This window comes from Osmerus eperlanus, chromosome 2, assembly GCF_963692335.1.
Source record: "Osmerus eperlanus chromosome 2, fOsmEpe2.1, whole genome shotgun sequence".
Lineage (NCBI taxonomy): Eukaryota > Metazoa > Chordata > Actinopteri > Osmeriformes > Osmeridae > Osmerus > Osmerus eperlanus.
In genome coordinates this window covers 18175263-18319441 of record NC_085019.1, presented here as the reverse complement: position 1 = coordinate 18319441, position 144179 = coordinate 18175263, and the positions used below count along the sequence as shown (strand labels likewise).

At 41.4% G+C, this 144179-nt stretch overlaps 2 protein-coding genes across 3 annotated transcripts; one reads left to right on the top strand and one right to left on the bottom strand.

Moving 5' to 3' along the window:
* Window positions 1-85567: 85567 nt before the first annotated feature.
* Window positions 85568-123923, bottom strand: cdipt (CDP-diacylglycerol--inositol 3-phosphatidyltransferase (phosphatidylinositol synthase)). Its single transcript, XM_062453989.1, has 6 exons — window positions 123843-123923; window positions 123205-123339; window positions 122951-123104; window positions 121720-121801; window positions 87286-87367; window positions 85568-87010 (listed from the first exon to the last, which is right to left on the bottom strand). The coding sequence occupies exons 1-6, from the start codon at window positions 123883-123885 to the stop codon at window positions 86865-86867; spliced, it is 642 nt and encodes a 213-aa protein (XP_062309973.1). The 5' UTR covers window positions 123886-123923; the 3' UTR covers window positions 85568-86864.
* Window positions 123924-133668: 9745 nt separating this feature from the next.
* On the top strand, window positions 133669-143952 carry cln3 (CLN3 lysosomal/endosomal transmembrane protein, battenin). 2 transcript variants are annotated; one of them, XM_062453267.1, is made up of 15 exons: window positions 133669-134039; window positions 134208-134244; window positions 134583-134679; window positions 134808-134891; window positions 135440-135519; window positions 136020-136105; window positions 137153-137225; window positions 137610-137753; window positions 137896-138050; window positions 138240-138292; window positions 140359-140427; window positions 140781-140836; window positions 140991-141084; window positions 141231-141371; window positions 143406-143952. In XM_062453267.1, exons 1-15 carry the CDS (start codon window positions 133970-133972, stop codon window positions 143523-143525), a joined length of 1359 nt encoding a protein of 452 aa, XP_062309251.1. In that variant the 5' UTR covers window positions 133669-133969; the 3' UTR covers window positions 143526-143952. The 2 variants fall into 2 exon arrangements, with proteins under 2 accessions (XP_062309251.1, XP_062309260.1); XM_062453276.1 differs by having other exon boundaries at window positions 133676-134039; window positions 143409-143952.
* Window positions 143953-144179: the final 227 nt, after the last annotated feature.

Below are 144179 nucleotides of genomic sequence, written 5' to 3'. Positions count from 1 at the left end.
GCTCTAGAACGCTCTTAGAACGCTCCTAAGAAGCTCTTAGCGTTAAGAGCTTCTTAACGAATCTGGGAAACCCGGCCAATAACATTACAAACATCTAACTGAACGAACACAACAACTGAAATCCCTTGCGTAGCTGTTGTTTTTTTAACAGGCCGCACTGCATGCTGGGTACCCAAGAGCGCTGACGCTGATTATCTAGCTGTGCTCCGACTGCGTGATATGACGAGATGCTAGTGGTGCGCTGAGGTCTCAGAGTCTCCTGCCCGAGTTCAAGTTCTGCCCGATTAGCAAGCTATTTTTACTAATGTTTTGTTAGCAATTGAATGGTAATGCAAGCTAGCTAAAAACAATGTTAGTTAGCTTGGCTAAACTGGTTTTCATAGCAACAGAAATCAACAAATCAGATCAGTCGAACTTTATTCAGAAATGGGGGGATGGCGGGAACATTAAAGGTGTAGGTACAGTAAAAGTGAAATGGAACGCGTCTTTCTGCCTTGAAGCTGCGTGCGCATCAACAAGACCCCATCTATATGTAAAGATAACATCCAAGCTAACAATTTCGCCAAATCTGACTGCAGCATTGTATACCATATGTACCGTGTTATGGTTGTTTGAGTTAAACAACTTGCTAAATGAATTAAATGTCAAATCCAACTATAAATGTATAAAAGAGAGTTCCAATCAAATCTGAATTTGTTTTAAACCTAGAGGTTTAAAAGGTTACCTTTGCCTAAACTGACATGCACCAACTCAGTTTCAACAGCCATTTACACATTTAGTCTCTATTTGTTACTCTATTCTTAAGGCATGTTTAACTTAATGTCTGCACCTCTCTGTCACCAACTGTCTCTGCAGTGGGGGCTTCACAGGGTGTCTACAGGTATAAACAAGTTAAATGTAAGACCTTTTAATACCACTTCCAAATGAAATTAAAGACCAAACTTACGATGGAAATACAAATCAAAAGTGGAAATATACAGTCATCTTCCCAAGTAAACACTGATGTCTGTTCAATATGAACAGTATGGTAAAATGACAATAATCGGTTGAGTTTAAGAACATTGACTAAATGTGTGTAATGCGGAAGGATAACACAAAAATGTAATTGCTGTCCTAAATTATACTTATTATTACACTAGGGTGGAAATGGTGGAGCAGAAACTAACAATTCCATGAATCCCATGGAAACAAAGGCAAATGTGTGAGATGTACTGATGTGGAGCACAAATGCTCCAAGAAGCAGTACTTCTCTTGAGTGGTTTTTATTCAGATGAATAATCATTGGATTCAGGTCAAAAGTCTATCACTTGAACTAGTTTCATCACTTAAGACACAAAGTCAGCAGCTTGGCATACTGGCACATGGAAAGGATTAAACATTTAGACTTTCATCAAAGTAATGCTGGCTTGTCCTTTTTCATCAATGTCCTCAAAAAAGCAGGCTGCAGAGCTACTGTGTCTGTGGGGTGACTGTCTCTGGAGGGCTGGCAGGCAGGGGCAAGCAGGGCCTGCAGGCAGGCAGGCCAGCTGGATCAAGCTGTTCTGGGGTCAGGGCTGAAGAGAAGCTGTCCAGCTAGAGAGGGGTAGTCCAGCAAGGGGTCTGTGTGGATCTCACCATCCTCGAGTCTGTTGCATCCTCTGTTGAACTCTGTTGAGCAGGCCTCTGCATGACCCTCCAGACCTGTCAAAGTGAAGAAAGGGTCCATGTCAGTTGTGAAAAATGAAGCTTTTCCCATCTACACTTGATACAGACTTCAGTTTTGACTGTGAAATGCAGTGTCATTACTTGAACTTGAATCCAAATGTGTTGACGTCATGGAGACCCATGCAGTCACTCAAAACACAGGTTCGATTCCAGGCTCTGGCAAGAGTATTTACCTCTAAACTGGTCAATATATACACATCTGACAAAAGACCAGCTCGACCTTTGCTTGTAAACAGTGATTCTGACTGTAAGAGACCTTTAAATAGCCTGACTTACCGAAATTGGCAAAACTAGCCTGGCTAACGTAGGTCGCTTTCTCAGGGCATATGACGAATGAAACAGGCTCGCCTTGAAAAAGTCTCCCTGCCGCATAGGCTTATTACAAAGACTTTCACGCCAAAAATCACCATTATGAGCCGACAGGTCTGTGGGGAATTGCTTTTTCTCCTAAAGGCTGCTCTCCTCGACCTTTTTGATGAACAATTCGCCGAGATGCAAAATGACTCACTAATTAAAAACACAGAGGAAAAAAGCTAGAGCTACAGTAGCTACTTTTCGAGTTTGGTTTTCCGTCACTTCAGAATCACGATCTATAAGGTCTAAAAGTGCTAAACCTTCACCATAATTCAAGAGTAGTGTACTTTCACAAACCCAATCATTAATTCTAGCTTAAAATGTGTAAAACCAGGACTTACCGAAAGTGGCTGCCTCCAACACGGCTTTCACGGGAGACGACTTTCACGGGACACGGGAAACAACAATGGCCGCCGAAAAATAATTTGTATTCGTAACAGCGAGCTGCGATTGGAAGCGAAATGAAACAGGGGCTAAAAAACGAGGGTGGGGGCTTGGTCAGCACACATTTTCAAGAAAGCATGCGTGTGTCAAGGGGCTCTGGCCCCTTGTGTGTGAGAGAATGTGGAGCACGCGCGCACAGGAGCAAAGGGAGAGAGGATTTGGGGAAACAGCCCTAGAAATTAGCCAAGCATGCATGTTTCAAATATTCACTAAAAATCGAGTTTTCATGTTACAGTCAACTTTTTCTCAGATTTGTGTACTCAACATTCTCAAGAGTCTTCATATGAACTAGTGATTGAATCAGAGTATCAGTTTTTGGCCGGCGGATGTGTAAAGCATTATTTTAGCATTAGCAATAAATTCAATTTGCTTTATATCAATCATTTTTAGAGGTATGAAGTTGCCTTTGCACATGGTAACATGTTGTAGTGTCTTCCACGTGACATACCAAGTTTGGTGTTGATATCTCAAAGATTTGCTGAGATTTGACCAAACGTCCTGTTTGGTTGCAGATTTTGATTGGCTCTACCGGACAAACGGTTTTGAAAATCAGAAATCCCTACGATAACTTTTGTGAGGCTCAGTCTGGATATCATCTATGGCAATTTTGAAGAAAATTCGACCAAAAATGTAGGAGGAGTAGGGAAAAAACGCGTTTCCTTAATCTTTATTGTACAGACAAATCCAATATGGTGGCCGTTATAGCTTCTTGAGGCTTTTTTATTCCTCATGAGAAATAAGGCATATGTAATGAATTTCAGAATTTTGGGACTTATGGCCTGCAAATGGCATCAATTTGAAAATTGACATATTGGGGCGTGGCCTGTAGCGCCACCTATTGTCTCACATGGCCCATGTTTGGTATGGTAGTTACTAATGGTCTGCAGTTTCAACATGCCAAATTTCACAACTTTTTACGGTACTGGTCTAGGGGCTGCCATTGACTCCCATGGGTAAAAAATAATAATACCACCAATAACAATAGGGTTCTCCTACCGGAGGAACCCTAAATATAGCTGCAGGCAGCAATGGCGGGTTCCTCCTCAGCATTGCAAACCATTACAAAATTGACATGACACAGACATGTATTTCATACATGTACACAACATTTCAAGACAATTGGATCAATGGCTGATTTGAAGTCATTTTTTGAAATTCTTCACAAATTGTCACTGTAGAGAAATATCCATGCTGCCGACATTATGGGTTCTTGAGACTTATTTGTTCCCCATTGGCAATAAGGCATGCGTACCAACTTTTAGACATGTTGGACTGACAGGGTTAAAATGCCACCCTTTTGAAAGTGACAACTTTGAAGCGTGTTGTGTCAGGCCACCTGTGCTCTGGTCAGGCCCATCATGCAGAGATCCATTCTTTAACCCTTGTGTTATCTTCGGGTAATTCTGACCCATCAGTCATTGTGACCCACCGTCGTATTGCGACAACTTTACCGCATACCAAAACAAAGTGAATCATTTTCTTTTAACCGTTGGGCTGTCTCAGACCCCCCACATAGCGATGGTTAAAAGAAAATTATTTTTATTTGTTTTTGTATTGGGTAAAATTGGGTAAACACAACGATGGTTCGTTATGAACCTTTGGGTCATGTGACCCGAAGGCAGCACAAGGGTTAAAAGCTTTGATTACAACAATAACTTTATGAAAGTGAGGATACACTTCACTAAAGGAAGTGTGTAGGTTATGTACTACTACTGCTTGCTCTGCCCACACACTTTCCCCATCCATGCGGTTTCCCTCTATCCCAGCGCAGGTCATGCCAAGGCATAAATGCGGCAGCCGTATGAGTATTAGAAGTAGCCCAAAAAACATACCATACACAGTCACACTGTTTTCAAAACTGAAACTGGTTACAAGACCATGGCTATTAGAACTCTACCTGAATTGAGCTCTCTCTAGAGTCTCAGTCAAACAACTGTCAAGAGTCATGTAGGGAACTGGACCAAGGTATAGCTAATGTCCAGCTGTTAGCAAGTGTACCTTGTGATGGTACAGCAGCTTAACAATACTTTGTCATGGTCAGACTCTCTGATCCCATTAAACTACACAACATGCACAATCAGGGTGACCAACAGTATTATCTTAAGTAAAAAACAATAACATTACACACATTTAAGTGAACGAACACAACAACTGAAATCCCTTGCACAGCTGTTGTAACCAAACTATTTTCCACAGCTATTTGCGTTTTTGGTGTGCACTGCATGCTGGGTACCCAAGGGCGCTGACGCTACAATATTTATTATCTAGCTGTCTTCCGGCTGTGTAATATGACGAGATGCTAGCGATGCAAACATGAAAGCTTGTCTCGGGGGGTCATGCATGTGATCTCACTACAAGCTTTTGATTACACGTGAGGACTGTTAGCAAAGTATTTCTATTCGTGTTTTGTTAGTGATTGAATGGTAATGTCAGCTAGCTAAAAACAATGTTAGTTAGCTTGGCTAAAATGGTTTTCATAGCAACAGATATCAACAAATCAGATCTATCTAACTTTATTCAGAAGGGGGGGGGTGGGTGGGAACATATAAACTAGAGGTGAAATGGTAGGCATTGTTCTGCCTTGAAGCTGCGTGCGCATCCTCATTGTTTGTAACCACCAACCCATCTATATGTAAAGATAACATCCAAGCTAGCAATTTCGCCAAATTTGACTGCAGATTTTTTACACCATATGTACTTCGTTATGGTTTTTGAGTCAAACAACTTGCTAAATGATTAAATGTCTGTTAAATGTCAAATCCAACTTTAAATGTATAAAAGAGAGAATTAAACCTAGAGGTTGAAAAGGCTACGTTTGTCTAAACTGACATGCACAAACTCAGAGCACTGAGTTTCAACATCCATGTACACATTTTGTCTCTATTTTTTACTCTACTCTTTAACGCATGACTATGTTTAACTTAATGTCAGCACCTCTCTGTCATCAATTGTCTCTGGAGTGGGGGATGGGGGCTTCTTATCCAACAAATTACATCCCTGAACTTTTAAAACATATCAATGGCCTACTACAATTGTAAACATCCTTTGGCCTTCCCATGCTGGGAAGAAAACTACAGTTTTTCTTTGATTAAACGTTGACCTTGAATAAACGCTGCACCAAAAATGAACATTGTGTAATAAATGGCACCTTCGATTAAACGCCTCCCCCAAAAAATCAGAAAACGGTTATTTAATTGGTTAAATTAAAACACAGTATTTATTACACAAGTAATTTACAAGTGTAGCATACTATTATCCCATGAAACACTGGCAGGCACAAGTGTCTTTCTTGCTACAGATTTATTTGAAGCTTTTTCTCCAAATCCACCGTTAAAACTAAACTCACGCTGTAATGAGAAAATAAAGACCACATTAGCTTAATATGAACATGCAATGACATGCGCAGCATGTAAATAACATTCACCAAAGTCAAATACAGACACAAAACAACATACTTTGTTGGCTGCATGCTGTAGCCTACACAAGGGAATAGAGGTTTCCTTAGATTGCTAACAACCTCTATAACAACCTTAAACTTATCACTTACAGTGAATGTGCATAAAGCTCCAGGACCTGACAACATCCCTGGCTGTGTTCTCAAGGCCTGTGCTCCTGAACTGGCAGAGGTGTTCACTGACATCTTTAACCTCTCCCTGTCGCAGTCTGTCGTCCCCAATAGGTTCAAGGGGGCCACCATCATCCCAGTCTCTAAGAAACCATCAGTGAGCTGTCTCAATGATTACCGCCCTGTTGCCCTGTTGTGATGAAATGCTTTGAGACGTTAGTCAAAGACCACATTACATCCTGCCTGTCACCTGCATTAGACCCACTCCAGTTTGCATATAGGCCGAACAGGTCTACAGATGATGTTGTAGCTTTGGCCTTGAACACTGCTCTCTTTCACTTGGATCAGAACAACATATACGTGCAGATGCTCTTCATCGACTTCAGCTCCGTTTTCAACACCATAGTACCATCCAGGCTCATCATAAAACTACAGGACCGGAACATCAGTCCTTCCATGTGCAGCTGGACAGGACACAGGCAGTACGGCTAGGTAACATCACCCCACCAGTCTAACACTCAGCACTGGTGCCCCACAGAGTTGTGTGTTAAGCCCACTGTTGTACTCTCTGTTCACCTATGGTTGTGCAGCCACAAAAAGGTCCAACACTATCATTATGTTTGCTGATGACACCACCATTATCGGCTGCATCAAGAATGGTGATGAGTCTGCCTACAGAGCAGAGGTGGCAACAATGACATCCTGGTGTCAGCATAACAGCCTGTTGCTTAATGTAGCAAAAACCAAGGAGTCGATAGTGGACTACAGGCGGCTGCAGGGAGAACATGCACCCATTCACATCGCGGGCACAGCTGTGGAGAGTCAAAAGTTTCAGATTTTTTGGTATCAACATCAGTGAGGATCTGAGCTGGACCACCATATTGGTGTGGTTACAAGGACAGCGAAACAGAGGCTCTTTTTTCAGCGGCGACTGTGGAAATTTGGCATGGACTGCACTATACTGACCAATTTTTACCGGTGCACCATTGAGAGCATACTGACTGGTGGCATTACAACATGGTTTGGCAACAGCACTGCCCAGGACAGGAAGACACTACAAAGAGTGGTCAAATCTGCACAGCGTATTACAAGGACTGCATTACCATCCATTCAGGACCTTTACAGCCAGCGGTGCAGGAGAAAGGCCAAGTGGATCATTTCTGACCCTAGTCATCCCTGCCACAGTCTTTTCTCCCTCCTGCCTTCTGGAAGGCGATACAAGAGTATAAGGTCCTGTACCAGCAGATACAGGGATAGTTTTCTCACACATGCCATCAGGATGCTGAACTGTCCTTGAAATATCTTTTTGCACTACAATTTTTCTTATTTTTTCTACCCTTTTTCTCCATTCATTAGTATTTAATTTTTTTATTCTGCAAGTTGAACGGACATTGAGCACAAAGAATTTCATTACTTATAAATGCTGTTTATGAGTATATGATAATAAACTTGAACTTGAAACTTTTATCAGAGCTTTAAATTGTCTGTGCTTCGCTTGCTGTTGTCGACTCTCTCACTCATGAGCGTCCCAAAAGGCCTTCAAAATAAAGTCACGTAATAATTCTGAATACAATTATATAATTCTAAATTAAGACATTGCTTGAAAAAAAATTATACATTATAATGCAATTGCGACAATTGCATTCAGGCCTATAGATAGTTATACATATTGTATACAATATGGCGAGGTAGCTGACTTAACCATTCCTGAATGTGCTTTTCATCAACACCAAGTTTGCGTGCTATAGATCTGTTGCTGGTGGTGAGTGCTTTCTGCACAGGTTTCTGTTTGAAAGCTGTAAGAATGTTACGGCATGCTGCGTCAGATTTGTACACAAAGTAGAGACACGCGCGGCATACATTTTACACTGGGCTTTTGTTTGACTTCCTTGTCTATTCTGTATTTGTCTATGGCTGCACTGCAGCTACAATTCACTGAATCTCTCTTACCAATTAAACGTTGCCCTTGAATGAACGCCACCCTCGAATAAACGCTGCACCACTAACTGCTCTATTAAAAGGGTTCACTATGAAGCAAACCATTCTAACAAAATAATAACAACATTTACAATGATTTCAACAAGAAGTCTCTCTGACTTGACAACTCTCTAAACAAGCAACTTTCCAAAGCAAAAAGCAATCTCTGACCAGTGTGGTAATTTTATGTTGACAACTAAACCGCTGATTGGAAGTGCGCAGCTGATTGCCAATCACGAGATAGGGAGACTGATAGCCAACCGCCAACAAACGCTGACTAGACCATACCTGCATGCAGCGAATAGAAAGAAAGAAGGGAGAAAAGAAAAAACACACAACCACAACTATACAGACTGAATTAGGACATTTTAAACATGGGTCCGTAACAAAGACGTTGTTAAAAATGCTCATTCACATTCATTTTTCTCAATTAATCTTATCACTTAAACACACTGGTTTAGCATTTTTTCCCACAAGGAAGTCTAACCTCAACAGTGGATCCTTGGTCCCTGGATCTCTTGCTGGAACATGGCATCTAAAAAACACATAGAAAAACCATCAAAAACTATGAAATGTAACATACCACACTACTGCTTAACAATTTCATAGTCTTACATTATCATAACTTCATACTCAACAGTTCTAGTATACAGACCTTTAAGAAAATATTGAAATGGTTAGGATTCTCAAAACACCAATCTCTGTACTTAAAAAAAATATTTAGACATCCATTATTTACCTTTATTCAATTTACACTGTCTACATTCAAATTTAAGTCTGTAAAATGTAAACAGAGAAACGGACTCGACTATAAATACAAATTAAGACCAATTGAGAACAATTTATTTTGCAAATGGTTTTTACTTTAAATTCATGTTTCACCAAAAGAATCATCACAGTTTAACACAAATAACCAAACCTTACTGTTAAAATACTGCCAAGCCACTGACTCACATTAGAAAATTAAAACAAATAAACATAGCCTAGAAGATGTACCTGTAGGTCAATTACATAATCAAGAGCATGGAGTAGGAATGGATGGATGACAAAATACCCCGCCGAGCCCAATCCATTAAATATTTCCTACCCATAAGTTAATTTCCTGAAATGCAATAATTCACCAACATTTTGACAATTTCATGCTCCAAACTTTGTGGGAACAGTTTGGAGATGGCCCCTTCCTGTTCTAACATGACTGTGCAACAGTGCACAAAGCAAGGCCCATAAACACATGGATGAGCGAGATTGGTGTGGACGAACTTGAGTGGCCTGCACACAGTCCTGACCTCAACCCAATACAACACCTTTGGGATGAATTAGAGCAGGGACTGCGAGCCAAACCTTCTTGTTCCACATCAATGTTGGACCTCACAAATGCACTTCTGGAAGAATGGTAAAACATTTCCATAAACCTCTTAAACCTTGTGGAAAGCCTTCCTAGACGAGTTGAAACTATTATAGCTACAAAGGGTGGTCCGACATCATATCCTATGGTTTAAGAATGAGATGTCACTCACGTTCATGAGCGTGTAAAGGCAACCGAGCGAATACTTTGGCAATTTAGTGTATAAAATTGATACAAATATAAAATGTTATCAAGAGATAGGAAATCGTGCAGCATGGTACAAAATGCCGATTACAAACGTATTGTAGGTCTATAGGCTTTCAATGGAACTCCTAAACGATCAAACCATGAACCCAAACAAAGCTAGCAAGCAAAACAACCATGGTACCATTGCTACTTGCTTATGCTAGGTAGCTCTAACTGTGCAGCAAACTAGGCTACCTAGCTACAGTTTCAAAAAGAATAACTTACAATGTGAAGACCGTCAGAAAAACTTGGAACGAACAAACAAAATTACATCAACAATGACATGTAGCTAAAGATAGAATAACCCAACCGTAGGTAGGTACAGTACATAAATTTGAAACGCCGTCCACAAAAGCAAAAACTAGCCTTAAGGGTTATAGCTTGCTCGGCATTTATCTGACCTTGTCTATTTGTTTGTGTATGGCCGCACTGCAACTACAATTCACTGAATCTGTCTTACTAATTAAACGTTGCCTTCGAATAAAAGCCGCACCACAAATGATCATTGTGTAATACACGCTGCAGTGTTTAATCGAAAGACACATTTGGAACTCACCGTACTAATTTAAATTACATCAACAATGACATGTAAAAATAGAACAACCCAACCGCATAGTCACGCACAGTATACAAATTTCAAACGCGTCTCACAGAAGCAAGTATAATGTTAAAGATTTTACGACTTGCTAGCCTGTAATACTGTCTGTACAAAGAGATATTCTTAGCTCAGCTAGCCTACAGTAGATAGATTAGCTGCTATCCTGTTTACGACAGTATAAAAGTCTTCAAGTTATCATACGAATACAAACGCTAAAATACATGTTTTGTACTGCCATTGTAGGATCTTATTACTCACTGTCAAATGTAACAATTAAAATCTCTGAGGGCTGCAGGAGTTCTCCAACGATAAAATAAAATGGTCGTCTTCTTGTGCGTGTACCAAGCTCGCGCGTGTGTCAAGGGGCTCTGGCCCCTTGTGTGTGAGAATGTGGAGCACGCGCGCACAGGAGCAAAGGGAGAGAGGATTTGGGGAAACAGCCCTAGAAATTAGCCAAGCATGCATGTTTCAAATATTCACTAAAAATCGAGTTTTCATGTTACAGTCAACTTTTTCTCAGATTTGTGTACTCAACATTCTCAAGAGTCTTCATATGAACTAGTGATTGAATCAGAGTATCAGTTTTTGGCCGGCGGATGTGTAAAGCATTATTTTAGCATTAGCAATAAATTCAATTTGCTTTATATCAATCATTTTTAGAGGTATGAAGTTGCCTTTGCACATGGTAACATGTTGTAGTGTCTTCCACGTGACATACCAAGTTTGGTGTTGATATCTCAAAGATTTGCTGAGATTTGACCAAACGTCCTGTTTGGTTGCTTTGTTGCAGATTTTGATTGGCTCTACCGGACAAACGGTTTTGAAAATCAGAAATCCCTACGATAACTTTTGTGAGGCTCAGTCTGGATATCATCTATGGCAATTTTGAAGAAAATTCGACCAAAAATGTAGGAGGAGTAGGGAAAAAACGCGTTTCCTTAATCTTTATTGTACAGACAAATTCAATATGGCGGCCGTTATAGCTTCTTGAGGCTTTTTTATTCCTCATGAGAAATAAGGCATATGTAATGAATTTCAGAATTTTGGGACTTATGGCCTGCAAATGGCATCAATTTGAAAATTGACATATTGGGGCGTGGCCTGTAGCGCCACCTATTGTCTCACATGGCCCATGTTTGGTATGGTAGTTACTAATGGTCTGCAGTTTCAACATGCCAAATTTCACAACTTTTTACGGTACTGGTCTAGGGGCTGCCATTGACTCCCATGGGTAAAACATAATAATACCACCAATAACAATAGGGTTCTCCTACCGGAGGAACCCTAAATATAGCTGCAGGCAGCAATGGCGGGTTCCTCCTCAGCATTGCAAACCATTACAAAATTGACATGACACAGACATGTATTTCATACATGTACACAACATTTCAATACAATTGGATCAATGGCTGATTTGAAGTCATTTTTTGAAATTCTTCACAAATTGTCACTGTAGAGAAATATCCATGCTGCCGACATTATGGGTTCTTGAGACTTCTTTGTTCCCCATTGGCAATAAGGCATGCGTACCAACTTTTAGACATTTTGGACTGACAGGGTTAAAATGCCACCCTTTTGAAAGTGACAACTTTGAAGCGTGTTCTGTCAGGCCACCTGTGCTCTGGTCAGGCCCATCATGCAGAGATCCATTCTTTAAAAGCTTTGATTACAACAATAACTTTATGAAAGTCAGAATACACTTTAGTAAAGGACGTGTGTAGTTTATGTACTACTACTGCTTGCTCTGCCCACACACTTTCCCCATCCATGCTGTTTCCCTCTTTGCCAGTGCGGGTGGTGCGGTGGCCGCATGAGGTTTAGGTGTAGTCCAAAAGTTGCCTCCCACAATCAAAACATATTAACCGCAACATTGTTTTCAAACTTTCTCAAAGATGGCTTGAAAACCACAGATATTGACTCTCTTCTTGAGTAGATCTCTTTCCAGAATCTCAGTCAATCCAGAATCAAGATTAGCCTCATAGGCAATTGGTCTGGTCTAGGGCACAGCCCACGTTCAGCTCCTTGCAAGTATAGCCTGTGATAGTAAAATGGCCGACTCTCTGTTCCCATTAAACTACACAGCATGCACACTCAAGGTGACCAACAAGATTATATTAACTAACAAACAATGGCCGGGTTTCCCAGATTCGTTAAGAAGCTCTTAACGCTAAGAGCTTCTTAAGAGCGTTCTAAGAACGCTCTAGAACGCTCTTAGAACGCTCCTAAGAAGCTCTTAGCGTTAAGAGCTTCTTAACAAATCTGGGAAACCCGGCCAATAACATTACAAACATCTAACTGAACGAACACAACAACTGAAATCCCTTGCGTAGCTGTTGTTTTTTTAACATGCCGCACTGCATGCTGGGTACCCAAGAGCGCTGACGCTGATTATCTAGCTGTGCTCCGACTGCGTGATATGACGAGATGCTAGTGGTGCGCTGAGGTCTCAGAGTCTCCTGCCCGAGTTCAAGTTCTGCCCGATTAGCAAGCTATTTTTACTAATGTTTTGTTAGCAATTGAATGGTAATGCAAGCTAGCTAAAAACAATGTTAGTTAGCTTGGCTAAACTGGTTTTCATAGCAACAGAAATCAACAAATCAGATCAGTCGAACTTTATTCAGAAATGGGGGGATGGCGGGAACATTAAAGGTGTAGGTACAGTAAAAGTGAAATGGAACGCGTCTTTCTGCCTTGAAGCTGCGTGCGCATCAACAAGACCCCATCTATATGTAAAGATAACATCCAAGCTAACAATTTCGCCAAATCTGACTGCAGCATTGTATACCATATGTACCGTGTTATGGTTGTTTGAGTTAAACAACTTGCTAAATGAATTAAATGTCAAATCCAACTATAAATGTATAAAAGAGAGTTCCAATCAAATCTGAATTTGTTTTAAACCTAGAGGTTTAAAAGGTTACCTTTGCCTAAACTGACATGCACCAACTCAGTTTCAACAGCCATTTACACATTTAGTCTCTATTTGTTACTCTATTCTTAAGGCATGTTTAACTTAATGTCTGCACCTCTCTGTCACCAACTGTCTCTGCAGTGGGGGCTTCACAGGGTGTCTACAGGTATAAACAAGTTAAATGTAAGACCTTTTAATACCACTTCCAAATGAAATTAAAGACCAAACTTACGATGGAAATACAAATCAAAAGTGGAAATATACAGTCATCTTTCCAAGTAAACACTGATGTCTGTTCAATATGAACAGTATGGTAAAATGACAATAATCGGTTGAGTTTAAGAACATTGACTAAATGTGTGTAATGCGGAAGGATAACACAAAAATGTAATTGCTGTCCTAAATTAGACTTATTATTACACTAGGGTGGAAATGGTGGAGCAGAAACTAACAATTCCATGAATCCCATGGAAACAAAGGCAAATGTGTGAGATGTACTGATGTGGAGCACAAATGCTCCAAGAAGCAGTACTTCTCTTGAGTGGTTTTTATTCAGATGAATAATCATTGGATTCAGGTCAAAAGTCTATCACTTGAACTAGTTTCATCACTTAAGACACAAAGTCAGCAGCTTGGCATACTGGCACATGGAAAGGATTAAACATTTAGACTTTCATCAAAGTAATGCTGGCTTGTCCTTTTTCATCAATGTCCTCAAAAAAGCAGGCTGCAGAGCTACTGTGTCTGTGGGGTGACTGTCTCTGGAGGGCTGGCAGGCAGGGGCAAGCAGGGCCTGCAGGCAGGCAGGCAGGCAGGCAGGCCAGCTGGATCAAGCTGTTCTGGGGTCAGGGCTGAAGAGAAGCTGTCCAGCTAGAGAGGGGTAGTCCAGCAAGGGGTCTGTGTGGATCTCACCATCCTCGAGTCTGTTGCATCCTCTGTTGAACTCTGTTGAGCAGGCCTCTGCATGACCCTCCAGACCTGTCAAAGTGAAGAAAGGGTCCATGTCAGTTGTGAAAAATGAAGCTTTTCCCATCTACACTTGATACAGACTTCAGTTTTGACTGTGAAATGCAGTGTCATTACTTGAACTTGAATCCAAATGTGTTGACGTCATGGAGACCCATGCAGTCACTCAAAACACAGGTTCGATTCCAGGCTCTGGCAAGAGTATTTACCTCTAAACTGGTCAATATATACACATCTGACAAAAGACCAGCTCGACCTTTGCTTGTAAACAGTGATTCTGACTGTAAGAGACCTTTAAATAGCCTGACTTACCGAAATTGGCAAAACTAGCCTGGCTAACGTAGGTCGCTTTCTCAGGGCATATGACGAATGAAACAGGCTCGCCTTGAAAAAGTCTCCCTGCCGCATAGGCTTATTACAAAGACTTTCACGCCAAAAATCACCATTATGAGCCGACAGGTCTGTGGGGAATTGCTTTTTCTCCTAAAGGCTGCTCTCCTCGACCTTTTTGATGAACAATTCGCCGAGATGCAAAATGACTCACTAATTAAAAACACAGAGGAAAAAAGCTAGAGCTACAGTAGCTACTTTTCGAGTTTGGTTTTCCGTCACTTCAGAATCACGATCTATAAGGTCTAAAAGTGCTAAACCTTCGCCATAATTCAAGAGTAGTGTACTTTCACAAACCCAATCATTAATTCTAGCTTAAAATGTGTAAAACCAGGACTTACCGAAAGTGGCTGCCTCCAACACGGCTTTCACGGGAGACGACTTTCACGGGACACGGGAAACAACAATGGCCGCCGAAAAATAATTTGTATTCGTAACAGCGAGCTGCGATTGGAAGCGAAATGAAACAGGGGCTAAAAAACGAGGGTGGGGGCTTGGTCAGCACACATTTTCAAGAAAGCATGCGTGTGTCAAGGGGCTCTGGCCCCTTGTGTGTGAGAGAATGTGGAGCACGCGCGCACAGGAGCAAAGGGAGAGAGGATTTGGGGAAACAGCCCTAGAAATTAGCCAAGCATGCATGTTTCAAATATTCACTAAAAATCGAGTTTTCATGTTACAGTCAACTTTTTCTCAGATTTGTGTACTCAACATTCTCAAGAGTCTTCATATGAACTAGTGATTGAATCAGAGTATCAGTTTTTGGCCGGCGGATGTGTAAAGCATTATTTTAGCATTAGCAATAAATTCAATTAGCTTTATATCAATCATTTTTAGAGGTATGAAGTTGCCTTTGCACATGGTAACATGTTGTAGTGTCTTCCACGTGACATACCAAGTTTGGTGTTGATATCTCAAAGATTTGCTGAGATTTGACCAAACGTCCTGTTTGGTTGCTTTGTTGCAGATTTTGATTGGCTCTACCGGACAAACGGTTTTGAAAATCAGAAATCCCTACGATAACTTTTGTGAGGCTCAGTCTGGTTATCATCTATGGCAATTTTGAAGAAAATTCGACCAAAAATGTAGGAGGAGTAGGGAAAAAACGCGTTTCCTTAATCTTTATTGTACAGACAAATCCAATATGGTGGCCGTTATAGCTTCTTGAGGCTTTTTTATTCCTCATGAGAAATAAGGCATATGTAATGAATTTCAGAATTTTGGGACTTATGGCCTGCAAATGGCATCAATTTGAAAATTGACATATTGGGGCGTGGCCTGTAGCGCCACCTATTGTCTCACATGGCCCATGTTTGGTATGGTAGTTACTAATGGTCTGCAGTTTCAACATGCCAAATTTCACAACTTTTTACGGTACTGGTCTAGGGGCTGCCATTGACTCCCATGGGTAAAAAATAATAATAATACCACCAATAACAATAGGGTTCTCCTACCGGAGGAACCCTAAATATAGCTGCAGGCAGCAATGGCGGGTTCCTCCTCAGCATTGCAAACCATTACAAAATTGACATGACACAGACATGTATTTCATACATGTACACAACTTTTCAAGACAATTGGATCAATGGCTGATTTGAAGTCATTTTTTGAAATTCTTCACAAATTGTCACTGTAGAGAAATATCCATGCTGCCGACATTATGGGTTCTTGAGACTTCTTTGTTCCCCATTGGCAATAAGGCATGCGTACCAACTTTTAGACATTTTGGACTGACAGGGTTAAAATGCCACCCTTTTGAAAGTGACAACTTTGAAGCGTGTTCTGTCAGGCCACCTGTGCTCTGGTCAGGCCCATCATTCAGAGATCCATTCTTTAAAAGCTTTGATTACAACAATAACTTTATGAAAGTCAGAATACACTTTAGTAAAGGACGTGTGTAGTTTATGTACTACTACTCCTTGCTCTGCCCACACACTTTCCCCATCCATGCTGTTTCCCTCTTTGCCAGTGCGGGTGGTGCGGTGGCCGCATGAGGTTTAGGTGTAGTCCAAAAGTTGCCTCCCACAATCAAAACATATTAACCGCAACATTGTTTTCAAACTTTCTCAAAGATGGCTTGAAAACCACAGATATTGACTCTCTTCTTGAGTAGATCTCTTTCCAGAATCTCAGTCAATCCAGAATCAAGATTAGCCTCATAGGCAATTGGTCTGGTCTAGGGCACAGCCCACGTTCAGCTCCTTGCAAGTATAGCCTGTGATAGTAAAATGGCCGACTCTCTGTTCCCATTAAACTACACAGCATGCACACTCAAGGTGACCAACAAGATTATATTAACTAACAAACAATGGCCGGGTTTCCCAGATTCGTTAAGAAGCTCTTAACGCTAAGAGCTTCTTAAGAGCGTTCTAAGAACGCTCTAGAACGCTCTTAGAACGCTCCTAAGAAGCTCTTAGCGTTAAGAGCTTCTTAACAAATCTGGGAAACCCGGCCAATAACATTACAAACATCTAACTGAACGAACACAACAACTGAAATCCCTTGCGTAGCTGTTGTTTTTTTAACATGCCGCACTGCATGCTGGGTACCCAAGAGCGCTGACGCTGATTATCTAGCTGTGCTCCGACTGCGTGATATGACGAGATGCTAGTGGTGCGCTGAGGTCTCAGAGTCTCCTGCCCGAGTTCAAGTTCTGCCCGATTAGCAAGCTATTTTTACTAATGTTTTGTTAGCAATTGAATGGTAATGCAAGCTAGCTAAAAACAATGTTAGTTAGCTTGGCTAAACTGGTTTTCATAGCAACAGAAATCAACAAATCAGATCAGTCGAACTTTATTCAGAAATGGGGGGATGGCGGGAACATTAAAGGTGTAGGTACAGTAAAAGTGAAATGGAACGCGTCTTTCTGCCTTGAAGCTGCGTGCGCATCAACAAGACCCCATCTATATGTAAAGATAACATCCAAGCTAACAATTTCGCCAAATCTGACTGCAGCTTTGTATACCATATGTACCGTGTTATGGTTGTTTGAGTTAAACAACTTGCTAAATGAATTAAATGTCAAATCCAACTATAAATGTATAAAAGAGAGTTCCAATCAAATCTGAATTTGTTTTAAACCTAGAGGTTTAAAAGGTTACCTTTGCCTAAACTGACATGCACCAACTCAGAGAACTGAGTTTCAACAGCCATTTACACATTTAGTCTCTATTTGTTACTCTATTAAGGCATGTTTAACTTAATGTCTGCACCTCTCTGTCACCAACTGTCTCTGCAGTGGGGGCTTCACAGGGTGTCTACAGGTATAAACAAGTTAAATGTAAGACCTTTTAATACCACTTCCAAATGAAATTAAAGACTAAACTTACGATGGAAATACAAATCAAAAGTGGAAATATACAGTCATCTTTCCAAGTAAACACTGATGTCTGTTCAATATGAACAGTATGGTAAAATGACAATAATCGGTTGAGTTTAAGAACATTGACTAAATGTGTGTAATGCGGAAGGATAACACAAAAATGTAATTGCTGTCCTAAATTATACTTATTATTACACTAGGGTGGAAATGGTGGAGCAGAAACTAACAATTCCATGAATCCCATGGAAACAAAGGCAAATGTGTGAGATGTACTGATGTGGAGCACAAATGCTCCAAGAAGCAGTACTTCTCTTGAGTGGTTTTTATTCAGATGAATAATCATTGGATTCAGGTCAAAAGTCTATCACTTGAACTAGTTTCATCACTTAAGACACAAAGTCAGCAGCTTGGCATACTGGCACATGGAAAGGATTAAACATTTAGACTTTCATCAAAGTAATGCTGGCTTGTCCTTTTTCATCAATGTCCTCAAAAAAGCAGGCTGCAGAGCTACTGTGTCTGTGGGGTGACTGTCTCTGGAGGGCTGGCAGGCAGGGGCAAGCAGGGCCTGCAGGCAGGCAGGCAGGCAGGCCAGCTGGATCAAGCTGTTCTGGGGTCAGGGCTGAAGAGAAGCTGTCCAGCTAGAGAGGGGTAGTCCAGCAAGGGGTCTGTGTGGATCTCACCATCCTCGAGTCTGTTGCATCCTCTGTTGAACTCTGTTGAGCAGGCCTCTGCATGACCCTCCAGACCTGTCAAAGTGAAGAAAGGGTCCATGTCAGTTGTGAAAAATGAAGCTTTTCCCATCTACACTTGATACAGACTTCAGTTTTGACTGTGAAATGCAGTGTCATTACTTGAACTTGAATCCAAATGTGTTGACGTCATGGAGACCCATGCAGTCACTCAAAACACAGGTTCGATTCCAGGCTCTGGCAAGAGTATTTACCTCTAAACTGGTCAATATATACACATCTGACAAAAGACCAGCTCGACCTTTGCTTGTAAACAGTGATTCTGACTGTAAGAGACCTTTAAATAGCCTGACTTACCGAAATTGGCAAAACTAGCCTGGCTAACGTAGGTCGCTTTCTCAGGGCATATGACGAATGAAACAGGCTCGCCTTGAAAAAGTCTCCCTGCCGCATAGGCTTATTACAAAGACTTTCACGCCAAAAATCACCATTATGAGCCGACAGGTCTGTGGGGAATTGCTTTTTCTCCTAAAGGCTGCTCTCCTCGACCTTTTTGATGAACAATTCGCCGAGATGCAAAATGACTCACTAATTAAAAACACAGAGGAAAAAAGCTAGAGCTACAGTAGCTACTTTTCGAGTTTGGTTTTCCGTCACTTCAGAATCACGATCTATAAGGTCTAAAAGTGCTAAACCTTCACCATAATTCAAGAGTAGTGTACTTTCACAAACCCAATCATTAATTCTAGCTTAAAATGTGTAAAACCAGGACTTACCGAAAGTGGCTGCCTCCAACACGGCTTTCACGGGAGACGACTTTCACGGGACACGGGAAACAACAATGGCCGCCGAAAAATAATTTGTATTCGTAACAGCGAGCTGCGATTGGAAGCGAAATGAAACAGGGGCTAAAAAACGAGGGTGGGGGCTTGGTCAGCACACATTTTCAAGAAAGCATGCGTGTGTCAAGGGGCTCTGGCCCCTTGTGTGTGAGAGAATGTGGAGCACGCGCGCACAGGAGCAAAGGGAGAGAGGATTTGGGGAAACAGCCCTAGAAATTAGCCAAGCATGCATGTTTCAAATATTCACTAAAAATCGAGTTTTCATGTTACAGTCAACTTTTTCTCAGATTTGTGTACTCAACATTCTCAAGAGTCTTCATATGAACTAGTGATTGAATCAGAGTATCAGTTTTTGGCCGGCGGATGTGTAAAGCATTATTTTAGCATTAGCAATAAATTCAATTAGCTTTATATCAATCATTTTTAGAGGTATGAAGTTGCCTTTGCACATGGTAACATGTTGTAGTGTCTTCCACGTGACATACCAAGTTTGGTGTTGATATCTCAAAGATTTGCTGAGATTTGACCAAACGTCCTGTTTGGTTGCTTTGTTGCAGATTTTGATTGGCTCTACCGGACAAACGGTTTTGAAAATCAGAAATCCCTACGATAACTTTTGTGAGGCTCAGTCTGGTTATCATCTATGGCAATTTTGAAGAAAATTCGACCAAAAATGTAGGAGGAGTAGGGAAAAAACGCGTTTCCTTAATCTTTATTGTACAGACAAATCCAATATGGTGGCCGTTATAGCTTCTTGAGGCTTTTTTATTCCTCATGAGAAATAAGGCATATGTAATGAATTTCAGAATTTTGGGACTTATGGCCTGCAAATGGCATCAATTTGAAAATTGACATATTGGGGCGTGGCCTGTAGCGCCACCTATTGTCTCACATGGCCCATGTTTGGTATGGTAGTTACTAATGGTCTGCAGTTTCAACATGCCAAATTTCACAACTTTTTACGGTACTGGTCTAGGGGCTGCCATTGACTCCCATGGGTAAAAAATAATAATAATACCACCAATAACAATAGGGTTCTCCTACCGGAGGAACCCTAAATATAGCTGCAGGCAGCAATGGCGGGTTCCTCCTCAGCATTGCAAACCATTACAAAATTGACATGACACAGACATGTATTTCATACATGTACACAACTTTTCAAGACAATTGGATCAATGGCTGATTTGAAGTCATTTTTTGAAATTCTTCACAAATTGTCACTGTAGAGAAATATCCATGCTGCCGACATTATGGGTTCTTGAGACTTCTTTGTTCCCCATTGGCAATAAGGCATGCGTACCAACTTTTAGACATTTTGGACTGACAGGGTTAAAATGCCACCCTTTTGAAAGTGACAACTTTGAAGCGTGTTCTGTCAGGCCACCTGTGCTCTGGTCAGGCCCATCATTCAGAGATCCATTCTTTAAAAGCTTTGATTACAACAATAACTTTATGAAAGTCAGAATACACTTTAGTAAAGGACGTGTGTAGTTTATGTACTACTACTCCTTGCTCTGCCCACACACTTTCCCCATCCATGCTGTTTCCCTCTTTGCCAGTGCGGGTGGTGCGGTGGCCGCATGAGGTTTAGGTGTAGTCCAAAAGTTGCCTCCCACAATCAAAACATATTAACCGCAACATTGTTTTCAAACTTTCTCAAAGATGGCTTGAAAACCACAGATATTGACTCTCTTCTTGAGTAGATCTCTTTCCAGAATCTCAGTCAATCCAGAATCAAGATTAGCCTCATAGGCAATTGGTCTGGTCTAGGGCACAGCCCACGTTCAGCTCCTTGCAAGTATAGCCTGTGATAGTAAAATGGCCGACTCTCTGTTCCCATTAAACTACACAGCATGCACACTCAAGGTGACCAACAAGATTATATTAACTAACAAACAATGGCCGGGTTTCCCAGATTCGTTAAGAAGCTCTTAACGCTAAGAGCTTCTTAAGAGCGTTCTAAGAACGCTCTAGAACGCTCTTAGAACGCTCCTAAGAAGCTCTTAGCGTTAAGAGCTTCTTAACAAATCTGGGAAACCCGGCCAATAACATTACAAACATCTAACTGAACGAACACAACAACTGAAATCCCTTGCGTAGCTGTTGTTTTTTTAACATGCCGCACTGCATGCTGGGTACCCAAGAGCGCTGACGCTGATTATCTAGCTGTGCTCCGACTGCGTGATATGACGAGATGCTAGTGGTGCGCTGAGGTCTCAGAGTCTCCTGCCCGAGTTCAAGTTCTGCCCGATTAGCAAGCTATTTTTACTAATGTTTTGTTAGCAATTGAATGGTAATGCAAGCTAGCTAAAAACAATGTTAGTTAGCTTGGCTAAACTGGTTTTCATAGCAACAGAAATCAACAAATCAGATCAGTCGAACTTTATTCAGAAATGGGGGGATGGCGGGAACATTAAAGGTGTAGGTACAGTAAAAGTGAAATGGAACGCGTCTTTCTGCCTTGAAGCTGCGTGCGCATCAACAAGACCCCATCTATATGTAAAGATAACATCCAAGCTAACAATTTCGCCAAATCTGACTGCAGCTTTGTATACCATATGTACCGTGTTATGGTTGTTTGAGTTAAACAACTTGCTAAATGAATTAAATGTCAAATCCAACTATAAATGTATAAAAGAGAGTTCCAATCAAATCTGAATTTGTTTTAAACCTAGAGGTTTAAAAGGTTACCTTTGCCTAAACTGACATGCACCAACTCAGAGAACTGAGTTTCAACAGCCATTTACACATTTAGTCTCTATTTGTTACTCTATTAAGGCATGTTTAACTTAATGTCTGCACCTCTCTGTCACCAACTGTCTCTGCAGTGGGGGCTTCACAGGGTGTCTACAGGTATAAACAAGTTAAATGTAAGACCTTTTAATACCACTTCCAAATGAAATTAAAGACTAAACTTACGATGGAAATACAAATCAAAAGTGGAAATATACAGTCATCTTTCCAAGTAAACACTGATGTCTGTTCAATATGAACAGTATGGTAAAATGACAATAATCGGTTGAGTTTAAGAACATTGACTAAATGTGTGTAATGCGGAAGGATAACACAAAAATGTAATTGCTGTCCTAAATTATACTTATTATTACACTAGGGTGGAAATGGTGGAGCAGAAACTAACAATTCCATGAATCCCATGGAAACAAAGGCAAATGTGTGAGATGTACTGATGTGGAGCACAAATGCTCCAAGAAGCAGTACTTCTCTTGAGTGGTTTTTATTCAGATGAATAATCATTGGATTCAGGTCAAAAGTCTATCACTTGAACTAGTTTCATCACTTAAGACACAAAGTCAGCAGCTTGGCATACTGGCACATGGAAAGGATTAAACATTTAGACTTTCATCAAAGTAATGCTGGCTTGTCCTTTTTCATCAATGTCCTCAAAAAAGCAGGCTGCAGAGCTACTGTGTCTGTGGGGTGACTGTCTCTGGAGGGCTGGCAGGCAGGGGCAAGCAGGGCCTGCAGGCAGGCAGGCAGGCAGGCCAGCTGGATCAAGCTGTTCTGGGGTCAGGGCTGAAGAGAAGCTGTCCAGCTAGAGAGGGGTAGTCCAGCAAGGGGTCTGTGTGGATCTCACCATCCTCGAGTCTGTTGCATCCTCTGTTGAACTCTGTTGAGCAGGCCTCTGCATGACCCTCCAGACCTGTCAAAGTGAAGAAAGGGTCCATGTCAGTTGTGAAAAATGAAGCTTTTCCCATCTACACTTGATACAGACTTCAGTTTTGACTGTGAAATGCAGTGTCATTACTTGAACTTGAATCCAAATGTGTTGACGTCATGGAGACCCATGCAGTCACTCAAAACACAGGTTCGATTCCAGGCTCTGGCAAGAGTATTTACCTCTAAACTGGTCAATATATACACATCTGACAAAAGACCAGCTCGACCTTTGCTTGTAAACAGTGATTCTGACTGTAAGAGACCTTTAAATAGCCTGACTTACCGAAATTGGCAAAACTAGCCTGGCTAACGTAGGTCGCTTTCTCAGGGCATATGACGAATGAAACAGGCTCGCCTTGAAAAAGTCTCCCTGCCGCATAGGCTTATTACAAAGACTTTCACGCCAAAAATCACCATTATGAGCCGACAGGTCTGTGGGGAATTGCTTTTTCTCCTAAAGGCTGCTCTCCTCGACCTTTTTGATGAACAATTCGCCGAGATGCAAAATGACTCACTAATTAAAAACACAGAGGAAAAAAGCTAGAGCTACAGTAGCTACTTTTCGAGTTTGGTTTTCCGTCACTTCAGAATCACGATCTATAAGGTCTAAAAGTGCTAAACCTTCGCCATAATTCAAGAGTAGTGTACTTTCACAAACCCAATCATTAATTCTAGCTTAAAATGTGTAAAACCAGGACTTACCGAAAGTGGCTGCCTCCAACACGGCTTTCACGGGAGACGACTTTCACGGGACACGGGAAACAACAATGGCCGCCGAAAAATAATTTGTATTCGTAACAGCGAGCTGCGATTGGAAGCGAAATGAAACAGGGGCTAAAAAACGAGGGTGGGGGCTTGGTCAGCACACATTTTCAAGAAAGCATGCGTGTGTCAAGGGGCTCTGGCCCCTTGTGTGTGAGAGAATGTGGAGCACGCGCGCACAGGAGCAAAGGGAGAGAGGATTTGGGGAAACAGCCCTAGAAATTAGCCAAGCATGCATGTTTCAAATATTCACTAAAAATCGAGTTTTCATGTTACAGTCAACTTTTTCTCAGATTTGTGTACTCAACATTCTCAAGAGTCTTCATATGAACTAGTGATTGAATCAGAGTATCAGTTTTTGGCCGGCGGATGTGTAAAGCATTATTTTAGCATTAGCAATAAATTCAATTAGCTTTATATCAATCATTTTTAGAGGTATGAAGTTGCCTTTGCACATGGTAACATGTTGTAGTGTCTTCCACGTGACATACCAAGTTTGGTGTTGATATCTCAAAGATTTGCTGAGATTTGACCAAACGTCCTGTTTGGTTGCTTTGTTGCAGATTTTGATTGGCTCTACCGGACAAACGGTTTTGAAAATCAGAAATCCCTACGATAACTTTTGTGAGGCTCAGTCTGGTTATCATCTATGGCAATTTTGAAGAAAATTCGACCAAAAATGTAGGAGGAGTAGGGAAAAAACGCGTTTCCTTAATCTTTATTGTACAGACAAATCCAATATGGTGGCCGTTATAGCTTCTTGAGGCTTTTTTATTCCTCATGAGAAATAAGGCATATGTAATGAATTTCAGAATTTTGGGACTTATGGCCTGCAAATGGCATCAATTTGAAAATTGACATATTGGGGCGTGGCCTGTAGCGCCACCTATTGTCTCACATGGCCCATGTTTGGTATGGTAGTTACTAATGGTCTGCAGTTTCAACATGCCAAATTTCACAACTTTTTACGGTACTGGTCTAGGGGCTGCCATTGACTCCCATGGGTAAAAAATAATAATAATACCACCAATAACAATAGGGTTCTCCTACCGGAGGAACCCTAAATATAGCTGCAGGCAGCAATGGCGGGTTCCTCCTCAGCATTGCAAACCATTACAAAATTGACATGACACAGACATGTATTTCATACATGTACACAACTTTTCAAGACAATTGGATCAATGGCTGATTTGAAGTCATTTTTTGAAATTCTTCACAAATTGTCACTGTAGAGAAATATCCATGCTGCCGACATTATGGGTTCTTGAGACTTCTTTGTTCCCCATTGGCAATAAGGCATGCGTACCAACTTTTAGACATTTTGGACTGACAGGGTTAAAATGCCACCCTTTTGAAAGTGACAACTTTGAAGCGTGTTCTGTCAGGCCACCTGTGCTCTGGTCAGGCCCATCATTCAGAGATCCATTCTTTAAAAGCTTTGATTACAACAATAACTTTATGAAAGTCAGAATACACTTTAGTAAAGGACGTGTGTAGTTTATGTACTACTACTCCTTGCTCTGCCCACACACTTTCCCCATCCATGCTGTTTCCCTCTTTGCCAGTGCGGGTGGTGCGGTGGCCGCATGAGGTTTAGGTGTAGTCCAAAAGTTGCCTCCCACAATCAAAACATATTAACCGCAACATTGTTTTCAAACTTTCTCAAAGATGGCTTGAAAACCACAGATATTGACTCTCTTCTTGAGTAGATCTCTTTCCAGAATCTCAGTCAATCCAGAATCAAGATTAGCCTCATAGGCAATTGGTCTGGTCTAGGGCACAGCCCACGTTCAGCTCCTTGCAAGTATAGCCTGTGATAGTAAAATGGCCGACTCTCTGTTCCCATTAAACTACACAGCATGCACACTCAAGGTGACCAACAAGATTATATTAACTAACAAACAATGGCCGGGTTTCCCAGATTCGTTAAGAAGCTCTTAACGCTAAGAGCTTCTTAAGAGCGTTCTAAGAACGCTCTAGAACGCTCTTAGAACGCTCCTAAGAAGCTCTTAGCGTTAAGAGCTTCTTAACAAATCTGGGAAACCCGGCCAATAACATTACAAACATCTAACTGAACGAACACAACAACTGAAATCCCTTGCGTAGCTGTTGTTTTTTTAACATGCCGCACTGCATGCTGGGTACCCAAGAGCGCTGACGCTGATTATCTAGCTGTGCTCCGACTGCGTGATATGACGAGATGCTAGTGGTGCGCTGAGGTCTCAGAGTCTCCTGCCCGAGTTCAAGTTCTGCCCGATTAGCAAGCTATTTTTACTAATGTTTTGTTAGCAATTGAATGGTAATGCAAGCTAGCTAAAAACAATGTTAGTTAGCTTGGCTAAACTGGTTTTCATAGCAACAGAAATCAACAAATCAGATCAGTCGAACTTTATTCAGAAATGGGGGGATGGCGGGAACATTAAAGGTGTAGGTACAGTAAAAGTGAAATGGAACGCGTCTTTCTGCCTTGAAGCTGCGTGCGCATCAACAAGACCCCATCTATATGTAAAGATAACATCCAAGCTAACAATTTCGCCAAATCTGACTGCAGCTTTGTATACCATATGTACCGTGTTATGGTTGTTTGAGTTAAACAACTTGCTAAATGAATTAAATGTCAAATCCAACTATAAATGTATAAAAGAGAGTTCCAATCAAATCTGAATTTGTTTTAAACCTAGAGGTTTAAAAGGTTACCTTTGCCTAAACTGACATGCACCAACTCAGTTTCAACAGCCATTTACACATTTAGTCTCTATTTGTTACTCTATTCTTAAGGCATGTTTAACTTAATGTCTGCACCTCTCTGTCACCAACTGTCTCTGCAGTGGGGGCTTCACAGGGTGTCTACAGGTATAAACAAGTTAAATGTAAGACCTTTTAATACCACTTCCAAATGAAATTAAAGACCAAACTTACGATGGAAATACAAATCAAAAGTGGAAATATACAGTCATCTTTCCAAGTAAACACTGATGTCTGTTCAATATGAACAGTATGGTAAAATGACAATAATCGGTTGAGTTTAAGAACATTGACTAAATGTGTGTAATGCGGAAGGATAACACAAAAATGTAATTGCTGTCCTAAATTAGACTTATTATTACACTAGGGTGGAAATGGTGGAGCAGAAACTAACAATTCCATGAATCCCATGGAAACAAAGGCAAATGTGTGAGATGTACTGATGTGGAGCACAAATGCTCCAAGAAGCAGTACTTCTCTTGAGTGGTTTTTATTCAGATGAATAATCATTGGATTCAGGTCAAAAGTCTATCACTTGAACTAGTTTCATCACTTAAGACACAAAGTCAGCAGCTTGGCATACTGGCACATGGAAAGGATTAAACATTTAGACTTTCATCAAAGTAATGCTGGCTTGTCCTTTTTCATCAATGTCCTCAAAAAAGCAGGCTGCAGAGCTACTGTGTCTGTGGGGTGACTGTCTCTGGAGGGCTGGCAGGCAGGGGCAAGCAGGGCCTGCAGGCAGGCAGGCAGGCAGGCCAGCTGGATCAAGCTGTTCTGGGGTCAGGGCTGAAGAGAAGCTGTCCAGCTAGAGAGGGGTAGTCCAGCAAGGGGTCTGTGTGGATCTCACCATCCTCGAGTCTGTTGCATCCTCTGTTGAACTCTGTTGAGCAGGCCTCTGCATGACCCTCCAGACCTGTCAAAGTGAAGAAAGGGTCCATGTCAGTTGTGAAAAATGAAGCTTTTCCCATCTACACTTGATACAGACTTCAGTTTTGACTGTGAAATGCAGTGTCATTACTTGAACTTGAATCCAAATGTGTTGACGTCATGGAGACCCATGCAGTCACTCAAAACACAGGTTCGATTCCAGGCTCTGGCAAGAGTATTTACCTCTAAACTGGTCAATATATACACATCTGACAAAAGACCAGCTCGACCTTTGCTTGTAAACAGTGATTCTGACTGTAAGAGACCTTTAAATAGCCTGACTTACCGAAATTGGCAAAACTAGCCTGGCTAACGTAGGTCGCTTTCTCAGGGCATATGACGAATGAAACAGGCTCGCCTTGAAAAAGTCTCCCTGCCGCATAGGCTTATTACAAAGACTTTCACGCCAAAAATCACCATTATGAGCCGACAGGTCTGTGGGGAATTGCTTTTTCTCCTAAAGGCTGCTCTCCTCGACCTTTTTGATGAACAGTTCGCCGAGATGCAAAATGACTCACTAATTAAAAACACAGAGGAAAAAAGCTAGAGCTACAGTAGCTACTTTTCGAGTTTGGTTTTCCGTCACTTCAGAATCACGATCTATAAGGTCTAAAAGTGCTAAACCTTCACCATAATTCAAGAGTAGTGTACTTTCACAAACCCAATCATTAATTCTAGCTTAAAATGTGTAAAACCAGGACTTACCGAAAGTGGCTGCCTCCAACACGGCTTTCACGGGAGACGACTTTCACGGGACACGGGAAACAACAATGGCCGCCGAAAAATAATTTGTATTCGTAACAGCGAGCTGCGATTGGAAGCGAAATGAAACAGGGGCTAAAAAACGAGGGTGGGGGCTTGGTCAGCACACATTTTCAAGAAAGCATGCGTGTGTCAAGGGGCTCTGGCCCCTTGTGTGTGAGAGAATGTGGAGCACGCGCGCACAGGAGCAAAGGGAGAGAGGATTTGGGGAAACAGCCCTAGAAATTAGCCAAGCATGCATGTTTCAAATATTCACTAAAAATCGAGTTTTCATGTTACAGTCAACTTTTTCTCAGATTTGTGTACTCAACATTCTCAAGAGTCTTCATATGAACTAGTGATTGAATCAGAGTATCAGTTTTTGGCCGGCGGATGTGTAAAGCATTATTTTAGCATTAGCAATAAATTCAATTTGCTTTATATCAATCATTTTTAGAGGTATGAAGTTGCCTTTGCACATGGTAACATGTTGTAGTGTCTTCCACGTGACATACCAAGTTTGGTGTTGATATCTCAAAGATTTGCTGAGATTTGACCAAACGTCCTGTTTGGTTGCTTTGTTGCAGATTTTGATTGGCTCTACCGGACAAACGGTTTTGAAAATCAGAAATCCCTACGATAACTTTTGTGAGGCTCAGTCTGGTTATCATCTATGGCAATTTTGAAGAAAATTCGACCAAAAATGTAGGAGGAGTAGGGAAAAAACGCGTTTCCTTAATCTTTATTGTACAGACAAATCCAATATGGTGGCCGTTATAGCTTCTTGAGGCTTTTTTATTCCTCATGAGAAATAAGGCATATGTAATGAATTTCAGAATTTTGGGACTTATGGCCTGCAAATGGCATCAATTTGAAAATTGACATATTGGGGCGTGGCCTGTAGCGCCACCTATTGTCTCACATGGCCCATGTTTGGTATGGTAGTTACTAATGGTCTGCAGTTTCAACATGCCAAATTTCACAACTTTTTACGGTACTGGTCTAGGGGCTGCCATTGACTCCCATGGGTAAAAAATAATAATAATACCACCAATAACAATAGGAAAATATAGCTGCAAGCAGCAATGGCGGATTCCTCCTAACATTGTGAACCATTGAAAAATGTATATTCTTCACAAATTGTCACTGTATAGAAAAATCCATGCTGTATACTTACCAATGGGATACCAAATCTGAAATGCAATACCATCAAGATCCACAAGGGCTTTTATCTCAAGCCAAGGAATGAAAGGAGGGGGCTTGGTAAGCCTACCCATTCCAGAAAGCCTTGTGTCTTTGTGTATCAGGGCGTGGCCTGTAGCGTCACCTATGGGTGATATTGGGCCATTTGTGGTGTGGTAGTTACTCTTGGCCTATACTATCAATGTTTCAGGATTTTGAGAACTTTTTACCATTGCACACAAAATCGGAAATGCAATACCATCAAGATCCACAAGGGCCTTCACTTCAAGCCAAGGAATGAGTGGGGGCTTAGTCAGCCCACAATTGCCTGAAATGTTGTGTATGCGTCTCGCCAAGCTTCTGCGTGTGTCAAGGGAAAGGCTGAGTGTGTGAGAATGTGGAGCGCGCGCGCTGAGGAGCAGAGGGAGACATTACATTGGAAATTTCATTAGCAATTAGCCAAGCATGCATGTTTCAAATATTCACCACAAATCGACTTTTCATCTCACAGTCAACTTTTTTCTCAGATTTGTGTACTAAACATTCTCAAGAGTCTTCATATGAACTTGTGATTGAATCAGAGTATCAGTTTTTGACTGGCGGATTTGTAAAGTATTATTTTAGCGTTAGCGATAAATTCGATTTGCTTTATATCAACCATTTTTTGAGATATGAAGTTGCCTTTGCACATGGTAACATCATGTAGTGTATTCCTTGTGACATACCAAGTTTGGTGTTGATATCTCAAAGATTTGCTGAGATTTGACCCAACTTCCTGTTTGGTTGCTTTGTTGCTGATCTTGATGGGCTGTACCGGCCAAACGGTTTAGAAAGTCAAAACGCCATGGGATAACTTTTGTGAGGCTTGGTCTGAAGATCATCTCTGGTAATTTTGAAGAAGATATGACAAAAATTGTAGGAGGAGTAGAGAAAAAACGTTTTTCAATTAATTCAAAATGGCGGCCGCATCAATTCGGCTTTTATCACAAGTTATCATGTGTCACACACGGGATGTCCCAAGATATCATGAGACAAAGGAATCACTTAATAAAGGCAAACAAATCAATAGTTATTGGCCAAAACACATTTTTGCTTCCTGCGGCCACGCCCAGTGATCACATGACACCAAATTGTGTAGACATCCTCAGAAGAGGGTTCCGAGTCATCATACCAAGTTTGGTGTTGATATCTCAAAGATTTGCTGAGATTTGACCCAACTTCCTGTTTGGTTGCTTTTTTGCTGATTTTGATTGGCTGTGCCGGACAAACGGTTTAGAAAATCAAAACGCCATGCGATAACTTTTGTGAGGATTGGTCTGAAGATCATCTCTGGTAATTTTGAAGAAGATATGACAAAAATTGTAGGAGGAGTAGAGAAAAAACTTTTTCAATTAATTCAAAATGGCGGCCGCATCAATTCGGCTTTTATCACAAGTTATCATGTGTCACACACGGGATGTCCCAAGATATCATGAGACAAAGGAATCACTTAATAAAGGCAAACAAATCAATAGTTATTGGCCAAAACACATTTTTGCTTCCTGCGGCCACGCCCAGTGATCACATGACACCAAATTGTGTAGACATCCTCAGAAGAGGGTTCCGAGTCATCATACCAAGTTTGGCGTTGATATCTCAAAGATTTGCTGAGATATGACTTCACTTCTTGTTTGGCGGCTTTCCTGCTGAATTTGATTGGCTGTACCGAACAAACGGTTGTGAGGATCAAAATTATTTTCGATAAATTTTGTGAGGCTTGGTCTGAAGATCATAAATGGTAATTTTAAAGAAGATTTGACAAAAATTGTAGGAGGAGTAGGCTTTCAAAGGTTTTTGATAAAACCGGAAATGGCGGAAAATCTATATAACCGGAAATTGACGTCATAGGGTGCGTTGAACTCGTCTTGATCCAGGGAATCCAATGGTACCTCATTTTTGAAAATCAGTCATACGGTTCAAAAGTTGCGTGTGTAAACACAAGTCCAACTTTGACCCATTGGTGGCGCTAGAGTGGTCTAATAGGATACATGAAACTTGGTGTAGGTATAGAAGGAACTGTCCTTAATGAGTGTGCCAAATTTCTCAAAAAGTTATCCAAGGGTTCTAGGGGCTGCCATTGACTCCCATGGAACTAGAATAATAATAAATATAGCTGCAGGCAGCAATGGCGGGTTCCTCCTCAGCATTGCAAACCATTACAAAATTGACATGACACAGACATGTATTTCATACATGTACACAACATTTCAATACAATTGGATCAATGGCTGATTTGAAGTCATTTTTTGAAATTCTTCACAAATTGTCACTGTAGAGAAATATCCATGCTGCCGACATTATGGGTTCTTGAGACTTCTTTGTTCCCCATTGGCAATAAGGCATGCGTACCAACTTTTAGACATTTTGGACTGACAGGGTTAAAATGCCACCCTTTTGAAAGTGACAACTTTGAAGCGTGTTGTGTCAGGCCACCTGTGCTCTGGTCAGGCCCATCATGCAGAGATCCATTCTTTAAAAGCTTTGATTACAACAATAACTTTATGAAAGTGAGGATACACTTCACTAAAGGAAGTGTGTAGGTTATGTACTACTACTGCTTGCTCTGCCCACACACTTTCCCCATCCATGCTGTTTCCCTCTATCCCAGCGCAGGTCATGCCAAGGCATAAATGCGGCAGCCGTATGAGTATTAGAAGTAGCCCAAAAAACATACCATACACAGTCACACTGTTTTCAAAACTGAAACTGGTTAGAAGACCATGGCTATTAGAACTCTACCTGAATTGAGCTCTCTCTAGAGTCTCAGTCAAACAACTGTCAAGAGTCATGTAGGGAACTGGACCAAGGTATAGCTAATGTCCAGCTGTTAGCAAGTGTACCTTGTGATGGTACAGCAGCTTAACAATACTTTGTCATGGTCAGACTCTCTGATCCCATTAAACTACACAACATGGTGTAGGGTGACCAACAGTATTATCTTAAGTAAAAAACAATAACATTACACACATTTAAGTGAACGAACACAACAACTGAAATCCCTTGCACAGCTGTTGTAACCAAACTATTTTCCACAGCTATTTGCGTTTTTGGTGTGCACTGCATGCTGGGTACCCAAGGGCGCTGACGCTACAATATTTATTATCTAGCTGTCTTCCGGCTGTGTAATATGACGAGATGCTAGCGATGCAAACATGAAAGCTTGTCTCGGGGGGTCATGCATGTGATCTCACTACAAGCTTTTGATTACACGTGAGGACTGTTAGCAAAGTATTTCTATTCGTGTTTTGTTAGTGATTGAATGGTAATGTCAGCTAGCTAAAAACAATGTTAGTTAGCTTGGCTAAAATGGTTTTCATAGCAACAGATATCAACAAATCAGATCCATCTAACTTTATTCAGAAGGGGGGGGGGGGGGGGGGTGGGAACATATACACTAGAGGTGAAATGGTAGGCATTGTTCTGCCTTGAAGATGCGTGCGCATCCTCATTGTTTGTAACCACCAACCCATCTATATGTAAAGATAACATCCAAGCTAGCAATTTCGCCAAATTTGACTGCAGATTTTTTACACCATATGTACTTCGTTATGGTTTTTGAGTCAAACAACTTGCTAAATGATTAAATGTCTGTTAAATGTCAAATCCAACTTTAAATGTATAAAAGAGAGAATTAAACCTAGAGGTTGAAAAGGCTACGTTTGTCTAAACTGACATGCACAAACTCAGAGCACTGAGTTTCAACATCCATGTACACATTTTGTCTCTATTTTTTACTCTACTCTTTAACGCATGACTATGTTTAACTTAATGTCAGCACCTCTCTGTCATCAATTGTCTCTGGAGTGGGGGATGGGGGCTTCTTATCCAACAAATTACATCCCTGAACTTTTAAAACATATCAATGGCCTACTACAATTGTAAACATCCTTTGGCCTTCCCATGCTGGGAAGAAAACTACAGTTTTTCTTTGATTAAACGTTGACCTTGAATAAACGCTGCACCAAAAATGAACATTGTGTAATAAATGGCACCTTCGATTAAACGCCTCCCCCAAAAAATCAGAAAACGGTTATTTAATTGGTTAAATTAAAACACAGTATTTATTACACAAGTAATTTACAAGTGTAGCATACTATTATCCCATGAAACACTGGCAGGCACAAGTGTCTTTCTTGCTACAGATTTATTTGAAGCTTTTTCTCCAAATCCACCGTTAAAACTAAACTCACGCTGTAATGAGAAAATAAAGACCACATTAGCTTAATATGAACATGCAATGACATGCGCAGCATGTAAATAACATTCACCAAAGTCAAATACAGACACAAAACAACATACTTTGTTGGCTGCATGCTGTAGCCTACGCAAGGGAATAGAGGTTTCCTTAGATTGCTAACAACCTCTATAACAACCTTAAACTTATCACTTAGAGTGAATGTGCATAAAGCTCCAGGACCTGACAACATCCCTGGCTGTGTTCTCAAGGCCTGTGCTCCTGAACTGGCAGAGGTGTTCACTGACATCTTTAACCTCTCCCTGTCGCAGTCTGTCGTCCCCAATAGGTTCAAGGGGGCCAACATCATCCCAGTCTCTAAGAAACCATCAGTGAGCTGTCTCAATGATTACCGCCCTGTTGTGATGAAATGCTTTGAGACGTTAGTCAAAGACCACATTACATCCTGCCTGTCACCTGCATTAGACCCACTCCAGTTTGCAAATAGGCCGAACAGGTCTACAGATGATGTTGTAGCTTTGGCCTTGAACACTGCTCTCTTTCACTTGGATCAGAACAACATATACGTGCGGATGCTCTTCATCGACTTCAGCTCCGTTTTCAACACCATAGTACCATCAAGGCTCATCATAAAACTACAGGACCGGAACATCAGTCCTTCCATGTGCAGCTGGACAGGACACAGGCAGTACGGCTAGGTAACATCACCCCACCAGTCTAACACTCAGCACTTGTGCCCCACAGAGTTGTGTGTTAAGCCCACTGTTGTACTCTCTGTTCACCTATGGTGTGCAGCCACAAACAGCTCCAACACTATCATTATGTTTGCTGATGACACCACCATTATCGGCTGCATCAAGAATGGTGATGAGTCTGCCTACAGAGCAGAGGTGGCAACAATGACATCCTGGTGTCAGCATAACAGCCTGTTGCTTAATGTAGCAAAAACCAAGGAGTTGATAGTGGACTACAGGCGGCTGCAGGGAGAACATGCACCCATTCACATCGAGGGCACAGCTGTGGAGAGTCAAAAGTTTCAGATTTTTTGGTATCAACATCAGTGAGGATCTGAGCTGGACCACCATATTGGTGTGGTTACAAGGACAGCGAAACAGAGGCTCTTTTTTCAGCGGCGACTGTGGAAATTTGGCATGGACTGCACTATACTGACCAATTTTTACCGGTGCACCATTGAGAGCATACTGACTGGTGGCATTACAACATGGTTTGGCAACAGCACTGCCCAGGACAGGAAGACACTACAAAGAGTGGTCAAATCTGCACAGCGTATTACAAGGACTGCATTACCATCCATTCAGGACCTTTACAGCCAGCGGTGCAGGAGAAAGGCCAAGTGGATCATTTCTGACCCTAGTCATCCCTGCCACAGTATTTTCTCCCTCCTGCCTTCTGGAAGGCGATACAAGAGTATAAGGTCCTGTACCAGCAGATACAGGGATAGTTTTCTCACACATGCCATCAGGATGCTGAACTGTCCTTGAAATATCTTTTTGCACTACAATTTTTCTTATTTTTTCTACCCTTTTTCCCCATTCTTTAGTATTGAATTTTTTTATTCTGCAAGTTGAACGGACATTGAGCACAAAGAATTTCATTACTTATAAATGCTGTTTATGAGTATATGATAATAAACTTGAACTTGAAACTTATCAGAGCTTTAAATTGTCTGTGCTTCGCTTGCTGTTAGGTTGTCGACTCTCTCACTCATGAGCGTCCCAAAAGGCCTTCAAAATAAAGTCACGTAATAATTCTGAATACAATTATATAATTCTAAATTAAGACATTGCTTGAAAAAAAATTATACATTATTATAATGCAATTGCGACAATTGCATTCAGGCCTATAGATAGTTACACATATTGTATACAATATGGCGAGGTAGCTGACTTAACCATTCCTGAATGTGCTTTTCATCAACACCAAGTTTGCGTGCTATAGATATGTTGCTGGTGGTGAGTGCTTTCTGCACAGGTTTCTGTTTGAAAGCTAAAGTGTAAGAATGTTACGGCATGAACGCCACCCTCGAATAAACGCTGCACCACTAACTGCTCTATTAAAAGGGTTCACTATGAAGCAAACCATTCTAACAAAATAATAACAACATTTACAATGATTTCAACAAGAAGTCTCTCTGACTTGACAACTCTCTAAACAAGCAACTTTCCAAAGCAATCTCTGAAACATCTGACCAGTGTGGTAATTTTATGTTGACAACTAAACCGCTGATTGGAAGTGCGCGGCTGATTGCCAATCACGAGATAGGGAGACTGATAGCCAACCGCCAACAAACGCTGACTAGACCATACCTGCATGCAGCGAATAGAAAGAAAGAGGGGAGAAAAGAAAAAACACACAACCACAACTATACAGACTGAATTAGGACATTTTAAACATGGGTCCGTAACAAAGACGTTGTTAAAAATGCTCATTCACATTCATTTTTCTCAATTAATCTTATCACTTAAACACACTGGTTTAGCATTTTTTCCCACAAGGAAGTCTAACCTCAACAGTGGATCCTTGGTCCCTGGATCTCTTGCTGGAACATGGCATCTAAAAAACACATAGAAAAACCATCAAAAACTATGAAATGTAACATACCACACTACTGCTTAACAATTTCATAGTCTTACATTATCATAACTTCATACTCAACAGTTCTAGTATACAGACCTTTAAGAAAATATTGAAATGGTTAGGATTCTCAAAACACCAATCTCTGTACTTAAAAAAAATATTTAGACATCCATTATTTACCTTTATTCAATTTACACTGTCTACATTCAAATTTAAGTCTGTAAAATGTAAACAGAGAAACGGACTCGACTATAAATACAAATTAAGACCAATTGAGAACAATTTATCTTGCAAATGGTTTTTACTTTAAATTCATGTTTCACCAAAAGAATCATCACAGTTTAACACAAATAACCAAACCTTACTGTTAAAATACTGCCAAGCCACTGACTCACATTAGAAAATTAAAACAAATAAACATAGCCTAGAAGATGTACCTGTAGGTCAATTACATAATCAAGAGCATGGAGTAGGAATGGATGGATGACAAAATACCCCGCCGAGCCCAATCCATTAAATATTTCCTACCCATAAGTTAATTTCCTGAAATGCAATAATTCACCAACATTTTGACAATTTCATGCTCCAAACTTTGTGGGAACAGTTTGGAGATGGCCCCTTCCTGTTCTAACATGACTGTGCAACAGTGCACAAAGCAAGGCCCATAAACACATGGATGAGCGAGATTGGTGTGGACGAACTTGAGTGGCCTGCACACAGTCCTGACCTCAACCCAATACAACACCTTTGGGATGAATTAGAGCAGGGACTGCGAGCCAAACCTTCTTGTTCCACATCAATGTTGGACCTCACAAATGCACTTCTGGAAGAATGGTAAAACATTTCCATAAACCTCTTAAACCTTGTGGAAAGCCTTCCTAGACGAGTTGAAACTATTATAGCTACAAAGGGTGGTCCGACATCATATCCTATGGTTTAAGAATGAGATGTCACTCACGTTCATGAGCGTGTAAAGGCAACCGAGCGAATACTTTGGCAATTTAGTGTATAAAATTGATACAAATATAAAATGTTATCAAGAGATAGGAAATCGTGCAGCATGGTACAAAATGCCGATTACAAACGTATTGTAGGTCTATAGGCTTTCAATGGAACTCCTAAACGATCAAACCATGAACCCAAACAAAGCTAGCAAGCAAAACAACCATGGTACCATTGCTACTTGCTTATGCTAGGTAGCTCTAACTGTGCAGCAAACTAGGCTACCTAGCTACAGTTTCAAAAAGAATAACTTACGATGTGAAGACCGTCGGAAAAACTTGGAACGAACAAACAAAATTACATCAACAATGACATGTAGCTAAAGATAGAATAACCCAACCGTAGGTACGTACAGTACATAAATTTGAAACGCCGTCCACAAAAGCAAAAACTAGCCTTAAGGGTTATAGCTTGCTCGGCATTTGTTTGACCTCCTTGTCTATTTGTTTGTGTATGGCCGCACTGCAACTACAATTCACTGAATCTGTCTTACTAATTAAACGTTGCCTTCGAATAGACGCCGCACCACAAATTATCATTGTGTAATACACGCTGCAGTGTTTAATCGAAAGACACATTTGGAACTCACCGTACTAATTTAAATTACATCAACAATGACATGTAAAAATAGAACAACCCAACCGCATAGTTACGCACAGTATACAAATTTCAAACGCGTCTCACAGAAGCAAGTATAATGTTAAAGATTTTACGACTTGCTAGCCTGTAATACTGTCTGTACAAAGAGATATCCTTAGCTCAGCTAGCCTAGATAGATTAGCTGCTATCCTGTTTACGACAGTATAAAAGTCTTCAAGTTATCATACGAATACAAACGCTAAAATACATGTTTTGTACTGCCATTGTAGGATCTTATTACTCACTGTCAAATGTAACAATGAAAATCTCTGAGGGCTGCAGGAGTTCTCCAACGATAAAATAAAATGGTCGTCTTCTTGTGCGTGTACCAAGCTCGCGCGTGTGTCAAGGGGCTCTGGCCCCTTGTGTGTGAGAATGTGGAGCACGCGCGCACAGGAGCAAAGGGAGAGAGGATTTGGGGAAACAGCCCTAGAAATTAGCCAAGCATGCATGTTTCAAATATTCACTAAAAATCGAGTTTTCATGTTACAGTCAACTTTTTCTCAGATTTGTGTACTCAACATTCTCAAGAGTCTTCATATGAACTAGTGATTGAATCAGAGTATAGTTTTTTGGCCGGCGGATGTGTAAAGCATTATTTTAGCATTAGCAATAAATTCAATTTGCTTTATATCAATCATTTTTAGAGGTATGAAGTTGCCTTTGCACATGGTAACATGTTGTAGTGTCTTCCACGTGACATACCAAGTTTGGTGTTGATATCTCAAAGATTTGCTGAGATTTGACCAAACGTCCTGTTTGGTTGCTTTGTTGCAGATTTTGATTGGCTCTACCGGACAAACGGTTTTGAAAATCAGAAATCCCTACGATAACTTTTGTGAGGCTCAGTCTGGATATCATCTATGGCAATTTTGAAGAAAATTCGACCAAAAATGTAGGAGGAGTAGGGAAAAAACGCGTTTCCTTAATCTTTATTGTACAGACAAATTCAATATGGCGGCCGTTATAGCTTCTTGAGGCTTTTTTATTCCTCATGAGAAATAAGGCATATGTAATGAATTTCAGAATTTTGGGACTTATGGCCTGCAAATGGCATCAATTTGAAAATTGACATATTGGGGCGTGGCCTGTAGCGCCACCTATTGTCTCACATGGCCCATGTTTGGTATGGTAGTTACTAATGGTCTGCAGTTTCAACATGCCAAATTTCAAAACTTTTTACGGTACTGGTCTAGGGGCTGCCATTGACTCCCATGGGTAAAACATAATAATAATACCACCAATAACAATAGGGTTCTCCTACCGGAGGAACCCTAATAAATATAGCTGCAGGCAGCAATGGCGGGTTCCTCCTCAGCATTGCAAACCATTACAAAATTGACATGACACAGACATGTATTTCATACATGTACACAACATTTCAATACAATTGGATCAATGGCTGATTTGAAGTCATTTTTTGAAATTCTTCACAAATTGTCACTGTAGAGAAATATCCATGCTGCCGACATTATGGGTTCTTGAGACTTCTTTGTTCCCCATTGGCAATAAGGCATGCGTACCAACTTTTAGACATTTTGGACTGACAGGGTTAAAATGCCACCCTTTTGAAAGTGACAACTTTGAAGCGTGTTCTGTCAGGCCACCTGTGCTCTGGTCAGGCCCATCATGCAGAGATCCATTCTTTAAAAGCTTTGATTACAACAATAACTTTATGAAAGTCAGAATACACTTTAGTAAAGGACGTGTGTAGTTTATGTACTACTACTGCTTGCTCTGCCCACACACTTTCCCCATCCATGCTGTTTCCCTCTTTGCCAGTGCGGGTGGTGCGGTGGCCGCATGAGGTTTAGGTGTAGTCCAAAAGTTGCCTCCCACAATCAAAACATATTAACCGCAACATTGTTTTCAAACTTTCTCAAAGATGGCTTGAAAACCACAGATATTGACTCTCTTCTTGAGTAGATCTCTTTCCAGAATCTCAGTCAATCCAGAATCAAGATTAGCCTCATAGGCAATTGGTCTGGTCTAGGGCACAGCCCACGTTCAGCTCCTTGCAAGTATAGCCTGTGATAGTAAAATGGCCGACTCTCTGTTCCCATTAAACTACACAGCATGCACACTCAAGGTGACCAACAAGATTATATTAACTAACAAACAATGGCCGGGTTTCCCAGATTCGTTAAGAAGCTCTTAACGCTAAGAGCTTCTTAAGAGCGTTCTAAGAACGCTCTAGAACGCTCTTAGAACGCTCCTAAGAAGCTCTTAGCGTTAAGAGCTTCTTAACGAATCTGGGAAACCCGGCCAATAACATTACAAACATCTAACTGAACGAACACAACAACTGAAATCCCTTGCGTAGCTGTTGTTTTTTTAACATGCCGCACTGCATGCTGGGTACCCAAGAGCGCTGACGCTGATTATCTAGCTGTGCTCCGACTGCGTGATATGACGAGATGCTAGTGGTGCGCTGAGGTCTCAGAGTCTCCTGCCCGAGTTCAAGTTCTGCCCGATTAGCAAGCTATTTTTACTAATGTTTTGTTAGCAATTGAATGGTAATGCAAGCTAGCTAAAAACAATGTTAGTTAGCTTGGCTAAACTGGTTTTCATAGCAACAGAAATCAACAAATCAGATCAGTCGAACTTTATTCAGAAATGGGGGGATGGCGGGAACATTAAAGGTGTAGGTACAGTAAAAGTGAAATGGAACGCGTCTTTCTGCCTTGAAGCTGCGTGCGCATCAACAAGACCCCATCTATATGTAAAGATAACATCCAAGCTAACAATTTCGCCAAATCTGACTGCAGCATTGTATACCATATGTACCGTGTTATGGTTGTTTGAGTTAAACAACTTGCTAAATGAATTAAATGTCAAATCCAACTATAAATGTATAAAAGAGAGTTCCAATCAAATCTGAATTTGTTTTAAACCTAGAGGTTTAAAAGGTTACCTTTGCCTAAACTGACATGCACCAACTCAGTTTCAACAGCCATTTACACATTTAGTCTCTATTTGTTACTCTATTCTTAAGGCATGTTTAACTTAATGTCTGCACCTCTCTGTCACCAACTGTCTCTGCAGTGGGGGCTTCACAGGGTGTCTACAGGTATAAACAAGTTAAATGTAAGACCTTTTAATACCACTTCCAAATGAAATTAAAGACCAAACTTACGATGGAAATACAAATCAAAAGTGGAAATATACAGTCATCTTCCCAAGTAAACACTGATGTCTGTTCAATATGAACAGTATGGTAAAATGACAATAATCGGTTGAGTTTAAGAACATTGACTAAATGTGTGTAATGCGGAAGGATAACACAAAAATGTAATTGCTGTCCTAAATTATACTTATTATTACACTAGGGTGGAAATGGTGGAGCAGAAACTAACAATTCCATGAATCCCATGGAAACAAAGGCAAATGTGTGAGATGTACTGATGTGGAGCACAAATGCTCCAAGAAGCAGTACTTCTCTTGAGTGGTTTTTATTCAGATGAATAATCATTGGATTCAGGTCAAAAGTCTATCACTTGAACTAGTTTCATCACTTAAGACACAAAGTCAGCAGCTTGGCATACTGGCACATGGAAAGGATTAAACATTTAGACTTTCATCAAAGTAATGCTGGCTTGTCCTTTTTCATCAATGTCCTCAAAAAAGCAGGCTGCAGAGCTACTGTGTCTGTGGGGTGACTGTCTCTGGAGGGCTGGCAGGCAGGGGCAAGCAGGGCCTGCAGGCAGGCAGGCCAGCTGGATCAAGCTGTTCTGGGGTCAGGGCTGAAGAGAAGCTGTCCAGCTAGAGAGGGGTAGTCCAGCAAGGGGTCTGTGTGGATCTCACCATCCTCGAGTCTGTTGCATCCTCTGTTGAACTCTGTTGAGCAGGCCTCTGCATGACCCTCCAGACCTGTCAAAGTGAAGAAAGGGTCCATGTCAGTTGTGAAAAATGAAGCTTTTCCCATCTACACTTGATACAGACTTCAGTTTTGACTGTGAAATGCAGTGTCATTACTTGAACTTGAATCCAAATGTGTTGACGTCATGGAGACCCATGCAGTCACTCAAAACACAGGTTCGATTCCAGGCTCTGGCAAGAGTATTTACCTCTAAACTGGTCAATATATACACATCTGACAAAAGACCAGCTCGACCTTTGCTTGTAAACAGTGATTCTGACTGTAAGAGACCTTTAAATAGCCTGACTTACCGAAATTGGCAAAACTAGCCTGGCTAACGTAGGTCGCTTTCTCAGGGCATATGACGAATGAAACAGGCTCGCCTTGAAAAAGTCTCCCTGCCGCATAGGCTTATTACAAAGACTTTCACGCCAAAAATCACCATTATGAGCCGACAGGTCTGTGGGGAATTGCTTTTTCTCCTAAAGGCTGCTCTCCTCGACCTTTTTGATGAACAATTCGCCGAGATGCAAAATGACTCACTAATTAAAAACACAGAGGAAAAAAGCTAGAGCTACAGTAGCTACTTTTCGAGTTTGGTTTTCCGTCACTTCAGAATCACGATCTATAAGGTCTAAAAGTGCTAAACCTTCACCATAATTCAAGAGTAGTGTACTTTCACAAACCCAATCATTAATTCTAGCTTAAAATGTGTAAAACCAGGACTTACCGAAAGTGGCTGCCTCCAACACGGCTTTCACGGGAGACGACTTTCACGGGACACGGGAAACAACAATGGCCGCCGAAAAATAATTTGTATTCGTAACAGCGAGCTGCGATTGGAAGCGAAATGAAACAGGGGCTAAAAAACGAGGGTGGGGGCTTGGTCAGCACACATTTTCAAGAAAGCATGCGTGTGTCAAGGGGCTCTGGCCCCTTGTGTGTGAGAGAATGTGGAGCACGCGCGCACAGGAGCAAAGGGAGAGAGGATTTGGGGAAACAGCCCTAGAAATTAGCCAAGCATGCATGTTTCAAATATTCACTAAAAATCGAGTTTTCATGTTACAGTCAACTTTTTCTCAGATTTGTGTACTCAACATTCTCAAGAGTCTTCATATGAACTAGTGATTGAATCAGAGTATCAGTTTTTGGCCGGCGGATGTGTAAAGCATTATTTTAGCATTAGCAATAAATTCAATTTGCTTTATATCAATCATTTTTAGAGGTATGAAGTTGCCTTTGCACATGGTAACATGTTGTAGTGTCTTCCACGTGACATACCAAGTTTGGTGTTGATATCTCAAAGATTTGCTGAGATTTGACCAAACGTCCTGTTTGGTTGCTTTGTTGCAGATTTTGATTGGCTCTACCGGACAAACGGTTTTGAAAATCAGAAATCCCTACGATAACTTTTGTGAGGCTCAGTCTGGATATCATCTATGGCAATTTTGAAGAAAATTCGACCAAAAATGTAGGAGGAGTAGGGAAAAAACGCGTTTCCTTAATCTTTATTGTACAGACAAATCCAATATGGTGGCCGTTATAGCTTCTTGAGGCTTTTTTATTCCTCATGAGAAATAAGGCATATGTAATGAATTTCAGAATTTTGGGACTTATGGCCTGCAAATGGCATCAATTTGAAAATTGACATATTGGGGCGTGGCCTGTAACGCCACCTATTGTCTCACATGGCCCATGTTTGGTATGGTAGTTACTAATGGTCTGCAGTTTCAACATGCCAAATTTCACAACTTTTTACGGTACTGGTCTAGGGGCTGCCATTGACTCCCATGGGTAAAAAATAATAATACCACCAATAACAATAGGGTTCTCCTACCGGAGGAACCCTAATAATACTAACAATAACAATAGGTGCCTCGCAGCTTCTGTACTCTTCCCCTAATAATAAATATAGCTGCAAGCAGCAATGGAGGGGCCAAGCAGTCCAGAGCAGGACATGGCTTCCATAGCACTTGTGCAACAATTAAGTCACAACAACCTGTTGCACTCATGCAACACACCAAGTTTGGTTGAAATATATGTTTGCGTTCAAGAGTACTGAGAGTTCAAAGTTATTTTTCTGGTATAACACTGCAGGGCTCCTCATGGGAACGATGGAACCCAAGTTTGGTGACAATCGCGCAAATGGTTGCTGAGATGTGCTTTTGCGCCTCGTTTGGCGGCTTCGCCACCGCTCTTGATCGTCTCTACCGAACAAACGTTGAAAATTGAAAATTCATCTGATTGCTTTTGTGAAACTGGGTCTAAAGATCATCTTTGCCAAATTTGGTAAACATTGGACAAAAATTGGGGCGTGCAAAAGGTTTTTACACTTTTCCATGAAATCCGAAATGGCGGCCACGTCCGTTCGAATTTTATGAAAAGTTATTAATAGTCAGGCTTGATATCTCACAAGACATCAACAGACAAAGAAATTACTTTATTAAGGTAAACACTTCAACAGTTATTAGCGTAAACACGTTTATGCTTCCGGCCATGCCCCCTTTTAGTCACATGACACAATCTTTGGAGGACATCCTCAGAATAAGGTTCCGAGGCGGCGTACCAAATTTAGTTTCACTGCCTCAAACAACTGCTGAGATATGACTTCACTTCCTGTTTGGTGGCTTTTCTGCTGATTTTGATTGGCTGTCACGGACAAACGTTTGTGGGTATCAAAATGCTCTACCATAACTTTTGTGCGGCTTGGTCTGAAGAGCATATCTGGTAATTTTGAAGAAGATTTGACAAAGATTGTAGGAGGAGTAGGCTTTCAAAGGTTTTTGATAAAACCGGAAATAGCGGAAAATCTGTTTAACCGGAAATTGACCCCATAGGGTGCGTTGAACTCGTCTTGACCCAGGGAATCCAATGGTACCTCATTTTTGAAAATGGGTCATACGGTTCAAAAGTTGCGTGTGTAAACACAAGTCCAACTTTGACCCATTGGTGGCGCTAGAGTGCCCAAGTATGGGACATGAAACTTTGTGAATTGGACCAGGGGACTGTCCCTAATGAGTGTGCCAAATTTCACAACTTTCGACCAAGCGCTTCTAGGGCCTGCCATAGACACCCAGTCTTAAAAAGTATAATAATAAATATAGCTGCAAGCAGCAATGGAGGGGCCAAGCAGTCCAGAGCAGGACATGGCCTCCATAGCACCTGTGCAACAATTAACCCTTTGACGCGTACGAACACACCGGTGTGTTGAGTCCTGGCTGGTCCCTGGAGCGTACCAACACACCGGTGTGTTGGAACGCGTCCTTTAGAATGTCCAGTTTGGCTTATTACGTAACAATAAACTCTTCAGCATTAGCCTACGCGTATGTTATAAACATGAATCTCAATTTACTGTATATTTTGAGAAAGTTTATCTTTATTATCCATAAGAAAACGTTCAAACAATTTAGTTTAGCTAATGTTAGCTAACAGCTAACCAAAAATAACTCACGCTTTACTCACGCCACCTAGTAAACCATAATATTATCCGTTTTCCTTGACTTGGCTATCGCTTTCAACAGATTTTACTATTGTACAACCAACCAGAGATCGAAATAATAGATATACGTTCACAAATATGCATCTCAAACATCTGACATTCGTCTGTCTTTCGTCTCGTTTTGAGCTACTAGAGGCCATCTTTGATTTTTTTGTCTTCCGGCAACAAATATGACCCTTGATGATGTACCCCTTGACCCCGTACACCTCAGTATTTTCTCGTGAGAAGATTAGGTCATCTCGTTGACCATTTGACACCCACAATGCAGAGTACTGATCAAAACAAAAAACATGGCAGCCTACATTATCGTCATTAGCCAAGTTAGCTTCTCGAAAGCTACACTACGATAATATATCATATCAATTCACTGTGGATTCACCTGTGTGAATATTTAAAAATCGGAACAGTAATGACAGTACTAAGTTATTTTAATAAATATTTTAATAAGTTAAAAAGCCCACACCAACACGTTTCTTAATTTTTAACACGTATCCTTTTACTCATTTCAGGTAGCTAATTACATGTCCAGGAAAGGGTACAATCTCGTCATTGTCACGTTACATATCAATGAATATCATTAGCACACAGCTATAAAAAATATCACATCAAAATTATTTAAAACCTTACTGTGTAGGGGTAGGCAAAGCTTCCGTCAACATATCGGCAAAAAGGTACAGCATGTTTGAGTTGAGTGATGTACTGGCTATGTTTAGGACATGATCCTTTACACAGGATCCACTATGGACATCCAGGATCATGAAGGGCTTGGGATTTCTGGATCTGTTGTCATGACAAGTCAACTGGTATTTATTGTCATCATATACTTACAGTACACAATGAAACAAAACAACATTCTTCCAGGACCTAGACATAACCTAGACAACTACAACAACTGTGTGGAATTAGGTCAATAAAATTGGTCCAATAAGACAAGATGACATTTGTGACAAATGCCTCAAAACACCAAGAAGTGGGGATACTGTGAATGTAAACAAGTAAGCTAGTGCAAGGGAAACTGAATGTAAACATAACATACTAATACCATAATACATGGACATCAGTTATTGAGGTAGCAGCAATATGCAAAAATATTGAGTTTGATGATGTACAGGAGCGTGTGGGGTGCATGGGTTTGTCCACAATGCGTGTGGGTTTGGGGATGCAGCATTTGGTATAGATGTTTGTGAGGGAGGGCAGAGAGATCCTGACTATCTTCTCAGCTGTCCTCACTGTCCTCTGCGGGCCGTGATGCAGCTCCTTGGGATGCTCTCTACAGTCCCTCTATGCAATGTGGTGATGGTGTGGGATGGGAGATGGGCTTTCAGCCTTTGCAAAAAAATAAACATGCTGCTGGTACATCAAGGAATTAGGTGTTTGACAGTCTCGTTGATGTTCAGCAAGGAATGGTCACTTTGTGCTGACCGTACTTGCTCGACACCTGAGAGAAGGCCATGTACTATACATGGACAATTTGTACAGCAGTGCTGTCATGTTCTGTTTCTTGGAACGGGGCCTGTGCAGGCCAACATTCACCTGTAAAATTATAGGGAGATGTTCAAGATATAGAAAACGGTCAACAGCAGGCAATCAAGTGGTATGACAAGTGGTGCGTTTCATTACCCTATGAAACATTACAGTCATACATTGCCGTCTTGTCATTTCAATAGGTTGTTAGATTGAATAAGCATAAAGTCTGGTTTATTCTACATGTCGTCCATCAACTAGCCCTAGCCCAGATTTTCCAAACAAATTACACTTGCCTCTCATTTTTGCTTGAACTGTGGCCTGACAATAAATGAGGAATACATTTTCTATCAACACGGAAATTAATGACAGTAGATGGTAGCAAGAGATCACAAAACATAGCCATCAATATAGAATGGATGTCTGAATTATTGTGTTTGCTTTAATTTGACTAAACATGGCAAGTTAGTAATCGCTAGTTACCTGAATAATACCCTTTACTACGAGCTAGCTAGTAAAAACATCAGATAGTGGAAAACAACCACAGGTCATGCTTTCGTCTCAATATCATGCCACAGGTATGTGTATATTTTGTGGGTATAAATAATCTACTCACCAGAAAAGTTTCCCAGATAAAGAAGCCAACCAAAAAGGTTTGAAGGTATCCAAGCAGCATGAGCTTGCTTGATCGCCTTTCGCCGAGGTGTGTGGGAGTCATGTTCCAGTCTCGCCTATAGCTCAATTTGGTTGACGATCAACAGTTGCTGCTAATTTACTTGGCTATGTTACGTAGTTTGTGTAGTAGGATTATAACAAAGTAATGCAAGTGCATCTAGTCAGTCTAGCGTATTACTAGGATTGTAATGTATCGTTTTGTTTTCGTTTAGCTGGCTTCCATCCAGTAACTTATTTTGTGAACACTGGCTGCGTTGCCAACTCAGAAGGTTTACGAGATGGAAGCCAGCTAGAGAAAACAAAACGATGAATAGAAATCAAATTAGACTGACTGGATGTATCCAAATTATTTTGTATTCGTTATAATCCGACCACACAAACAACGTAACATAGCCTAGTAAATTAGCAACAGCTAACTTGTTGATTGACTCTTTACTACACTACGAGCTAGCTAGTTTGGCAAAAACATCACCTCGTGAAATACAACAGTTCATGCTTTCATCTCAGTATCGTGCAAACTATATGGGTGGTATAATTTGAGTTATACAAATACTTCAGTCACCAGAATAATAGCCAAAATATCTACTTTGAAGGTTTCCGCCAGTCCCCTGAAGCGGAAGAAATACGTAACGAGAAGGTGGATAAACAAAACAACCAATGAATGGAGTATTCGTCACTAATACGGGGTGCAAACTAGGTCAATGGAAAATGCGAACCGAGAAATACTTAAATTGTATAGCAATTCGATTTTAATGCGTCATAATCAATTTCTGGAACGTTGAGATTGATCCAAAATCACGCGCATAAAAAACTCACTCTGGGGGACCAGTCAAGGAATTTAGAACCTACGTGTGAAAGGGTTAAGTCACAACAACCTGTTGCACTCATGCAACACACCAAGTTTGGTTGAAATATATGTTTGCGTTCAAGAGTACTGAGAGTTCAAAGTTATTTTTCTGGTATAACACTACAGGCCTCCTCTGCTCCTCATGGGAACGATGGAACCCAAGTTTGGTGACAATCGCGCAAATGGTTGCTGAGATATGCTTTTGCGCCTCGTTTGGCGGCTTCGCCACCGCTCTTGATCGTCTCTACCAAACAAACGTTTTTGAAAATTGAAAATTCATCTGATTGCTTTTGTGAAACTGGGTCTAAAGATCATCTTTGCCAAATTTGGTAAACATTGGACAAAAATTGGGGCGTGCAAAATGTTTTTACACTTTTCCATGAAATCCGAAATGGCGGCCACGTCCGTTCGAATTTTATGAAAAGTTATTAATAGTCAGAATTGATATCTCACAAGACATCAACAGACAAATAAATTACTTTATTAAGGTAAACATTTCAACAGTTATTAGCCAAAACACGTTTATGCTTCCGGCCACGCCCCCTTTTAGTCACATGACACAATCTTTGGAGGACATCCTCAGAATAAGGTTCCGAGGCGGCGTACCAAATTTAGTTTCACTGCCTCAAACAACTGCTGAGATATGACTTCACTTCCTGTTTGGTGGCTTTTCTGCTGATTTTGATTGGCTGTCACGGACAAACGGTTGTGGGTATCAAAATTCTCTACCATAACTTTTGTGCGGCTTGGTCTGAAGAGCATATCTGGTAATTTTGAAGAAGATTTGACAAAGATTGTAGGAGGAGTAGGCTTTCAAAGGTTTTTGATAAAACCGGAACTAGCGGAAAATCTATATAACCGGAAATTGACCCCATAGGGTGCGTTGAACTCGTCTTGGTCCAGGGAATCCAATGGTACCTCATTTTTGAAAATGGGTCATACGGTTCAAAAGTTGCGTGTGTAAACACAAGTCCAACTTTGACCCATTGGTGGCGCTAGAGTTCCCGAGTATGGGACATGAAACTTTGTGAATTGGACCAGGGGACTGTCCCCAATGAGTGTGCCAAATTTCACAACTTTCGACCAAGCGCTTCTAGGGCCTGCCATAGACACCCAGTCTTAAGAAGTATAATAATAATAATAATACTAACAATAACAATAGGTGCCTCGCAGCTTCGCTGCTTGGCCCCTAATAACTAGAGAGGGTACAATTTCTGGGGAAATTGTAGGGTGTGCTTGCTTGCATCGGTTGCACAGGGGTCCGTATTTCTGTATATTTTATATAAAAATGCATACTTATTATTTATAAAGATACATAGATTTAAAAGCATATATTTGTTGCTGCTCATTTACAACTCAAAATACGAGTGAAGTGTAGAATGAAATAGATGTCTTCTCATTTCCCCTGCAAAAGGCAGCCTCATAGCTGAATCAAAACGAATAAATTTGGAAGAGCGGTGTAAAAATTTACCTAATCTCTATGATTTAAACGCCCTTTTAAGTTTTCCCTTCTCGTGATATTTTCAGGCATTTAGCCTACTCATTGCATTCATTCATTAATAAAGAACCCCCTTTGAAGATTATTCTACGACGTTACCAGCAGTAGAAGATGGAATCGCGATTCAAACAATACCATCTGCTAACTGAAAATATGCCCCCAAAAACGTAAATAAGCTTGACATTTATTTAGTGGAAAATCGCTCATTGATAAAAAGCTCACTGGTAGCAATCATTGTCAGTAACAACGCAAAATGCGATATAGCCCTGTGTGGAGAAGCTTCCCCGGTAAATTCTACTACGGTACAGTACTAGACTACTGCTGTGTTCGTCTTGGTACTGTAGCGATTGCGTTGGTTGAATTGGATGTAACGTTCCGTTGTACGGTTTAGGCTGAAATTAATTATTTTCATGAACAGATTGACAACGTTTAGGCTGTGGCAATGAAGTTCAGGTTAGTAGTTAGATAGACTTTTGATTTAAGTAAGGGGAGTGCCGAACATGTTCTGTCGCCGTTTGACTTCCTAAACAGCTGTGTAAGTTAGATGTTTTTGTCGTGTGTCTCGTGTAAGCTACAGCGTTGCAGTGAGCTACACTGGTTTGAAACCACAGGTAATGGTAATTTCACCAACAAATCGTTTACTAATGTCAGAATAAATCCTACAACGAAAATGTATATGTGAGGAATGTTTATTTTAACGATTGAAAACAGATAACGCTACATCATAGACCACTGTAGTATGTGTTGCCCGGGCAACACAGGCTAATGTCATGATGCTAATACTTCAGTGAAATAGTAGACTACTGTTTCTGAAAGTAGATGTACTTCCTTAATAATATCAGCTTATACTGTACATTACACATGACAATTTTGTGTCATATCACAAAGTAAAATGAGTAAATAGTTATCACCCTGGCCTCTTTGCTTGTGGCGTTTCTGCAGCTGCCTTGCAGTAAAGCTATAGTTAGCCTAGCTATCCCCCAAGTTAACAGATGCGAAACGAATGTTCTGCCAAAGGTAGTCACGCGTGTTTTCGTGACGTTAGTGACGTAGTGACGTTAGTAACGTCAGTGACTGTGGCTAGCAAATTAGCCACCGTTAGCTTCACTTTTCGCCACAAAAACTTAACTTCAGCCTAAACCATGCAACGGAACGTAAATTCCAATAGAAGCAACTCAATCGCTACCAAGACGAAACTTTTGACACCTACGTTGTCTATGTAGGCCAAATATTGACTGAGTTTTAGGGGGGCAAAAAGAAATAAAAATAATAATAATAATAATAATATATATGTGAGAGAACAAAGGTTGTGCTCTCGCCGAAGGCTTGAGCACACCCAATAATAATACTAACAATAACAATAGGTGCCTCACAGCTTCGCTGCTTGGCCCCTAATAATACTAACAATAACAATAGGTGCCTCGCAGCTTCGCTGCTTGGCCCCTAATAATAATACTAACAATAACAATAGGTGCCTCGCAGCTTCGCTGCTTGGCCCCTAATAATACTAACAATAACAATAGGTGCCTCGCAGCTTCGCTGCTTGGCCCCTAATAACTAGAGAGGATACAATTTCTGGGGAAATTGTGAGGGTGTGCTTGCGGCTGCCCCAGCTGCCTATAGTCTCCTGGTTTTTACTGATATCAACCATTCAGTGTGTTTTTACATTGGTTTTAGACAGCAAAGAAAATGTTTGTAGGTTGTTGGTCAACTCGTCCTGTTATCTGGTTACTAGGATTATAATTCCTTGAGAGCAACCATTAGTTGACATGTAGTTTTGTAATAAATCTTGCAACCAACATTTCTTCCAGTTGATAGGCAACATATATACAAAGCAACAGAAAGATAGCCTTGATTAAGCAAAATGATATATGGGAATGTTATTTAAAGACAATGTTTTTACCTTATTACATGACATTTGTGTAAAATTTCTAAAAATAAAATTCCATCAAAACTTATGTCCAGTATTCCAGGTTAGGATTTCCAGCAACAAGTCTATCTAAAATGGATATTCGATTTTCAAAAGTATTTTAAGCATCATATAGATTTGGGGTTCAGTGTCTCCCGCAAAAGGTATCAGATTTACACAAACAAATAAGTATTTTAAAAAGCACACTTGAAACCCCTTCTGGACAAATTCAGGTTTATTTTTTAACAACTACAGGTACATTTAAATGATTTTATTATAAATACTGTCCTAAATGTTGTAAATGGTTATTATTGATGCCCATGTAGCACCTGTATCTCATACTCAATGTGAATGGAATCACAAGAACATTGAGAACTGGTGCACTTTAATTTATCTGGATAATTGAGACTCGTACACACTTTTCCAGAATGACCAGAGGTGGGAATTAGAAATGGATCTGGAGTTGGTCACCAGAAGGTGGATACTAAATATATACACATTTATAACACTTACACAAACTGTAACTAAATGAACATATGCTATAAATCTGGAGGTGGTGCCTGATCACTGCTCCACAGCTGCCCATCGCACCTACTGAATAGAATGGGTGACAAAACAACAGACGTTAAAACATGAAACGTAACACAACATGATTGTAACACAATAAACATCAATGAATTATTTAGCGGGGGGTGTAAAAACATGAACTATAACAGAGTGGTGGTGGGGGGGGGGGGGGTAGAATATCAGTTTGTTTTAGAGGCTGGAGATGCTGCTGGGTTTTTGTGGGGCGTGACACCTTGGCTTAACAAGGAGTAGCCCTTTATTAGGGCCCCCTGTCTGTCACCAAGATCTCATTACAAAATACACCAGAGTTAAGTCTGTCAGTGCCGCACAGGCCCACTTGATCAGACAACGAGGGTTGGAGGCGTACTATCCCTATGGTGACAAGTGCTGGTTGGTTGTCGTGTGGTGGTGAGTCGATTTGTTGGTCCTTTGTCATGGCGTGACAAATTGCTGCTGTGCTGTGATCTTGCGTTGATTTGGAAGGCTTTGAGTGGCTGGTAGGTTGCTGTGGCGTGACATGATTCTGAGTTGGTTTTGAAGGCTGGAGATGATGGTGAGTTCTTGTGGCGTAGAGTTAGGTCTGTCAGTGCCGCACAGGCCCACTTGATCAGACAAAAGAAATAAAATAAAAAGTCTGCTAAATGAATAAATGTCAATGTTGTGGCGTAGAGTTAGGTCTGTCAGTGCCGCACAGGCCCACTTGATCAGACAACGAGGGTTGGAGGCGTACTATCCCTATGGTGACAAGTGCTGGTTGGTTGTCGTGTGGTGGTGAGTCGCTTTGTTGGTCCTTTGTCATGGCGTGACAAATTGCTGCTGTGCTGTGATCTTGCGTTGATTTGGAATGCTGTTGAGTGGCTGGTAGGTTGCTGTGGCGTGACATGATTCTGAGTTGGTTTTGAAGGCTGGAGATGATGGTGGGTTCTTGTGGCGTAGAGTTAGGTCTGTCAGTGCCGCAAAGGCCCACTTGATCAGACAACGAGGGTTGGAGGCGTACTATCCCTATGGTGACAAGTGCTGGTTGGTTGTCGTGTGGTGGTGAGTCGCTTTGTTGGTCCTTTGTCATGGCGTGACAAATTGCTGCTGTGCTGTGATCTTGCGTTGATTTGGAATGCTGTTCAGTGGCTGGTAGGTTGCTGTGGCGTGACATGATTCTGAGTTGGTTTTGAAGGCTGGAGATGATGGTGGGTTCTTGTGGCGTAGAGTTAGGTCTGTCAGTGCCGCACAGGCCCACTTGATCAGACAACGAGGGTTGGAGGCGTACTATCACTATGGTGACAAGTGCTGGTTGGTTGTCGTGTGGTGGTGAGTCTCTTTGTTGGTCCTTTGTCATGGCGTGACAAATTGCTGCTGTGCTGTGATCTTGCGTTGATTTGGAATGCTGTTCAGTGGCTGGTAGGTTGCTGTGGCGTGACATCATTTTGAGGTGGTTTTGAAGGCTGGAGATGATGGTGAGTTCTTGTGGCGTAGAGTTAGGTCTGTCAGTGCCGCACAGGCCCACTTGATCAGACAAAAAAAAATAAAAAAGTCTGCTAAATGAATAAATGTCAATGTTGTGGCATAGAGTTAGGTCTGTCAGTGCCGCACAGGCCCACTTGATCAGACAACGTGAATTGGAGGGTTGGAGGCGTACTATCCCTATGGTGACACACAATAAACACAATAAACATCAATGCATTATTTAGCGGGGGGTGTAAAAACATGAACTATAACAGAGTGGTGGTGGGGGGGGGGGGTAGAATATCAGTTTGTTTTAGAGGCTGGAGATGCTGCTGGGTTTTTGTGGGGCGTGACACCTTGGCTTAACAAGGAGTAGCCCTTTATTAGGGCCCCCTGTCTGTCACCAAGATCTCATTACAAAATACACCAGAGTTAAGTCTGTCAGTGCCGCACAGGCCCACTTGATCAGACAACGAGGGTTGGAGGCGTACTATCCCTATGGTGACAAGTGCTGGTTGGTTGTCGTGTGGTGGTGAGTCGATTTGTTGGTCCTTTGTCATGGCGTGACAAATTGCTGCTGTGCTGTGATCTTGCGTTGATTTGGAAGGCTTTGAGTGGCTGGTAGGTTGCTGTGGCGTGACATGATTCTGAGTTGGTTTTGAAGGCTGGAGATGATGGTGAGTTCTTGTGGCGTAGAGTTAGGTCTGTCAGTGCCGCACAGGCCCACTTGATCAGACAAAAGAAATAAAATAAAAAGTCTGCTAAATGAATAAATGTCAATGTTGTGGCGTAGAGTTAGGTCTGTCAGTGCCGCACAGGCCCACTTGATCAGACAACGAGGGTTGGAGGCGTACTATCCCTATGGTGACAAGTGCTGGTTGGTTGTCGTGTGGTGGTGAGTCGCTTTGTTGGTCCTTTGTCATGGCGTGACAAATTGCTGCTGTGCTGTGATCTTGCGTTGATTTGGAATGCTGTTGAGTGGCTGGTAGGTTGCTGTGGCGTGACATGATTCTGAGTTGGTTTTGAAGGCTGGAGATGATGGTGGGTTCTTGTGGCGTAGAGTTAGGTCTGTCAGTGCCGCAAAGGCCCACTTGATCAGACAACGAGGGTTGGAGGCGTACTATCCCTATGGTGACAAGTGCTGGTTGGTTGTCGTGTGGTGGTGAGTCGCTTTGTTGGTCCTTTGTCATGGCGTGACAAATTGCTGCTGTGCTGTGATCTTGCGTTGATTTGGAATGCTGTTCAGTGGCTGGTAGGTTGCTGTGGCGTGACATCATTTTGAGGTGATTTTGAAGGCTGGAGATGATGGTGAGTTCTTGTGGCGTAGAGTTAGGTCTGTCAGTGCCGCACAGGCCCACTTGATCAGACAAAAATAAATAAAAAAGTCTGCTAAATGAATAAATGTCAATGTTGTGGCGTAGAGTTAGGTCTGTCAGTGCCGCACAGGCCCACTTGATCAGACAACGTGAATTGGAGAGTTGGAGGCGTACTATCCCTATGGTGACAAGTGCTGGTTGGTTGTCGTGTGGTGGTGAGTCGCTTTGTTGGTCCTTTGTCATGGCGTGACAAATTGCTGCTGTGCTGTGATCTTGCGTTGATTTGGAAGGCTTTGAGTGGCTGGTAGGTTGGTGTGGCGTGACATGATTCTGAGTTGGTTTTGAAGGCTGGAGATGATGGTGGGTTCTTGTGGCGTAGAGTTAGGTCTGTCAGTGCCGCACAGGCCCACTTGATCAGACAACGTGAATTGAAGGGTTGGAGGCGTACTATCCCTATGGTGACAAGTGCTGGTTGGTTGTCGTGTGGTGGTGAGTCGCTTTGTTGGTCCTTTGTCATGGCGTGACAAATTGCTGCTGTGCTGTGATCTTGCGTTGATTTGGAAGGCTTTGAGTGGCTGGTAGGTTGGTGTGGCGTGACATGATTCTGAGTTGGTTTTGAAGGCTGGAGATGATGGTGGGTTCTTGTGGCGTAGAGTTAGGTCTGTCAGTGCCGCACAGGCCCACTTGATCAGACAAAAAAAAAAAAAAAAAAAAAAAAGTCTGCTAAATCAATAAATGTCAATGTTGTGGCGTAGAGTTAGGTCTGTCAGTGCCGCACAGTCCCACTTGATCAGACAACAAGGGTTGGAGGCGTACTATGCCTATGGTGACAAGTGCTGGTTGGTTGTCTTGTGGTGGTGAGTTGGTTTGTTAGTCCTTTGTCATGGCGTGACAAATTGCTGCTGTGCTGTGATCTTGCGTTGATTTGGAAGGCTTTGAGTGGCTGGTAGGTTGCTGTGGCGTGACATGATTCTGAGTTGGTTTTGAAGGCTGGAGATGATGGTGAGTTCTTGTGGCGTAGAGTTAGGTCTGTCAGTGCCGCACAGGCCCACTTGATCAGACAAAAAATAAAAAAGTCTGCTAAATGAATAAATGTCAATGTTGTGGCGTAGAGTTAGGTCTGTCAGTGCCGCACAGGCCCACTTGATCAGACAACGAGGGTTGGAGGCGTACTATCCCTATGGTGACAAGTGCTGGTTGGTTGTCGTGTGGTGGTGAGTCGCTTTGTTGGTCCTTTGTCATGGCGTGACAAATTGCTGCCGTGCTGTGATCTTGCGTTGATTTGGAATGCTGTTGAGTGGCTGGTAGGTTGCTGTGGCGTGACATGATTTTGAGGTGGTTTTGAAGGCTGGAGATGATGGTGAGTTCTTGTGGCGTAGAGTTAGGTCTGTCAGTGCCGCACAGGCCCACTTGATCAGACAACGAGGGTTGGAGGCGTACTATCCCTATGGTGACAAGTGCTGGTTGGTTGTCGTGTGGTGGTGAGTCGCTTTGTTGGTCCTTTGTCATGGCGTGACAAATTGCTGCTGTGCTGTGATCTTGCGTTGATTTGGAATGCTGTTGAGTGGCTGGTAGGTTGCTGTGGCGTGACATGATTTTGAGGTGGTTTTGAAGGCTGGAGATGATGGTGAGTTCTTGTGGCGTAGAGTTAGGTCTGTCAGTGCCGCACAGGCCCACTTGATCAGACAACGAGGGTTGGAGGCGTACTATCCCTATGGTGACAAGTGCTGGTTGGTTGTCGTGTGGTGGTGAGTTGGTTTGTTGGTCCTTTGTCATGGCGTGACAAATTGCTGCTGTGCTGTGATCTTGCGTTGATTTGGAAGGCTTTGAGTGGCTGGTAGGTTGCTGTGGCGTGACATGATTCTGAGTTGGTTTTGAAGGCTGGAGATGATGGTGAGTTCTTGTGGCGTAGAGTTAGGTCTGTCAGTGCCGCACAGGCCCACTTGATCAGACAACGTGAATTGGAGGGTTGGAGGTGTACTATCCATATGATGACAAATGCTGGAAGTGTTGGAAGACTTCGGAGGCGTTGACTTTGTTTTGAGTCACGTTTTTTATTTGGTCTAGATGTTAGACGTTAGAATACAATATACAGGATCATGATAGCTGTAGTAAGTTTGCAATAATCCCGATTGGAGACAGTCTTGTGCTCTGGAGATGTAAACATGATCCAACAGTGTGTTCTTCTCAGTGGTGGCTTCTCTGACCAGTTGTGTATATCCTCTTGACTGAAAAAGGCTGGATATTGGCTTCTCTCCACTGGACAGTAAATCTTCGTTGAAATCTCCACAAAGTACGATAGGCTGGCAATCCATAATGTCTAAAGATTCCAAGAGGCTTTGCAGGTTTGAAAGGAAGTGGCCAATATTGTAATCCGGTGGTCTCTACACAACAGCAATCAAAGCTCTGAGAGGGGATTCCAGTTTGACGACCAAAAACTCCAAGTCAGTAACTTTTTGAAGGTACTGTTTTTCACAGGCATGGTAATGGTTTCGGACATACATAGCGACTCCACCTCCGCTTCTACTTGCAATGTGAGGATGGTTGGTGTAAGAGAGGTGTCTGTTGCGTTTGAACATGTTGTAGCCCTCCAGCTGTAGACTTTCAGCAACAAAAGATCCTGATAGATGAGTTTCGGTAAAACATAAAACGTCTCCAAGTGTCAATTGGTGATGAGATTTGATATCGGCAATGTGAGCTGGCAATCCTTCCGTGTTGTGATGGATTATCGTCAATGTTTGCGCCTCGTTTGTGGTCTGTTGATACTTGATAAGTGGCATAGTGCTGTCCAATGATGCTCTTGTCATTGAGTCCAGTGATGCTGTGATTGCAGGATCACAAAATATCTTCTTCTCATCAAAGTCTGTCATTTTCAGTCCTTGCAGTGAAGTTGTTCTACTCAGAGCCACGTAGGCCATTCCGGGTTGGAAGACACGTTTTAATGAAACCACTGCGGATTGTGTTGTCATTCCTTGGACTTTGTGAATTGTACATGCAAAAGCCAGCCGGACGGGAAACTGCCTGCGAACCACTCCTTTTTGTTTCAGGTTTTCCTCTACCCTCTCTATGTACACCAAGTCTCCAGCATCACCTGATGAATTGTCCCGATACCTTTGTCCTGCATTTGGATTGTCCAGCACAAGTCCCAACGAGTTTATAGCCGTAGCACCATTCTCTGTCTGGGTGACTATTCTCGCAATCTTTCCAAATGTCCCGTTTACAAGCCCGTCTTCCACATCTATGTTTCTGGTGATCATGATTCGGGCACCTTCAGCTGCTTGTAGCATGTCAAGCAGATTGTCTTTTTGTCCTTTTAACCCTTGTGTTCTCTTTGGGTCATTCTGACCCATCAGTCATTGTGACCCACCGTCGTATTTCGACAACTTTACTGCATACAAAAACAAAGTGAAGCATTTTCTTTTAACTGTTGGGCTGTCTCAGACCCTTCACATTGCGAAGGTTAAAAGATAATTATTTTTATTTGTTTTTGTATTGGGTAAAATTGGGTAAACACAACGATGGTTCGTTATGAACCTTTGGGTCATGTGACCCGAAGGCAGCACAAGGGTTAAAGGATGGCGTTGCTTCTTCATCACTCCAGTTTTAGGGTCTCTTCTATAGTCCTCTGCATCTATGTTGATGACGTTGGAATGGAGAACAGACACTGTTGCAGCATTATGTCTATCAACTTCTTTGTTGGTGGAAAAGATGTGTAGCACGTCATTAGGGCAGCGGGCGGGGTCAGTCACAGCCTGATGAAGCAGAGCTTTGTCATCATTGCTCAAGGCGTCCGTCTTCTGCTTCACTCTGATTCTATTCAAAACCTCAGCGAATGCAACATCATCTCTCTGGCGCATAATGTCTGTGAGTGTGATCATTTGAAAGTAGTCTTTCCAGAAGTCATCGGTATCTTCTTCAAACACGCAGAGCGGTTTACTTCTTCCCAGTGGGGGGAGCTGATAAAAGTCTCCTACTGCCAGTACCGACATGCCACCAAATGGTTTCTTACTGCCTTTGATTTGCTGTAATCTCCAGTTGACGTAGGCAAACAAGGACTTTGAAATCATTGACACCTCGTCAATAATGATGATCTCGGCATTTGACAGCTGGGCCCTCACTTCATCTATGAGATTTCCAAGTCCTTGGTACGGTGGCTTTAAGCATCGTGGCAACTTCAGGACATAATGAAACGTGTTGCCTGAAATGTTGAAAGCAGCGGTTCCTGTAAATGCAGTCAGTAAAACGGTTGGCATGGATATGTCGGTTTCCTCGCATAGTCTAGGCAGTTTACTGAGTATTTTTGTTGCCTCAGCATGAACACACTTGATGAGGTGAGATTTTCCTGTGCCTGCGCCACCAGTGACAAAGTAAAAGAAAGGGTCAGGATTTAGGCCACGCACACGGTTAACGCACCACTCACGAACCAAGTAGAATGCGCCAGCTTGTGTTTGGTTAAGGTTTCGATACATTTTGCGAACAAAATCTGGGCACATTTGTGGGGCCTTTACAGTAAATGCAATCCCCCCAGTTTGCTTCTCACGTGTAAACTCCGGAACATCATCTTGTTCATTCTCGTGAAGTGGTTCTGCTTGTTTTCGTTCTTCTATACATTCCAACTTCTCCAACTCAGCTTCCGGGGCGAAGGTGTTCCAAGCATCTTCCACAGGGCCGTTCTGCATGTAGTCGTTTAAGACTTGTTCCACTATCTTACTGTGTTGTTCAAACTTCTGTTGGTTTATTTGAACAATTGCAGTCACTGCGCATATCTCGTGTGTTCCTGGTAATCTCACATGGGCATGTTTGTAAAACTCCTGGTGTGTGGGGAACATTTCCGTTTTCAGCGATGACTCTGACCGATGGGGGAGGTAGAGTTTGAGCAATCTTCCGTAGAAGTTCTCAGGGTCCTTCTTTTCTGAAAAGCGAGCATATCTGATGACTGCAGGCTTCCCTCTGGTGCGTTTCTGGATCATTCCCATGTTGTTTAATAGGCTGACACGCTTTCCGTCTTCTGTTTCCTTGCCGTAGACAATCCTGTAATGTGATGCAAAGTCTGCTAGACACATGTTTTCAAACTCTGGCGTTTCAGGCCTGGCTCTGTATTTGTCGGGTATACCCGTCATCCACACATTCTCACTTTCCTCTGGTTTCTTCTGCAATGCGGAAAGTGGGAGACTCATTTTCAGTGCGTTGTCACTCGTTTGTAGAAATAAAACCTCACGTGAGCAAGACTTCATTTTCAGGCTGCACGTGCGGGCCACAGACTCCTGGGCGCTGACCTCTCTGTGTTTGGAATAAGCCTGACGAACACCTTTCATTTCATCTCGTTCCGTCTGATTTGGATCAAATTTGGATTGTAGTTGTTCACCCAGCAGTCCTTGACATCACGCTTCATAAAAATGACGCTTGCGGAGGTCAAAGACTCAACATACGTGTTGTACTCATCAAATGTCATATTACCCTGCGCCAATAGCTGTGGCATGTCTTCAACCTGTGCTTTTGGGTCGTTTAGCAAGTCCCAGACCGGTTTCAGTTTGTTCTTGGCTGCTTGTGGTGCCATTGCAGGTTCTTGGGGTGGTCCTTCCTCTTCTTGTGGCATAGGGTAAGTTACGCGCGTTTTTATTATAGGTGGTTTTGGAAATCCAAATCTGCATACTTTGTTACCTTTCCTGCATGAGTTGGAATGACTTCTGCTGTGCATTTGAACGTCTGTGACATATCTGTGAAGTAAGGGTTGTTTGTCTTCATCAGGCAGCTGGCATGAAATGTAGCGATCCACAAAGTCACATACCTCGTCATCCCGGTCTTCTCCGACAATAGGAGCTCCTGCTACCCAACAGAGACAATGTATATGGGGGCTTCCTCTCGCCTGAAATTCTACCCGGTAAAAGTAATCGATAACTTCACCGATTGGCTGCGCAGGACCCAACAGCAACTGTCTCATCAGAGCATCAACCCTCTTGTCAAACATGCGCATGGTGGTTACAGGGTTACTTCTGAGAATGTCACATTTCTCAGCCCAGTCTAGCTCAGAAAAATCCACCCGTTGACCTTGTTGTGCTTTGATGGCTGTGATTACCTCTGGCCATCTGAATTCTGCAGCAGAAGGTCAGGAAGAAAGTTGGCTTTCCTAATTGTCTGACCATGGCTAGCAAATCCTTCAGAGTTCGATCCCAGTAAGCTGGAGTCCCTCTCAGTGGTTGCATGAATCTTGTAGCATCTCTGTTTCTCACCAACCTCTCAACCTCACGTTTGTCCTGTAGCAACTTGTTTGATATTTTCCGTCCGTCCTTGGTCTTGGATTTTCCTTTCCTTAACTGAATTGACATGCTGCTTTTTGCCAGGTGAGTCTCTGTGACAAACTGCGCAAAAAACAGGTAGCTTTGGTCTCTTGCAAAACGAGTGTCAACACAGAAAAGCCTTGCATTGAAATACATGCTCGGGGATAGTTTGACTTGTCTTGTCTCGTCTAATGTATTCCTTCCAGTAGGGAATTGAACAGGGAAAGCCATTGCTTCAAGCCTTGGGACTTGGGAAAAGCTAACAGGCGTGTTTCCTTGTGCTGGGGCGATGCTGAAAATCCCATCACCGTAGGTCAGTGTTTCTTCTCCAAGGTCAGGTGGCTGTAAACAACTGTCCAAGCCAACTCCAGGTCTTAGTCCAGCTTTCTCAGTCTCTGCATTGGGAGGTTGTTGGTCATGGTCTTCCTGTTGCTCATAAGCAGGCTGTAAAGCTGCAGAATTTACCTCTGATAGATCACCACTTTCTATGCGATTAAGTACCTCCATCATTTCAGTTTCATCATCGCTATCAAGGTCCATCCCATCATCATCATCCGTTCTCTCATCAGCTCTGATTGTAATGTTTCTGTAGTCAGGGTGTGTGTCAATGAGCTTTGAGAGTCCCGCTACTACATTTCTCATGTTTACAGTGTGAAACAGCTGGTGGCCTTTGTAAACCAGACGTCTTTTCAGCTTCACTCTGTATAACTGGGATGAGCTGCATGGTCTTGGTAAAGTATTTACCGTTGTTTCCACCTCGGATGGAACACACACCACAGCCCCATGTATAGCTGCTTGTCGACCTTTAGGAAGTGTGACAATCTTGGCAAATGGCAGTATTTTGGCCAAAAGTTGTCTTTCCAGTACGTTCAAATCACAGAGCTCTGGGGGAATGGGCGCCAGCTCCAGGTTGTTAGCCACAGCGATGGATGATTTGTTTCCTGCCTTCAAATGGGAATGACAGCTGTGACAAATCCACTCTTTTTTCCTTTCTTCTGGTGCAGTGCATTGTTCAGGGCCTTGACATAGATCGTCGCACACATGGACATATTGCCCTGTCAAACAGACAGCAACAACGTGTGGATTCTTCTTGTAATTGCTGCGATTGCAACACTTTACTTGGTTAGGGAAAAGGGTGCGATGGCACATTGTGCACACAAAAGTTGGGCCAGCTTTAATGCATTCCTTGAAAGTGGATATAGCTGTCTGCATTAGGCTGTTGTCCACTGGTTGACTGTATTCACGTGTAGAATGAGTCCATTGTCTGTATTTCCTACTTACTTTCAAGGCACAGCGCATCTTATGGGCCATCTTAAAATGTGCTTCACTGTGACACTTGCTTCTCATGTAACTGATGCATTGTTGCAAATGACGTTTTCTGAAAGTAGGATCATTGTGATACCTGTGGCGAACGGTTTCTTTTTGCTTTCTTCTGAAGGCAGGATCATTACGATACTTTAGGCGCAAAGTTTCTTTTTGCTTTCTTCTGAAGGCAGGATCATTATGATACCTGTGGCACAACGATTCGTTTTGCTTTCTTCTGAAGGCAGGATCATTATGATACCTGTGGCACAACGATTCTTTTTGCCTTCTTCTGAAGGCAGGATCATTATGATACCTGTGGCACAACGATTCTTTTTGCCTTCTTCTGAAGGCAGGATCATTACGATACTTTAGGCGGAAAGTTTCTTTTTGATTTTCTCTGAAATCTGCATCTGTTCTATATCTGCTGGTGTTGTGAGCACCATGCATTCCTTGGTTTCTTTGTCTTCGCTTTTCTTTTTGTTGCTGTTGTACATTTAACTTGGGTAATGCCTTACTGTCCTTTGACATGCCTTGTGTGGATAGTGCCTTGGTTGACTGCAGAGAATGTTTGCTGGGTGGGAATCCAGTTTGCGTTACATCTTTATTCTGTGTCACCTTCTTCACATGCTTTTCACTTTGTGGCTTGTCAGATGGCACTGATAGGAATGGCAAACAGTCGGATGTCTTGCACGTTGAAAGAGGTCTTGCATGTTGAAATGCAACTGGCATGAAGTCATACTGTAGTCCATCAATAGGGCCTCTGGAATCTGTAAGTAGAAATTCATACAACGTATGAATCCTTGCAACCATCTCACTCAAATGTGTGAAAGTAATCATAACCGCTTTTCCATTTCTGTCAGGTAGTCCATCTGCATTTCGACAATGAGAATCAAACAGTCCATATCTTCCAGACTTGTCTCTGAACACAGCAATGCAGTATGGTGATATGATAATGAGGGCATGTGTAACGCCCGCAGAGAGACACTGAAGTCTTGTGGAGAGATCAAGAAACCAAGCCTGGTTATGAACAGCTGCGCTGGCTCTCACACATCCCATCTCCACCGGAGATTTAAGAACATTGTAGTCATGATGGTCAGTGTTGACTCTGAGTGGTAGTTCCTCCATTGTCAGTTGTTGGCATTTATAACGTTTTCCTCTTTTGAGCTGTTTTATAGTTTTGTCATACAAGCTGTTGCCCGTGTCCAGAATCTTGTCAAGATCAGCCTTCCTCAGGTCCTCAACCTCATTGTGATATGTCAAAAATGTCAGAGCCATGCATGTACACTGCTTGTTCCTTGACTTTACATAGCCAATACGACCCTGATGAGTTGATGCCTGCACTGATATCTGACTTTGTAGGATGCATTGTTTTTGAATATTGTCATTTTCAGAAGTGGAAATCACACTTCCATTGGGCTCTTGAACTGGAAACTGAGCTTTGCATGAGGATGACACCACAGGTTGACTACATACTTGTCCACATTCACTATCACTTCTGTGTGGCTCTGCACTCTGTAAGCGTGGGTCTGAAAGGTCCAATTTAGACCAGCGCAGCTTTGCAGACTGAGATTTCTTTCCCTTACGTGGCATGACTGTATTGACACTGCTGAAATGGCTGAAATTCTGATTGTCTAATAGTTATTACAAACCTGTAAGCTTTGTCTGGGATGAAAAAGTGGAGTAGAATCTGAAGATCTTTATACAGAGTAATAAATAAACTAGTTTACATACCTCAAATGCTGGCTACTGTAGCCTGTACTTGTTATTACCAACCTTTAACCTGAAGCAGTCCAAACTGTAGAGAAAAGAACCTTGGAGATGTGGGCACAGATCTGGAACGACTAGAAAATAAAAACACAAAAGTGTTATTGGAAAGAAATTTATGACTGATTATGTGATACCTTGAAGTATATGGCATGTAAATATACAGCGTCTTATGATGGTCGATTTAATGGGACTATTTAAGTTAATTAATATAACAAGATATAAGCTTATATAATTATTGTTAAGATGTAAATTCTGGAGACGGCAGGCCGGAAGGAGTCACGACAATTATAAAAAGGGTTGACTCGGTTTTATTAGCTCGACGTCGGATCATGCCACCAATCCACAACAGAGTTGCTAGCATGAGTGAAGACTCTCTCTTACAAGAGTGCTTAAATACAGTATCTGGACATGTTCAAACATAGAATGCACAGAATCGCTTCCTTAACAGGTCTTCAGTGGTCAGTACACTGATACACTAGAACGTTCAGCAGGTGAAGTGGTCGTTAATCACATAAGCCCTATTTGTACATGATTTTCCTCACTGTCTCCCCACTGTCTGGACTGCATGCTATATTCTGCTCAGAGGGGGCCTCGCTGTATGACCTCTTGACCTTACAGAGAAACAAGCTGTACATGTACCCAGAAACTCTGCCTTACAGTTATTAATACTTATGTGATTCTACAATAATTAACATTTTGAACACAATTATAGTTTGTTTATTAAGTCAGAATTGTAAGAACGTTAAAAACAGATGCAGTTGTGTGTTGGTTACACGACTTAACTTTGGCCAGGCGCTTCATTCTCAGTACAGACATGAAAGGTGAAGCATTGTGTCTTGTGTGCTTACTGGTAAAAAATAGTCTCTCCCTAACAGGTATTCAACACACACAGTGGCACATACAATAATTGTAGTGTTCCTAAATTAGTTGGGGTAAATATTGTGTAAAATAAGTCAGCGATATAAAGCAATCTGCTAACGTGACCATGCAGGTGTCTAGTGTATTGTAAACAGCACGTGTATGTGGGACGATTGGATGTAGTACGATCGGATTTATACTAATTTACCTTCACAAATGTCACTGGGCAACAGGGCTCAGTCTGGCCTTTTGGAGATGCAGAGCACAGATCAGGAACTATTGGAAATAAATAAGAACATAATTTGCAGAGACCAAAAAATGCAATGGAAAGTCATCAGAACGTTTTATGAGCAGGTATACTGAAAAAATATTAGAAGCTTACATTTAAGATGGCAAAGCACGCTCAACACGACAATGCCCAGAATTCTTACTGTAGCCTACTGGCTAGAATTTCCACAAGTACTGGATAACTTAAATATTACAGTCGTGACATATAATTCAGTTAATATTTGTTTTTCTATTCAACTCCTGTACTTATAAACCAATTAAATCTAATAATTTGTATTTGTAAGCAAATTACCAGAAGCACTGAGACCGCTAGCAACGTTTCTTTGACATACACAATGATAGGCCTACTGTAGTCCAACCACTAGACATATTTACAATATACATTCTGTGCAATCAATATTAGAATGTATGGCCGGAATAGGTCACTGTGATATTTTATTTCACTTTGTCATTTATATACATTATTTCATTGAAAATACACGTATGAGAAAAGTCAGTTAGCGTTTATTGCACATTTCAAAACGTCCGTTCTAGTGATTAGCTAACTATTTTGTAAAGCCAAACTAATTGTTCTTGCATTTTAAATGTTCCTTTACTAGCTTAATATTAAAAAGCCCAACTAGCCAATATGAGTGGCTACAGGTTAACTGCTGGCTCTAGATATAAGAACAATGCAAACTGTCTGAGGCAAATTACTGTAGCTAGAGCTAGCTATAACTCTAACTAGAAAAATCGCTCTGGTCTGGTTTCATTCGGTTTTGCACTGTTACCGATCACAATGCTAGCTAGCGTTACCCAGTTACATTTTCCTGTCAGATTATTTGTTGACGCTAGAATATATATATTTTAATGTCTTACCTCTGTGATTGACGATTGAAAAGCAAATAGTTGGCAAAATATGTCACTATCAGTGGCACTGAAGATCAGGATCGTGAAAATGAAAGCGTTGGGGAAATCTCAATTGACAAGGTTTGCAATGTAGGTAGCCTAGCTCGAAAGCCAAGAGATCGGATTGCGTGTGATACCTCAGTATATAGGCATGGTCAGGGTGAATACTCGATTTTTATTGGCTGCAGGGCTGTCCGTAATCAGGTGATAACAGCGACTAAGTAGTTCCAGTAAAACTGTATGTTCACCGTTCTAAATTATTGCGCTGGCTACATAGAGCCTGTACAAAGTATAACCATAACCAAATAGACGCAGTCAAAGCCTCCGTCTACAATTTTGAAATACTTTAACAAGCTAACATGTAATTACAACAATGTGACTTCAATATTTCTTTTAACCAATATTTGGAAAATGTTACTTTTCAGAATTTACTGTGTCAGTGTCACGTAACCGCTCATCTCACATCCCATTCGCTATTCACCTCCATGTAGCCTAATGAGAAACAATTGGGTTAATTTTGAGTCAGAGGTTGGCCTGTGGATGAGAGGAAGGTAGGATAGACAAACCACACAAACATAGGATTAAGAAAACTCTTTAATGTGACACATTATTTACATAAAGTCTTAAATTGACTAAATGGTATGGTGTAGCTACTTTTCCCAGACAATTGTCAATAAAAATCCATCCATTAAGTTTGTCTTACACTAATATTTAGTTTAAAATAGGCCAATCTACTCACAATATCTGATTGCCCATGTAAACTCCTTAGTTATACTTTTCCAGACTGCCCACCTCAGCAAACCAGACATAGCAAAGGTCTCACACACAGGTACAAACAATGGGACATATTTCAAAAGCATTTAAGTATGACTGCAGTTCTAAGACCATTATGTTCCCTTGATAATATATTTTGTTAAATAACATATATCACTCAGATGGAGGAGGGGTGTTACTGGTTGGTTGGTTGGAAGAGAAGGAGGCCAAATGAAGCTCATGAAGATGCAGCGCTTAGGAGGAAACTTAGAAAACATTCTAATCAGATATAAACAACTTGTTGGTTGCCCAACAAGAAGAAGACAGCATCTGCTTCAACTCCTTAATCCTCTCAAGGGCACCTGTTGCACCGGGTTAGAAAGACATCAGCATAATGTAATTTTACACAATACATTAAGGATTAAAAAATGAACACCCATCTTTGCTAGGGTCAATTGTAGGCTATGGGACGTCTAATATTCCAGTTTGTCTAATTATGTGTAGGCTAGGACCGTGTTTCTCAAGTGGTTTGTCCCGACTCCCGACCCAAAAGTGGATCGCAAGCTGGTGTAGGACATATTGATTCATAAAAGCATCTGAATGTATCAACGTCAATATATGAATGTTTTCTGTTATTTTAAAGCAAGCTCAGAGACGTAGTTATGAATGTAGAGTTGCTCGCTATATTTATAGCATAGAGTATTCTACCGGACACCGTGAGCTGAGCTTGCAATGTAGCCTACGTGACGCTGCTTTTTATGACACACTTGATACAGACATACTGATCTGTATCAACAGTCTAGCCATGTAGCTACAGGGCTCGACATTAAGGCTTAGACGAGTGGATTTTTTTTGTAGGGCAAGTCTGGAAGAGAAATTTAGGCTACTTGCCCCAAGGTATTAAAACTCAAACAAAATAAAATCCAATGTTACTTCACGTTATGTGCCACTCATTACGTCTATCGATTTCATTTGACCGAATTCTGCATTAGCAAAACACACAAAAAGTGGCTTCCTCCCAATATATCTACAGACCATGCAGCTAATTTAATGTCAAGCTTATTTACGTTATTGGGGGCATATTACAGTTACAGTACCAGATAGTGGGCTACTGTTTGAATCGCGATTCCATCTGAGATAGCTACTGCCGGTAACGTCGTTGTTAGAATAATCTTCAAAGGGGGTTCTTTATTAATGAATGAATGAGTAGGCTAACTCTAAATGCCTGAAGATATCACGAGAAGGGAAACACTTGTCATAGAGATTAGGACCATTTTAGAAAAAATTAAAAGTTAACACCAACATTTAGTAACAAAATCCATTGTTATGTCTACAAAATTATTTTAGATATAGTATAGGCTAAGTTTAGCTAGCTTGCAAATACTGAGGATGGCCTACCTAAGTTGAGTACGCCAATACTAGCTGTAGGATATACAACATTTCACTGGGTCTTGCAGCGCTGCTTGATTTACTGAAATTATTATGAAATGTTATGTTCTACCAGCCATTTGCCTACTTCAGCAAATCGCAGTATTTCCCACCCCTGATAGTGTAACTGAGACGACACAGTAAATAATTCATCTTTCAAGTAATAAGCACCCGTTGAAGTGTTGAGCATTTATTTAGGGGGAAATCGCTCATTCATAAAATGCTCACTGGTAGCGATCATTGTCAGTAACAACGCAAAATGCGATGTAGACCTGTGTGGAGAAGCTGCCCAGGTAAATTGTACTAGGCCGCTACTACAACAAGACTAGCTACTGCTGTGTTCATCTTGGTAGCGATTGCGTTGATTGAATTCGATTTAACCTTCCATTGTACGGTTTAGGCTGAAATTAATTATTTTCATTAACAGATGAACAAAGTTTAGGCTGTGGCAATGAAGTTCATGTTAGTAGTCAGATAGTTTCACCTATTGAAAGACTTTTGAGTAAGGGGGTGCCGAACATGTTCCGTCGCCGTTTGACTTTGTAAACAGCTGTGGAGATGTTTTTGTTAGCTACTCACTAGTGTTTCGGGTAGGCTACAGCGTTGCAGTGAGCTAGCTACACTGGTTTGAAACCACAGGTAATGGTAATTTCACCAACAAATCGTTTACTAATGTCATAATAAATCCTACAACGAAAATATATTTGTGAGGAATGTTTATTTTAACGATTGAAAACAGATATGTCATAGACCACTGTAGTATGTGTTGCCCGGGCAACACAGGCTAATGTCATGATGCTAATATTTCAGTGAAATAGTAGACTACTGTTTCCGAAAGTAGATGTACTTCCTTAATAATATCAGCTTATATTGTACATTACACATCCCAATTGTGTGTCATATCACAAAGTAAAATTAGTAAATAGTTATCACCCTGGCCTCTTTGCTTGTGGCGTTTCTGCAGCTGCCTTGCAGTAAAGCAGTTAGCTTAGCTATCTCCCAGAAGTTAACGAGCTGCTAAACTAATGTTCTGCTAGAGGTAGTCACGCGAGTTTTCGTGACGTTAGTGACGTAGTGACGTTAGTAACGTCAGTGACTGTGGCTAGCAAATTAGCCACCGTTAGCTTCACTTTTCGCCACAAAAACTTAACCTAAGCCTAAACCATGCAACGGAACGTAAATCCCAATAGAAGCAACTCAATGGGTACCAAGACGAAACTTTTGACACCTAGGTTGTCTATGTAGGCCAAATATTGACTGAGTTTTAGGGGGGCAAAAAGAATAATAAAAATAATAATATATATGTGAGAGAACAAAGGTTGTGCCCTTGCCGAAGGCAAAGCACACCCAATAATACTAACAATAACAATAGGTGCCTCGCAGCTTCGCTGCTTGGCCCCTAATAATAATAATAATAATAAAACTAACAATAACAATAGGTTTCCTCCTTACGGAGGAATCCTAAATATAGCTGCAGGCAGCAATGGCGGGTTCCTCCTTAACATTGCAACGTTTTTCAGAATTGACAGGATACAGAAGACATTTCAAGACAATTGGAGCAATGGCTGACTGTAGAGAAAAATCCATGCTGTTGACATTATGGGTTCTTGAGACTTTTTTGTTCCCCATGAGCAATAAGGCATGCGTACCAACCAGGGATGGAAATTACATTTTTTGTCCACCGGCCACTGTGGCTGGTGGATTTCAAAATCTACCAGCCACTCAATGTTTTTACCAGCCACTTTCTTGTTTTTAACCGACAATGTGTAACTGCATGTGAAAATTAATACTACAAGATCTACAATACTTAAGCAGTTTATTTAATCTCAAGTCTCAATGAAACACTGACACTTTCTCTTTCTCTCACATACACAAACCACAAACTGATATACATTTCATTAAATGAGTGATGAATGAAACTATTAGTTTTGGCATCTTCTGAAGCGCGTTGACGACATACAGAGCAGTACATTATCAGATTTGTCTCGTCGTAAACTAACCAATTCATAGTTTTCAGTCACGTGACATGCTCTGTGACCTGGAGGGCAGAAAGCTGCTGGTGATAGCGGCTCACACCGTTGAGATGCAGCAAAAGCCGGCAAATTTACTTTCCCACGTTTCTTTGTATCACCTCTCAGCTAAAGAAAAGCAAAGATATGGACACAAACTGCAAGTGTTGGCGTCTAACACAACAACCCAACTATTTAGCTAACTAGCTAACTTTATCTCACTACGACCAATGCAGTTGGTCGCCTCGAAACACAACAAACTATCTCAAACCGATTACATAAAGATGTGTTTTATGTCTAAAAATACGATCATTAATATACTTGCGTTTAACTTTACTTATGCTTAGCTTTGATGAAGTGTTCGCTGCAAATACGTGTATATTTGGACGGCTGCCATTGTATGCCCTCACCGGAGACAGAGGTAGTGTTGTTTAATGCCACAAATCCACAATCTTCTCCTCTCTATATTTTCTTTATCGGATGGAATTCTGTAGAAACCCTGCCCAGGCTTGTCTCCTCTGCAATTAGTGCATCTGATAGCACAACAACTATCCGGCATTATGCCTAAACAAAAACAGCAGACTCAACGTAAATGTATGACTTTATAATGGGTGGCGGGCAGCGGAAAGTCTTTTTTGCCCTCCAGGGAGGCGTGTCCCTTGGAACGTGACGTCACATGAAAACTATGAATCGCGGACTCCCCATTGTCTGCTTTTCTCCATCGTTCTTTAAAAAAACGTTTTTTGACTTTCGCCTCTTTGTCCACTGGCTCCTCCTGAGATGTTTTCTCAGCGGACCTCTTAACGCCTGCGATGTAACACATTTTTGAAGGTGCGCCGCCTCTAAAGTGTCCGGGTGAAACAGTATGCTATTTTTATTTACCCGCCACGGTGGCCGGTAGGTGAAGCGAGTTTACCCGCCACAACACAAAATCACCCGCATTTGGCTGGTGGCAGGTGCTAATTTCCATCCCTGGTACCAACTTTCAGACATGTTGGCCTGACAGGGTCAAAATGCCACCAAGTGTGTTCTGTGCTCTGGTCAGGCACACCATGCAGAGATCCATCCTTTAAAAGCTTTGACTACAACAATAACTTAATGAAAGTGAGGATACACTTTACAAAAAACACACCACACGCGGCAATACTGTTTTCAAAGTTCCCCGGGACTGGTTTGAAAACCATGGATATTGGAACTCATCCTGAATTGACCTCTCTCTAGAATCTCAGTTAAACACAACTGACAAGAGTCATGCGGGCAACTGGACCATGGTAGAGCTAATGTCTATCTATATGTAAAGATAACATCAACTCTGGAGTTGGGGGCTTCTTATCCAACAAATTACACCCCTGAACATATTAATGGCCTACTACAATTGTAAATATATCTGCAAGCAGCGATGCGGGTTCCTCCGCAAAATGGCAAAATATTATAAACATGTACACTGTAGAAGAGACTTGGACAACAAGAGAGCAAAACTACTTCATGTTTGGCCAACAATAATAGGCTGAACGGGGATTTGAGCTCATGAGCATAAGGTTACTAGTCAGTCTCTCTAGCCTCTCTGCTACACACCAACTGCTGAGATTTTATGATTAGTAAGGGCTGATTATTAACTTTTTATAGGATACTGAAACTCTTCTTGAGTTGATCTCCTTCCAGACTCTTAGTCAATGCACAACAAACAATAGTCATGTGGGCAACTGGGCTAGGGCAGCACTCATATTGAGCTCCTTGCGAGAATAGCCTGTGACAGTACAGCAGCCGACTCTCTGGTCCCATTAAACTACACAACATGCACAATCAGGGTGACCAACAAGATTATATTAACTAACAAACAATAACATTACAAACATCTAACTGAACGAACACAACAACTGAAATCCCTTGCACGGCTGTTGTAACCAACTATTTTCCACAAGTCTTTGCGTTTTTTTGATATGCCGCACTGCATGCTGGGTACCCAAGGGTGCTGACGCTGATTATCTAGCTGTGCTCCGACTGCGTGATATGAGTATTAGTTTTTGGTCAGCTTCGGGACAAAGGTTAAGAAACGGTTGACATTTCAAGGTGAAATTGCGCATGGTATTTCAGAATGATGTATGCCTGTTTAACTAAACAAGTAATCAAAATTATGACAGGCCAATAGACTGTGCCTGGATACGAACCTGTGACTTTGCACTTTGTAGGACACCGTTTCAACCCATTGAGCTACCCTCAAGGCTGAGTATACGTGGTCAGTTACTGTTCAAAAAAAGGAAGCCGTTTCTCCTGAAGCACGGATTGTTCGATTTGGCCAAAGTTTAAACAGCTGTAATTCAATGATCTTTTGACATATCAAGGTGAAATTGCGCATGGTACTTCAGAACGATGTTATCCTGTTTAACTAAACAGATATTTAAATTTAAGACAGGATCAAACACTGTGGCTGGATTCAAACCTACGACCTTATACTTTGCAGGTCACCGTCACAGCCCATTGAGCTATTCTCAGTGTTAAATATTGTCATGTTCAGTTACTGTATGAAAAAGTAAGCTGTTTCTCCTGTGGTAGGCGTTGTTAGATTCAGCCAAGGTTGAAACAGCTCTAATTCAATCATATTTTGACATATCAAGGTGAAACTTTGCATGGTACTTCAGAGGCATGTCACCTTAAAGCTTATTAGGTTTGAACCATCCTTCAAAAATACATTTGATTTAGTGACACAAACATATTGAGGCAATGTGGACATTTACATAAATACACCCATTTCAGCCATTTTGTACTTGATTCAATTGCCTTAAGTAACGTTTTTAAATACGTCAATGATACATATCTGTACCAAATTTCAAGTCAATTTCACCTTTGGTTCAAGAGAAGAGGAATTTTGAAGGTTTTCCCAAATTATCACAGTACAGGAAAATCCATCATGGCGGACCTTATGGGTCCCTGAGGCTTTTTTGTTCCTCATGAAAAATGAGGCATGCACACCAAGTTTCAGAAGAATTGGAGCAATGGGGTGGAAATGCCATCACTTTGAAAATCGGACTTTTGGGCGTGGCCTGTGGCGCCCCCTATGATCCGATGTGGCCCATATTTGGTGTGGGGGTACCCACTTGGATGTAGTATCAATGTGCCAAATTAGAAAATTTATGACCAGGGACTTTTTGAGATATTGGGGCGCAAGGAGAAGAAAAATAAATATAGCTGCAAGCAGCGATGCGGGTTCCTCCGCAAAATGGAAAAATAAAAATGTACATTGTAGAAGATCAAGAGTTGGACAACAAGAGAGCAAAATTACTTCATGTTGACCAACAACAACAGGCTGAGTGGAGATTCAAACTCAAGAGCATGAGGTTGCAAGTCAGCCTCTCTGCTACACATCAACTGTTGAGAGTTTATGAATAGCCATATTATACTTTTCCTATAAAAATGGGACAACGGATTGACTGGGTTGCTGGGTTGCTGGGTTGTAAAGAATAGCTTACTCATAGTTTTTAAAAAGGTTGTTTGGGGTGCCATAACTTGTCATGGAATGGAATTTCAAATCATGCCTAGCATCAGTGGCGATGTGTCCTCCCTGGCTGTGTTCTCAAGGCCTGTGCTCCTGATCTGGCAGGGGTGTTCACTGACATCTTTAACCTCTCCCTGTCGCAGTATGTCGTCCCCAATAGCTTCAAGGGGGCCACCATCATCCCAGTCCCTAAGAAACCATCAGTGAGCTGTCTCAATGATTACCGCCCTGTTGTACTCACTTCTGTTGTCAATGCTTTGAGAGGTTAGTCAAAGACCACATTACATCCTGCCTGTCACCTGCATTAGACCTACTCCAGTTTGCATATAGGCCGAACAGGTCTACAGATGATGCTGTAGCTTTGGCCTTGAACACTGCTCAGAACAACATATACGTGCGGATGCTCTTCATCGACTTCAGCTCCGCCTTCAACACCATAGTACCATCCAGGCTCATCATGAAACTACAGGACCTGAACATCAGTCCTTCCATGTGCAGCTGGATATTGAACTTCCTGACAGACAGGCCACAGGCAGTACGGCTAGGTAACATCACCTCAACCAGTCTAACACTCAGCACTGGTGCCCCACAGGGTTGTGTGTTAAGCCCACTGTTGTACTCTCTGTTCACCTATGATTGTGCAGCCACTAACAGCTCCAACACCATCATTAAGTTTGCTGATGACACCACCATTATCGGCTGCATCAAGAATGGTGATGAGTCTGCCTACAGAGCAGAGGTGGCAACAATGACATCCTGGTGTCAGCATAACAGCCTGTTGCTTAATGTAGCAAAAACCAAGGAGTTGATAGTGGACTACAGGCGGCTGCAGGGAGAACATGCACCCATTCACATCGAGGGCACAGCTGTGGAGAGAGTCAAAAGTTTCAGATTTTTTGGTATCAACTTCAGCGAGGACCTGAGCTGGACCACCATATTGGTGTGGTTACAAGGACAGCGAAACAGAGGCTCTTTTTTCTGCGGTGACAGAGGAAATTTGGCACGGACTGCACTATACTGACCAATTTTTACCGCTGGACCATTGAGAGCACTGACTGGTGGCATTACAACATGGTTTGGCAACAGCACTGCCTAGGACAGGAAGACACTACAACAGTGGTCAAATCTGCACAGCGTATTACAAGGACTGCATTCAGGACCTTTACAGCCAGCACTGCAGGAGAAAGGCCAAGTGAATCATTTTTTACATTTACATTACATTTAGTCATTTAGCAGACGCTCTTATCCAGAGCGACTTACAGTAAGTACAGGGACATTCCCCCGAGGCAAGTAGGGTGAAGTGCCTTGCCCAAGGACACAACGTCAGTTTGCATGACCGGGAATCGAACTGGCAACCTTCGGATTACTAGCCCGATTCCCTCACCGCTCAGCCACCTGACTTTTTGACCCTAGTCATCCCTGCCACAGTCTTTTCTCCCTCCTGCCTTCTGGAAGGCGATAGAAGAGCATGAGGACTTGTACCAGCAGATACAGGGATCGTTTTTACCCACATGCCATCTGGATGCTGAACTGTCCTTGAAATATCTTTTTGCAACAATTTTTCTTATTTTTTCTACCCTTTTTCTCGATTCTCCAGTATTGAATTTTTTGTATTCTCTAAGTTGAACGGACATTGAGCACAAAGAATTTCATTACTTATAAATGATGTTTATGAGTATATGATAATAAACTTGAACTTGAAACTTTTATCAGAGCATTAAATTGTCTGTGCTTCGCTTGCTGTTAGGTTGTCGACTCTCTCACTCATGAGCGTCCCAAAAGGCCTTCAAAATAAAGTCACGTAATAATACTGAATACAATTATAAAATTCAAAAGTAAAACATTACTTGAAAAAAATATATACATTATTGTAATGCAATTGCGACAATAGCATTCAGGCCTATAGATATAGGTAAACATATTGTGTACAATATAGCGAGGTAGCTGACTTAACCATTCCTGAATGTGCATTTCATCAACACCAAGTTTGCGTGCTACAGATCTGTTGCTGGTGGTGAGTGCTTTCTGCACAGCATTCTGTTTAAAAGCTAAAGTGTAAGAATGTTTCGGCATGCTGCGTCAGATTTGTACCAAAGTAGACACACGCGCGGCATACATTTTACACTGGGCTTTTGTTTGACCTCCTTGTCTATTCTGTGTTTTTCTATGGCCACACTGCAGCTACAATTCACTGAATCTCTCTTACTAATTAAACGTTGCCCTTGAATAAACGCCACCCTCGAATAAACGCTGCACCACAAATGATCATTGTGTAATAAACGCTGCAGCGTTTAATCAAAGGCACATGGTATATGACAGCAATAATGTTTAATGTAACTGGCCTTTCTAACATTACAAGTGGCTCCAGCATTGCCCCTTATGGTCTAGGTGCATTGCAAATGAAGACAAGAGCCTTTTCATTTGGCCCAGTGGCAGACTGTCTGAGGTTGTCAAATGTCCCATGCAAAGTCACTCAAAACACGGGTTCGATTCCAGGCTCTGGCAAGAGTATTTACCGCTAAACTGGTCAATATATACACATCTGACAAAAGACCAGCTCGACCTTTGCCTGTAAACAGTGATTCTGACTGTCAGAGACCTTTAAATAGCCTGACTTACTGAAATTGGCAAAACTAGCCTGGCTAACGTAGGTCGCTTTCTCAGGGCATATGACGAATGAAACAGGCTCGTCTTGAAAAATCAGATATACTGGCTATCTTTAGCAGGCCCTTGTCTACAAAAAGCAGTCCTCCCTGAGGTTTTTGGAGTAGAATTGAGTGAAATACAAAATTGTTTACACACTGCCAGTGGGCGAGCCGAGCCTGACTCTGAGGCTAACGTCAAAACAATGTACCCCCGGGACGCAGTATCACTCCAATTGCAAGTCCACAAATCACCAAAATAATCGGAGCATCTGGCTAAAAGCACAATTCCCACATCTCCTAAAGGCTGCCCTCCTCGACCTTTTTCGTGTAGACCTAACTGTAAAATGGTGAACTTATGAACATGACGCTACCAAAACATAGTTGCCGCCTAAGCGCCTATGCAGTCTCCCTGGCGCATAGGCTTATTACAAAGACTTTCACGCCCCAAATCAAAATTATGAGCCGACAGGTCTGTGGGGAATTGCTTTTTCTCCTAAAGGCTGCCCTCCTCGACCTTTTTGATGAACAATTCGCCGAGATGCAAAATGATTCACTCATTAAAAACACAGAGGAAAAAAGCTAGAGCTGGCTACTTTTCGAGTTCGGTTTTCCGTCACTTCAGACTCACGATCTAAAAGGTCTAAAAGTGCTAAAACCTTCACCATAATTCCAGAGTAGTGTACTTTCACAAACCCAATCATTAATTCTAGCTTAAAATGTGTAAAAATAGGACTTACCGAAAGTGGCTGCCTCCAACACGGCTATCACGCGATTCCAGTTGAAAACAACAATGGCCGCCGAAAAAGAATTTATATTCGTAACGGCGAGCTGCGATTGGAAGCGAAATGAAACAGGGGCTAAAAAACGAGGGTGGGGGCTTGGTCAGCACACAATTTCAAGAAAGCATGTGTGTGTGTCAAGGGAAGGCTGAGTGTGTGAGAATTTGGAGCACGCGAGGGGAGCAATTAGGCAAGCATGCATGTTTCAAATATTCACTAAAAATCGACTTTTCATCTTACAGTCAACTTTTTCTCAGATTTGTATACTAAACATTCTCAAGTCTTCATGAACTTGTGATTGAATCAGAGTTTTTTGACTGGCGGATGTGTAAAGCATTATTTTAGCGTTAGAAATAAATTAGATTTCCTTCATTTCAATCATTTTTTAAGATATTAATTTGCCTTCTCACATGGGAACATGGTGTAGTGTCTTTCACGTGACACACCAAGTTTGGTGTTGATATTTCAAAGATTTGCTGAGATTTGATCCAACTTCCTGTTTAGTTGCTTTGTTGACGATTTTGATTGGCTGTACCGGACAAACGGTTGCTCTGAAGATGATACCTGCCAATTCTGGGGAAGATTGGACAACAATTGTAGGAGAAGTAGCGGAAAAACGTGTTTCCTAATTCTTTATTGTACAAAAAATCCAATATGGCGGCCGTTATAGGTTATTGAGGCTTTTTTGTTCCTCATGAGAAATAAGGCATATCTAATGAATTTCAGAATTTGGGGACAAATGGGATGCGAATGGCATCACTTTGTAAATGGACAATTGGGGCTTGGCCGTAGCGCCACCTATGGATAATGGTGCGTCATTTGTGGTGTGGTAGTTACTCCTGGCCTATACTATCAATGTTTCAGGATTTTGAGAATTTTTTCTAAAAGTCACTTCACTTCACTAAAAGTCACTTCACTTCAAGCCAAGGAATGAGTGGGGGCTTGGTCAGCCCACAATTGCCTGAAATGTTGTGTATGCGTCTCGCCAAGACCGCGCGTGTGTCAAGGGAAAGGCTGAGTGTGTGAGAATGTGGAGCACGCGCGCGCTGAAGAGCAGGGGAGACATTTCATTAGAAATTTCGTTAGCAATTAGCCAAGCATGCATGTTTCAAATATTCACATAAAATCGACTTTTCATGTTACAGTCAACTTTTCCTCAGATTTGTGTACTAAACATTCTCAAGAGTCTTCATATGAACTTGTGATTGAAACAAAGTATCAGTTTTTGACCGGCGGATGTGTAAAGCATTATTTTAGCGTTAGCGATAAATTCGATTTGCTTTATATCAACCATTTTTGGAGATATGAAATAGCCTTTGCACATGGTAACATGTTGTAGTGTCTTCCTTGTGACATACCATGTTACGTGTTGATATCTCAAAGATTTGCTGAGATTTGACCCAACTTCCTGTTTGGTTGCTTTTTTGCTGATTTTGATTGGCTGTGCCGGACAAACGGTCTAGAAAATCAAAACACCATGGGATAACTTTTGTGAGGCTTGGTCTGAAGATCATCTCTGGTCATTTTGAAGAAGATATGACAAAAATTGTAGGAGGAGTAGGCTTTCAAAGGTTTTTGATACAACCGGAAAAAGCGGAAAATTTATATAACCGGAAATTGACGTCATAGGGTGCGTTGAACTCGTCTTGATCCAGGGAATCCAATGGTACCTCATGTTTGAAAATCAGTCATACGGTTCAAAAGTTGCGTGTGTAAACACAAGTCCAACTTTGACCCATTGGTGGCGCTAGAGTGGTCTAATGGGATACATGAAACTTGGTGTAGGTATAGAAGGAACTGTCCTTAATGAGTGTGCCAAATTTCACAAAAAGTTATCCAAGGGTTCAAGGGGCTGCCATTGACTCCCATGGAACTAGAATAATAATAACTAGAGAGGGTACAATTTCTGGGGAAATTGTAGGGTGTGCTTGCTTGCGTCGGTTGCACAGGGGTCCGTTTTTGAATGACATTTTTACAACTGATATTTCTGTATATTTTATATAAAAATGCATACTTATTATTTATAAAGATTACATAGATTTAAAAGCATTTTTTTTGCTGCTCATTTACAACTGAAAATACGAGTGTAGTGTAGAATGAAATTAGATGTCTTCTCATTTCCCCTGCAAGAGGCAGCCTCATCGTTGAATCAAAACGAATAAATTTGGCAGACCGGTGTAAAAATTGACTTAATCTCTATGACTTAAACGTCCTTTTAAGTTTTTCCCTTCTCGTGATATTTTAAGGAATTTAGCCTACACATATTGCATTCATTCATTAATAAAGAACCCCCTTTGAAGATTATTCTACGACGTTACCGGCAGTAGAAGATGGAATCGCGATTCAAACAGTACCCTCTGCTAACTGAAAATATGCCCCCAAAAACGTAAATAAGCTTGACATTTATTTAGTGGAAAATCGCTTTCATAAAAAGCTCACTGGTAGCGATCATTGTCAGTAACAACAAGTGCGATATAGCCCTGTGTGGAGAAGCTGCCCCGGTAAATTGTACTACTACGGTACAGTAGTAGACTACAGTACTGCTGTGTTCGTTCATCTTGGTAGCGATTGCGTTGGTTGAATTGGATTTAACGTTCCGTTGTACGGTTTAGGCTGAAATTAATTATTTTCATGAACAGATTGACAAAGTTTAGGCTGTGGCAATGAAGTTAAGGTTAGTAGTTAGATAGACTTTTGGTTTAAGTAAGGGGAGTGCCGAACATGTTCTGTCGCCGTTTGACTTCCTACAGCTGTGTAGATGTTTTTGTAGTGTCTCGCGTAGGCTACAGCGTTGCAGTGAGCAACACTGGTTTGAAACCACAGGTAATGATAATTTCACCAACAAATCGTTTACTTGTAATGTAATGTCATAATAAATCCTACAACGAAAATGTATTTGTGAGGAATGTTTATTTTAACGATTGAAAACAGATGCATCATAGACCACTGTAGTATGTGTTGCCCGGGCAACACAGGCTAATGTCATGATGCTAATACTTCAGTGAAATAGTAGACTACTGTTTCCGAAAGTAGATGTACTTCCTTAATAATATCAGCTTATACTTTACATTACACATGACAATTGTGTGTCATATCACAAAGTAAAATGAGTAAATAGTTATCACCCTGGCCTCTTTGCTTGTGGCGTTTCTGCAGCTGCCTTGCAGTAAAGCTATAGTTAGCCTAGCTATCCCCCAAGTTAACAGATGCGAAACGAATGTTCTGCCAAAGGTAGTCACGCGTGTTTTCGTGACGTTAGTGACGTAGTGACGTTAGTAACGTCAGTGACTGTGGCTAGCAAATTAGCCACCGTTAGCTTCACTTTTCGCCACAAAAACTTAACTTCAGCCTAAACCATGCAACGGAACGTAAATTCCAATAGAAGCAACTCAATCGCTACCAAGACGAAACTTTTGACACCTACGTTGTCTATGTAGGCCAAATATTGACTGAGTTTTAGGGGGGCAAAAAGAAATAAAAATAATAATAATAATAATAATATATATGTGAGAGAACAAAGGTTGTGCTCTCGCCGAAGGCTTGAGCACACCCAATAACTAGAGAGGGTACAATTTCTGGGGAAATTGTAGGGTGTGCTTGCTTGCGTCGGTTGCACAGGGGTCCGTTTTTGAATGACATTTTTACAACTGATATATCTGTATATTTTATATTAAAATGCATACTTATTATTTATAAACATTACATAGATTTAAAAGCATTTTTTTTTTGCTGCTCATTTACAACTGAAAATACAAGTGAAGTGTAGAATTAAATATGATGTCTTCTCATTTCCCCTGCAAGAGGTAGCCTCATAGCTGAATCAAAACGAATAAATTTGGCAGACCGGTGTAAAAATGGACCTAATCTCTATGACTTAAATGTCCTTTTAAGTTTTCCCTTCTCGTGATATTTTCAGGCATTTAGCCTACTCATATTGCATTCATTCATTAATAAAGAACCCCCTTTGAAGATTATTCTACGACGTTACCGGCAGTAGAAGATGGAATCGCGATTCAAACAGTACCATCTGCTAACTGAAAATATGCCCCCAAAAACGTAAATAAGCTTGACATTTATTTAGTGGAAAATCGCTCATTCATAAAAAGCTCACTGGTAGCGATCATTGTCAGTAACAACGCAAAATGCGATATAGCCCTGTGTGGAGAAGCTGTCCCGGTAAATTCTACTACTACAGTACAGTACTAGACTACTGCTGTGTTTGTCTTGGTAGCGATTGTGTTGGTTGAATTGGATTTAACGTTCCGTTGTACGGTTTAGGCTGAAATTAATTATTTTCATGAACAGATTGACAAAGTTTAGGCTGTGGCAATGAAGTTCAGGTTAGTAGTTAGACTTTTGATTTAAGTAAGGGGAGTGCCGAACATGTTGTGTAGATGTTTTTGTAGTGTCTCGCGTAGGCTACAGCGTTGCAGTGAGCTACACTGGTTTGAAACCACAGGTAATGATAATTTCACCCACAAATCGTTTACTTGTAATGTAATGTCATAATAAATCCTACAACGAAAATGTATTTGTGAGGAATGTTTATTTTAAAGATTGAAAACAGATGCATCATAGACCACTGTAGTATGTGTTGCCCGGGCAACAGAGGCTAATGTCATGATGCTAATGCTTCAGTGAAATAGTAGACTACCGTTTCCAAAAGTAGATGTGGGCCCCTTCCTTAATAATATCAGCTAATATTGTACATTACATTTCATAATTGTGTTTCACATCACAAAGTAAAATGAGTAAATAGTTATCACCCTGGCCTCTTTGCTTGTGGCGTTCCTGCAGCTGCCTTGCAGTAAAGCTATAGTTAGCCTAGCTATCCCCCATGTTAACAGACGTGAAACGAATGTTCTGCTACAGGTAGTCACGTGTGTTTTCGTGACGTTAGTGACGTAGTGACGTTAGTAACGTCAGTGACTGTGGCTAGCAAATTAGCCACCGTTAGCTTCACTTTTCACCACAAAAACGCAATTTCTACTTAAACCATGCAACGGAACGTAAATAAAAATACAACCAACGCAATCACTACCAAGACGAACCTTTTGACACCGCCGTTGTGTATGTAGTCCAAATATTGACTGATCCTTAGGGGGGCGAAAATAAACAATAATAAATAAATATATATGTGAGAGAACAAAGGTTGTGCTCTCGCCGAAGGCTTGAGCACACCCAATAATATATATGTGAGAGAACAAAGGTTGTGCTCTCGCCGAAGGCTTGAGCACACCCAATAAAACTAACAATAGGTTTCCTCCTTACGGAGGAATCCTAATAATAATAAAACTAACAATAACAATAGGTATAAATATAGCTGCAAGCAGCAATGGCGGATTCCTCCTAACATTGTGAACCATTGAAAAATGTATATTCTTCACAAATTGTCACTGTATAGAAACATCCATGCTGTAGACTTACCAATGGGATACCAAATCTGAAATGCAATACCATCAAGATCCACAAGGGCTTTTATTTCAAGCCAAGGAGTGAAGGGAGGGGGCTTGGTGAGCCTACCCATTCCAGAAAGCCTTGTATCTTTGTGTATCAGGGCGTGGCCTGTAGTGTCACTTATGGGTGATATTGGGCCATTTGTGGTGTGGTAGTTACTCTTGGCCTATACTATCAATGTTTCAGGATTTTGAGAACTTTTTACCATTGCATACAAAATCGGAAATGCAATACCATCAAGATCCACATGGGCCTTTGTTAAAGACCAAGCAATGAGTGGGGGCTTGGTCAGCCCACAATTGCCTGAAATGTTGTGTATGCGTCTCGCCAAGCTTGCGCGTGTGTCAAGAGAAAGGCTGAGTGTGTGAGAATGTGGAGCGCGCGCGCTGAGGAGCAGGGGAGACATTTCATTGGAAATTTCCCTAGCAATTAGCCAAGCATGCATTTTTCAAATATTCAAAAAAAATCAACTTTTCATGTTACAGTCAACTTTTTCTGAGATTTGTGTACTAAACATTCTCAAGAGTCTTCATGAACTTGTGATTGAATCAGAGTATCAGTTTTTGACTGGCGGATGTGTAAATAATTATTTTAGCGTTAGAAATAACTTATATTTCCTTTATTTCAATAATTTTTTAAGATATTAATTTGCCTTCTCACATGGAAACATTATGTAGTGTCTTCCACGTGACACACCAAGTTTGGTGTTGATATTTCAAAGATTTGCTGAGATTTGATCCAACTTCCTGTTTGGTTGCTTTGTTGACGATTTTGATTGGCTGTACCGGACAAACGGTTTGGAAATTCAAAAATCTGTTGAAGAATTCAGTGAGGGTTGCTCTGACGATGATACCTGCCAACTCTGGGGAAGATTGGACAAAGATTGTAGGAGAAGTAGCGAAAAAACGTGTTTCCTAAATCTTTATTGTACAAAAAAATCCAATATGGCGGCCGTTATAGGTTGTTGTGGCTTTTTTGTTCCTCATGAGAAATAAGGCATATCTAATGAATTTCAGAATTTTGGGACAAATGGGATGCGAATGGCATCACTTTGTAAATGGACAATTGGGGCTTGGCCGTAGCGCCACCTATGGATAATGGTGCGTAATTTGTGGTGTGGTAGTTACTCCTGGCCTATACTATCAATGTTTCAGGATTTTGAGAACTTTTTCTAAAATGCATTACCATCAAGATCCACAAGGGCCTTCACTTCAAGCCAAGGAATGAGTGGGGGCTTGGTCAGCCCACAATTGCCTGAAATGTTGTGTATGCGTCTCGCCAAGCCCGCGCGTGTGTCAAGGGAAAGGCTGAGTGTGTGAGAATGTGGAGCACGCGTACGCTGAAGAGCAGGGGAGACATTTCATTGGAAATTTCGTTAGCAATTAGCCAAGCATGCATTTTTCAAATATTCACATAAAATCGACTTTTCATGTTACAGTCAACTTTTCCTCAGATTTGTGTACTAAACATTCTCAAGAGTCTTCATATGAACTTGTGATTGAATCAAAGTATCAGTTTTTGACCGGCGAATGTGTAAAGCATTATTTTAGCGTTAGCGATAAATTCAATTTGCTTTATATCAACCATTTTTGGAGACATGAAATAGCCTTTGCACATGGTAACATGTTGTAGTGCCTTCCACTGATATACCAACTTGGTGTTGATATCTCGAAGATTTGCTGAGATTTGACCAAACTTCCTGTTTGGCGGCTTTTCTGCTGAATTTGATTGGCTGTACCGGACAAACGGTTTTGAAAATCAAATATATAAATAATTTTTGAGTGAGGGTTGCTCTGACGATGATGGTCCAATTCTGGGGAAGATTGGAAAAAAATTGTAGGAGGAGTAGGCTTTCAAAGGTTTTTGATAAAACCGGAAATGGCGGAAAATCTATATAAAGGATTCCTCCGTATTCCATACGGAGGAATCCTAATCTAATCTTTCTAATAATAAGAAAAGGTAGAAACACTTAAGTGGCTTCGCCGCTTTGCGGCTTGGCCACCAATAAGAAAAGGTAGAAACACTTAACCCTTGTGTTCTCCTCGGGTCGTTCTGACCCATCAGTCATTGTGACCCACCGTCGTATTGCGACAACTTTACCGCATACAAAAACAAAGTGAAGCATTTTCTTTTAACCGTCGGGCTGTCTCAGACCCCCCACATTGCGAAGGTTAAAAGAAAAGTATTTTTATTTGTTTTTGTATTGGGTAAAATTGGGTAAACACAATGATGGTTCGTTATGAACCTTTGGGTCATGTGACCCGAAGGCAGCACGAGGGTTAAGCGGCTTGGCCACCAATAACAAGTATGCAGAATAACAATAGTGTTTTTGCTTTTAGCAAACACACTAATAAACATAAAACATCAATGCAAACAAATATAATAATATAGCCTCTCCTTGGGTATATTCAAAATTAAACGATATGTAAACTATTTTCAATGCTCCGAATGTGAAATGTGTGTATACTTGAAGGTCTTTGTAATTGTGACTTGACAAGGGTATTATACACATCTGGCTTTAGTATTTGTAATGATGATATATTTTATTCTATCAGACCTTGCTTTTGGATTTTGTTAGCAAAACAGTAGGATTTACTATTAATTTTTTTGAAGCATGGAAAAAAGGTGTCAAAGTGTGCAGCTTAAAATACAAACAAAACAGTAAAAATATCAACTATTTGGTTTGAACATGTCTTTATTGCAGCTTCCCCTTAACAGCAACATGTTTATTATCTTCTACATCTGTAAGATGTAATGTCTCAATGCATGCAATAAGCCATTAAATCAGCAATTTATCTAAATATATGTTTAATATATGGATATATTATACATACAAACATGGCTTAGTTTGTGCTCATTTTTATCTATAGCCTTAAAGGTTAAGCTACATAATTACATTTCAACAAGGTACTAATACATGGTTACACAGTTATCTGCAAAAGTATACTGAGCACATAAGTTTACAGTGATATTAACACTTTTACAACTACTACAGCATATTAAAAAATAAATAAAATATTCAACACAGTGAGCCTCACTAGATATATGGAATGTGCCCAATGCATTTGAATGTGTGTGATTATCTGTTTACATATCTGTAGTCTGTACCTCCTATTATTCACTATATATCTTAATGTAGAACCAATGTTAGATGTTGGTCATTTGACAACTCATTTACCAGCTTTATAAGCAGTCAAATATTTTTTTTTACATGGATCCATTCATCATGTGGTCCTCAAAAAAATGTACTACCTTAAGTTTTGAGTGCATTTGTGGCTTAAAGAAATCACACCAAGCACAGAACACAACGAAAAACTAAATTAAAAGAAATATGCAGAGCTGTAATTTCAAAATGAAAATTGGATAAATGATTAATCACACTCCTCTAGTGAAACATTTACTGATAATCATAGGAATTCCAATAATAACGTCAATGAACAGCAATAATAGTGGCTCAGACTTTGAAATACATTTACAGCCAACGTGACAGTAGCAGTATAGCATAATTATTGAAATTTAGAAATTTTGTGAAAAATTTATGAACAGCAACATTGCATTTGGGTCTTATAACGATCATTTAGAATGTCCAGAAGGCAAGCCCCAAAAAACTTATCATGGCTGATAACCAGCAGGGGTTTCACGTAAATTTGAGTGTCCACATTCATCCCTAATGTCACATAAATTACACTAGAGTAGCTTCTGTAGTAGGGGAGGGGATCAAAATGTGTCTTCCATAAATACATCTGCATTAAAGGGTCCCCTGATTACTCTGACTCTTCGGCCTGTCAGAAAAATATTGTACCAACCATTCTACTTACCTACATGCAAGATAACACCTTGTGACATCATCTAGTCATTACAGCTGACATGGCAAACATTTGATGGATGTTCAGCCAAAGGTGTCTTTTGACTTTTTGACAAAAGATGGTACAAATATATATTTATTTGATTTGTTAGTGAGAACCTGTACTCCCCCACTCATTCAGTCTTGGTTTTCTCTCTCTCACGGTCAGCCACATCAATGGCGGCCATGTTCCTGGAGGCAGTGACCAGATGTAGAAGGCTAATACCAGATTTGAGCATGCACACCATGGCGCAAACTCCAATCAGCCACTGCAGCCACACTACATGGGGGATACAGAGTAGAGGAGTGTTGATGCAGATGGTTAGACTCAATAACCCACAAGAGACCTATTTTCCAAACTGCTGCCATGTAAGATGATTACATTGACATATGTGTTCCATATCCACAATAAATTATGCTTTAAAAAAGGCATTTACATTGTCATTAACAGTTAGTCCCAATAAATTGATGTTTCAGTGGGTCTTCTTTGCACTCATGCAGATGTTAAAGGGAAAGGTAATAATATAAATATGGGGTTGCAGAGTGAGGACTTACCAGCGGGATCCTCAATGTAGTAGAGAACGTAGAGCAGGCAGAAGAAGAGCTCATTCCCCATGCACATGACAAACAGCACCGGCTACAGAAGACACAGTTAGTGTGCAATAATTAGGTATGCTTGCTAGGGATGGGTATCGTTAAGGTTATAACGGTATTACTACCGTTATCGATTTGGTACTTTAACAGTATTCTTATCTTATTTTCATAAAAACTAAATTCACATTGCTTTATGATATTTTATGTAAAATTAATTTAATGATCTATAGTGAAAGAAAGCAATGTTTCAAACAGGGCTCTCAAGTCTTACGCATTCGCCGTGAGACAGGGGCGGATCTAGAAAAATATTCATGGGGTGGCAAGAGGGTGGCAGGAGATTTTGAGGGGTAGCACCCCGTGGCAGAAGTGTGTGAGATTAAAATGAAAAAACTAAAGGCTGTGCAACATGTATGCATAGGAAGTGAACACTCAAATGAATTTGAGGATTACAGGTCCCATGACCAAAAAGATATAGACGTTTGAAGATTTATTTTGAATAAAAAAATATTTTTTAATAACCAGAGATGAAAATGAACAAAATAAAGGCTGTGCAGCATAAATGCATACATTTTCAACAGTTTAACATGATTTTGACGCTCCTAGTTCATGTTGTTGAAAAGCTATTGACTTTTGAAATGTGTAACTTGTTGATGGTTCCTAAACATACACGTTGTTTAGGCAGCCAAAAGCATTGGCTAAGCGGCCAGTGGTAGCGGTGCTAAACACCGGTTAAAATAACACAATACTGGGCATCCTAATATCTGTTGAATATCGAACTTCAAACTAACTTTACCATGGTCATCTTTGTTGTTGCTTTCCCAAAGCATTGAGTTAACATTATTAATTATTCTTAGTCATTAATAGATAATTGCTTCACACCTCATTCCTCCGGTGTGGTGTGCTGTCCGTGCCGACAATTGTTTCCTTGAGTTGGAGCCTTCTGTGATCAATTTGCGCCTTCCTTGTGTTCAAATGAAAGCAACTTCGGTTGGCGGTGTGGGGAGGGTGGATGGAGTCGTCTCGTGCTGCATTTACTTGCATTCGGATATTTGAAATTTGCTCTCGCAAATGTCCGTTGAGTAGGGATGGGTATCGAGAACCGGTTCTTGTTTAGAACCGGTTCCCAGTGAATCGATTCCTTGGAATCGTTAGCAAAATTCCTTAACGAAAATTCCTTAACGATTCTCTGTGCCGTTAAACAATTAAAATGTTAAGTTTAATAATGGATTACAAATCGATATGCTGAGTTTAATAATGGGACACGCGAACGTCTGTCTGAATAAACTATAAAAGTTCACGCATAGACAGACTGCAGCAAACATGGCAACTAGGAAGAAGCGTTCTAAAGTTTGGTTGTATTTCACACGACAAAATGACAACAACGCCACTTGTAACGCATGTAAAAAGTCTATTTCGTCGAAGGGAGGAAATACTACAAATATGAGGAAGCATTTGAACAGGCTATTTTTAGGGTGGCAGTTGCCACTCCATGCCACCCCGGTAGATCCGCCCCTGCCGTGAGACTCACGCATTTCAACAACTTCTCATGCTCTCATGCAACACCTTGTATTTCTCACGCATTTCAACCAGAGACGGAGCCACAGGTAGGCCTGGGTAGGCACAGGCCTACCCAATTTGTTCCAAGGCCTACCCAAAAACGAAAATTTCTCAGAAAGATTATGCACCGGGTGCACATCGAAAAGTAAAAAAACTGAAAAGATGCCTATCCATTTTTTTCTAGGCCTACCCAAAAAATGATTCTGGCTACGCCCCTAATTTCAATTGGATCCTGGCTCTGGCTAAATCTTCACGTCCACTGCAGATGTACTATCCACAATCTGGATGAGTAACTAAATGACTGTGATCGGTCAGTTGACAAAAAGTGACATTGACGATCATCGACTTTATGAAAAGTTGAACACGTTTCAACAAAAGGCAGCTGATGTAGTTAAATGACTAGCTAACCAAACCTTCCTTATCTTATCCCTATTTTCTTCTGTCTCTGTTTTTATTTAACAAGCTACTTCAGCAGCCCACAGAGCCATGCTCCCGGTGACTATGTTTTGAATGATCAGCAGCGGGGCGGGGGAGGGGGGAGGCTAGTCTTTACTCACACACTCAAGCTGCTATCCTGTTTACTAACGGGGTCAACCAGCTGCTAGCCAGCTACAAGCCAGTTAGCTAGGAGATAAATACTACTTATTTGTTTTATCTGTCTTTGCACTGTTGCTCAGTTTAAATCGTGGTGGGACCGATAGATTATTAAAGCCATTGAGGGGCATCAAATGATAAGTCCTGGAGAGCCATGGTGCCATCCAATATCTGAATGTCAACAATGAATGTGACTAGTCTTTACGCACACACTGCTCGTAAAAAAAAAAATTCTGGTTCGCGCACGTATCTAATTTTAGGGGCATATGCAAGTGAAATAGTTGCACTGTTGAGCCAGTGTTTCCCCTACCATTATATTAGGGGGGCGCCCCCCCCCCCGCCCACCCCCACTGGAAGGTCAAGTTAATTATTTTATTTTTTATATAGCGCTAGATCACAAAATAAGTAATTTAAGGTTAACTTTCCTATAAAACAGGTCTATAGCTTGCTCTTTTATTAAACAAACTAAATGGCCTTATGTTATTTATCTTATTTACACTACGGCATGTCAATTCTGTCTCTACATGGTCGGGCGACCATGTCTCTACATGGTTTGATAAAACTTGAGAGCCCTGTTTGAAATTAATGTAAAACAACCGAACATTGGTATAGTGGTATTGTAATGGCATTTTTTTATATAGTTACTAAGAATGTATTTTTAATAGACTGAGGTTGTGTTTAAACAAATGGATGTTGCAGTTGGTCTTAAGGTATTTATGGTATTGGTTTATGATGCCTGATTGAGAAGCTAGGGGCACGGAGGTTGGGGGATGTTTGAGTTCTGTGGCCTAAAGGGAGATGGATAGATGGACCAGTTGATCTAGCAGCCCTGACCTTTTGGCCGAGGAGATTGTGTCCTGTGTCCTGTTTGTGTTTCATTAAGGGTATCCTTACTGTCCTCATTTAGAGAAAGAGCCGTGACATCAAAAGACTTTGGTCACTTGACCTGGGGGGTTATATTGTCTTAACTGTCACTGACCAGTGTTAGCCAATCACAGAGACCACTACATTGATGAATTGAACATTTATTAGGGGATCTGTTTTAAGTGTATAAAAGCACAAGCTTTATGATTGTTCTTTATCACTCTGTCGAACGAACTGTGGTTAGCACGTCCTTCGTTGTGACTGATCAGCAAAGCTTTGTTTAATATTACGTAATTCTATAATCTAAATAAATTGTATTAAACCCACATCGGTTGACTACTCAGATCTACACAGTGCCACTTGAATTTCCACCATTACAATTTGGTGGCCAAGTACGGGGATCCTTGTTTGCTCAGCGTTCAACGGACAGGACTCCCTTAGAAAAGGTGATCTGATCAATCCGGCATAGCCGCCTTTACCTCTATCCAAAATTTTCAGAGAAAGCGGGACCGATTCGTGGGGGCCTGGCCGGTTGCGCTGTTGCTGACGCGGGATCTTGAAAGAACCGGTGAGATATTCTGTCGGTCACTGTGTGATATTGAATTGTCTAAATGTGTGTTTTTAGGCTATTGTCAATAATTTGGTTAAGTAAATAATTGGGCAGAGGTAAAACTGTCCTGTACGTGTAAAGTCGTACGAATTAATAAGGTAATGTTGTTGAACATATCTTTTACGTGTAAGTCGTAAAAAAACGTCTGCAGAAGTGTGTCGACGGATACACAGAGAGGTAGTGTTGTTGACGAACAAACACATAAAGGGAGATAAATTCACATGTTATATCGTGTTATGTGTCTTTTTGAGACCCTAAGGATTAGAATATGTTGGGTTAGTGATAGTTTGAGAAATTGTATTGGCTTTGGAGGTCAAAACAGTTCCTATTTATTAACGGCCTAAACGTGATTCTAAGTCCCGAGAGAAAAGTATACTAAGTGAGGTAATCAGCTGTGTGAGTGAGAGTGTTTACAAAGGGTTTGAGTCCCTGAAAGTGGAGAACAAAAGTTAGGATATATCCTGAGGGATTTTCAAAACAAGGGTTTGAGTTTTTTACACGCGTGTTCAAGTTTATTTTTTGTTAATTGAAAGTTATGTTTTTTGAGATTAAAAGAAGTATGAGTACCTAAAGGTGTCAAAATTAACGGCTATATACAAATTACAAACATCAAAATTTTAATTATTTTCTATTTTGTTTGATTATTTGTAATTTACGAAAGTGTTTAGTAGGGGTATAATTGCATTGGAAAAGTCGTAATATTGTTAAAAACAAAAAAAAAGGAAAGAAAGAGATAATTACTTGATTTTACTTTTGTGTTTGTTTCTTTTCAAGAAGTAAAACATGGGTTGTGGTTCAAGCAAGAATTATGATGGTCTGGGGGCAGATTTATCCTGTCCAAATATGAATTACATGAAGCGAAATTATGGCAACAGTAGCTTATCGCAAATTGAAATTTGGATAGACGACTGTGGATTTCCGGAGGAAGGGACATTTTCTCTTAAACAACTTAGGACATTAAAATTCAATCTTACCCAGAAAGAGGAAGAAACTAAAGATTGTTTTTTAAAACGAAATAGATTTAAGGCAGATTGGAAAGCTTTTGGTGAATGGAATCAAGAGGGTTTATTACGACAGAGTAGGATAGGGACAAATTCACCTATTTCTCAGTGTTTCAAAGTTCGCGACTCAGATCTTCTGGTTGGCCCACCGCGAGCACCTCCAGCACAAGCAGCAGCCCCAGTCCAAGATCCAGTGCCAGCTGCGGTTCCAGTGCAGCAACCTCAACAGCCAGCAGACCAGGACTTATTGGGTGATGTCCCAGCAATCGTCCAGGGGGTGCTTCTTCAACCAGATGTACAACAGCAAATTCTACATCTTCAAGCCCTCCAACAGAAACTGCAACGGCAATACGAACGGCAGCCGCTAGCAGCGCCAGCGCTGATCCCAGAGACGGGAGCTGCGGCTACAGGTAGCACACCTACGATTGGCCCACCACCATATCGACCACTTTATCCTCCCGTTCCGGAACGTTACGTAGAGGAACCGGAAGGAGATGGTGGACAGTCTCCTTACCACACGAGATCTGGAAGAAAATACCAGCGTGCTTTCGTGGGGAATGTTGAAACTGCTCCGGACCTTCTGCTAGCTATGGTGGAGGCACCTGGAGCTGATGGAAACACTGTGCTAGTTCAAAGGCCATGGACTTTGTCTGAGATCAAAGAAGCAATGGTTCATTTGCCGCTGCCCGGAGAAGTGGGCGGCAATAGAATGGTTGCAGAATTAGTAACCTTCTGCAGAGACTTCAAACCAACGACTCACGAGTTGAGGCGTCTTTTAATGACAAAGATTGGGCCACAGTTTTCTCGGATTAATGCTGGATGGCCGGTTGATGACATAAAACTTTCGAATCCAGATTGGGACCATAATGACAATAACGCATACCGGTTAGCAATAACTGGTGTGTGCGATCGAGTTCGTGATGCTTTTCCTTTGAGATTGGACATGACAAAAATCAATGGATGTAGACAGAAAGATGGAGAACTTTGTCATGAGTATCTGGTACGTTTAACAGAGCTGCACAATGCTCACTCAGGAATAGAGGTACCAGCTGATATTAATCAACCTCAGGTTACTGTGTGGGAGGCTCACTTGAGAAACTGTTTCTTGAATGGAATGGATACAGAAATCTCCGAGAAAGTTAAGGACATTTGTGTCACATGGGACAGTGCGAAGCTGAACGTGATTGTTGCTCATGCAAATCACGCAGAAAAACGCTTGAGAGATGCGAGAAAGGCTAAAATCGAGAAACGCAATCAAAACCTGGAGAAGGCTACCATCACCATGTTCCAGAACCAGAACCAAAACCAGAACCAAATGAGAGGTCGAGGTCGTGGAGGTCGTGGAGGCCGTGGCAGAGGAAACCAGAAAGGTCAAGGACCAGGAGACATCAGGAGACATTTGGGAATTGACTAGGTGTGGGCCACCGAGAGGAGAGTGAGTTGCGGACGGAGACAGATGGAGAACTTCAAACTGGTGACGTAACAGATCCCGACTTGCACACACAAATTCAGAATACTATCAGACAAATTGAAGAAAGTGAGGTTCCGTTAGAGGGAACTTATGTTAAATACTCTTCAGAACCTTTTAGATGTTTACCGGTTTTAACATTATTGGTACAAGGGCAAAGAATTGAATTTTTAGTTGATTCAGGAGCCACTGTGTCTGTGTTAACAGAAGAGAGTTTTTCTGTTCCTCCTAAATTGAGTGGCAGAAGCACTGAGTCGATAGCAGCTTCAGGTACTTTGACTAAAGAATGGTATACAGTGCCATTGACTGTCCGATGAATTTGTTAGGACGAGATTTGATGTGCAAACTCGGTATCTGTTTGATTTCTGCGCCAGAAGGGATTACTTTGTTAAGAAAAAATGAGGTTGAATTGAATATGTTAAACCATTCTTTTGTGAAATATGGCATGGGTACACCAGAATATGTTTACAATTGGAAATTGAATCTGTTGGCTGTGTGTTCACTGAATTCTCAACTTGTTGACGAAGCGCGCATGCGTGTCAGTTCAACGGATGTCGATTGTTATGATGTGGAGGACCTGCACGTGGTAGCTCGTACCAGTGAGGGCAGAAATGATGTTTTTGAAGACAAATGGTTTAGACAAGATCATTTGAATGAAAAATTGACGTTGAAAAATATGTTTTGGTCAGAGAACAGATGTGCTGTTTCTGTTTCTTTGTCAAATATTAGAACAAATTGTAAGTTGTCATACTCTCGTTTTGGAAAAGATATCCAGACAAATTTCCCATATTGCGAGGTTGATTCGTTTCCTCATGTCGCTCTTGTCAAAGACAGACATGATGCATGGTCAGATTTGGGTTTATGGGTTAAGCAATGTGAGGGACAGCAATTTTGGCAACAAACACAGGATTCTTGCGTGACCTACAACCCAGTGTTAAATGTTTACAAAAAGGTTTTATGTTCAGTGGTACAGACAGTGAGGTCTGTTTTGTTAGAAGAGAAAACACTTCAGTTTGCGCATGTTGAACCACAATGTGATGTTACTTTGATACCTGCATTACGGGATATACCAAAAACGCTCTGGGCTCAGGGTAAATATGATGTAGGTTTAATCAAAAGCATGGAACCTATTGTGATCATGCCTAAATCAGATTTTAGGCCTTGTGTGCACCAATATCCTTTGAAACATGAAGCAATTGATGGCATAACGCCAGTCTTCGAGTCACTTTTAAAAGCAGGGGTAATAATACCATGTAGAGGTTCTACAGTTCAAACGCCAATATTTCCTGTAAAGAAAATTCGAGACGAGGGGCAACCTACTGAATGGAGGTTTGTCCAAGATTTAAAAGCGGTGAATAACGCAGTGTTTCCAAGAGCTTCAAATGTTGCAAACCCTTATACAATTTTAAATCAAGTTCCAGATAATTGTGGTTGGTTTAGTGTTGTAGATTTAAGCAATGCATTTTTCAGTGTGCCTGTTCATACTGATAGCCAATTTTGGTTTGCTTTTTCGTTCAACGGTAAAACTTATACATGGACTCGAATGCCACAAGGCTTTGTGGACAGTCCCACGTATTTTCACGAGGCGTTGAAAAATGATCTTGATTTGTTGAAACTTACAGAAGGTACAGTGATATTACAATATGTTGATGATATTTTATTGGCGAGTCCAACTAAAAAACTATGTGAAAAGGACACTGTACAACTGCTACGACATTTGGAAAAATGTGGCAAACAAAGCTAGTGCCTCAAAACTGCAGTTTGTACGAGAAAAGGTGATCTTCTTGGGTCACGAATTAACAAAAGAGGGGAAGACTCTCTCTCCTAAGAGGATTGCTGCTGTACGATCGATTCCTAAACCCAATACCGTTAAGCAGATGAAAAGTTTTTTGGGAATAACGTCTTATTGCAGAACGTTTATTATTAACTATTCTGTTCTTGAGGCTCCTTTGAGTGCTATGGCTCATGCTGTGGGCCTGAGCGCGCATGACAAAATCACGTGGACTCCTGAGGCGGAAAATGCCTTCAGGGAGTTGAAATTAGCATTGCAAACAAGCCCTACTTTGGGGTTACCTGATCAAGAGAAACCTTTCACACAGATGGTTGATGTGAAGAATGGATTTATGGTTTCAGTTTTGTTACAAAACCATGGTGGCAAATTGAGACCTGTGGCATACTTTTCGGCAAAGTTGGATCCTGTAGCAGCAGGATTGCCTATTTGTTTGAGAGCCGTGGCGGCAGCGGAAAAAGCTGTGCACGCTTCACGCGAGTATGTTGGATATGCTGATTTGACTTTGATGGTTCCACATGCTGTGGCTATGTTGTTGTTGGAACAAAAGACCTGCCACTTGTCGGCTGCGAGATGGCTGAGGTATAATACGTGTTTGTTGGATATGCCAAACATTACGGTTAAACGTTGTAATGTGCTTAATTCAGCTACTCTCTTGCCGATTGAAGGAGATGGGGAACAACATGACTGTGTGGCTACAGTTAATGAAGTTTGTTCACCAAGAGTGGATTTAAGGGATACACCTATTCCTAACGCTGAATGTGAATATTTTGTTGATGGTTTGGCGTCTAGAAATCCAGATACAGGGACGAATCAAGTTGGGTATGCAGTGGTCACTTTGCATGCCACTGTGAAATCAAACTCATTACCAGCGAATTTATCTGCCCAGGTTGCGGAATTAATTGCGCTGATTGAGGCCTGCAAGTTAGCTAAGGGAAAGGTTGTTAACATATTTACTGATAGTCGATATGCATTTGGTGTTACACATGACTTTGGCATGATATGGAAACATAGGAAGTTTCTTACTTCCTCGGGAAAGCCAGTGGCACATTACCAATATGTGTCGGATCTGTTGGATGCTTTGCAATTACCAGAACAGATTGCTGTATGCAAATGTGAGGCTCACACTAACAATACGGATTACATTTCACAGGGAAACGCCAGAGCAGACGCTGCGGCTAAAGCAGCTTCTAGATTACCTGTATGTGATGATGTGATGACTTGTATTCGTTTTGATGTTGGTCTGTGTTTACAGGACGTGAGAGATGGGGAGATGGCATTGCCAGGTCCAGATAACCCTAATTTAACAGCTTTAAGTTTACAGGACATTCAGACTTGGGCCAAACCACCAGAAAAAGCCCTTTGGAAAAAGGACGGATGTGTGAATAGAGATGGAGTTTGGTATGGTCCAGATGAAGGTCGCGTGCTTAAACCATGTTTACCTAAACATCTGTTTCGATATTTTGCTCAGTTGACACATGGGAAAGATCATGCCTCTAAAGGTGGTATGATATCAAGCATGCGTCAATTTTGGCATACAAGAGGATTTGCTATGTATGCACAGTCATTTTGTCAGAAGTGTCTCATTTGTGTTACAAGTAACATAGGCAGAGGAATTCAAACACGACAGTCTTCACAGCCAAGACCAGAGAAGCCATTTGAGTATTTGCAGATGGATTTTATTGAATTGAATCCTAGCGAGGGAAAGAAATATTGCTTAGTGATTGTTGATATGTTTTCTAAGTGGGTTGAAGTTTTTCCAAGCTCAAAGGCTGATTCAGGTGCAGTTGTGAAAGCTTTGATAACTGAGATAATACCAAGATGGGGTATTCCTTTGAGAATAAGTAGTGATAATGGTTCACACTTTGTTAATGATGCTATTCGTAAGCTAGGCAGTTATTTTGGTATTGATTTGAGACAACACTGTGCTTATCATCCAGAGAGCGGGGGTGCAGTTGAGCGAGAAAACGGGACTTTGAAAAATAAGTTGATGAAATGTTGTAAGGACACTGGATTGGCATGGACAAAGGCCCTCCCAATTGTGTTATTGCAGATGAGGGCTAGAGTTAGACCCAAATATGGATTGAGTCCATTTGAAATCCTGTTCGGCAGGCCGCCGAATACAGAGATTGGGCCAACAAGAGGTCAGTTGCCTACGACTGACCAATGTGAGGATGTAATTCTTAATTACTGTGCAACCTTGTCGTCTGCTTTATGTGATATCCACAGACAGGTGAAGGAGGCTATTCCTCATCCAGTGGTTGGACCGCTGCATGATTTAATACCGGGAGACTGGATCGTGGTGAAGGACCTGAAACGCAAGTCCTGGAGGAACCCAAGGTGGACGGGGCCATACCAGATTCTCCTGACGACCAATTCGGCGGTTAAGATCGAGGGGAGAGCAACGTGGATACACGCTAACCATTGCAAGCGTGCACCTTGTCTGGAGACGGAAGCATTGGATACGCGTTCTGCGTAGTACCAAGGAAATTTCCGAGCTGTGCGCAAAGTGCAGTGTCGTTGAAAGTTGCCCTGAGCAATTTGATCGTCGTTTGCAATCGATTCGACTAGACCGCCTGACAGAAGTTTGCCTACATTCAACTGAAGATGGCCACTACGGATGCACAACCATGGCATCAGTTCCGACAGCCTGGACTTTGTGGTATACGGGGTGCAGTGGGTTTTGTCTTGGGAATGGCATTTCTTATTGCTCTTATTGTATTTTCGCTTTTGTATTTTAATAAAAGTATGCATAATTCTGATGATACTATGACAATAGATCCAATGACTTCAACTGTTTCACCTGCAACGTTCCAGATGTTGAAAAGTAATGAGAGAGAGGTTGTAGATGAAATGGAATCGGAGATGGAGTTTAATTCTTGGTATAAGTTAGCAACATATTCAGTAAAACAAGTTTTAGGCGAAGAACACCCACCATGTGTGTATTGCCAGCCACTTAAGGATGTTCCACTGATTATGCCAGCACCATTTAATTCAACTAGTTGTTATTATTTTAATTACCATCGAATTATTTCAGGTGACATTGATAAAACGAGATGTGTGGACAGTAGTCATCTGGTTTTGTTCAGGAATTGTCCAGTCTGTCCCACTAACTGCTATCATTACCAGAGTTTTAGTGCTTGGTATTTAAATTCCAATCTAGGATGTGAAGCAGTACGTCCTATGCTTACTGGACCAATTGAGAACGAGGGAACGGAAGATGTTCTGATTGATTTTGTTATAGTTCCAGGGCAAAAGTTTGAGTGTTTCGAGAAAAGTTCCGATATTGTTAAAACAGTATTCGTGGGGAACTTTAGTGAAGGGAAAGTAAAGATTGGAACTTGTGGACATACTTGGGTGGTAAATCCATACTGTGAGGCGATGCAGTTTAGAGATGTTAATGGGACTTTACACCCTTGTTACAAGTATAGAAGCTCTGTTCGTGTGGATAGTGAGGGAAAACATACTCCACCACCTTCTGGCCCATTGGTATATCCAGGACGCGATATAGCTGATATATTTTGGTATTGTGGGGGTAGAATTAGATCACGTTTACCAAAAGGATGGGTGGGAGTGTGTGCTAAGGTGATGTTAGTTAGTAAGACGTTGATTAAGCCTTTAGGAAATGTGACGGTTGATTCAGGCAGACAGAGACGAGCTGCTCCTGTTGGTTATTTTGATAGTGGAATTTACATAGATGATATTGGAGTACCAAGAGGGGTGCCTACTGAGTTTAAAGCTAGAAATCAGGTAGCTGCAGGACTAGAATCATTCTTTTGCGTACATTGTACGGTTAACAAAAATGTGGATTGGATTAATTATATATATTATAATCAGCAACGTTTTATTAATTACACTGTTGATGCGATTTCTGGATTATCAGAACAATTGGCTAAGACTTCAGAGATGGCATGGCAAAACAGGATTGCTCTAGACATGTTGTTGGCTGAAAAAGGGGGTGTTTGTGTACTTTTCAATAATACATGTTGTACGTACATTCCCAATAATACAGCGAGTGATGGGTCAGTCACTAAAGCATTATCAAGCATGCGTACTTTGAGATTAGAATTGTCTGAACATTCTGGATTTGATGATTCAAAAGGAGTTTGGTCATGGATTGACGGTTCTTAGGAAATGTTTGGTAAATGGAAGGCAGTCTTCTGTCTGTTTTGTGTGGAATAGGTGTCATTTTGTTGATACTATTGTTTTTGGCTTGTTGTCTGTTTCCCTGTGTAAGGAAGATTGTGGAAAAGACAATGGCTAAATCATTTGCTGTTCAAATTATGAACTATAGTCCCTTAGAGGATTCTGACTGGGTTCCACCATTTAAGAAAGAAGAGGCTACTGTGAGTGATATGTAATTCTCTTGTTATTTTTGGGGTTATGTTTTGATTAAAGGGGGTTACTTTATTTTCTTGCCTCCATATCTGTATGGATGTTTTATATTTTTGTATGCTTATGCTTTTGTATGCCTTTGTTGTTTAAAAAAAAAAAAAATAAGGAATGTAATGGCATTTTTTGATATAGTTACTAAGAATGTATTTTTAATAGACTGAGGTTGTGTTTAAACAAATGGATGTTGCAGTTGGTCTTAAGGTATTTATGGTATTGGTTTATGATGCCTGATTGAGAAGCTAGGGGCACGGAGGTTGGGGGATGTTTGAGTTCTGTGGCCTAAAGGGAGATGGATAGATGGATCAGTTGATCTAGCAGCCCTGACCTTTTGGCCGAGGAGATTGTGTCCTGTGTCCTGTTTGTGTTTCATTAAGGGTATCCTTACTGTCCTCATTTAGAGAAAGAGCCGTGACATCAAAAGACTTTGGTCACTTGACCTGGGGGGTTATATTGTCTTAACTGTCACTGACCAGTGTTAGCCAATCACAGAGACCACTACATTGATGAATTGAACATTTATTAGGGGATCTGTTTTAAGTGTATAAAAGCACAAGCTTTATGATTGTTCTTTATCACTCTGGCGAACGAACTGTGGTTAGCACGTCCTTCGTTGTGACTGATCAGCAAAGCTTTGTTTAATATTACGTAATTGTATAATCTAAATAAATTGTATTAAACCCACATCTGTTGACTACTCAGATCTACACAGTGACACTTGAATTTCCACCATTACAGTATACAACCCTTGCATACAAATTGTTTGTTGTGGCAGCAAGTTGTCTGTATCTATCCTAGTGAAGTGTAACCACACTTCGAATTGTGTGTGCGCGGCTGTGCACTCGTTGCGTGAGCCAGACAGTGAGCCTAAGTTGTTGCCTGAGACAAAAAAAAGTTTTGGCAGAATTGTGTTTTTTGTTGTGAAAAGTGTTGCTAACAGTAGCTAACTAGCTAGCTACAATCAGAAACTCATGACGTCATGATGTGACACGGCGCCTGCGTTCATAACAAGGCCTGTAAAAACTGCGTGCAGACCAACTCAGTGAACGTTAAGTCTTAAGTAATTTTGCTACCTGCATAGCTAGTTACAGCTGACAAAAAATACAGCTCAGGGTGGTGTTATCGCAAGAAACATAGCTGGCTACATCCGCGGTGTCGTCATGTTTGTTTTGCAGATATTTTTCAGCTTTTTGTTAGCTAGCTAGTTACCTTCCAGGAGGTACCGTACAGTGTTGTACACACTATTACCAGTCTATGACTATGACTGCAGGGTTTTTCCTGGGTCAAAATGGGTCTTCGGTGCTCCAAAAATAAAATATATATGTATATATATATATATTCTTTTTTTTCTTCTTTTTTCTAATCAATGTATTTATTCCCAGGTGTTTTGCATCTCCCCCCTCTAACTAAACCTGTATTTCGGAACAGGTTAATGTAATAGTCTAATGTAATATTGCACATATTTTCGTCCTATTTCCCCTAAAGCAATAAAGTTTGGCTACTTAAAGACACCTTACACTCATAAAGTATGTTCTAAATGGCATAAATGCTGCCAATTAATAATTGACGTAACAACTTATTGTAAATGGTCAGTAGCCTAGCCTATCGATTAAGGTAGGCCACTCTGAAGCATGTACACTGCCTGCTTCATTTGATTTTGATAGGCTAAGTATTCTGTAGCAAATAATAACAATAAACCCACTTTTTATTAATTAAACTACTTCAGCATAATAATGCACCTAAAATACAAACCTGAGCAAGGGCAGCAATCGCTATCGAATCAACAGACAATTTAGGTAGTAGGGGAAGAATACAAACAACGAAAATCACCAGTTAACTTGATTTAAATTTGCAAGAACTATAGACTTATACAATAACAGGCTTAGATGAACTGACAACATAAGTTATACGACTTACAGTTCTCAAGGACGCACACACGCAATCTCAACTGCGGTGTGAAGCGCGTGTCCGTGCAATTCTCCGACATGCACTCTAACAATCACTGCTGATAGACGGCCTAAAATTGTGTACAGCCTGATTTCTGATACCGTGGCGGCAGAAATGTAGCCATAGAGGAAACACTGCACTATATATTATCATTCCAGGTTAAGAATACCAATGGAGGCTGCGTTGGAAATCGTGAATCAAACTTTTGTCAGCATTTTGAGTGGAAATTTCATTTGCATTTGTACAGGTGTATTCGTGCACGTCGGGCTGGCCCTCGCAGCGGAACGACAGTTTACTGGCCGCTCTGTCCATTCGCGCACCTCACAGTTGCGTATTGATCAGACAAGAAGACACGCTTATCAACTCGATTACTATTTATCAAAACAAAACGAGGGTTAGGCTGTAGCCTACTTGAAACATACTATTGAGTTCATATTCGCTGACATGCATTGCACGCGTGATGAACACAGCTTTTTTGTTCGTCATCGCAGACTTTTTTTGCCTTTGGCGCTCGGGATTTGTCATTGGCGCTCGGGAAAACGGCTTTGGCGCGTGCCAACATTTTCTCTATGCAGGAAAAACCCTGGACTGGTAGAACTCCAAACTACACTAGCTACACAACAAAAAGACCACAGGCACAAGCCAGAGTGAAAATGTCTCATTTATATAAGACGTTGATATGGCTTCTTTCTACTGGTTAGCAATCGATCACAGTAGTTACTGTAGTACTTAGCTCTACTTACCCTGGCAAGGAGGACTACAATTACAGCCAGCCTCGTCCAGGTGAGCCTAATGGTAGAATTACATTATGCTTGCTAGCATTTGCACTACTCAAGCTGCTATCCTGTTTACTAACGGGGTCAACCAGCTGCTAGCCAGCTACAAGCCAGTTAGCTAGGAGATAAATACTACTTCTTTGTTGCATCTGTCTTTGCACTGTTGCTCAGTTAAAATTGTGGTGGGACCGATAGATTATTAAAGCAATTGAGGGGCATCAAATGATAAGTCGTGGAGAGCCATGGATGCCATCCAATATCTGAATGTCAACAATGAATGTGACAAAGTTTTTTTAAAGGCTTCTCATAGAATGAAAGCATAAAAATATCAGACTAGAGTTTGATGCTTTTTAAGCAGGACCAGTCTTGGTAACAGCCATCAAAACTAGATACTGATAGGAAAGCACAAGTAAGCTACTATCCGTTGCTAGCTTTGTGAGAGCAGAGAGAGACTTTTGTCATTGCCTCCTTTTTTAACCCAATCTAATTAATACAATGAGTTAGTCATCGAGTTCTGATGTAACAAGCCATTATCAAGTCACTGCACTACTGCCACTGAGCTCTTCAGTACTTATGGATCTCCATATAATCTGCTTTATAATTATGCACATCTACAATGTGTTTGCCTTTTTGAGCCACATCTTACCTCATCAACAATTATCACCTGAAAATGATTATACTGAGTAATTAGTAATATTAAGTTGGTTTGGAACTGGAAACGTGATTGGAAGAAAAAATATGATCAGAATATTGACTAATATTTATGCACGCAGTGTACGTTTCCACTTTATGGAAACTGATTATGAGGTCTGTTCGATGTTAGACGGAAATGTTAGATATTTTCACAGTCCTGTATAGGAGACTTTCGTGACCAGATTTACATGAAGTAGGTTGTGGCATTGAAGTTCACATTAGTAGCCAATGGCAAAAAGGACTGTCAGCCAATTAGACTTTTCAAAATGGGAAAACCCCAGTGCCACATACGGGATGATATTCATACAGGAATTGGCTCTAACAGATTGTTTCACCAAATGATATTTCTCAGTTTTTTTACAGATTATGAAAGTTCAGATTGTAAGCTTTCAAATGATGTGATACATTGAAATCTTAAAATAGTTGAAGATAAGCCTATCTGAATTTTGGTAAACCTGGAATGCTACAGCAGATAAATCCCCCATGAAAGATTCTAGACCTTTTCACACCTTCACAAAAGGGTGTGATTGTTTTGGTGTTCATCATTAGAAGCACCGAGCGCCAGTCATTTCATTACAATGAAGAAAAATAATCTTTGCACTAGATCAAATTCCAGGACCCTGCTTTCTTGACTGATTCTAGATATGTGTTTTATCCATCCAGTATTTATTTTTTAATCACACCAGGAAAAGCTATCTTAAAGCTATTTAGGATTCCTCCATCAGCATGAGTCCACCACTGGGCCTTATGAAAAGGCTCGTCTTGATGTGCAGCTAGGGGATGTTCTAGACCATGGGGGGGGGGGGTCGAGCTGGGGCCAGTTGTACTGTTAGAAAGGCCAGTTACATGAAACATTATTGTTGTCTAGGGCTGTCCCCACTCTGGTCGATATGCTCTTGGTCGACTAAGAGTTTTTTTAGTCAAGCAGCCGTATGGAAGTATTGAGATATGATTCCCGCTTATGTCACCAATGCTGAATTAAAGAAATGTTGTACAGAAAATGTAGATTATATTATTTAAGACAAATAAAGCACCTCAAAAAATATACAAAAAAAAAAAAAAAAGGTTCTACTGTTTTCCCTTTTGGTTAATCTGCGTTTTGTTTTGTTGCACACAGCACATGAGCACAATTGTAGCTGTTAGCCTAAACTCTACAATACTTTGTCTACAGTTGGTGTTATTCATCCTTTAGGTAAAATGGCAAAGAAATCTGTGGTATGGAAGCATTTTATGAAAGTACCGGGTGACTCAAAACATGTTGAATGCACACTCTGCCAACAACGGTTTATATTCCAAAATTTGACGTTGAATATGATGTACCACTTGAAAACCGTCAATTGGCCTACTTCGCTAATGCATGCAAACACTCAGGCATTTTTTATTATATCGGCATTCGGTAACAGGACTGGTGACACAAGGTTTCTTATTAGTAATAGCTAATTTTATAGCGGCTGAATAACCCTTCTTACGTATGTATTTCTTTCAGATTATGACATGGTCATTAGACATGGTCAAGGAGAGAAAGACAGATTTGTTAGGCATTGAAGAAAGAGTAGGAGAGGAAGACAGCATCCAACATACTGCTGTGAGAGAGCCAGCTGAAGCAACAGGTGATGTGGACAAACGTATGTAGAAACAGGCAGGTAAGAAAACATGTCTCAGGACAAGGGAATTCATGTGAAGGTGTGAATCATTTGTGATTCATATTTAATATAATAAAGTTCTGTGTCACGAATTATTAACAAAGGAATTATTTAGACCCCCCCCCCCCCTGGTCTGACATGGACCACCTCCCCCCCCCCCCCCTCCCCGGTCAGACACGGGCCGACCGACCCCCACAAATTGCTTTCTAATCTGTGGGAAACACTGCCTCCCACTACCATTATCTCTAATTCACTCTCCTGAGTCTCATCTGTGTTGTATGTCTGCAAACTGCTATATTTTGGGCCTACACAAAAGTTATAAAGTCATTGGACTTGTGTGGGGAGGGTTTGACAAGTGTGATGACTGTCTTACTCCACAGATACCATGGGTTTGGACATGGAGTTGGACCAGTTACTATTCACTTTGACTTGATGGGTGTGATCTGTGAAGAATGAATGGCACCATGAAATGGTGAAGGGCTATAACCCAGGGTTGATTGTAACTGGTGTTGGAAAACACATGTAGTAGGGCAGAATAGAAGAACTGGGAAAAGGGTGCTGGTGTCCAAAGTCCTCAAAAACTGTGCAGAAAAGAAAAAAAAAAGATTTGAGATGAGATTGTATCGAGGCCCAATTGGAGAAGAAGCCATAGTATATTTACAATTGTAGTAGGCCAGGGGTGGCTAACCAGTCCAGCATAAAGAAAAAAAAAACGCACCATAGGAAAGAGACAAACATGCACGCCCGCACTACAACAGCGGCTTACAGATCTAATGACAGTCATAATACAAAGCATAACAGTTTTTATACAACCGCACAGGGCCTTGCGCCACCGGGGGCCTCGCGCCTGCCTAGTTTGCAATCCAAGTTTGCAATTTTTTTTTACTTTCAATATTTTTGTATTCCTTTTCTTGACTCGATGTGCTCTAAAATGAAATTCCCGTTTGTCAAAAAATCTCATGTATTTTTTCGTTCATGATTTACGTTACACCACAGGGTGTTAGTGCACGCCCTGTGAGAGTGCGAGGAGGAAGGAGACGGCCGGGAGAAACAAACGTCAGCTACAAGAGAGCGAGACCGATTTTGCAAACATGAGTCGGGCGCTGAGAAAAATAACAAAACTAAAAACAAGAATTTCACAAGTCGATTCGAGGATCGCTGGATAAATTTGTCAGCACGTCTTGCAGATATGGTGTGGCTCCGCGCGCGCGCAGGATAATAGCTGTCGGAATTATGGACAGTCTCCGTGCGGGTTGAAAGTGATTCTTGCGCGTGCATCACGTGTATGTCAATAAGCAGGGCCTCGCATGTTAAATTCGCACAGGGCCTTGCACCCCCCTGCGACAGCTCTGTATGGTTTGTTTAAGTCTTAAACAATGATGTGATACGCGACACGAAATGCGAAAGGGGCCATATATATATATATACACAGTATATATATATCTTTTGTATTCCTTTTATTCCCCCAGCCGCTCAGTAAGAGCCTCACAGGAGCAGGCAAAGTGCCGCATGCGGCTCGCGAGCCGCAGGTTCGCCACCCCTGTAGTAGGCCATTAGATCTGTTTTAGGGGGTGTAATTTGTTGGATATGAAGCCCCCACCCCCCACTCCAGAGACAGTTGGTGACAGAGATGTGCTGACATTAAGTTAAACATAGTCATCAGGGTTTGTCCTGCATAGAGAAAATTTGGGTGCGTGCCTAAGCCGTTTTCCAGAGCACTTAAGGCAACCAAAAAAAAGTCTGCGATGGAAAAAAAAAATAGCTGTGTTCATCATGCGTGAAATGCATGTCAGCGAATATGTTCTCAATAGTATGTTTCAAGTAGGCTACAGCCGAACCCTCATTCTGTTTTGATCAATAGTAATCGAGTTAATCGAGTAAATAGTTCACTTTTGATATACATATAAGTATGCTTCGAAAATAATTCACTTTTGTAAGAAGTATAGTATGAAGCACACATTGTGTGCTTCATGTTTTGGCTACTCGCAATGTTTTGTGGCTATCTCGTTGTTATGATCAGTGACCTATGCACTTTGTAAAGCTCTCTCTTGGAAGTCGCTTTGGATAAAAGCGTCTGCTAAATGAATAAATGTAAATGTCAATGGAAAAAAAGAAAAAGCTACTTGAGAAAGAAGCAGACAGAAGGGTTGCATTATGCATTTGAAGGTTATACTGTCAAACTGACTGAAGAACGAAATAACGACGTGAAAAAATGAAGATAGCATGGCTCATTGGCTGGTCAATTCCCATGATGCAAGGCGGTAAATAGTGTAAAAATTTGCTGATAAGTTTGCCGTTTGTTCGAAATACAAATGTAACTTCATGAATTTCGTTTTTTAAATGTGTCTGCTTAGAATGTAGTGTTTTGTTGCGTGGTCATTGTTGTGGTGGTTTACCATTGTAACCATGAGTTAAATTACTGTTACGTTTCATAAGAAGAGCTGGATTCTTAAAACGCCAACGCTTGCGCAGTGAATAGCTTCTTTCAGCTAAGAAACTGCAGTGTAACTTTGCAAGGGCCCCAGTTCTCGCTAAGTGACTTATAATCTGAGGCATTTGAGGGGCTCCTAAACATTATAATATATTAGTAAGTAATAGTAAAATTTAATTTATTACGTTTACTTCTTGAAGTACTCACATTAATTGAAAGTGCACTTAAAAGTATTGCAAAGTATACTTTGAGGCTCTTTAGGAAGTATAATTCATGAACTGAAAGTGCACTACACAGGCTACTTTAGAGTATTCCAAAGTATACTTTGAAGTACTTTAGGAAGTATACTTGATGAACGGAAAGTGCACTACACAGGCTACTTTACAGTATTCAAAAGTAAACCTTGAAATACACTATAAGTGTACTTTAAGGTGTATTAAGTGACCTAAAAAGTGGGCCAATTCAGTTTACTTAGTACAAAAATAGTATATAAATAAGTACAAAAATTGTATATAAATAAGTACACTGCTAGTATACTTTAAGTAACATGATAATAGTATACTTTTTATACTAAGTATACTTACAAAATAAACTTGAAGTATACTTTTTTTTGTAAGGGTTCTTGTCTGATCAATACGCAACTGTGAGGTGCGTGAACGGACAGAGCGGCCAGTAAACTGTCGTTCCGCTGCGAGGGCCAGCCCGACGTGCACGAATACACCTGTACAAATGCAAATGACATTTCCAGACATTTCCACTCAAAATGCTGACAAAAGTTTGATTAACGATTTCCAACGCAGCCTCCATTGGTATTCTTAACCCTTGTGTTATCTTCGGGTCGTTCTGACCCATCAGTCATTGTGACCCACCGTCGTATTGCGACAACTTTACCGCATACAAAAACAAAGTGAAGCATTTTCTTTTAACCGTTGGGCTGTCTCAGACCCCCCACATTGCGAAGGTTAACCCTTGTGTTATCTTCGGGTCGTTCTGACCCATCAGTCATTGTGACCCACCGTCGTATTGCGACAACTTTACCGCATACAAAAACAAAGTGAAGCATTTTCTTTTAACCGTTGGGCTGTCTCAGACCCCCCACATTGCGAAGGTTAAAATATATTTTTTTTTTTTTGTTTTTGTATTGGGTAAAATTGGGTAAACACAACGATGGTTCGTTATGAACCTTTGGGTCATGTGACCCGAAGGCAGCACGAGGGTTAACCTGGAATGATAATATATAGTGTAGGTATGAAGAAAATAAAAGCAAATTGCAAAACACCTGGGAATAAATACATTGATTAGAAAATATATATAAAGTTCTATGTGATCGCTATAACTTCTATTGGAGCCGTCATCGCAATTAATCACTCGTGCAGTGCATGTCCGCGAATATGTTAAATAGTATTTTTCAAGTACAGCCGAACCCTTGTTCTGTTTTGATCAATTGTAATGGCCAACTGACTGCCTCCCCTTAGCTTAGTTTGTATAATACAAATGAATAGTAATAATAAACTTGAATTTCATAATTTGTGTGTTCCATTTCTGACCACTAGTTAGTTCTAGATTCTATTGATATACATTTCAGTAGTTTGCATATATATGTAAAGAGGTAAACCTTGATAATCTTTGAACCATACATGAACCACTCGTTCTCTCACTCACCCCACTCAACCGGGCGAGGTGGTGGGACAGGTTTGCTTTCCCCACATATTAAATACACATCCACCCCACTCTCTGTTACTGCCAAATCATGTGAACACCATTATGTGATGCTAACTGATCCTATCAAAGCATTTTTAGTTGTCCTCTACCGCCCACCAGGGCCGCTAGCCGACTTTGTGGAGAAGCTGGACATGCTCCTCAGCGTCCTCCCGGATGATGGAACACCGCTGAAACTCCTTGGGGACTTCAACATCCACCTCGAAGGAACGCAGGCCGTCGACTTCTTGTCTCTCCTGACCTCCTTCGACCTGAAGCTGCTGAACACACCGGCGACCCACAAGGCAGGAAAACAGCTCAATCTCATCCTGACACCTAACTGTATCACTGACTTAACCTCTGTAACCCGACTACACATTTCTGATCACTCCTTCATCCAATTCTCTGTCTCTCTCCAACTCCTCCTACTTCCCCTCCCCTCGTAACTTTCCGCCGCAACCTCCGCTCCCTATTCCCCTCCCATTTCTCCTCCATTGTAACATCCTCCCTCCCATTGACGAGTTTATGTGCCACCCCACTGACACTGCCACCAACACCCTGTTATCCACACTAACTGCATCACTCGACACTCTCTGTCCCCTTTCAACCAGGCCTGCGCGATCTTCTCCCTCCTGCCCGTGGCTAACGGATGTGATTCGTGAAGAACGGTCCATCCTTCAGGCAGCTGAGAGGAGATGGCGCAAGTCCAAAGATGGTCTAGACCTCGATAAGTATCACCCCCTCCTTAAATCCTTCTCTGCCCGCATAACTGATGCTAAAACCCACTACTTCCTGAACAAAATTAACTCTGCCTCAAACCCTCTCAAACCTTTCTCTACCTTCTCCACCCTTCTTAACCCACCTCCCCCACCCTCCCCCTCCACCCTGACAGCAGACGACGTCTCCTCCTTCTTTGAGAAAAAAGTTGCTGACATTAGCAGTCGGTTCCCTGAACCCACCTTTCCTACCCACTCACCCTCTATGACTGACCCAACTAAATGTCTAAACTCTTTCTCTCCCCTGTCCGAGGCAGAGATCTCTGACCTCATTCTCTCTCTTCGCCCCACCTCCTGTCCCCTTGATCCAGTCCCCTCCTCTCTTTCAAACCATCTCTCCCTCCATCACAACTTTTCTTCTCCATGTCCTTAACTCTTCTCATTCTGGCACTTTCCCCTCTGCCTTCAAACAGGCCAGAGTTAGCCATTTACTCAAAAAACTCTCCCTTAACCCAGCCGTCCTCCAGAACTACAGACCAGTATCACTACTACCCTTCTTTTCTAAAACAATTGAATGCGCTGTATCTAACCAACTGTCAAACTTCCTCTCTCAGAACAACCTGCTTGACCCCAACCAATCGGGCTTCAAGACTGGCCACTCCACAGAAACTGCCCTCCTGTCAGTCACCACTGCCCTCCAGTCTGCCAGAGCGGCTTCGAGGTCATCCGTCATCATTCTGCTGGACCTTTCTGTAGCATTTGATACGGTTAACCATGAAATCCTGCTGGCCAGACTTTCTGAGATGGGCATCACTGGCACTGCACTTCAGTGGATCTCATCCTACCTGTCGGGAAGATCCTACCAGGTCTCCTGAGGAGGCAAAGTGTCAGGCCCCCGCCAGCTCTCCACTGGTGTCCCACAGCGCTCCGTCCTTGGACCCCTCCTCTTCTCCCTCTACACCACCTCCCTTGGACCAATCATCACCTCCCATGGCTTCTCCTACCACTGCTATGCTGACGACACGCAGCTGTACCTGTCGTTCCCCCCGACTGATCCGGGGATCTCAAGGTCATCCGTCATCATTCTGCTGGACATTTCTGCAGCGTTTGATACGGTTAACCATCAAATCCTGCTGGCCAGACTTTCTGAGATGGGCATCACTGGCACTGCACTTCAGTGGATCTCATCCTACCTGTCGGGAAGATCCTACCAGGTCTCCTGAGGAGGCAAAGTGTCAGGCCTCCGCCAGCTCTCCACTGGTGTCCCACAGGGCTCCGTCCTTGGACCCCTCCTCTTCTCCCTCTACACCACCTCCCTTGGACCAATCATCACCTCCCATGGCTTCTTCTACCACTGCTATGCTGACGACACGCAGCTGTAACTGTCGTTCCCCCCGACTGATCCGGGGATCTCAGCTAGGATCGAGGCCTGCCTCACAGACATCTCCGCCTGGATGACCGATCACCACCTCCAGCTGAACCTCGCCAAAACATAACTCCTCATCATCCCGGCCAAACCCTCCATCTCCCACGATCTCTCAATCACCCTGGGATCGGCGACAGTGACCCCTTCATCCTCTGCCAGAAACCTTGGGGTGACCATGGATGATGAGCTCTCCCTCACAGCCCACATTGCTGCGGTCTCCCGGTCGTGTCGATTCACCCTCTACAACATCCGGAAGATCAGGAGATACCTGTCTGAGCATTCCACCCAGCTGCTAGTCCAAGCACTTGTCCTCTCAAAGTTGGACTACTGCAACTCGCTGCTCGCCGGTCTCCCAGCATGCGCAACCCGCCCTCTCCAGAGGATTTCAGAACATGGCGGCCCGTCTGGTCTTCAATCTACCCAGACCCTCCCATGTTACCCCGCTCCTCATCTCCCTCCACTGGCTTCCCATCACGGCCCGTATCAGATTCAAGACTCTGGTACTGACCTTCCGAGCGGTGAACAGGACTGCACCCGACTACATCAAGTCTCTCCTCCAGCCTTACACCCCCCCACGCCACCTACGGTCTTCTTCTGACAACCGTCTGGTGGTACCACCGCTCAAGAGCGCCTGGTCCCAACACAAGCTCTGCTCTTGTCTGGCCCCCCAATGGTGGAATCAACTCCCCACCTCCATCAGGGACACTGATTGTCTCCCCACCTTCAAGAAAAGACTCAAGACGCACTTGTTCCGGGAGTACAGCGGCACTTAGGAATGCTTGGCTGGACCTGATGTTAGTTTCCTCCAGGATCACAATGACTCGTATTGAGAGACTTGTTGGTTAGTTGTAACGGTTTCAAATTCTTATACTCGCTGTGAAATATTTTAATGTTGATTTTCTACAGGTACACTCTTGCACTCTTGTAGGGAGTTTCATGTTGTTCAATTGTAACCTGTTTAACTGCATGCTCTTATGGTTCTTCCCTTTGGCACTTATTTGGTTTTCCACAATGTATGCTTCATGTTTTGGCTGCTCGCAATGTTTGGGGCTATCTCGTTGTTATGATCAGTGACCTATGCTGTCACGCCATGATTTTCGCTAAGGAAGAAACAGGTACCGTTAGCAAATCGATTAGCCTGTGTTGTTGCGAATGACACACACAACCTGCGTGACCCACAGGTTTGCGGACAACGTTGAGTGAGTTGTCATGGTGATTACAGTTAATACAGCTCCTGATTGGACCTTTCTATTGGACACGGAAGATAGAGAATGTGAAATACATTTTTGGGCTTATGTACAATTAATTTATTTTAATAGTTGTTTAAAAGTAGTTTACAGTTGGTAGAAGGGATTTGGGTCAAACTTGATACAGTGAATGTTGATTCAACTCCTTTGGCATAGATGCCACCTGTAGTTTTATGACACCTAACTAGGAGACGTGAAGTCTAAAGACGTGCAGTCTGAGTGACTTTGAAGAGTTCTTGTCACCTAGGAGGGAAGAGACAGTTGGTCTGAAGACAATGTGGATTCAACTGTATTGTTCTAAGGAGTTAACCAATAACAGAAGAGATTTGGTATAGATGCATGTCTGTAAGATGGACCAATGACTTTTGAGAACTGTCGTATCTATAAAATGGTCTGTTGAAGGATGTTCTTGGGGGTTCAGGGCCATCAGCTGGGTAGTGCTGGTGGGCTGGATTCTCCATGTTCAATTCTAGAATGCTACATGGAGCTGTATGGAATTGTCTTTGTGTTATTGTCTTGTTTGTGTGTCGATGATGTTATGTTGGTAACGTTATTATGTTTATGTCATACGTCAAATAAACATTAACTCTGTACTTCACCCGAAACTTTTTGGGGGCTTTGGTCCAAATTGTATTGTGTCTGGGTCCGGATCCAGACCGGAGTCCACCTATTGAAGCTGTGTTCATCACGTGTGTAATGCATGTCAGCGAATATGTTCTCAATAGTATGTTTCAAGTAGGCTACAGTCGAACCCTCGTTCTGTTTTGATCAATAGTAATCGAGTTGATAAGCGTGTCTTCTTGTCTTATCAATACGCAACTGTGAGGTGCGCGAATGGACAGAGTGGCCACTAAACTGTCATTCCGCTGCGAGGGCCAGCCCGACGTGCACGAATACACCTGTACAAATGCAAATTAAATTTACACTCAAAATGCTGACAAAAGTTTGACTTACGATTTCAAAAGCAGCCTCCATTGGTATTCTTAACCTGGAATGATAATATATAGTGCAGTGTTTCCTCTATGGCTAAATTTCTGCCGCCACGGTATCAGAAATCAGGCTGTACACAATTTTAGGCCGTCTATCAGCAGTGATTGTTAGAGTGCATGTCGGAGAATTGCACGGACACGCACTTCACACCGCAGTTGAGATTGCGTGTGTGCGTCCTTGAGAATTGTAAGTCGTATAACTTATGTTGTCAGTTCATTTAAGCCTGTTATTGTATAAGTCTATAGTTCTTGCAAATTTAAATCAAGTTAACTGGTGATTTTCCACTGAAATCCAAAACTCAGCCAGTGTCTTGGCTGAGAACGCTGCCTTTAACGTTCGGTCGCTTAACAGTTCAACTAATGCGTCCTCCTGGTTGGATGTCAGATGGTTTGCCGTACGTTAAAATTTGGGCTAAAATATGCTATTTCTAATTGGTTTCAAATGTTCCTTGATTTCTGGAAATCAGCTCGTGACCCCCCCACGCTGTCTCGCGACCCCCACTTTGAGAACCACTGGGCTAGGCTACTGACCATTTACAATAAGTTGTTACATCAATTATTAATTGCCAGCATTTATGCCATTTAGAACATACTTTATGAGTGTAAGGTGTCTTTAAGTAGCCTAACTGTATTGCTTTAGGGGAAATAGGACAAAAATATGTGCAATATTACATTAGCTATTAGACTATTACATGAACCTTTTCCGAAATATAGGTTTAGTTTCGGGGGGGGGGGGGGGGGGGGCTCTAGAGCCTTCTAGAGCCTTGCAAGTAAGCAATCCATGATAATGTGACTATTAGGCTAACATTAAGTTGAATTGATTAAATTAACATTATATTTGTGTACCTGTTCTAATAACTGAATTCTCTCTCACCTCCTCCATCTTCCTCTGTCTCTGTGTGTGTGTTTCCACTGAAGGTATGTAACTGAAATTCTGGGTGGGGAGGCCTATGTCTCCTGCTCTGTGGTACTGCCTGCACTCTGCCACCTGCGTCATGTAATGGAAGTCACCGAAGATGACCCTGCATATGTAGTGAAATTTAAGACGGCATTCAAGACAGACCTAGCCTCCCGTCAAGAAAATACCAACAATGAATGGAACAAGATTGCAACAGCGCTGGATCCACGTTTTAAAGACCTGAAGAGCCTACCCAAGAGTGACAGACCAGAGGTGTGGACCACACTTAAAAGATTGCTGCAGGAACAGTCACCCAGGGCCAGGAGGGCTCCACAAGCTGCTGAAGATGGGCCACCCAAGAAGAAAATTAGCTTTCTGGTAATGGCTTCAGATTCTGAATCGGATGAAGAGGTGCAGCAGTCTCACAGAGCCCTACACAGGTACAGAGCAGAGCCCAGCATTGGTATGGAGGACTGTCCCTTGGAGTGGTGGTCATCTCATTCAGGAGCCCATGAGCAGTTGGCCTCACTAGCTCACAAATTTCTAGCCACTCCTGCATCCACGATTCCGTGTGAAAGACTGTTCTCAGTCGCAGGACACTGTGCAAAAGAAGCAGTCAGCTTTACTGTCAGAGAATGTGAACAAGTTAGTTTGCCTCACCAACTGGCTAAAGGAAGACTAGCTAAGAGTCATGGTGTGGTTAATGGTTGTTTGAAAAAAAAAAAAAAAAAGAAAAGTGTTCAACCGTCCTATAAAAACAATGGCTAAGAAGCCCAAATAATTTCTGTTTGATTTAAAAATAAAAATGTTTTATTTAACCATACAATGGCAAAGAATCCTTCATCCTAAACCTTCTGTTTAGGATGAAGGGAATATTATATTAATGTTCCATATGGAATAACAAAGAGAAATGCTAAAGAACTGCTGAGTTGCAGCACCATTGTTTGTTTGTTTTTATGAATAAAAAAATAAAATATGTTCAATATTGTTTTTTGTCATAAATCTTTTTGTTTGCACAAAAATATACAGAGAAAATCGCTAATATATGATTAATCATGATTAATCCACAGAAATCAGTGATTAAGCCCTAATATATATATATATATATATTTTTTGGAGCACCGAAGACCCATTTTGACCCAGGAAAAACCATGCTTAGCGCGTCACTAGTATCTCGTTATATCACGCAGTCGGGGCACAGCTAATCAATCATATTGTAGCGTCAGCACCCTTGGGTACCCAGCATGCAGTGCGGCATGCCAAAAAGTGCATGAGTGTGGAAAATAGTTTGGTTGCAACAGCCGTGCAAGGGATTTTAGTTGTTGTGTTTGTTCAGTTAAATGTGTGTAATGTTACTGTCTGTTAGTTAAGATAATCCTGTTGGTCACCCTGATTGTGCATGTTGTGTAGTTTAACCCATTAAGGAGTAGCGTCGCACATATGTGATCGAGGCTAACAAGTAACAATAGCAGGTAGTAGCATTGCTACAAGTATTATGCTAGGTTGCTAGGTAACGGAAGCTAACTAAAGCTAGCTAGCTTCCGTTTCGGAAAAATAACACACTGGTGGGAGCGTCGGAAATATTTAGAACTCACGCATCTAAGGGTTAATGGTACCAGAGTCTGACCATGAAAATATATCGTCAGTCTGCTGTACTTTCACAAGTTACACTCGCAAGCAGCTGAACATGAGCTCTGCCCTCGACCAGTTGCCCACATTACTCTTGTCAATTGTGCATTGACTGAGATTCTATAAAGAGATCAACTCAAGAAGAATTTCAATATCCGTTGTTTTCAAGCCATTTTCGGGCAACTTTGAAAACAGTGTTGTGGTTAAAATTTGTTTTTGGGCTACTTCTAAACCTCATGCAGCCGCCGCATTTCTGCCTTGGCGTGACCTGCGCTGGGAGAGAGGGAAACGGCATGGATGGGGATAATGTGTGGGCAGAGCAAGCAGTAGTAGTTCATAACCTACACACACTTCCTTTAGTCAAGTGTATCCTCACTTTCATAAAGTTATTGTTGCTCCGTGTCTCTGTTCGGTGGTGATAGGAAGCCGCATAATTAAATAATTTGTTGTAATGAACCAATGAAACGTGAGAATAGCAAAAACAGGGAAAGCATTAATCCACAAGTCATTTTTACATTTTAACTATGGAGGCATCTAATGGATAACTGGTATCCAATAAATGGTAAGTCCTCTGTTGTACACCCCAAATATATTGGGCTAGTTTTCAGGCATTTTGGGCTGGTTTTGAGCACTCGTTGGTCTGGACATTTTTGCCGGACCTGGCAACCCTGAAGGACCTGGCAACCCTGAACTCAGGTGTGATGTCGTTCCCAGTCCTGAGTCCAAGCTTTTAAAGGTCCCATGGCATGAACATTTCACTTTATGAGGTTTTTTAACATTAACCTCTTCATCCCTAGGCCTTTTTCTTAAGTCCCGCCCCCAAAAAGGCATGCCCAGATGTAATGGAGTACATCTCTAAAATTACAAGGGCTATAAACATATGGTTAGTATCAAAAGGAAGGTAACACGTGAGATGCATCCTGAAGTGGAATTTTTAATGTGGGTATTGTGTCAGAGTACATGAAGGTAAAACACAGAATAAATTGTGGAAATCTAAACTCCGCCTACAAAAAAACAAGTTATATAGGGAATGCTATATTCAACTCATGGATCTGCAGCTCTAAAACAGTTTGGAAACATTATCATATGTCTGATGAGCACATGTGTGAAATCTGATGTCAATGGGGTAAAGCAAACCAAAGTTCTAGTGGTTTTAGTTGAAGAAGTGTAATTTGGACATTTGGGTAGATTACATACTCTGCCACAGTAGGGCTCTGGACGCGATAATCTTCGTTGTCGGAGTCTGGTTCGTCTACCCTAAAAAGATCTGAGTCCTCGGAATCCAAGTCAGAGGGAACACATGGAGTCCAACTTTCATCATTTAGTAGTTCCAAAGCTTCTGCAGCTGAATATTTATTGCTAGGACCTGCCATGTTTAGAAATTGTGCTTTTTAAAATGTTTAAAATCTGTCTAAATCAAATAGCTCTATGCGTCATGCGCTATGGTGCGTAAAGATGAGTCATGAGTTTCAAATGGGTGTGTGTTTGAATATCTCCTGATCCGGTTGGTCAATTTTAACATGTGACCACTCTATGGAAAGCTAAATCTCAGCTGGATCCGGCTAGAACCAGTTTAGGAAACTGTGATACCTTATATTTCCAGTAGATCGGGATGAAGACCCTTTGGTTAGCTTAGAACGCCTATAGAGACTACGGTTCAAGCTAGTGTTTTAGCTATTACGAACAGTGTATGCGATTTGAAATTACTTCAGAATGTCAACAAGGCATGGAACTATCTTACCAAGTGGAATTAGTCGACCAGACACTACTTTTACAACAAAAATCATACAAGGTAGGACAAAGTTGTTATGATTTCAAAATGTGAAATTGTTTGTGATGATATATTTATGGATTGTTTCGTGCGTGTTAGTGTTAGACCAACATGGGTGGCATTGCATGGGAAGGGCTAAATAGTGGAGATAGATAGTTCAATCGGCGTATTGCTTTCGTGGCTACGTTGAGTAAATATCTGTTTATTGATCACATTTATGTCGTATCAGCAGTGCCACAAATGCGGTAGTCGGTTTGGTTGTTGCTACTTCATGCAATCCATGCATGATATTATTTGCTTTTGGTAAAAACAGTTTTGATAGATTTACAGATGAGATCCTTGTCGTTTAAGTACTATATAACATGACGGTTTTCGCGCATGTTTACAATCCGTAATTACCCGATGTATGTGACTTATGCAGCCAGGTCCCCGGTACCGGGTACCATCGGGATGAAGAGGTTAATATGAGTTCCCCTAGCCTGCCTATGGTCCCCCAGTGGCTAGAAATGGCGATAGGTGTAAACCAAGCCCTGGGTATCCTGCTCCGCCTTTGAGAAAATGAAAGCTCAGATGGGCCCATTTGGAATCTTTCCCTTATGTCGTCATAAGGGAAAAGGTTACCTCCCCTTTCTCTGCTTTTCCCGCCCAGATAATTTGGCCCGCCTCTCAGAAAATGAGCTACGACCGTGCAAAGGCGATATTGGTTTTTCCTCAAGAGACATGGCTTGCAAACGACCAAAGCCTGGCAGTTAGCCCCGCCTCTCTCCTCCTCATAGCATTTAAAGCTACAGACACAGAAATGGCACGTCCTAAGGAAAGCTCATTGCGGGACTGCTCGTAGTGGCTGTAATTCTGCACCAAGGCTGAATTTTGGGAAAGAGACTTCAGATACAGTATTAGGGGACCACTAAGGCCTATATAAAAGCATCCAAAAACAGCATGCCATGGGACCTTAGAATGGATCTCTGCACGATGGGCTTGAACAGAGCACAGGTGGCCTTACAGAACACTAGGGATGGGTATCTAGAACCGGTTCCCAGTTAATCGATTCCTCGGAATCGTTAGCAAAATTCCTTAACGATTCTGTTAACGATTCTCTGTGCCGTTGCGCATGCGCGAACTTTTATAGTTTATTCAGACAGACTGCAGCAAACATGGTAACTAGGAAGAAGCGTTCTAAAGTTTGGTTGTATTTCACACGACAAAATGACAACAACTCCACTTGTAATGCATGTAAAAAGTCTATTTCGTCAAAGGGAGGAAATAATACAAATATGAAGAAGCATTTGAACACACAGCATGGAATGAAGTTACTGGAACATCATGTGTTCGATGCATGCAGCAGCGCAGCTAACGTTCGCGCTTCATCTCTAACTATCTAAGGTAGAGCTAAACTGCTCAAAAGTGATCACAACCACTTGTTACTGTGTGAAGCAATTTGCCTTTATTGTGTGTAGTCGATCTAGTTATCTTCTGTCCCGTCGTTTGAAGCATACATTTTAGCTCCGGCATTCGTCTCCCATTAGTATTGATCTTATTGATCATTTCACGTTATCGGGGCGGCGTGTGTTATCAGCTAACGTTCGCGTGTCCCATTATTAAACTGAGCATATCGATTTTTAATCCATTATTAAACTTAGCATTTTAATTGTTTAACCTTTTAATAGTCCTGTTAAATGTGCCTGAAAACGCCTAAACAACATACCCAAAGTACATTGAAAGCTGTTGTTGAACCATTTGGAGTATGCATGCATGTAAATGGTCTCTTTTGAAAGGTGACACTGAAGTTATTTCCCCTGTTGTTAGGACCCCTGTAAGTCCTACTGGTGTTGAGTAATAGAAGCTTGAACACAAGGAAACTGAAAGTTTCTATCACCAACTAGATATTGTTTTGAAAACAGAGGCCTGAAGAAGCCTAGAGGTGGTAGGTATTAGCTCATTTCAGAGCCAGTCAAAGCCAGTTTGAGAAATTTGTTTAGAACGAGTGTGTGTGTGGGGGGGTAGAGACCTAGTTGGCTATAGAGGGGAACATCGATAAGAGAATCGCTAAGGAATCGAATCGATAAGCAGGAACAATTTCGCATTTCCTGAGTGATTTTGTCATTCGTTTGACACACTCAAGTTTAACAAAAGTTATTAAGTGGTGGCGGATTAAACAGTAGGCCTATATAGCATTTTCCATTTTGGGTTTTGATGTGATCAGCCACATTAATGATCAAAGTTTTATTTTTATGTTTTTTGAATAGTCAACGTCAAAGACGTATGACAGTAACTGTAGTGGAAACTTTATTTTGTAATGTTTGGTGAGTTTCGGCACTTTTCAGTTAAAATTCGCCACGTTACAGAGCCAGACAAGACTTTGCGGACGGCCCGCACATTCTCACGTCAAGTAAATTTCTATACATCACACCGTGTGTGTGAAAACCAGCATACGCAAGCTTTTTGTGCGTACGCAACGTTTATACATGAGGCCCAAGGTCTGGGAATGGCTCAATTGGATGAGATGTTGTGGTGGTAATCCAATGGTTGTAGGTTCAAAACAGTAAGTCTTCTTTGTTTTTTTTGACAGAACGGTTTCTAGTCTTCTGGTCAATTCGGTAAAACATAGCAATGAGTGTTTATTTGAGGACGAATCCACCATTGCTGCTTGCTGGCGGAAGACCTTATGAGGTTTATTTAATTTAGAAGACTTGGCGTAAACTGTAATGACAACCACATTTTATGTAGTGAGGAATCTGATGTGATATGAAAACATTATACTTTTCAATAGGCTGTTACACGTTGCGTCTTGCGCTGGGAAAAAGTTGGCAATAGGCTACTACTTATACGCTGGTGATGGCACCTATGACCACTGGTATTCTTCGTGCCACTGGTATCGAAATTCATATGTCTGTATCGTTTTTCCCGCATGTGTTTTCCCTGACGAATCCTTCTCAGGCGCATCATTCTCACTCACAGGCTCCGTTTGACATGGCAAATTGACATGAAGTGATGGTTCGGTTAGAAACAAACGTCCCTTCTTAAACGAGTCAATTGTCCGCTTCATTTTGACACGTCAGATTTGAGTATATATATACGCGATTGCTGCGTGCGTCTTAACGAGAGGTTGATTAAATTTTTTTTAAATCAATGTTAGGCTACACCATTCCGGGAGGGGGGCGGTGGGGTCACCGGGCTGAAGCCAACTTGATGTGTTGAATGCTCAAAGCACGTGATAAAACGTATTCTTAAAATACACATTACTGTTTTAAAGGGGTCATTGACTGATTTTATAGGGTATTTCACACTGTTCTTTAAGGTCTCCGAATAGGGTATATAACATTGATTGGGCTGAAAAAGGCCCGGATGCTGTTCTATGCGCCCTGATGCACCCTGTGAAATAGCCCTGGAATAAAACGAGAGGCTTTCTCCCTTTTATGGTATGCTCATGAATATATAGATGAGCTGCGAGCTGATTCGTTGGTTTACAACGAGCGAAGCTGCAGAGCAAAGATGCAACATGGCCAAACATGCATCGTGAATTGTAGATTTACATGACAACACAGGTTATTTATTCGAATGAAACACAGTGAGGAAAATGAAATACTGTATTTCTTCGATTTAAAGGTCCCATGACATGCTGTTTTTGGATGCTTTTATATATAGGCCTTAGTGGTCCCCTAATACTGTATCTGAAGTCTCTTTCCCGAAATTCAGCCTTGGTGCAGAATTACAGCCACTACGAGCAGTCACACAATGAGCTTTCCTCAGGACGTGCCGTTTCTGTGTCTATAGCTTTAAATGCTATGAGGAAGAAAGAGGCGGGACTAACTGCCATGCTTCGGTCGTTTGCAAGCCATGATGTCTCGCGGAAAAACCAATATCGCGCTTGCACGGTCGTAGCTCATTTTCTCATTGGTGGGCCAAATTCTCTGTGCAGACAAAGCAGACACGGTGTCCCTATTGTGATGTCATAATAGGGACATTTTCAAAACTGAGCGTTTCAGCATTCATTTTCTCAAAGGCGGAGAAGAATACCCAGAGCTTGGTTTACACCTATTGAAATTTCTAGCCACTGGGGGACCAAAGGCAGGCTAGGGGAACTCATATTAATGTTAAATAACCTCCTAAAGTGAAGATTTCATGTCATGGGACCTTTAAGGGAGTGGGCAACATTGCAACCCAATTATTATGAATGCAAGATGTGTAATGCAGATAATAAGTCTGCATTACACATGTGAACGTACAGGTGAATGTAGGTGGGTCATATATCTTACCCGGGAAGTGTAGTACAGACGGAGTATGGGGTTGCCGGATAGATCAATAGCCTTATGGCTGGCGGATCCCTTCATTATTGAGCTAAGAAAGAACGAAAGATGGAGTGGGGGGATTAATTTGTGCCATTTTCTACATGTTTGTCAATATGACAACAAATATGTTTGCATGTGTGGATTATGTTTTGGCCTGCCTATCACCAGGTTTATTCATGTGCAATGGCAGACAAATCTATGGATTGACATTAGAAGTGTATTGTTATATGCCTATTAACTGCATCAAATCCAAAATAATGGGATGTCAAGGGGATCATTCTCCTGCATGTCTAGGCCAGGGGTGTCAGTCCTTTCACATTGGTGGCCATTTATGAAGGCATCTTGTCAAGGGACATCTATTTATAAAAGAAGAAAGCCCTATACACTGCAAGCGAAAACAAATTAACATGTATTTTTTTCTACACCAGCTACACCACTAACCAATGTGACTTAACATTACCATTTATAAATGTTTTTGAAGCACATATGAAGCTGACTTACTGCAGACTCAGTGTAAATTACGGACTTAACCCTTGTGCTGCCTTCGGGTCACATGACCCAAAGGTTCATAACGAACCATCGTTGTGTTTACCCAATTTTACCCAATACAAAAACAAATAAAAATAATTTTCTTTTAACCGTCGCAATGTGGGGGGTCTGAGACAGCCCAACGGTTAAAAGAAAATGATTCACTTTGTTTTGGTATGCGGTAAAGTTGTCGCAATACGACGGTGGGTCACAATGACTGATGGGTCAGAATGACCCGAAGATAACACAAGGGTTAAGGCTCATTCCCACTACGGACAATAACTATAAAAGATAGTTATAGGAATCGTTCTATATTTAAAACAATAGCAGAGTCCACACCAAAATGGTAACGACAACTATATAGCGGAAGGATATCGTTGTGATCACTTTCAAAACTTTTTATCCAGCTGATGAACGATAAAACACTGACAACCAATCATAAATCCAACCGAAATTGAACATTGCAAGAAGCTAGGCTAATTGTTGAGGTTGGTGTGGACGCAAATATAGTAATCTTTATAGTTCTCGTTATTGTCCTTGGTGTGAATGGGGCTTTATTCTTAAAATCATATTCATTCTAGTGGAAAGCTTCTCACAGGCCACAAAAAATCTGTTCACGGGCCACACATTTGACATGTCTGGTCTAGACAAAATACAATTATGAGTATACCTGTGCAGGTGCAGCCAATGACTGGCAATGTCCAAGCTCATACTGAGCTGGAAGAGGAAGATGTAAGAGGGGTAGAGCACAGCCAGATTGACAAGCAAACACATTGTAGCACATCGGTCTGTAAGCATATCCAGCATAGCCCCAAATTTTGTACCTGCAAGAAGAGATGGTATCGGATAAACACACCATGTACTGTAAAGTCAGGATAATTTGAGTTACACTAGGTTCATCATTTAAGGGTTATATTTAAATACCTTGGTTGAGGGCCCTGGCGGCATGCCCATCAAAGGCATCCAGGAGGGCACTAAGGAGGTAGCAGAATACTGCAGGCACTGGACAACACCGCATCAGGTAGAATGCCAAAAAAGCCAGCACAATACGGGCATACCCTACCAGAAGAAGAGGTTGTTACAAGCGATGGCATAAAGTTGCCTGAAATCAGCTAGCTATCTTAATTTAATTTCATAACGGAGAATTAACCGCCAGATCCGTACAACAATGGATGCATAGAGCTAGTTCTAAATCAGGCTGTCAAACTCCTCAATGCACCTTACCAAGTAACCAAATCTCGAGCTAACAGTGTAGAGCTATGATAGCTTTGTTTGGTACGACGGCTAGCCTAGCCCTAACCACTAGCGGACAGGTCGAACCTAAACATTTAAGGATTTCATTTGCCGATTCTTGTCAAGCAGCCTTCACGACATAGACTAGATTTCTACGGGCGGACAAAAATACTGGGCAGTTGTTATTAATGTCAACTACGTAGCTAGGCTACCTAGCACACTAGCCACAGGTCGGCTTCATGCAAGAATCTTAATTTATAGAGCTAGCTATTGAATATGGTCCAATTCGTCCGGCACGAAGATGTGGTTCATACATTTGACATACTAACCGATCAAATTCGGAACAAAAAGGAAAATATTTTCATTGGCCATGGCAGTAGCCTTCAAATACTTCGGTAAAAACAAGTCGTCTTCGATTGCTTCCAAGCGCGTTGTTAGCTTTTAAGCTTTCACCCTGCCAAACCGAAACCAGAGGCCGTCTTCGGAAAGCCTGTCGACTCCGTATTAAGCCCCATTGTACCGAATTTGGTTGCAGTTCCACTAGAGTTCCACTGGGGGTGATCGCGAGCGAGTGCAAAATGAATGGGAGTCTATGGAGCTAAACGGCTAAATTAGTCTCTTTCGCTTATTGTCGTTGAGAAATGTCAGATTTGATTGTAGTTTTTGCATGTTCATCATGGATTATAAGTCGAAAGTTGAATTTACGAGTACTTATTTCTTTTCGATTTCTTACAAGGTGAGTCGTTGTTGCCCATAACACGCTAGCATTCTGCTAATGAATGCTGATTGGTTACGACCAGAGATCCTGCTTGATGACATCCGAGGCAGAACCAGAATGTCAGAGCATTAGCAACATTAGCAACAACATTAGCAAGCCAAAACTCTTTCTAGCATGTGTATTGACAGGGAGAGCCTAACCAGAGCCATCTTTTTCTATGGCTCTGAGCCATAGACTTATATATTAGTAGACACAGGTACTTTTGTCTTCCAAGATGGCGTCCCCATTCATTTCTATGAAAAGTGCTCAGTGGCGCAGTGAGGCAAGCGAGAGCGCGAAATGGACCGCGCCATCTTTCCAGAGTGACTCGTCCGGTCTTGCGCAGTATGGGGGGTGAAGTGCTCTTGCACGCCCGAACAGCATACACTGTATCTGATACTAGCTTTGCCCAGAATGTGCGTGTCGTCTCAGCCTTTTTATCATTGGTTTCCAATGGGGGTGATGACGGCGACGTGGTATGGAACGCCAACTGTGCCAAAACTTCTGAATTGTCGTTCGTGTACAGACATTACATTTTAACGGCCGTTTTTAACGTCTGTACACGGACGTTTTGACGCCTGTAAACGTGTACACGTTTAAAATTGGGTGCTACCACTCATTTGTTTCTGAGGGGAAACCAGATAACGATCATTGCAAGAGAGAAAACCTGACCACACTCAACCGATCTTGATTGAATTAAGGTTAAGAAATAGGCTAATATAAATTGAAAGTGACATTATCAACAACTGTAGGCTATTGTAAGCTGCTGAAAAAATTACTACGTTGTTATACTATATCATATTCACATTTTGAAAAAGGTATACATTTAAGTTTGCTAACGTGCCCACTAGAGGGCAGTGTGAGAACACAAATGGTAGGTCAGAGCCTGGTCAATTTGATGGGTATACCCAAGGATAAATTGTGGCACAACAGCAAGAAAAATAACATTACAATAAAACAGGTTAGGAATACACAGGGTTGAAGACAGCTGGACAGTACACAGAGTAGCCTTATTCAAGAAATAAAACACGTAATACCAGACCTGCAAACTTGTCGCTTTTCGGCGACAATCACCGTTTTCTTGGTCAATTGGATCATTTACGTGAATCGTGTAGAACCGGAGAGTTTTTTTGGGGGGGAGGGGGGGGGGTGTAGGCTGCCCTTCTTCTGCATGCCATGCAGGCTTAGAATTGCGAAACATTATTGGATAATTCTTATAATTGACATTTCTCTGGGCCAATCGGAATCTTAGCACTTTTTCTCTTGACCAATCGGAATCTTAGCACTTGCGTCAGAATCTTTAAGCACACAGCGTCAACTGTTACTTGCACTGGCCAGCTTGCATACCGAAGTTGAGTTAGAAAATGTTGTTAGCTATGCTAGCTAACGTTAGTTTGCTAGCTGTATATAACATTTCACTGGGTCTTGCAGGCAGCTGTGTGTTTAGCAAGTCGCAGTGTTTCCAAGCCCTGATAGTTTAACTGAGATGACGCAGTAGATACTACGTGCAAATATGTGCGAGGCTGGATTGAACTAGCACTATATGGGATAGACTGTTGCACCGTACTACTATCTATCGTGCCGTTGTGTACTGGCAGCATCATACATTTAAGCAATTCAAGACTTGCATGTGCAGTAAGTAATGTCACATTAAATAATGTAGCTATTTAAACTCAAGCTTGTGTGGTGCGTCGCTGTCTTCAATGCCACAGGCTAAACTAGGTTATGTCAAAAGAAATGTTTTTCATTTCTGGCACATTCAGTGAAGTTTGGCTAGCAACATCAGCTAGGCTAGCTGGCTCGGAGCTTCTTCATGCAGCTTCTCTATTCAGGGCTCTAGACTGAGACCAAATGGTCGGCTTTTTTTTACTGACAATGATCGCTTCCAGCAAACTTTTTTTGAATTAGCCATTTCCCCCTAAATAAATATCAAGCTTATTTACGTGTTTGGGGGCATATTTTCAGTTAGCAGATGGTACTGTTTGAATCGCGATTCCATCTGAAAAATACTGCTGGTGACAACGTTGTTAGAATAGCTAGTTTCAAAGGGGGTTTGGCTTGTTTCATAACAAACGGACCCATCTGCAACCGACGCACGCCCTACAATTTCCCCCAGGTACAATTTCCCCCAGAAATTGTACCATCTCTAGTTCCTCTTTCAAGTAATAAGCCCATGTGTTCAAGTGTTGAGCATTAAATTAGCTGCATGGTCTGTAGAGATCTTGGGACGAAGCTGCAATAGCGTACATTACAGAAAGTGTTTCATTCTGGAGAAATTGTGTAAATGTTTTATGTAGTTAGATGGTCCGAGGAGAATGAGTGGAGTTGGTGAAGCGCCCTGGTGAGTTGCAGTCATTCGCCATAGTTCTAGTACTAATCTGAGGCTAGTCTCCATAGATATCTATATTATGTCTATGGATATCTATGCCTAGTCTCCTCCTTGTCTCCCCAACTTGACGTCATCACCAAATTGCGCTAATATGCCAATGCTAACATACACAATGCACAAAAACTGGTCTTTAACACCATTTAGAGACACCATTTGGAGATTTTTTAAATAATATACATATCTTGAGTGCTTTATGTACCCATTTATCATTAGTGATGTTTAACCTGCAATATGGCCTTTAAGTCACGCTCAGAAATGTTTCATTTGCATATTAAAATCACAAAAAAATAGAGCCGGGGGCACGCCCCCCCCCACCCCCCGCGACACTGTCACCTTTTTTACTCTGAGGAGTTTGCAGGTCTGAATACCCATGGCAATGTACAAGTAATATCCAACACAGCACAGGGAATGTACAAAATGCTTTTAATGTAATTGAGAGTAAATACAATTTTGGGGTTTCTTTTTTTCCCCCTGGATAGGGATGGGAACTTATCAGTAGTGGTAGTGGTTCCCAACCCTGGGGCCCGTTCTCCGTACGTCGCTCATTACATCCGAGATCAAATGACACATCCAAGATGACATCATCTTGCTTATCATGATCTGGCTAATTCGGTTCTTCGAACACACTTGTTGTTTATTATTAGTATAGCTGGATTGAGTTATACGTTGGTCTAAAAGGGGGTATGTATCGATAGTAGAAACCTTGATCAGCAACGCTGCTATTGGCTGCTCACATAAGTCTATGGCTGCTCACTGTGGCCAAAATGAGCGCCCTGTTTTTTCTGCAACAAAGCCAACAGAGCAACAGCTTGCTCGAAGGTTACTCCGAATTTGAAGATTTTATCAGAACGCCAGGGAACACCTCAAAGTCTGCAAAATCCAAGAAAGAGGGCTGGCAAAAAGTAGCAGACCAAATTAAATGTAGAGGAGTGACCACGCGTTTTATCGCTTATTACAGTAAGCTAGGCCTATGTTGTTGTTTTTTTCTTCATACTTTCATATTTTCATCATATGATGTGGTTTCAACAAATGTATTGACACCCTCACAAAAAAAGATCCTCTCAAAAAGTATAGGCTAGCATACGCGCTGTGCTTAAGGAGCCTATCTATCACGCAATGAGCAATTAATTCGGTTTCATGTTAAATTCTGCTAATTATTCTTGCACCTTCTGCAACAGGTTCCTGTAGTAAAAACGGACAAGACATGTCTTGTATCACCTCTGCTTGTAAAGCCTCAATCTAATCGTGTTTACATAAAATAAACCTGCTCCCGAGCAGGTTTAAGCTTACTGTTTTGTGTTTACAATCATATCCATTTTATAGATCCTGCTTCCCACTGCCTAGTTTGTGTCTTCTAACTTGCAACGTACAGTGCTTGGTTTTAGTAGCCTTCCCTTTGTGAATGGCTATTGAAAAACATCTAATAAATGATGACATTTTGATTGGTTCCATCACTATTATTTTAAACAAAAAACTATAATATTATATTTAACAAAAGGTAGAAAAAAAGAAAGTGAGCATTTAAATAAGAGTTTTAACAAGTTTGAGGCTTGATCATGAAAACAGGTCAGGGATGTTTACGGCAGGCAGCATTTTGGGTAAACATTAAGATTAATTTGTGGAATGATAATAAATGATCAAACATTAGGAATGGCAAAAACTGTCACTGTCACCTATAATAACATTACCACTTATACAAAGAAATACCAATGCTTCATTATAAATGTGTATAGTAGTGAAAAAAGTATTGTATTCAATACCAGTTGACAAGCTATTACCCAGTTAGTGTCGCCATCCAGATTGTCCACATCCCCGCATAGTTGGGGTGTGTCAGATCCTATAGCCCCAAGATATGGGGGGGGGGGGGGGGGATTTCGGCAGGTATGAAAAACAGTGTTGCCAAAATCCTACTCCACTTCTAACTTTTACATTTATGCAACTAGTATCAAGAGATTTTTATGGCACACTCTACAGGGCATGAGGAGCCACAAAAATAATTTGGGGGGGTGTCAAATGTTATAATCCCAAGATATGAGGGGGGGAGGATTTCGGCAGGTATGAAAAACAGTGTTGCCAAAATCCTACTCCACTTCTAACTTTTACATTTATGCAACTAGTATCAAAAACCTTTTATGGCACACTACAGGGCATGAGGAGCCACCAAAATAAAAATAAAAATTGTGGGGGGGGGGGGGGGGGGTGGATTTCGGCAGGTATGAAAAACAGTGTTGCCAAAATCCTACTCCACTTCTAACTTTTACATTTATGCAACTAGTATCAAGAGATTTTTATGGCACACTCTACAGGGCATGAGGAGCCACAAAAATAATTTGGGGGGGTGTCAAATGTTATAATCCCAAGATATGAGGGGGGGAGGATTTCGGCAGGTATGAAAAACAGTGTTGCCAAAATCCTACTCCACTTCTAACTTTTACATTTATGCAACTAGTATCAAAAACCTTTTATGGCACACTACAGGGCATGAGGAGCCACCAAAATAATTTTGGGGGGTGTCAGATCTTGTAGTCCCAAGATATGGGGGGGGGGGAGGATGTTGGCAGGTATGATGAACAGTGTTGTCAAAATCCTACTCCCCCAGTAAGTTAAAAAGAAATACTGAATTGCTGCCTCATTAAATAGTTGATTCAAATAGCAGTTGGTTTTTAGGATTGTTAAATTGGTGAGGTAGTTAAATAAATATTGCCTTTGTGTCACCGTATCTATATAGGCTACAATATTTTACTGCTCGTGAATTCCTAAATATTACTGTGTATTTGTATTTTTTTTTAACACATCGTTCACTTATATTTGCCAATGTGTTGCCAGTAATTCTGGAGTTGGCTGTATGAACAGGTGATAAGGAAATCTATTGGGATCCGCATAAGCTCATAGGAAATGTATTTTCTTCCACCCCCTATATACCTGAAATGTTCAAATAGAGCTGTGTTCATGTATGTTTAATACAACTTAATGCCCCATTATTTTCACCTTGTATGCATTGCAGTAGGCTACTGTGTATGAGTTCTCTTTATCTCACACGCTACCTCACCAATTTAACAATCCTAAAAACCAACTGCTACTCTAATCAACTATTTAATGATGCAGCAATTCAGTATTTCTTTTCAACTTACTGGGGGAGTAGAATTTTGGCAACACTGTTTTTCATCAGAATCAGAAAGGGTTTTAATTGCCATGAAAGTTTGCACAGACAAGGAATTTACTTTGGCAGGAGGGTGCATACATTAAACATATAGGAACCTTAAAACTTAAATATGTGGTCTAACTATACAAAAGGTACAACGTCTACCTAATACTAAGGGAATTTAGAATAAAATATAAAGTAGCCATAATTTCCAATATGAAAATACAAATAGTACAAAAGATACAAATAGTGTAATATAGTGCAAATTGCAATGTGGCAAGGTGTCATTGTGCAGATTGTGATTGAAGTCATTTAAGTCAGTGTGAGCCCCTTGTTGAAGAGGCCAACAGCGGATGCGAAGAAACTGTTTTTGTGGCGTGTGATATTGGTCCTGATGGACCGCAGCCTTCTGCCGGAGGGGAGTGGCTGAAACAGAGTGTTCACAATTTTCCTTGCCCGCCTCAGGGTCCTCTAGGTGTGCAGGTCTTTGAGGGTAGGCAGATTGCAGCCGATCACCTTCTCAGCAGTGCGGATGATACGCTGCAGTCTGCTCTTGTCCTTGGCAGCAGCGTACCAGATTGTGATGGAGGAGGTGAGGATGGACTCAATGATGGCTGTGTAGAAGTGCACCATCATTGTCTTTGGCAGGTTGAATTTCTTTCGCTGCTGTAGGAAGTACATCCTCTGTTGTGCTTTCTTGGTGAGGGAGCTGATGTTCAGTTCACACTGGAGGTCCTGGGAGAGGATAGTTGTCACGGCTGGCTGCAAGGAGGACCCAAAAGCGGAGTGCGGAACAGAAAGTTTATTAAAGGACAACTGAAATCTCACAAGCAAAGCTCTGGAACAAAAACAGAAAACAAGCCGTAGAAGGTAACTCAAAAAGGGATGGTCCGAAAAACGTAGTCAGGAAAGGCAGGGTCCGAGATCGGGAAGGCAAGCCAGTACGTCCAGGGAAGGGTAAGGCAGCGGTTCAACGTGGCTGGAACAAAGAGCGTATCGCAGGGTCTAGAACTGGTCTCAAACATAACAAAACTCTTCGGCAAAGAAGGAGGGAAAACAGAGGGTATTTATAAGGGGTGTAATCAGCGCAAAACAGGGAACAGGTGGTGAGAAGGAAAAAGCTGCTGACAGAAAGAGCGCTGCCATGAAACCCAGTGACCACTAGGTCACCCCTCAAACCCTGACAATAGTGCCCAGGAAGCGGAAGGACTCCACAGTGTTGACTGGGGAGTCGCACAGGGTGATGGGGGTGAATGGGGCTGTATTCTTCCTGAAGTCCACAACCATCTCCACTTAAGAGTATTGAGCTCTAAGTTGTTCTGGCTGCACCAGGTCACCAGGTTGTCAGCTTCCCAGCTGTAATCAGACTCGTCCCCATCAGAGATGAGCCCAATGAGGGTGGTGTCGTCCGCCAACTTCGAGTTTGACGGATGGATGACTGGAAGTGCAGCTGTTGGTGTACATTTACATTCAGTCATTTAGCAGACGCTCTTATCCAGAGCGACTTACAGTAAGTACAGGGACATTCTCCCCGAAGCAAGTAGGGTGAAGTGCCTTGCCCAAGGACACAACGTCATTTGGCACGGCTGGGAATCGAACTGGCAACCTTCAGATTACTAGCCTGACTCCCTCACCGCTCACCCACCTGACTCCCTAGGGAGAGTACAGGGAGAAGAGCAGAGGGGAAAGGACGCAGCCCTGAGGAGATCTGGTGCTGATGGACCGGGAGTCAGAGACGTGTGTTCCCAGCTTAACACACTGCTTCCTGTCAGACAGGAAGTCTGTGATCCACCTGCAGGTGGAATCAGGCACGTTCAGCTGGGAGAGCTTGTCCTGAAGCAGGGCGGGGATGATGGTGTTGAAGGCAGAGCTGAAGTCCACAAACAGGATCCTGGCGTAGGATGCTGGGGAGTCCAGGTGCTGTAGGGTGAAGTGGAGGGCCATGTTAACTGCGTCGTCCACAGACCTGTTGGCTCTGTAGGCAAACTGCAGGGGGTCCAGAAGGGGTCTGTGATGGATTTGAGGTGTGCCAGCACCAGGCGCTCAAAATACTTCATTACCACATAGGTCAGGGCGACAGGTCTGTAGTCATTATGTCCTGTTGGTCTTGGCTTTTTGGGCACAGGGATGATGGTGGACAACATCCTACCTGCCGAAATCCTCCCCCCCCCATATCTTGGGACTATAAAATTTGACACACCCCAACATTATTTTGGTGGCTCCTCATGCCATGTAAAGTGTGCCATAAAAAGCTTTTGATACTAGTTGCATAAATGTAAAAGTTAGAAGGGGAGTAGGATTTTGGCAACACTGTTTTTCATACCTGCCGAAATCCTCCCCCCCTCATATCTTGGGATTATAACATTTGACACCCCCCCAAATTATTTTGGTGGCTCCTCATGCCCTGTAGAGTGTGCCATAAAAAAGCTTTTGATACTAGTTGCATAAATGTAAAAGTTAGAAGGGGAGTAGGATTTTGGCAACACTGTTTTTCATACCTGCCGAAATCCCCCCCCCATATCTTGGGGCTATAAGATCTGACACACCCCAACTATGCGGGGATGTGGACAAACTGGATGGCGACACTAACTGGGTAATAGCTTGTCAACTGGTATTGAATACAATACTTTTTTCACTACTAGACACATTTATAATGAAGCATTGGTATTTCTTTGTATAAGTGGTAATGTTATTATAGGTGACAGTGACAGTTTTTTCCATTCCTAATGTTTGATCATTCATTATCATTCCACAAATTAATCTTAATGTTTACCCAAAATGCTGCCTGTCATAAACATCCCTGACCTGTTTTCATGATCAAGCCTCAAACTTGTTAAAACTCTTATTTAAATGATCACTTTCTTTCTTTTTTTCTACCTTTTGTTAAATATATCATTATAGTTTTTTGTTTAAAATAAATGTGATGGAACCAATCAAAATGTCATCAATTATTAGATGTTTTTCACTAGCCATTCACAAAGGGAAGGTCCAGGCTTGGCTTATCAGGTACTAAAACCAAGCACTGTACATTGCAAGTTAGAAGACACAAACTAGGCTGTGGGAAGCAGGATCTATAAAATGGATATGATTGTAAACACAAAACAGTTGTGTGGCAAGTAGTTTACTGAGAGGGAAATAGAAGTTGAATTCTGGTAGGAGGGACCTGTGAGCAGGGGCCTTTTTATATAGCCTACATTTGTAAAATAATGTAGCTATACTCATTTACCAGACGATTATATGCCAATGAATTGGCATATAGTGCATTTAGTAAGTATACCTATAACAGCAAATACAACGTAATCAAGAATCAGAAGTGAATAGTTCTACTAAAAGTGATTCGTACAAATGAATACAAAGGATGCTTGCTTTTACCAGACAGTGACATAACAGCAACTACAACAAAATTCACATATTACCCTCATTCCGATAATAGGACAGTAGCACAACATCGACATCAACATCATTTTTCAAGTGCAGCTCCAAAGTACGTCTATTTTCTTGAGACAATCATTCGGATTTTACGAGTAGCACGACATACTAATCGTACAGGCTCTAAAGTGCAGCACAACATAACTTATATTTTGATGAAACATGAATTAAATAGTCTAATGACAGTTTCCTCAAAGCCTAAGACGAGGGAACATAGGCTTGTAAAAATCGCCAACCTAGGCTTGTAAAAATCGCCTCGGTTCGTCAAACTACAACTAGCAATACGCTAGGAAGGCAGTGCACGTTCACGCGTAGGGGAGTGGGATTCTGCGGGGGAGTGAGAATTCGGTCCAACACCGGCCCTGCTTGGCACCCAATAAGAAAAGGTAGCAATATATATAATATATAACGGGTTGCGTAGGACTAAACGGATGCGGAACCTCTCTTGTAGGCCTAGTACATTGGGGGATATTTTTCTGCAACACTCATAATGTTTACCAGGAAGGCTGGTCACTTGTAAAACATTTTACAGAAACAAGACACCGCTTTGCAAATAACTAGGCGGCCAATAATCACTGCCTGACGTTTTTTTTTTACTTATATGAAGTGTAGCTTGTAATTTAGATGTTCGCTAACTATGTGATTTTATGCTGCGTTGCCTTCATGCAAAGCACGCTGATTTGAACGGATACAGCCAGTTTCCCTTCCTTTTTTTCGACTTGATAACTTGACTTGATAGATGAATTTGACTATCATGGACCAAACTGATAGTGTGAATGCAGACCCAGTTCTTACTGTTAACAGGCAGGGTAAGTTTTGTCATAAATGATCACAGCATTTCTAGATGGACTACATTAAAAGTATAACAATTTAGTTCCTGACTCCTGGGCATTGGCATTCCAGCTAGCTAGTTAACTGCACATTTTACAACAGTTCAGTTAGGTAGCTAGCTAACCATATGCTGATCCCCCACCCAGGCCGATGCAAGAACTGGCGTAATTGGGTGGGATTTTGGTGAGTAGCAAGCTTCATGTCTAATCCAACCTGTTTTAATATATTGATAAAATGAGCTATGGGGTTGGCGAAGCAGGATAAAAGGATACTGCTACAATGAACCAAAATATTAGATCAATGCTGAGTGCAGTGAAGCTGAGTGCAGTGAAACTAAGCATGTAGCTATCAATTATCAGTGTAAATTATTTGTTCATCAGAATGTATTATACATCAACTTGTAGGAAACTGAAGCAAGGTTGTCCTAGATTAAGCTTGGCCTCCCTGCTATAGCTACATGGTGCATAATAGCTCCCAGGATTTAAATCATCCAACCTCAACACTTCCTTATCTCTCTCCAGGTTACTGGGATTGTGCAACAACTTTGCCTATGTGGTGATGCTGAGTGCGGCCCATGACATTCTAAAACAACAAGGGTCTGACAACTCCACAGTGCTGGTAATCATTTAAAAATACATATATGTTAACAATAATAAAATCATTTTGTTTAATTTCACAACATTTTGTTTTGTTGAATGTACTGAAATTTCGACTGTATTTCAGCATCTCTCTAACTTCCCTTCCAGATCCCAGCCTCATCTCACTGGCACGTTGAAGGAGGGAATGCCAGCAACAGCAGTCGATATGACTGCAACCCTGTTTCTACTGCGGTTACTATATTTACGTTTACATTTATTCATTTAGCAGACGCTTTTATCCAAAGCAACTTCCAAGAGAGAGCTTTACAAAAGTGCATAGGTCACTGATCATAACAACAAGATAGCCTCAAAACATTGCAAGTAGCCAAACATGAAGCATACATTGTGAAAAGCAAATAAGTGCCAATGGGAAGAACCATAAGAGCATGTAGTTAAACAAGTTACAAATTAAACAACATGAACCTCAAAAGTGCAAGAGTGTACCTGTAGAAAAAGCAAGCAACAATAATATAATTCACAGCGAGTAAAAAAAGTTAAATCAGTTACAACTAACCAACAATAGCAACAAGTCTCTCAATAAGTCATTGTGATCCTGGAGGAAACTAACATCAGGTCCAGCAAATCGTTCCTAGGTACCGTTGTACTCCTCATGTTGTACTCATATTGAACTCGTATATATTCTTCTTGGTTTTTATGAGTAACCGTTTCCAACATCAAGCATTCTTACACAGTTGTGTGTGTATATTGGTGCATAACTATGTGATCTGTCTCCTTTCCAGGCTGTACTGTTGGCTGATATTCTCCCTACTCTTATCATCAAATTATTTGCTCCATTCCTTATCCACAAATTCCCTTATGGGTGAGGGCTGATCCAACTGTACATCCCTTAGTGTTTGCTTACTTTGCTTATTCACAATTCAAGGGTGTGTTCAAAACAGCCATGGTACAGATGTTGTGGAAGGGCCATTAAACCGCAACACTTGCAAAAATACTGTACTCTGTTACAATGTACTCATTTAGAATATACATTTGTATTCAAATCAACCTACAATCAGGGATTTCACCTTTTGTTCTGCAGTCAGATGTTCCACCAGTCAACACTCATCTTATGTTCTTTGGAAGGCAGAAAGTTTACACTTAAATACATGCAGCAGTTGTTTGGGTCCGTTTTTTACACACTTGCTGAGAGCAAGTCGCAAGTATGGAAAGACTTGCACAAATTTCTCACACACTCAGTGAACAATGCAGTTTGTGTTTGCAAGGAACCTTTCTTTGGTGGAAAAAAAATTAACATTTGAATTTGCAATAGTTTAAGAACTTTATGGAGCCTCTGGCATTTTTCTATGCTTTTGTCCACAGTTTTCGAGTGTTGGTGTGTGTTGCCACAGCAATTGTGAGCTTCCTTCTGGTGTCCTTCTCTTCAACAGTGTGGATGAGCATTATGGGTAAGGAATACATACTTACCATCTAATAAGTATTCAGTAAAATTGCAATACTGTGCATGCCTCCATCACATGATCTGTTATCAAATTATAAATTATTATGGCCTATAAATTTAGTTTATAACTTAACATCTAGCTAATGTCTTCTTAAACAATGTTTTTTGCTGTCATACAAGAATTTAGGTTTTATCTTGATATATGCTGTTTATGGAGATTTCATTAAGTACTCCACTGGAACAGATGCTATCTCTGCTGTGGTTACATTTAGTCATTTAGCAGACGCTCTTATCCAGAGCGACTTACAGTAAATACAGGGACATTCCCCCCGAGGCAAGTAAGGTGAAGTGCCTTGCCCAAGGACACAACGTCATTTGACACCAGCGACCTTCTGATTACTAGCCCGATTCTCTAACCGCTCAGCAACCTGACTCCCTCCCTAGTTACAAGGCTTGCTAATCTTTCTAGTCACAGTGTTTTGATAAAATAGTATGAAAGTATTGAATCTATTTGTGTATGTCGTGACCACACATGATAATGTAAAACCAAATAATCTAGGCTTGCAAACCTTTCTAGCCACAGTGTTTTGATAAAAGGGATGTAGATATTTTATTTATTTATGAATGTTTCCACAAAACATGATCAAATAAACCAGGTCAGCTGGGAAAAAAAATTATACTGGGTTTTGTATGTTGAGCATAGCAGGTTTTCATTCCAACCCATACATCTCATCTGCTAATAATAATTAGTGAAAACAGTGTACCAGCCATGCAATAACGTATAAATGCATACGTTGTCTTTATGCCATTCAAAAATAGATATACATTTTTAGAGTGTACGATTAAACTGAATAAACAAATTTAATTAGACAATGCACTATCAATTTAAACAAAATTACTTTTAGCCAGATTGCACATTCAACAAACCTGTGTTATAGGTTATTCTCTAGTGAACCTCTATATTATAACCTCTTCTTATCCTGCTATTGGGAATTTTAATAGCCTAATTTAACCTGTTTAATGCAAACATATATTTTTCTCTGTTGCTCTTTAGGTGTTGTCTTTGCCAGTGTGAGCTCTGGACTAGGAGAACTCTCTTTTCTGTCTTTAACTGTGTTCTTTAGCAGGTAATCCATCTCTCTGATCCTTTCTCTCTGCACTAGGATCCACATATGCTCACGTATACTTTGAGATCTTCTTGGATTCTGTGAATTGTTTCTACTTACTCATATTTGTAGGATACATGCATTGTATATACTCTAAATATTAAGTCTAAAACCACACTTATTTTAATGTCTTTGCATGTGACTCCTGCACCTAAAGGTATCTGGAAGAGTTGTGCACTATAGACAATTACCTACAAACATGTTGAAGAAGTAATTATTGATTATCATGTGCTAAACTTCTACAGTATTACGCCAGTACTATAGTATGTTGGCTCTATTATGGGAGATCTGATGACTGTCTGATCTCTGAGATCTGATGGAGTTCTTTCTCTGTCCTTTTCATAGAGATGTTTTAGGGGGCTGGGGTTCAGGGACTGGAGGGGCAGGTGTGGCTGGAGCTCTGCTGTACTCGGCTCTCACACAGGTTGGCTTGTCACCCAGGGTTACACTGCAGGTAATGCTGGTGGTCCCCGTTGCCATGGTGGTCAGGTGAGAGCTACTTTGATGTTGGTTGACGTGACGCTCTTGCCCCCAAAAATATTTTTCCTGTGCCTTGGGGTTGTCAGGTCTCTCACCCGCTGCGCCTGCTCTCCTACCCCTTCTCCATCCCCCTCTCTTGTCTCTATTTCAGTTACTTCTTCCTGTTAGTATTTCCCCCATCCTTCCCACAGTGGCAGTGCGGAGAGGCGGGGCCTGCTCTGTCAGTCAGGGGCAGATGTTCACAGGAGAGACAGCCTCTGATGGAGGACTCCGCTGAGGAAGAGCAACCCCAGAGTGCTCCTGAAGGTGTGTTTGTGTATATTTTGGATCGTGTTTTTGACAGTTTACTTTATAGTTATAAAGTGTATTGAAAAGAACAGACTCACATGAATTACCAGTATTTGAAAGAAAAAGATGGATCCAATACAATTCCAATCAGATAACTTCTAAACAAATAATACTATTGTTTTGTTTTCTCCTCCCTCAATGTTATAGAATACATGCCCACTGGACCACTGACCTTTACAGAGAAATGTCAATGTATCAAAGTAAGTGTGTAAGGCATAGATTAGTAAACCCGAAGAGAATACATATATTTGTTAAATCGACCTATTACAGGGTACCTGGGGGGTCTTAAAAAGTATTAAAAGTTGATAAATCCATTTTGGGAAAATTAAGGCCCTTAAAAGGTATTAAGTCTTAATCCCGATTTTATGAGATATTACATTTTGTTCAAGCTTTGTCCAAAGAGTTTGACTCCAAAAAGTGCCTGAATATATGTATTTTCCTCCCCATATTATAAACAACGACATGCTCGGTCAGCGAGTCACATATTTTGCGAAATGCACGGTTAGGTGATGTGTTGCCCTCTACATGTCGCGGCGAAACATACTCCGAAATGGGGAAATGTAAATTTGCGGACTCCTGGTTGTAGGCCGCAAGGTGAACCATGAAAAGTCTTTTAGAAAATGATTCCAGCTCCACAGTCTGGCATCTACACAATCTTTAGCTCATAAAAAAGAACGAGTCGTGCTAAGCTACCAAAAAAAAGTTTGTCGCTGAAATTCCAGTCGATTATCGTTGCGTCTATGTTTTATGCAGAACTAGTTTCTTCAGAGCGTAATAGGATTTTGGTGGCACGGTTCGACACTTGATCGTTCTACACCAATAAGGTAGCTGCTTTTTGTCAACATGGATGGATATGTTTGGCAAATAGATGATGGGACCTTGCACGTAACAGAAATTCGGCCCCTGACAGTGTTTTGCATTTGATACACTGCGGCTGCAAAAGTGCGTGTGAGACAGGCAGATGTTCATGTTTTTCTGCAGGACTGTGTTGCACAGACTTATGTCGTTGTTGTAATTGTGCCAACACAAAAGAAACTGAGGAACTGGAAGATAACTGTCCTGACACTGACAGTGAGGACTGAGTGTCCTTAATCTGTTATTCCTTATTCTGTTTTGTACAGTTTTATATATCATATTTCATATTTTTCATTACGATTGTTTTTATGGTTGATCAGTGTTTTCATTTGTGGAAGAATGAATGAATGAATGTTACAACAACGACCTAAGTCTGTCTGTCTGTCCCCAGGTTAATGTAATAGCCTAGTTTAATAACTAATGTACTATTGTTATTACATTAGTGCTCTTCTAATTAACCTCTTTTAACCTCAAACATGATATGCTCTCTTCTCTGCTGACAGCCATCTCTGCACAACTCTGTCTGTCTGAAACTGAAACCTCTGGTCCCTCAATGCTAATATATAAAAGCTTCCATAGCATTTCATCAGTATGATAGTAAGTAACCAAGTCGACACAATTCTTCTGCTGCAGTTCAATAGCCCGGGGGAACGAGGCGAACGGCTGGCCCGTTTTAATTACGTGATATGCCGTTGTTATAAGTTGTGCAATAACACGATGGGCATCTGCATTTAAATTCCTGACCAGCATGGTCAACGGCCTGGAAGATGGATTGTCAACCATTCGCTTAGCTGTCACGCAAACCAGGTGCTGTCTGCTAGCATGGCTGGTCAGGGATTGTTTTCGAAAATTGTCGGTGCCTGTGTAAAAAGATCCACTTTTGTCTACTTTAGACGGGAACATACGACAGACGACACAGTGCATCTTCGTTCCATAAAATGTTTTGCTTCTGTTTGAGCTCGTAGCTCTACTTTGCTGCCATCTTCACTTTATTGTCTCGCGCCAGTTGTTAAAAAATGTATCGAGATTAGAGAATTACAATTTGACAACCACTCGTCACTCACTACTCAACTCTTGATTTGCCAACTGTGCGCACCACGAGCTGCAAAGTTATTTATGTATTTAGCAGATAGCAAAACATATGAAGGATGTTAACTTTTACAATGAGAATTTTTTTTTCAATCAATAATTTGCAGTGGCCTGATCGGGCCAGTGAGTTGCTAGTTTAACTGTCCCGACGTTACTTTTTACTGGCCCCGGGCCATCGGGCCATCGTTATTGTCGAGCCCTGAAATGATATTTGGATATATTTTATATAGATAACTGTCAATACACTTTCAACTGTAGTCAAGCAATAGCAGACACTTCTTTGTCAAGGTGAGTATCCCTTTATGCTTGCTGTTTTTCTCAGGGTCTCCTGGGGTTTGTTCTCCCTCTGGGCCTGGTTTACTTTGCTGAGTATTTCATCAACCAAGGCTTGGTGAGTGGCCCTCTGGCTCCCCCTGGCAGCCTCAGAACTTTCACCCGGTTATCATATTCATACTACCATCTGTACTATAATGCATGGAATATATGTCGCTGGGTGTGGATGAAGGGCACAATTTGGTTTGAATTTATATCACATCATCATCTTTTAGCAACCTTTCAGAGAGGTATGTGAGGTGCCGGAATGTGCTCTATCTATAATTTGTGTGTGTGTGTGGGTGTCATTGACATCGTCTCACGGGCACTTTACACTAGTCTATATAATTATATATCAATACAGTTGGTTATGACATTTCAATTGGTATGTCGTATTCAGTATGGTCTGAAATATGTTTTATTTTGCTTCAGATGGAGCTCCTGTATTTTCCTAATTTTGTGTTTTCACATGCAGAGCAATACCGATGGTCAGTAAAATGATTTTGTCCATGTCTTGCTTCTCTGAAATAACTTTTTTTAAGTCTGTGTTTGTACATCTGTCTCAAAATCTATTTAAAATCTACAGTGTATTTCATTCCTATTATATGTGGATTTAAAAAAGAAATGTTGGTGTGTGTTCAGGTACCAGACCCTTTACCAGGTGGGGGTGCTAATCTCACGTTCCTCTCTCTGCTGTTTGAAGATCAGGACAATTTGGGCTTTATCTCTGCTGCAGGTGAGAAAGGGGATATGGACAATGATGCAAAATGTTTACAAAACAAACAATGTTAACTCTATTGCATCCCTATTTTTCCCCTTTTTCTCCAATTCTGCCTATGTCCTCTTCGGCATTCCATGTTGCCCTCTCTGTCTCTCTCTCAGTGTGTGAATGCTGTGCTGCTGGGCCTGGCGGTATACTATGAGTTCCTGCCCAGCGGTTGGTTGGTATTTGGGATTGTCCTTTATGAGGGGCTGCTGGGAGGAGCGGCGTATGTCAATACCTTCTACTTCATCAGCAAGGAGGTCCGTCCGGTGTCCTGTTTGTTAGACTGTTGTGGGTCTTACGCCATGGCTACACCAAGCGTGGAAATTCTGCCTTGCCGACGCGGTGTGGACTCAGCAGAGTTCTAATCCGTTGTAAGCGATGAGAGTGGCTACACCAGAAAGTACGCTCCGACAATTTCCGCGCTGAAAATTGAGAAATTTTATTATTTTCCGCGAGGTTTGCGTGGCCCTTTTTACATAGTCTGGTAATAAATCTATAAAATGTAATGAAAATTATTATATATTTTGCTGTATATAAGGAAGCAATAAATACGACTATTTCCCAAACCTTTGAGAGCTGTTTCCATGGAGATTTAACGATTTTAACGTTGCTTTTCTATTTGAAGATACGACAGTGATGGTAAGTAGATAGATTCAAGTGTTAAATAGTGAGTAAGATAGTTGACACGGTTTCTAAAATAAATAAACAAAGACGGCAAAACGGATTCAACTTCAACGCGTCCAGTGGTCCCTTGGTGTAGCCGTAGCGTTACAGTGCATTTACACTGCAGCGACGCGATGCGAGCGACAACATGTTTTCCATTCATTTTCAATGGAGCCAGGCGAATCGCTTGCGTGGTGCATTGTGGGTAGCGACGCGATCGAGTTGAGATTTTCTCAACTTTATGCAAATGAGGAGCGATTTTAGCTAGCGATGGCCAATCGCAGTGTTTTCTTGTTTCTCGTAACGTAGCAACCATGGTAAACATTTCCAGCTTTCAGTTTTTAAGATGGAGGAGAAACTAATCGCCTGTGTGGCTGCATATCCAGTCCTGTACGATACGTCTCTGTATTTGTACAAAGACATTTATAAAAAGAAGGCCAGGTTTGCCGATGTTGTCGGTGCTCCTGGTGGTTTTTTTGTACTTTCAAATTCAGTCTCTCGTCACATTAGTTACGTAACTTTGTTCTGGTAACTAGCTAGTTTCAGTAGTAGCCCTGCTGGAACTCCCTGGTCGTATTGACAGATTAGCAGAGACTTTGAGTAATATAATAAAACTTTTTTACACATGTCAACGTGTATGTCTATTAAACAGTTTTGTATTTTGTATACAAGTTGTATTTTGATCGATGTCGCGAGTACGTAAACCCAAGTCTGCACACTTGGCCATGACAACTACAACAGTGACTTTAGAGAACTACAATTCTACATTAATCTGTTTGATACGCGCCCGCACGTGGTGAACTGTGGGAAGGCGAGCGATGGCAAGCGATTCGCGTCGCTGCAGTGTAAACGCACTGTTAGACTTTGCTAGAATTCCATGTCAATGTGTAATATGTGTAGTGTCATTTTTTATCCCAACGTAATTTACTAATAAAACTAACCCTAAACATGACTAAACATTAGGATATTTAGATGTATACAGTGCTGTGCAAAAGTCATACGCACATTACAAAATGTAAGAAAGTGAAGAAAAAATGCTTTAAGAAAATTAAATTAAAAGACTAAACTGCAAAATTGCACTTATGTTGCACAAATACAGAAGACAAAATGTTTTATATATAAGACAATATTCCTGTAAGAAATCCTGGGTGCCTAAGACTTATGCACAGTACTGTATATGAAATGGTAATTGGTCATTCAACCATCCCAAATTATTCAATTATTCTACTTCCTGGTAAATTGTTCCAGCAAAAGAATGTTGTTCTGTGAGAACTGTGCATTGTCTAGTGCCCTTTGTGGTAACATTATTAAGATAGAGCTGTGGATGTGTGCAACTTGAAATTCTCTTTAACCCTTGTGTTATCTTCGGGTCATTCTGACCCATCAGTCATTGTGACCCACCGTCGTATTGCGACAAATTTACCTCATACAAAAACAAAGTGAAGCATTTTCTTTTAACTGTCGGGCTGTCTCAGACCCCCCACATTGGAATGGTTAAAAGAAAATTATTTGTATTTGTTTTTGTATTGGGTAAAATTGGGTAAACACAACGATGGTTCGTTATGAACCTTTGGGTCATGTGACCCGAAGGCAGCACGAGGGTTAACTCTTGTCCCCTTCTCTCCCAGCAGACTGGAGACAGACAGAGGGAATTTGCAATGGCAGCTGCTAGCGTTGGGGACAGTATGGGCATCGCCTTGTCAGCCGTGACAGCATTTCCAGTTCACAGATACTTCTGTTCATTATGAGGGAGATGTGGACTGAATTGTCTTTCATACAGTAATGTAAAGTGAAGCATGACATCTTTGACTACTACGTAGGCCTTCACCAGTGCCTGACTGTCTTATCACCCCACACTGAATTTGACCGGTAATTGTAACTGACATTCTACTGATTTCTGATTGATTCACACTGAAGAATGATAATCAATTAACGATAATCAAATTGTGTTATTTAACCATGGCCAAAGTTAAATTAGCTGCAGAGAAATGGAAAATGTTATTTTTCTTAGATTGTACACAAACCATATTTGCACACCCTTCTCAGTGTGAGATAAAACTTTGTTGGTATTGTTCAAAATGTTTTGCCTTATTTGTTGTTGTCTTGGGACCAATTCAAACATGTATGTAGTTTGTGAAATGGTAGTGTTTTTTGTTTCTTCAAACCTGGAAAGTTTTTAAGAAAATTAGTCATACTTTAATCCAGAGTTAAAATGTTTTTCAAGTTGTAGTTGAAAAATGCTGATTTTGCAATACTTCAAATTGGATTCTTAAAAATGACAACTTTTAATATGTCTATTGATAGGAAAATATCTGTAAAAACTGCAGTGAAGTTGTCACTGTCATGGTATCGGACGAGCAGTCATACTGTATACTACATACAATTCCTATGAACCATAGTAG

What these genes read in the sequence shown, in the direction of transcription:
- cdipt (XM_062453989.1), bottom strand. Translation starts at nt 123,885, where the DNA reads ATGGCCAATGAAAATATTTTCCTTTTTGTTCCGAATTTGATCG. An exon ending in CGCCAGGGCCCTCAACCAAG is followed by an intron (nt 123,105 to 123,204) that starts GTATTTAAATAT and finishes CTCTTCTTGCAG; the next exon opens with GTACAAAATTTGGGGCTATG. An exon ending in GTCTGTACTACACTTCCCGG is followed by an intron (nt 87,368 to 121,719) that starts GTAAGATATATG and finishes TGTCTTCTGTAG; the next exon opens with CCGGTGCTGTTTGTCATGTG.
- cln3 (XM_062453267.1), top strand. Translation starts at nt 133,970, where the DNA reads ATGAATTTGACTATCATGGACCAAACTGATAGTGTGAATGCAGACCCA. An exon ending in AGTGTGGATGAGCATTATGG is followed by an intron (nt 136,106 to 137,152) that starts GTAAGGAATACA and finishes GTTGCTCTTTAG; the next exon opens with GTGTTGTCTTTGCCAGTGTG. An exon ending in TTAACTGTGTTCTTTAGCAG is followed by an intron (nt 137,226 to 137,609) that starts GTAATCCATCTC and finishes TCCTTTTCATAG; the next exon opens with AGATGTTTTAGGGGGCTGGG.